Below are 107,563 nucleotides of genomic sequence, written 5' to 3' on the forward strand. Positions count from 1 at the left end.
ACAGGTGAAGGTTATCGTTAAAACACGCTTTCCAATTTTTACAACTTTTATGTGCGAATTTATCAAAATAGTTTCAAATTAAAACATTTTGCTCTTTTTCATTTCAGATACATAAAGTCATTATTTTGTTTGTGACAATGCAAAAATAGGAACAACGCTCAGACGTAAATTAGATGCAAAATGACAACAACCATCAGCTTTAAAGTGCTGTATTGCTTTTATCTTTCCAGACATTAACATCACCAAAACTGATTTGTGAAGCCTTGCAATCCATTCATTGATCCATCTTTTACAATGATTTATCTAATTCAGGGTTACAAAGGACTGTTGCTGATCTGATGATGGGTGCAGGCAGAGTACACTTTAAAAAAGTAATTCAGAGTTAACAGAGTTTAATAAGAGAAAACTGCCGTGTACCTGGCGAAAAACCAATTGCAGGTGCAAGGAGACCATACAAATTCCACTCAAAAGAAATTGCACTCACAATTTGTCACTGTAGACAATACCATCAACCACTACAAGGCTTTCAAAATGTTAACTAACAAAAAAAGTTACTAAAATGAAAACACTGATTGTTTCCTCCTCTCAATAGCCTTTTCATTCCTTTCTGTGGCCTATATATATAACCAGGGAGAGTCACATTAGTTGAGGCTTTCCAAAAGGCAGGTTGCACCCTGGACAGATCAAAAGTCCATTCCTGAGCAAACAGAAACACAGCCAGTCATCCACACACAAGTACGTGCAATTTACAGTCACCAATTAATCTAATGGTATTCATATGATAACGTGGAGAACCCTGTCCAGAATCAAAGGTTTTCTTGATATTAGGTGACTGTGCTTATCACTGCACCCCTGTACTTATGTAATTTACACCTTTTTTTGTATTAAGTTGTTTGCATTTTTGATCATATCACGTAATGCTTCAAAACCAACTACTGCCCCATCAAAGGCTGTAAACTCAACTTTAGATCTGACCAACACTCTTCTGAACATCCCCGACTCTTCAACAGAAGACTTCTGAAAGTCCATCTTTTATTCTTTAAAATACACCTGGATTGCTGTAATGAAATGTGACTTCTTTAAAATTCAAAACTGAATTTTAGACCAAGACTCTTAAAACATCTGGATTCATTACAATACCTGGATTTTTTTCAAGCACATTTAAGATTGACGTTTTCTTTTTACTTGACTTGCTTAAACTACACCACAATGTTGTTGACCAGAATATTTCAACTGTAAGCACACTTTTCAAAAATAAATGTGAATACTTTACATCAGACTTCAACTCTTTGAACAAGAGCCACACTATCTGAGGGAAACATGAACTCTTAAAATCAGAGATGTCATACAGACGGTTTGTCAAATCTGTCAAATTTGGAATAAAAATCTCAAAGGAGGCTTTGGAATGTTTGAATGGAATGTGTTTAATAAAAGTAAATAGTGCTTGTACTTTACTTATGATCAAACTATTTGCAGTGGGACCCAAGCTGAGAGCTCTCTGAAGCAGAAGTAAAACTGGCCTTATTGCTACAGTGGTACGAAAAAGTATCTGAACCTTTTGGAATTTCTCACATTTCTGCATAAAACCAACATCAAATGTGATCTGATCTTTGTCAAAATCACACAGATGAAAAAAGTGTCTGCTTTCACTAAAACCACCCAAACATTTATAGGTTTTCATATTTTAATGAGGGTAGCATGCAAACAATGACAGGAGGGGGAGGAATAAGTCACTGAACCATCACATTTAATATTTTGTGAACCCCCCCCCCCCTTTGGCAGCAATCATTTCAACCAGACGCTTCCTGTAGCTGCAGATCAGTCTGGCACATCGATCAGGACTAATTTTGGCCCATTCTTCTTTACAAAACTGCTGTATTTCAGTCAGATTCCTGGGACGTCTGGCATGAATCGCTGTCTTGAAGTCATGCCACAGCATCTCAATGGGGTTCAAGTCTGGACTTGGTCACTCCAGAATGTGTATTTTGCTCTTCTAAAACCATCCTGAAGTTGATTTACTTCTGTGTTTTGGATCATTGTCTTGTTGCAGCATCCATCCTCTTTTCAGCTTCAACTGTCTGACAGATGGCCTCAGGTTTTCCTGTAAAACATCCTGATAAACTTTAATTCATTTTTCCATTAATGATTGCAAGTTGTCCAGGCCCTGAGGCAGCAAACCAGCCCCAAACCATGATGCACCCTCCACCATGCTTCACAGTGGGGATGAGGTGTTGATGTTGGTGAGTTGTTCAATTTTTCCTCCACACGTGACGTTGTGTGTTCCTCCCAAACAATTCAACTTTCATTTCATCAGTCCACAAAATATTTTGCCAAAACTTCTGTGGAGTGTCCAAGTGCCTTTTTGCGAACACTATACGAGCAACAATGTTTTTTTGAAGACAGCAGTGGCTTCCTCTGTGGAGTCCTCCCATCAACACCATTCTTGGCCATTGTTTTACATATAGTTGATGTGTGCAGTGTGCACAGAGATAATGGACTGTGCCAGTGATGTCTGTAAGTCTTTAGCAGACACTCTAGGGTTCTTTTTTACCTCCGAGTATTCTGCGCTGAATTCTTGGTGTCATCTTTGGTTGACGGCCACTCCTTGGGAGAGAAGCAACAGTGCCAAACTCTCTCCATTTGTAGACAACTTCTCTGACTGTCCATTGATGAACATCCAGACTTTTAGAGATGGTTTTGTATCCTTTCCCAGCTATATACAAATCAACAATTCTTGATCGCAGGTCTTCAGACAGCTCTTTTGAGCGAGCCATGGTGAACATCAGACAATGCTTCTTATCAAGACAATTCTTACCAGGTGTGTGTTTTATAGTGGGTAGGGAAGCGTTAAGCCACTCATCAGTGATTGGGCATACACCTGACTTAAATTGTTTGGTAAAAATTGGTTTCATTTAGGCAGAGGGTTCAGTGACTTATTCCTCCCCCTTCTGTCATTGTTTGCATGCTGTCCTCATTAAAATATGAAAACCTATAAATGTTTGGGTGGCTTTAGTTCAAGCAGACACTGTTTTTTCATCTGTGTAATTTTGACAAAGATCAGATCACATTTGATGTTGGTTTTATGCAGAAATGTGAGAAATTCCAAAAGGTTCAGATACTTTTTCTTACCACTGTATAGTGCTTTTGAACATTACCTTCAGAATGCATTTTTAACATAAACCTGAATTCATTAATGAGATACTCCTTATCCCTGGAACACCATCACTGGAATTTTACAACCAAACAAAGGGAGGTTTTGATACTTTTTTTTTTTAATCAGATGTGCATTCTTTATGGTTATGGAAGAAAACCAGGAGATGGTCCTTTTGCATGTTCCATGGCCAACGCTGGTGTGCTGAACTCCTGGATAATACACAAGGAGAATGCAATGAAAAGATGAGACCACCAAATACATTCAGACTTTGGCACTAGCACTCATCAAAACATGGGCAGAGCTGAGATTCCCTTCCTCAAATTTGTCACGTAAACACAGAATCTTGATCTGGAGCGTGCTCGACATCCCTGCCCCAGGCACTCAGAGGCGATATAGGCCCAGTGGCACCAGAAAGCAATGCTTCCTTCATGAGGTTTACCGACTGAACCTCAGGCTTGGAGAGGAAGACAGACATAAGAGTCATATCTGCTGTCGATTGATGTGTCCAAGCCTTTACTACCCTGCATATACTGACTGCATGTCAGGAATACATGTATAGTGGTCCAAGAATTTAGCAGGAATATATTGAGTCCAGTGAGTTTTTACCCGCGCAAAAAAAATGTTATTTTTTTGTTTCTCTCTCCTGCAGCTGTTCATGTGTCAAGGAGACTGAGCCTTCACCAGGGCAGTCTCAGATGTCCAGGAATGGGTAGACCAACTTCCCAGTTTAAATTTCTGTTTGTTTGTTTTAAGAATTTTTTTGTTGTCGAATTCTGGACTTCTCTGTATTTTTGGAGCATTGTTGAAGCCCTCCCCCATGACACAGTTTTTTTTTTTCATTTTATTAGACATTGCACAGTTGAAAATAAAATAACTCTTCTCATATTTGTCATGTACTGGTATACATAGCTATATTTGGATGACATATACCTACATTTATTTACTATACAATATTAGGTTTAAAAATAATCACCCAACATTAGTGATAGTGTTACTAATTTCAGCAGTAGTGTTCTTGAATGTAAGACTTGGCTAAAAAGCTGAGGCTCAGTTAGAAATCCTCCACTCAGAAGGTTGCGGGTTCTGTTCCACATCCATATGTTGACCTTGAGCAAAAAACAAATCCATTCCAGAGGATGGCTTAAAGGAAAGGGTAGATGATGTTGTCCAAAAGCACTTTTAGTCATACTGAATAAAATCCTTGCCCCCTGGAAGAAGTCAATACATTATGTGTACGGAAAAAGGTGTGGAAAAAATCTGACAACTGTAGTGGCCAAGGGACAGTAAAAACTCCGACCAATCGTAAGGCGCGGACCGCTCTTCAGGAACCAATCAAATCCCTTCGCCATTCTACCAGCCCCCTGCGCGTACATTTCAATGGCGTGCACTGGCCCTGGCTCAGTGCACGCGTGCGTTGCCAAGGCACTCTCGGCGCTCGCGGCTCGCATGAAAAATAGAACGAAGTGGAGCGGGCGCGCTGCACTCCTATGCGCGTTGTGTGCGGGCAGTCAGAAAGGTTAATAACATTGGAGGCGATCACAAACTCCGTGTGAGTGGCGCTCCCGCGCGTGCGCGTCCAGTGCGTTCGCTGCCAACGGGAGCTCCTCCAATTGGGTGGGAGCTTGGCGGAGCCTTGGGAGATGCTACATTCGTGCTACATGCTAGTTTTCCAAGATTGCCGACCCTAGCTTTAAAGCGATACTTCAACATTTTGGCAAATTGGCCCATTTAGCGCAATTCCTTAGTCATTTCGAACAGCATACTTACTTTTTTGTGAGGGCGAGCTGTTGTTTATTCAGAGGCGAGTCGGGGAAGGTTTTTGGGACTGACACAATGGAAGTGGATGGTATTTTTTCCCCTCGTCAAACTCATCAAATACACAACCCAACTACCCCAAAACACTTTGGTGGACACATTATAATTCGCACATTCACTACGCTGTGGAACATCAACAAATAATATTGTAGCGTTACGACACTGAAACAAATACTGGGAACTACTTTTTCATTTGAAATCACTACGCCCAGACGCCATGTTTAGTAAGTAGTTACGTCTTAGCAATCTTCGCATAAACAACTCAATTTGGTAATTTTGCATTAATATTTCACAGCGTATAGTGAATGTGCAGATTATAACATGTCCACCAAAGTGTTTTGGGGATGTTGGATTATGTATTTGATGAGTTTGATGAGGGGGAACAAAAATATCATTCACCTCCATTGTGCCTGTCCCGAAAATCTTCCCCGACTCACCTCTGAATAAACAATAGCTCGCCCTCACAAAAAAGTAAGTATGCTGTTCGAAATGACTAAGGAATTGCGCTAAATGGGCCAATTTGCCAAACTGTTGAAGTATCCCTTTAAGCTGTGAAGCTGACAAACACATTGGGATGCCAAACAATTAAAATCAAAGTAAAATCTGCCAAAAAAAAATACACTTTTTAATTTCGAATAAAGACAGAAAATGTTTTCAACAATGCAGATAAGAAAGTGTCGTCCGCAAACATCACAAATACCTTTCACAGCCACGAGACGCACAAAAAGAGGAAATGTGCGCCTCTGACGCATTTCAGATTCTCCCTTAACTTTTCCCTTATATTCTGGGTGTAGAGCTCTGAATGGGAGGCTGACTTCGGGCTCGCTTTGTGTGTGTGTGTGTGTGTGTGTGTGTGTGTGTGTGTGTGTGTGTGTGTGTGTGTGTGTGTCCCAAAGATAACGCACAAAAAAAAAAAAAAAAAACAGAGCAGGCGGTCACGTGACCACGCAGCGTAATTCAAGATGGAGACCGAGCGATGTGGTGGCTTCCCTGTTTGCTAGCTAGCTGTGTACAATCATCACAAAATGGCTTAAATGACCAACTCGCGGACGTTTCGCCGCTCGCAGAGAGACTCGTCGCCACATCTGACATGCGCTGCCGTCAACACTGGACCACGATGACAGCGACCTGTCTGTAAACAGAGACCACCTGAGGAGCCGAGGGGGTATTTACACAGGAGGCAGAAGAAGCCCAGAAGAGAGAAAACTGTCAATGATCGTCAACACAGAGTGGATTCGATCGAGGAGACCGACATGGCCCTGAGAGAGTTGAAAGTGTGTCTGCTGGGGGTGAGTCAGCCTCGGGTTTATGTCAACATGTTTACCTCTGATGAGGTGAAGCTGCTGCTGCTGCAGCTCACTGACCTGTCTGTTCCACATCAGTGTCCTCAAAACATGTGATCACAGTCTATTTACTGGAAGTTACTCCTATGAGGTGTTCAGATCTGCTGTGAATGGTCGAGTTACACAGGAATTAGCTGGATGATCGATAATCGCCCTGATGCTACTTTGTTGTAGCCCAAGGCTTCCTGAATGTGGTGGTCTATTTTTGCTCCTTTAGTCCCAGTTTTAGACAATCTCACCTTTGTTGTGGTTGTTAACTAAAATGTAGGAGTGTCGAATGTGTCAAATATAATGTCGACGAATTTAAAGGTTCTCGGAAGCACAAGAAAATAAGACATCAGAGGAGCACGGTTTGAGATAATTCAGTCTCAGTTTAATTTAGTTTTATTTATCCAACATCACCAATCCATGACACTTCTTTCAGAAAATATAGATGAAAAACTTAGAAATTTCACCATGAGTGAGATGAAGGGACAGAGGAAAAGAAAATTTATCAATTTGTACCATTTCCAAAGAGTTGGTCTTCAAATGAAAAGGTGCTGAAACAGCAATTGTCTCAATAAATCAACAATTATCTGCTACCATTATTTTAATATGCAATTAATATATTGATAATGTTGTGTTACTTTTGAATAAGTCATTCATTTGGTTTATTCTTGACAAACCTTGTTTTTCTCATCACATGTCTGTCATTTCACGAATAGTATGTTTTCTTAGTTTTGTTCTTAGTAGTTCTTGAATGTCGTGTATTAATGTCTGAATAAATCAGTGGTTGTCATCCTCAAAGTGTATCAGGGTCAGCCCAATCTGATCTGTCATTTTTTTCCTCTAGTTACTCCTTTCCATCAGAATTTCTTCCCAAAAATAAACGGGGGAAGAGACAGTGGGTTTGTACAATATGTTTTCTTCAGGTAGCTTTGTTTGACTGTTGCATTAGCATTAGTGACAAAGCGAGAGAAGCTCAGCACAAAAACCACAACAGGTAAATATAAAATCAAAGGCTACAGATGATTTGCTATGACCTTAGCGATAAGCTGCAGTAAACGGTCATGTTTTAACTCCCTCAGCTGACTTCAGATGTAGGACAGAAACTAAAAGCTGCGTCAGCTGACTTTGTTTTGATCCGGTAAACTGACTAAAGTTGTTCCACATGATCTGACAGTGTCTGTAATTTAACCTGCAAGTCAAACAAAGATGTGCTTTGGCCTAAAACCATTTAGCACTCTGCAGATGTATAAAAAGAATTTAAAGTCTTATCTTTTGACACACAGAAAACCATTGACTGTCACTGGCTTCCTGTGTTTCTTTCTCGTGGTGTTGGTCAGAGCTCTTTCAGCAGCGCTGTGGACGAGCTGCTGCTGTCTGGTTGGTTCATCTGACCTGTGAAGACTCCGTTACAATGGTCCAGTCTGCTGAAAATGAAAGCATCAATAAAGCATGTTTTCCTGCAAACAACATTCTTCATGCCACAATTCAGAATTTGGGAAGCAGTTGTCAATGCCTTGCACTGCTCTTACCAAACAACTGTTGGATTAAAGAAAAACAAAAAAGCAGTGTTTCATTGTGGTATCCCCAAAAATACAGAGACTGATCAATACTCTTTCCCTATTCTTTAGTTGTCACTGTGGATGACTGTTCATTACTGGAGTAGGAATGATGTTGATGCCATAAAAAGACATATAAAGTCAGGATTTTCCCAAGAATGAGCTTCAAGACGCCTCCTGACTGTCTTCAGCCATGTTTAGTAAATATCGTCTTTATTGTGTCTCTGCAGGAAACTGGTGTTGGAAAGTCGAGTATTGTTTGGAGGTTTGTGGAGGACAGCTTTGACCCAAATATCAATCCAACCATTGGGTAAGTTCCTCCTTCGTCTCTGAGGAATGTCTGTCCCGTACAGCATATTATAAAGTATCGTTCTAGTCAGAGCTGACAGGATTCGGAGATTTTTCAGTTCAGAATCAGGAAGATGATCATTGTCGGGTATGTTTGGCACACAAGGAATTTTTTGAGGAGTATTTGGCTAACATGAACAAAAATCAAACGGGACCGATGTACAGATCAACACAGTCACATAGATTCACCAACATACACATAATTTAATAAATGTGCAAATAACTAATAATATAAATTAAGCTACCAGTACAATTGGTAGAATGTAGAGGAATTTTTCCATATAAGCATTAATATATGTCAAAAACACAGTTTTGACTAGATATAAGCAATGAATATGTTCATGATCAACTAATGATCTTTTTAGCCACCTCTCATAAACTGTATGCTGCTTTTAAATGACCCTTTTTTTCCTTCTTGTGTATTATTGAATCCAAACAAAACTTTCTGTTGTGGACATTTCTTTATTATAAAAGAAAGAATCTTATCTCGACAATGGAAAGGTAAATAAAACCTTAATTATTTAATAGTCTCACTATGACACAAAGTAAAAACAGATGTGTTTTGATAATATACTGTAAGGCCTGCCATAAACCAGAGAAAAGATGTTTACATTAGCAGTTTTCTCAACATTTGCTTTTGATTTGGTGATCATTTTTGGCTCTGTTATAACTTTTGGCATAATTTTTATTGCTTGAGCTTTTCTCCATCTATGCATCTATATCTGTTTATCCAATTGAGGCTTGTGGCGGTCTGGAGAAGCTCTCACCTGACCCTGAGAAGAGACAGAATACACCCTGTCAGTTCATTTCAGTTTATTTATGTCGTGCCCGACACAACACAGCCACATTTAAATGTCTCGTCTCTCTTGTCTCTTTACCAGAGCATCTTTTATGACCAAGACAGTGCAATACCAGAACGAACTGCACAAGTTTCTGATCTGGGACACAGCGGGACAGGAGCGGGTCAGTAAAACATTTTATTTATTTTTTTATAACACAGATATTCTGGCTGAGCAGCACACGGTTCATTCAGAAGCCCACTTTGTGAAGGAAGTGAAAGATGCGCCGGTGTGTGTTGGGATCACTTCCTGAAGCAGCCGGGGGGAATCTGAGCTCTGCAGTTAGTCACTACTTCTGACAGGGGGCAACATTTACCTTTCTATGGGAGGAGTTCAGGAGCTTCATTAGTAACCAACTTGTTGCATTTCACTTGTTTTGGGGCATTTGTGATTTAATTTTCTTTTTTTTTTCCGTTGTGATTATTCATTGATTGCATCTTTATTTATTTATTTTCAAGTGGAAAAAAAAAACTGTCATCATTTAGTGTCTACTTTTAATTTTTTTATCTCATCTCTCAGTTCCTCCTTCACAACACAAAAAGAAAGGCGTCGCAAGCGTCGCCCTTTATTCCTCTTTTACTTGTCACACCTTGGACGTGGCTGTCATTTCTTCTGTGTTTGTCACCGCTTGTTACGCATGCAGTGTTTCTTTCCCTATTGTGTGAAGCTAAAGTGTCCAGTCGCCCACACATCGTCCTGGACTCTGACCCTGCACTTACAAATGACACATGATATGATATAGGAGGAAACAGGATACATTCTGGTGCCTGGTTACAATTTTCCGCATGGAAGCCAGTGAAATGGATACCAGCCCCCAGACGGTCGTATCTTAAGGAACTGCTTTCTCTCCCGACTGTCACACCACATCCTATGTGTTAGATATTCACGTCGCTTCCCCTTTCCACCGCGCAGCCTTCTCCTTTTTTCTCAGGCACATGCCTCAGTGATTGTCGCGGTGCTTTTCGTCTCCAGAGTGTTGAGATGAGACGCTGCTGGTCTTTTATCCTCCGTCCCTCCGGAGGATATCTGTGTCTTTGCTTTCTTTCGGGGACATCAGCCTCATTTAAGCTGAGATAAAAGGATAAAATTCAGGCTTTTTCTGTCCACTGGCGTATGCTGTATTTTTTTTTTTTTTTTAATGTAAGAATCACCACCACTCCACATTCTCTTTTATTGATTCACTGTGCAGCCAACATCATTTTTTTTCTTTTCTGCACCTTCCTATTCACACAAAGTAACTTTTCAGAGACAGCATGTCCTTGCTGGTCTCTGAAGGAGTTCTGGTGTGTCAGAGCGAACCTACCAACATTCCTCTGGTGCGTTTCGCATTGTGTCCGCGTGTGTGTGTGGGTTTATTTTCCTACAAATCTGTTGTGGTATTTTGAGGCCCTTCTTGTTTTCTGACCTCTGCAGAGCTTTGGCCGAACAAAATCTGTCGAGTTGGGAAAGAGTGGGCCGGCGCACGTGTGTAAAAGAGAGCAGTAAGGAAAGATGTGTGATTTCCACGACCCACAGCCCGTATCTCGGCGCCGTACGAGGCCGTTTGAGTAGACCCGAGCTCAGCTGTCAGCAGCTTCGCTCTCCGACTGCTTCTCCTCACAGAAAACAAACAGAAGGAAGCTCACATCCACCGTATGCTCCCGGCTCACGGATTCGGCAATTAATCAGCACTCGCGGGGCATCGCAGGGGCCGTTTTCTGCGCCGCTGTGCGGCCAGACGTCTGGCCTCGCCGTGATTGCTCTTTGGGTCGAGGCAGAGATAGACCACACAGGACTGGCCGCGCTGCAGAGCCCAGCACTCGCCAGTTGAACAGACAGCGCTCCCCTCAGAGTCCCCGCCAAGTATCCCGAGCTGGATTCCCGTCGGTGGACCTGGGGCCAGTAACAACTATAATTATGTGGAATGTGTGCTTTCCTGAGGTAACACTGTCACTCCAAGACGGATAGTTTATTCCATCGTATTGTAGAGGAAAATGAAATTGGCGGGAAGGCAGGGTCATTCCGAGTGAAGGCCTTTCTGAGGCATGGACGGCTTCTTTTAAAATAAATGCCATTAGTTAATATGCGACACGTGTTTTTATTAGAATTTAAAAACCCTCAGAACAGGAAGGATGAAGAATATTCTCAAACATGACTCAAATGGGCCATTTTCAAATGCTGAAATATTATTTTAGCTTGTTATACCTTTATAAATGACTAAATTAATTGTTAATGTAGGAAATTTGTTAATGCAATATCTTCACAGTAAATAAAATGGGATGATAATATGCAACAAAAGAAAAAGAGAAAAAAACTTAAAGCTATATTAATGATGTATTGCCCTTTAATTGGAGTCTTCAGTCCAAAGAGGTTTTTCTTAGATGTTAGTGGAGCTCAGATCCATTTTTTTTGGCTTAATCTTATCATTTCTTTCAGATGTGGTGCAAAAAACAATACATTTTAAAATATTATGACGGCAGGCTTGTTGATGAAGCCAGGTCTCCTTGTACACTGGAAAGTATTTTACCAGTAAAATGCCAAAAACCTGGCAGCCTCCCCCCACTTTTTACTCCCCATCCCAGCCTCCCAGGCAGCTATGGATTGAGAAACATCTCGCATGCTGTTTTGATTACGCAGGACTTTGTGATGTGATGCTCGGTTAAGATCAAATGTATAGTCTTCCATAAATATCCAAAAGCTCACGGCTTTTGACACTTTCTGCTCATCTTTCCCCTGATAGCTTTCACATGTGTGGAAAAACTCGCCGTGCTTCATCCTAAAGAAAGCCATTTCCATTAAAGTCTCAGATCAGCAGGCTTTTGGTTTAGCAAAATTGCATTTTTTTTTGCCTTTTCTCCTCCTATTCTAACTTTGTAAGAATCTGTATTACTGAGTTTATTGAAATTTAAAGTCAGGTCTCTGCATGTGTGATGAGTTAGTTCCAGTCACTAAAAAGACACAACACCGTTTGATCATCTGCACAGTCATTCATTACACTGATATCCTCGATGTGCTTCATACTGCAAATGGAGGATTGGAAAGACTTTTCAAATACAATTTTCAAAAACAAGTCAGGCCTAATTTTCTTTAAATAACAACATTTTAAATCTTGGATTTCCCATGGGTCGTGTCCAGTCTCGCGCATTTTTCTCTCATATAAACAGAGATAAAGCTAATTTAGGGGGTTAAGGCAGATAATTTTCTCCATTTCCTTTGAAAGAGGACATCGCTCCTCTTATCTTGTGTCTCACTCAGCTTTTCTGCATCTTCCTGTAGTTTCGTGCTCTGGCCCCGATGTACTACAGAGGCTCGGCGGCGGCCATCATTGTTTATGACATCACAAAAGAGGTATGCTTCTCTTTCATTCTTCACTCACTAATAAAACCTTAATGGATAGTATTTTGTCTGTTTCTCTCCATTTTATTTGTTTGTTTGAGGACCATTAAAACACTTAAGGACACTTTTTTATGTTTTCCCCAAATTATTTATACATATGTGTTTGTTTTGGAATGGTTTCAATGTAACATGTTGTTTTTCTGCTGTTATCTCGTCAGGATTCCTTCCAAACATTGAAGAACTGGGTGAAAGAACTGCGACAGCACGGCCCTCCCAACATCGTGGTCGCCATCGCTGGCAACAAATGCGACCTGTCAGACGCCAGGTGACCCTGAATTCCAGATAATGTAGTTTGTTCTGTGATTAAAGCCACGGTCAGCTTTAGAGTGACCATGAGATATCAGAGCATTGATTCAGCAGAGAGTGCATGAATCCAGTCTAACAAAGCATCTTGAGGACGTGATGACATTTGACATGAGCCACATCTGGCCCCCATGAAAACCAGATATGAGTTCAAATTACTCCAAAAATTGTATTACTGGGCTTATTTCAAGGTGAAAAACGATCAAAAGGAAGCATGTTGATTATAATAAGAGACATAATTTATCCCTTTCAGTAAATTAGCTGCCCTTTTGGTACTTTGTGACAGTTTGATTGCTTTTTTTTTCACTGCTTGAAAGTTGTAACTTCCTCGCTTCCTTGTTAGTCATGATCACACAGTAAGTTGTTTGTAGTGAACTGGAAAAGCTCTTGCAATATTCTTCCTCTCTGGGGGGGTTCCTTTTTTTTTTTTTTCCTTCTCCTTGTTCTTTTCACAGAATTTCCACAAAATTGGACAGGATCTCCCAGACCCAGCCATGAAATTGTAAAATCTTGCTGATAATATCCTGGAAAACATTTCGCTGTCATGGGGTCAGGCATGAAATTGAAGGATCTGAGCACATATTGCAACGCAAAATTTTTGACATGTCTACTTTATTTCCAGGGAAGTGCCAGAAAAAGATGCCAAGGACTATGCTGACTCCATCCATGCCATCTTTGTAGAAACCAGCGCCAAGAATGCCATTAACATCAACGAGGTGTTTATAGAGATAAGTGAGTGTGTTTCTTGAGTGTGTTTGTTTGTTTGCTCCCGCTGGCCTGAACACAACCTCAGCTTCCATTTAAACCGCCCCAACAATCTGAGCCACATAGAGCACCGAGATAATTGCTTTTCCCCTCCGAATTTTAAACCGGAGAGAAATACATATTGAACAATAGACTCACTTAGAGGTGAAGACTTTTAATGCAATAATATTGTTATCTGCCACTAAGGAAAACACGTGCTGCACAAGCCAGGCAATTTCAACTTGTGAAAATGTTTCGAATTAAAATCTCTAGTAAAGTTTATGAAGAAGCAAATCATTTAGTTCTTTCAGTTGGGAAGGATACCTGTGTCCCAATAGTGTACTGAATTATTCTGCATTAAGTAAATGGCATAATTTTTCAATCAGAAGATCAAGTAAACAGAAATAATTCCAAATACTTTTAATTGTTAGACCCTAGCAATAATTCTGACTGCTCAATCGTCTGAATGCCCCAGATCACTCTGGACTTCATCACCACGATTTAAACCTTTCTGTGAATATATAAGCACTGCCTCCAGTTCCAATGTGTGTTTTTTTTTAAAATCAGACTGCATGATTAAGACTATAACCATCCATCCATTTTCTACCGCTTATCCGGGGCCGGGTCGCGGGGGCAGCAGTCTCAGCAGGGATGCCCAGACTTCCCTGTCCCCAGACACTTCCTCCAGCTCCTCTGGGAGGATCCCAAGGCGTTCCCAGGCCAGCCGAGAGACATAGTCTCTCCAGCGTGTCCTGGGTCTTCCCCGGGGTCTCCTCCCAGTGGGACATGCCCGGAACACCTCCCTAGGGAGGCGTCCAGGAGGCATCCTAAACAGATGTCCGAGCCACCTCAGCTGGTCCCTCTCGATGTGGAGGAGTAGCGGCTCTACTCCGAGCTCCTCCCTGGTGACTGAGCTCCTCACCCTATCTCTAAGGGAGCGCCCAGCCACCCTACGGAGGAAGCTCATTTCGGCCGCTTGTATCCGGGATCTTGTCCTTTCGGTCATGACCCAAAGCTCATGACCGTAAGTGAGGGTGGGAACGTAGATTGACCGGTAAATCGAGAGCTTCGCCTTTCGGCTCAGCTCCTTCTTCACCACGACGGACCGATACGACTGCATCACTGCAGCCGCTGCACCGATCCGCCTGTCAATCTCACGCTCCATCCGTTCCCCCACTCGTGAACAAGACCCCAAGATACTTGAACTCCTCCACTTGGGCTAGGGTCTCTCCACCAACCTGGAGGGGGCAAGCCACCTTCCTCCGGTCGAGGACCATGGCCTCGGATTTGGAGGTGCTGATCCTCATCCCTGCCGCTTCACACTCGGCTGCGAACCGCCCCAGTGCAGGTTCGATGAAGCCAACAGGACAACATCATCTGCAAAAAGCAGAGATGAAATCCTGTGGTTCCCGAACCGGACCCCCTCCGGCCCCTGGCTGCACCTAGAAATTCTGTCCACGAAGATTATGAACAGAACCGGTGACAAAGGGCAGCCCTGCCGGAGTCCAACATGCACCGGGAACAGGTCCGACTTACTGCCAGCAATGCGGACCAGACTCCTACTCCGGTCATACAAAGACCGGACGGCCCTTAACAAGGGGCCCCGGACTCCGTATTTCCGGAGCACCCCCCACAAGACACCACGAGGGACACGGTCGAATGCCTTCTCCAAATCCACAAAACACATGTGGACTGGTTGGGCGAACTCCCATGAGCCCTCGAGCACCCTATGGAGGGTATAGAGCTGGTCCACTGTTCCACGACCAGGACGAAAACCGCATTGTTCCTCCTGGATCCGAGGTTCGACTATCGGTCGGATCCTCCTCTCCAGTACCCTGGAATAGACTTTCCCGGGGAGGCTGAGGAGTGTAATCCCCCTATAGTTGGAGCACACCCTCCGGTCCCCCTTTTTAAACAGGGGGACCACCACCCCGGTCTGCCAATCCAGAGGCACCGTCCCCGACCGCCACGCGATGTTGCAGAGACGTGTCAACCAAGACAGTCCCTGCACATCCAGAGACTTAAGGTACTCAGGCCGAATCTCGTCCACCCCCGGTGCCTTGCCACCGAGGAGCTTGCCAACCACCTCAGTGACTTCAGCTTGGGTGATGGACGAGTCCACCTCTGAGACCTCAGCCTCTGCTTCCTCCACGGAAGACGTGGCGATGGGATTGAGGAGGTCCTCAAAGTATTCCTTCCACCGTCCAACAATATCCCCAGTTGAGGTCAGCAGCTCCCCACCTCCACTGTAAACAGTGTTGGCAGAGACCTGCTTTCCCCTCCTGAGGCGCCGGACGGTTTGCCAGAATTTCTTCGAGGCCGACCGATAGTCCTCCTCCATGGCCTCCCCGAACTCCTCCCAGACCCGAGTTTTTGCCTCCACAACTGCTCGGGCTGCAGTTCGCTTGGCCTGCCGGTACCCGTCAGCTGCTTCGGGAGTCCCATGAGCCAGCAAGGCTCGATAGGACTCCTTCTTCAGCTTGACGGCAGCCCTTACTTCCGGTGTCCACCACCGGGTTCGGGGGTTGCCGCCACGACAGGCACCGGAGACCTTACGACCACAGCTCCGAGCAGCTGCTTCGACAATGGAGGTGGAGAACATGGTCCACTCGGACTCAATGTCCCCAGCCTCCCTCGGGACATGAGAGAAGCTCTCCCGGAGGTGGGAGTTGAAAGCCATGCTGACAGAGGGTTCCGCCAGACGTTCCCAGCAGACCCTCACAACACGTTTGGATCTGCCAAGTCTGTCCGGTTTCCTCCTCCGCCAGCGAATCCAACTCACCACCAGGTGGTGATCGGTCGACAGCTCTGCCCCTCTCTTCACCCGAGTGTCCGAAACACGCGGCCGGAGGTCAGATGACACGACAACAAAGTCGATCATCGACCTCCGACCTAGGGTGTCCTGGTGCCAAGTGCACTTATGGACACCCCTGTGCTCGAACATGGTGTTCGTCATGGACAAACTGTGACTAGCACAGAGGTCCAATAACAGAACACCACTTGGGTTCAGATCGGGGAGGCCGTGCGATACAATCACCCCCTTCCAGGTCTCGCTGTCGCTGCCCACGTGGGCGTTGAAGTCCCCCAGTAGAACCATGGAGTCCCCAGTCGGATGTAACAGATATTTCGGTTACGTTATGATAATTTATCACCACTGAGGTGAGTATATTAAGCGGGCTAGTCAAAAGATTCTGGGTTCGACTACTGGAGGGCGGAGGACAGTAAAACACAACACCAGGTAAGTTTTAAGTGCAAGCATAATATATTAAATGTGACAACAAAACAGAACTATTAAACAAACAACCCAAAATATTTACAGTGAACGAGCAAACAAACTAAGTAACTCAAAATAAAGAAAATAAATTCAGAGTCCAGCAGGTATCGGGTTTCTTCTCACTCGGGGTCCATTTTTCACCACCAATTGTCCATATATGAATTATTGCAGTGGTGGGGTTTGGCGAAAGCGCAAATGTCCAGAGTGAATGTGAATATTGGGGAAAGTGGTGTAATGGAGGAGTGAGTAGGTGGGGGCAAGAGAGCAGGCTGCACCAGCCTCCTACCCGACAATTTATTTGGGAACTGAGGGGGTCTCTTCAGGCTCCTGGCCGCTGAACCACTGGCTCGCCATCCACTACTCAATTCAGAGTAGGACACCTGGCCTGGATAAATAAACAAGGCCAAACAAAAAAGAATCATCCATCCATAAATAAAAATTCATTCATCCAACTCACACCGAGTCAAATCATAATCTTGTGCACACATTTGCAATCACCATGGTTTATCATCATTTCACATTGTTCAGCAGTCCATAAACCCCAAACATGAAAAGCTAATTGCCAATGCTAAGATAACAGTTAGCATTCCGTAGCAATACAGCAAACAATACAATGAGGCTTCACATGAGGCCTAGAGAACACAAGTGCTAGCTTGTTAGCATGTTAGCATATTAGCGTTAGCCGCCATAGCATTAGCCGCTAATGCCACCACATGGTTCAAACAAATCCACACTCACCAATTCCCTTCACACAGGCACATGTCCTGACAAAGTCCCCCAATCCAAAGCTCCAGGCAGGCAGAGATCTAAAAGTGTGCATTTGGATTAGCTATAAGTGAAGGGATTGTCATCAAGGTGTAGATGTGGGAACTAACCTGTGCACTGCTGCTCCCTCAGCTCCTCTCCCCACACAACTGACTGGAGAGGAAGTGAGGTCGCAGGTAACTTTCCCTCCAATACCTTGGATTGGTCATGGGAAACATGTGACCTGTGAGGTGTGTGTGTGGTGCATTCAAGGGACTTGCAGAAAGTGGGAATTTTGAGATTTTCACCCAGGGTTACACCCTCCCCCCTTTAGTCTATGCACGTCCCGTTGCATAATTCAATGAGTTGATGTACCCAAGGCATCCGACAGACTGTTTATCCAAGTTTGAACAACTGAGATCAGTGGATTGCCCAGGGAAACATAACGTAATCTGTCAGGTAGTTGTCGGAGACGATTTGAGCGTCTGAGACCGGCTTCAGCAGCTTGATCATCTACGCTGTCATTGTCAGTAGCAGGCAAGGTGTTTATGCCATCCAAGTTTGTTGGATCAATGAGACTGGATCGAGGATTGTTTTTTTCTTCAGGTTCTTCTACCACAGGTGCATTGGCAGAGACTGGACTCTCAGAACCGGATAACTGCTCAGGCAGATGTATCTCTATAGGCTCAGTTTCTGCACCAGCTTCTGCCGAAGTTGAAATTTCAGGTAAGTGAGCTTCCATAGGTATCTCTAGTGGTTGAGCTCCGGGTTCCAAGGAAGGTAAGTGATCTGCAGGCAAGTGTGGTTCAGGAAAAGTTCCACGATCCTGAACAGATATGTTCTCTGGAGCTTGAAACGTCTCCACCGAAAATCTTACTGCATCAGGAACAAAACAGCTAGACATGTCCTCAAACCGTTCATCTTCCTCCGCAGAGTCTTCAGACTGAAGCTGAGCTCGTTTTTGCTGACGAGTCAGTCTGGATTCTTCAACAGGAAGGACCTCTGAAGTTGCACCCATGTCCACTTCAGGAAGAAACCCACACGGCAACAGCAAATCACGGTGTAAAGTCCGTGTTGGACCGTCTTTCCCTTCTGGTCTCACGGTGTAAACAGGTAAGTCTCCAGCTCTCTTCACAACAATGTAGACATCTGCTTCCCACCTGTCAGTCAACTTCTGTTTGCCTCTAATTCGCACATTGCGAACCAGCACTCTGTCACCAACTTCAAGCTGAGATGGTCGAACATATCTATCAAAACGAATTTTATTCCGGTCGTTGCTCTTTACGGTGTTCTTTGAGGCAATTTGATAGCTCTCCTGAAGTCTTGATTTCAGGTCTCGCACATACTGAGTATGCGATTGGTGTCTCTCTTCACGTACTGGTAACTTGAAGGCCAGATCCACAGGAAGGCGAGGGGACCTCCCAAACATTAGCTCGTAGGGGGTGAATCCGGTGACTTCATTTTTTGTGCAGTTGTAGGCATGCACCAACGGCTTGACAAATTCACGCCACTTTAATTTTTGTTTTGTCTCCAGAGTCCCCAACATGTTTAACAAAGTCCGATTAAATCTTTCAACAGGGTTTCCTCTGGGGTGGTAAGGTGTTGTTCTACCCTTCTGAATTCCAACAAAAGAACAAAGTTCACGAATCAGCTTAGACTCAAAGTCAGGGCCTTGATCAGTGTGTAACCTTTCTGGGATACCATAATAGACAATGAAGTTGTCCATAAGGCATTTTGCCACAGTCTTGGCCTTCTGATTGGGAGTTGGAATTGCCACAGCAAACTTTGTAAAGTGGTCAGTAAGTACCAGAACATCCTTTGTATTGCTTGTGTCTGGTTCTATACTGAGGAAATCCATGCAAAGAAGTTCTAATGGACGAGATGTTTGAATGCTGACTAAAGGGGCAGCTTTTTCTGGTTGCGCCTTTCGCCTCACACAGCGTCCACAGGTCTTGACTTTTTGTTCAACATCAGCAGCCATTCTAGGCCAGTAGAACCGGGTGCGAGCTAGATCAAGAGTACGCTCTTTTCCCATGTGGCCCATATGGTCATGCAGGTTCTGGAGAACGGTGGGACGGAGTTCTTCAGGCAGAACAAGTTGATAAGATAGTCGTTCATTGTCATGACGCCTGCGATACAAGATGCCACCGACAATTTCTAACTTGTTCAGTTCTCTCAGGAGGAGTGGGAGCTCCGGCAACTCTTCTCTGGCTGTCAGAGGAACACTCTCACCAAACTCCAACTGATGAATTACCTCCCGGATACTTGGATCAGCCCTTTGTTTGTCTTGAAGATCGAGATGAGACAAAGGGGGAACAACTGGAAGTCCGTACGAATCTTCCGCAAAGGCGTCAGGAACCGAGTCAGCCGTGATGGAAAGAGATTCAACCAGCGTGGTTTCAGCCTGACAACGGGAAAGAGTACTTTGGCATACTGCTTCCACTACCTCAGGCGGAATCTTCTCATCACAATCCAGGAGATGTTCAGCAAACTGATGAATGAGCTCATGATCTTTTTGCACCATATCACAACTGGGACCGTCATGTGGCCGTCGGGAAAGCGCATCTGCATCCAAATTCTGCTTCCCCGCTCTGTACTGGATATGGAATGAAAAGGTTGACAGGGCAGCCAGCCAACGATGGCTGGTAGCATCTAACTTGGCAGATGTTAAGAGGTAAGTGAGAGGATTACTGTCAGTAACTACTGTGAAGTTTGCCCCATACAGGTAATCTTGGAACTTTTCTGTCACACTCCATTTAAGCGCCAGAAATTCCAGTTTATGTGCTGGGTAACGGCTCTCGCTCTGTGATAACCCTCGGCTAGCAAAGGCAATTACCCTCAGGACTCCCTCCTGTTCCTGGTAAAGGGCCGCTCCAAGCCCAGTCGTGCTGGCGTCTGTATGGAGGATGAACGGCAGGGAAGGATTAGCGAATCCCAACACAGGAGCAGTGGTGAGCTTGTCGATGAGAGTGGAAAATGCCTGCTCACATTGGGGAGTCCATCGAGCACCGAAGGATTGCTTTGGATCAAAGAGTGGTGTGGGATCTTTACCCTTTGAGGTTTTCCGAGTAGGCGGGTAACCACGAGTCAGGTCGTTGAGTGGCTTCACAATGGCAGCATAATCTTTTATAAAGCGCCGATAATAACCCGCGAAGCCCAGGAATGAACGCAAGGTCTTGAGATTATGCGGAATTGGCCAGGATTTCAAGACAGCGACCTTGGCAGGATCTGTGTCAACGCCCTTTTCGGAAACCACATGCCCTAAATACCGGACAGACGTTTGCAAGAACATGCACTTGTCCGGTGAAAGTTTCAGCCCATACTCTTTGAGTTTATCCAGTACTCGCAGTAGGCGTCGTTCATGCTCCTCGAGGGTATCAGCAAAGATGATAAGATCATCGATAAACACAAGCACCTCTTTCAGATGCAGACTTCCCATGCACTTCTCCATCAGGCGTTGAAATGTTGAGGGTGCATTTGTAACACCTTGGGGCATCCGATTGAATTCCCAGAACCCCAAGGGAGTGACAAAGGCTGTTTTGGCCTTATCTGCTTCATGCATCTCAATCTGATAATAGCCTGATTTGAGGTCAAGAACAGAGAACCACTTGGCACCATTGAGCGCAGAAAAACACTCTTCCAGATTGGGTAATGGGTAAGCATCTTTAATCGTCTGTAAATTCAGTTTTCGGTAATCAATGCACAACCGGACATCTCCATTCTTCTTTTTCACAACCACAATAGGAGATGAAAATGAGGATTCAGACTCTCGTATCACCCCCGCATCAAGAAGCTCTTGAAGATGTTTCCGAACTGCTTCGATGTCATGAGGATGGATGGGTCGTGCACGATGCTTGAAAGGAGTATTGTCACTAAGATTAATGTGATGTTTAACATGACTGGTGCATCCAAAGTCAAGAGCATGGTGTGCAAACACTTCTGGTATAGCATTCAATTTGGCAGTGAGTCGCTCTCGCCACTCTGATGGAGCTGGACTGTCACCAAAATTGAAAGCCAATGGAATCTGCGATGATTCACTCACAACATGGTGATCTGAGACTGTACATTCGTATGTGCCAAGTTCTGCAATCACCAAGAATGGAGAAATGCAGACGTCCTGCTCCGACTCATTTGTCACCACAACAGGAACTATGTGGGGTGAGTGGGATGGCATTGCAACCAAACAGCTGCTCACACACAAGCCACCCGGCAGGCCTGAATCCGGGTGCTGAATGATTGCAGACTGACTGGTTGTGGGAGCGGACACCTTGGCTGAGCCTTTGACCACAATAGTGCAACCTGCTGGAACAAGTACAGGTGTCTTGCTGCACAATGTGACAAGCCCAATATGATCCTCAGCCTTGCTCTGGTGTCTCAGCTGGAGAGTTTGCAGGACGACTCTGTAGCTATGTGAACTTGGCTGGAAAGCATGAGAACCACTGCTGCAGAACTGCTCATAGGCAACCTCAAGAGTGTTCATGCCAACTAACATTGAAGTAGGCAAACTGGGTCTGACATCTGGAACTACAAGTGCCAGAGTGTCAATTACAATAGTAGACCCAAGAAAATCTTCTGGGAATGTTACTGTAGTCTCAACATATCCAAGGTAAGGAACACTTTGACCTGCGGCACCTTCGATATGGAGTAGCTCACTCAGTGAATGAATGGGTCGATCTGATAGGTGTTCATTGTAGAATGACACAGGGATGGTGGTTACCTGTGATCCGGTATCAAGAAGACACAGGCAAGTATGACCGGCAACATCAATTTCCGCCATACACCGGGAACCAACTAATCCCTTAGGCAACCTCTTCTTCACTTTCAGGTCGGACTTCATCTCTGCACACTGGACAGGTTTTCTTGGTGTGGGACAGGTTTTGTCCAACACAGCTCCTGATTGTCCCTCAGCAGGAGCTGAAACTAGTTTAAATGTCCAGAAGTGCGTGGGTGTTGCCACTTTTGTTTATCACTAAACTGTTTCCTTTTGACACTCACTAGGGATGAATTTGGAGGATTTTCACATTGTGGCTTAATGTGTCCATCTTCTCCACAGCGGAAACAGAAACCTGGCTTTGATGGAGTAGACTTCGGATTGCTGGCCCTTGGTCCCTTAAAGGTCTTCATAGCAGTGTGTGGCACCATTCTGGCCTGACTTGCAGTAAGGCCTGCGAGTTGTTTCTGAATGGCAGCCATCTGTTCAGTTAACTGCTTTGTAAAGGACATGATGGTAGAACACAGGTTGGGTTCCTCTTCAGCTCGTACAACTTGTGAGTGACTGGTAACTTTTTGCCTTGTTGCACCCAAATGCTGCTTCATTCTCATGTTCTTCGTGGCGTCTTGATCTTCCTCTGTACGAAGGAGTAGTAAAAGTTCGGCGAATGGAGGTGGATTACTCTTTTTCTGCTTCAGCTGCAATTCAACAAGAAGGTTGTTATCCCAACATCCTCGGCAAAATTGGGTCAGCAACCGCTTGTCAACATCTCTTTCAGAAACTCCTCCTCTTCTCACCGCATGCTGCAAGGCCACTTGGAGTCGCTGCAGGTAAGTAGATGGTTTTTCACCCGCATCCTGGTAAGTATCAAGGAACTTTGCATACAGTTCATCTCCATCTTGCACAGTTCCATATGCAGATTCCAGTTGTTGTAGGTACACCCATGGCAAAGTGTCGGGACTAAGATGTTTCACAATATCCGCAGCAGGGGGCAGCAGACTATCCCGGATCAATCTGGTGCGTTGCAGATCTGAAATGGCTGGATCTCTCAGGACTAACTCAACACCAGCTCTCCAGGTATCATAGTCAGTCTCATGCGCTGGCCTTGGCACTTTCCCAGAGAATGTTCGGAACCGATGGGATGAATGTGCGCCGTCTCCACTCCTCACAACATGTTCCACCACGTAGCGCTGCACTTCCGGAGGGGTGAGATCGCTGGCAGTCACGTTTGTTGTAGATCGCCTTTCTTCCCTCTGGGTACTCTCAGCATGAGGAACAAAGCTGGGCCTGGAAGCAGAGGTAGCATGCACCGCAGTAGATTGTGAGGGGTTTACTGATACCGAGGGGGTTGACTGTTCTGCACCACCAGCATCGACATCTGCAGCAGGACGGTCGAGATCAGCGATTGACTTCTGAATCTGCGATAACATTTCCTGGAGAATTTCTCCATATTCCTTCCCAGACAGTTTAGCCATATTCTTCGCATCCCTCATAAAGGTTTCAGTTTTTGTGGCACAACCCTCTGAAGCATAAATGTCAGACAGACTCTCAATAAAGAATTTATTGCCTTTACCCGGTTTGTAAGTATATGGTAAGGATGGAAAACTCGCAAAAGCTGAACCGGACTCATATTCAACTACTAGTCGGCCAAAATAATCTGAATCTCGATCATTTATTATGAGGTGTTGTTTTATCGCACCATATGACTCAAGGAATGTAAGAATACTGTCACATGAATCAGACTCTGTGATGCCATCAACCAAAATTGCATTTGGGATTTTTACACCAAGGGATTCAAATGTTTCCATGTTGTGACACAAGAATTGGTGAGTAGGAATAAACAGTTGAACAGATTACTGTACCTTTCACCCTCCTGGCTGGCTCGCCAAAAATGTAACAGATATTTCGGTTACGTTATGATAATTTATCACCACTGAGGTGAGTATATTAAGCGGGCTAGTCAAAAGATTCTGGGTTCGACTACTGGAGGGCGGAGGACAGTAAAACACAACACCAGGTAAGTTTTAAGTGCAAGCATAATATATTAAATGTGACAACAAAACAGAACTATTAAACAAACAACCCAAAATATTTACAGTGAACGAGCAAACAAACTAAGTAACTCAAAATAAAGAAAATAAATTCAGAGTCCAGCAGGTATCGGGTTTCTTCTCACTCGGGGTCCATTTTTCACCACCAATTGTCCATATATGAATTATTGCAGTGGTGGGGTTTGGCGAAAGCGCAAATGTCCAGAGTGAATGTGAATATTGGGGAAAGTGGTGTAATGGAGGAGTGAGTAGGTGGGGGCAAGAGAGCAGGCTGCACCAGCCTCCTACCCGACAATTTATTTGGGAACTGAGGGGGTCTCTTCAGGCTCCTGGCCGCTGAACCACTGGCTCGCCATCCACTACTCAATTCAGAGTAGGACACCTGGCCTGGATAAATAAACAAGGCCAAACAAAAAAGAATCATCCATCCATAAATAAAAATTCATTCATCCAACTCACACCGAGTCAAATCATAATCTTGTGCACACATTTGCAATCACCATGGTTTATCATCATTTCACATTGTTCAGCAGTCCATAAACCCCAAACATGAAAAGCTAATTGCCAATGCTAAGATAACAGTTAGCATTCCGTAGCAATACAGCAAACAATACAATGAGGCTTCACATGAGGCCTAGAGAACACAAGTGCTAGCTTGTTAGCATGTTAGCATATTAGCGTTAGCCGCCATAGCATTAGCCGCTAATGCCACCACATGGTTCAAACAAATCCACACTCACCAATTCCCTTCACACAGGCACATGTCCTGACAAAGTCCCCCAATCCAAAGCTCCAGGCAGGCAGAGATCTAAAAGTGTGCATTTGGATTAGCTATAAGTGAAGGGATTGTCATCAAGGTGTAGATGTGGGAACTAACCTGTGCACTGCTGCTCCCTCAGCTCCTCTCCCCACACAACTGACTGGAGAGGAAGTGAGGTCGCAGGTAACTTTCCCTCCAATACCTTGGATTGGTCATGGGAAACATGTGACCTGTGAGGTGTGTGTGTGGTGCATTCAAGGGACTTGCAGAAAGTGGGAATTTTGAGATTTTCACCCAGGGTTACACCGAGCACTGTCCAGCACCCCTCCCAGGGACTCCAAGAAGGCCGGGTACTCTGCACTGCTGTTCGGCCCGTAAGCCGAGACAACAGTGAGGCACCTATCCCCGACCCGAAGGCTCAGGGATGCAACCCTCTCGTTCACTGGGGTGAACTCCAACACATGGCGGCTGAGCTGTGGGGCTATAAGCAAACCCACACCAGCCCGCCGTCTCTCACCGCGGGCAACGCCAGAGAAGTGGAGAGTCCAGCCCTTCTCGAGAGGTTGGGTTCCAGAGCCCAGGCTATGTGTGGAGGTGAGCCCGACTATATCTAGCCGGTACCTCTCAACCTCCCTCACAAGCTCGGGCTCCTTCCCCGCCAACGAGGTGACATTCCATGTCTCTAGAGCCAGTCTCTGTGTCCGGGGATCAGGTCGCCGGGCACCATGCCGTTGGCTGCCACCCAATCCACACTGCACCCGGCCCCTACGGTTCCCTCGGTGGGTGGTGAGCCCACCGGAGGTCAGGCCCACGTCGTCCATTCGGGCTGAGCCCGGCCGGGCCCCGTGGGCAAAGACCCGGCCACCAGGCGCTCGCTTACGAGCCCCAACCCCAGGCCTGGCTCCAGGGTGGGGCCCCGGCTGCGCCATACCGGGCGACGTAACGACCTTTGTTCTGTTTCTACTCATAGGGGGTTTTGAACTGCTCTCAGTCTGGCCCGTCACCCAGGACCTGTTTGCCATGGGAGACCCTACTGGGGGGCATAAAGCCCCCCGGCAACATAGCTCCTGGGATCATGCGGGCTCTCAAACTCCCCCACCACGTTAACGTGGCAGTTCTAGGGGGAGTAAGACTATAATAGTATTTAAATACATGGTAAGACTATAACCATGTATTTAAATACTAATCATTGTAGTCTTTTTTTTTTATTTAAGTTTTATCACTATTGCAACACGTAATAGAATGTAGGCTGAAACAGTTTCACTCTCAACCAGGTGAATCACTGCTGAGGTGAATTAGGCACACGATTTCCAAACGTCAGGTAGAACAGGTTACATTACAAAGGAAATCAGTTCCTGACTCAGAGGTAGTGGCTGCCAAACAGCATCAGTTAATGACTGAGGAAAAGAATGGCAGGTCACTGTTTGCTCTACGGCCAGAGAGACACACAGGAAGGCCAACCAGAGGAGAGCGCACAGAATACAGGTATAAAATGAAAATTACAAACACAAATGCAAAACACAAATACCAGATGTGTTCTTGTGTTTTGGATTACATGTGAGACACTTCAGACAGAGGCAACTTTAATTTAGTTTGGTGTTTGTGGTGTTTGCTTATGCACAGGCGCTCAAATCAACAGGAATTCTATATATTTATTGCCTGGATCAGACAATCACACTAAATAATACCTGAAGAATCTGCATGTTTCAAAACTAATGTCATGAGAAAAAACAAACTTTAATTTTACTTAGATGGGTCAGAACACAGCAGGTTGAAAAAAACAGTAAATCGGAATGCTGATAGCTGTGTGTGTGTGTGTGTATGTGTGTGTCTCCTCACAGGTAAGCGGATCCCCGTTGCAGACGCAGCAGGAGCATCTCCAGGAAAAGCCTTCAAACTGGGACGGCAGGCCTCAGAGTCTCGCAGGACGTGCTGCTGATGACGCCGTGACCTTTGCCCGCGTCTCCCGAGTTTCTGACTCCTTTTCCACCCGAAGCCCCCAAACTCCAGGCGGCCGCCCTCCGCCGCCGCAGTGCCACCGCGGCGGCCGTAGCAAACACAATTTTACGGCACTCGGCTTAAACAAAATCCTCATGTTTTGCCCGAACGTTACAGACCGTGGAAAGATTTCAGGTCGGCTGGGTATCGATAGAACGCGCTTCACACACCGGTGAGAGAAAAGTGCAATTTTCCTGACTTCAGTATTGGACGTCAGCCCTGGTCTGTTTATAATAAAGTAATAGCTTGGGCAACTTAATGGATTCAGACATCACTTGAACGTGTAAATGTGTACAATTGTGCAATCTTTCAACTAAAACTCACCAAATTATTTTGATAGTGTTTGAGTTATTGCCTTTTTTGGGGTGATCTCACTGCAAAATCTCTCAGCTCCACGAAGAATACATTTATTTTGTTTATTCTAATTTATACAAGATTTTGAAGTGACTGATCCCTCGTGGCTCTCTTCATTATATTCTCATCACATTCTGTTACATTTCCATTCAAACTCGAGATTGGTGCTAAATTTACTGTGTAATTGTTGTGTTTGGATGTAATCACACAGTAAATGAAGCAGATATGAGAGGTGAGTGGGAGCCTGCTTCCTTTACACTGATAGGAAGAGCTCACCATTTAGAAAAATGGAAAGCGCTCGATGCCTTTACGGTAAATGTGAGGCTGAAGCCAAGACGTGGTTATTTTAACACGGACTGATTGAGAGTTGTATCTTTTGTTCTGTCATTCCTCCAAGTCTGTGCCAGAAAGAGAATGAGCAAATCTCCCACAGAGATCTTGTACTTTAATTGCAATTGTTATTTTTCTCTCTTTTTTTTTGGCTTGTAAAGATATTTTGATTGCCTGTTAATCCTGAGAATGATAAGAAATCTAAATCTAACCTCTGTGATCAGAGCAGCCTTACAGTCAACATCCCCCTACTGATGACTTTTTAATCAGAATTTAAAAGAGTGTCTGTTGATTAATTTGAGATAACGGGTCCAGCTGCTCACATCTGTTCCACATTTCCCTCCTGTGAGCTCTGAAGAGGCATGAGCAGAGTCGTGTCCATGAAGTGTCCCATAAAAGCACTCGGTGTGGAGAATCCTGCCAGGCTCCCAATGTTACCTTCTCTCTCTTTTTTTTTTTTTTTGTTTCTCATCTCATTTCGGTGGTTTCAGCGGTGAGCCCGCCTGTCTTACGTCCTCTGCGGGTACTTTACGGCCGTTTAACAGGGGAAGCAGATTTTTGTGAGGTCCGGCCAAATTCTTTTAATTGTCCAATAAACATTTTTTTGATTTTTTTTTTCACATAATCAGCAGCAGTGCACACATTCGGCATCGCTTTGCTACTTGGCCTGCGATTAAAAACAAGGAGCTCTGGAAACTCATCCAGAGGAAACTCGTATTTTAGAGATCAAATCCCCGTCAACTCAAAGTTGTAGGTGGAGAATCCGACGTGGCCCCGTGTCAGTGCAGCGACCTCCTGTTGAACCTTGGCCTCCGTTCTGCTCTGAAATTACTGTATGAGCCGTGCTCCAAAAATCCGCTTTTTGGTTTTCCTTCGCTCCACTTTCTTTGCCTCTTTCTCCTGAATCCCAGGCTCTGACAGTGAGGCGAGCCTTTAATTGTGGAGCAGGACCTAATGGCTTTCACAGATTTACATCATTATTGCTCTGTGATCTTTATGGTATATTACAGCCGTTTCAGTTCCTTCTCATATAGACCTGGTGGCACTTCAATTCTGCAGTCCTTTGGACCCTCAAACCCGCTTTTCTGATTCTGAAAACAAGATGCAGATGTTGGAGAATCTTGAATCTAGATCTTATTGGTGAGTTGCAGTGCTTTTTTCAGTATCTTCCTGTGGAGTGCAATAGTTCCTATTAACTGTGTGATGACAGTATTTCAACTGAGCAGAAGCCAAACACATCCCTTGACTATTTAGAGGAAAGATCCAAATCCACTCTGATGCCGATCGTTCACACAGCGCTGCATCATTAGGCCAGCTCAAGCCTGCATTTACCACAGCTTCAGCGGTTTTGTTAAAAAGGGAAATCGCACTGCTCCTTTGGAAGCCGCTCTCTCGACTGCTGGCATTAATTGGCCCACATTGCAAACACTCTGCAGCCTGTCATTATCCCTGTGAATTTGCTCAATGAAATAACCCTGTGAGGTGTCAGACCTCCTAATATCCTGTGCTTTTTTTTTTTTTTTTGCAGGTTTTAATTCACTTCTTATTGCTTATTGAAGTTGTTGCCAAATGAGGCTGAAGCCGTTCGCACATCATTAACATTTTTTTTTGTTTTTGTTTTTGGTGTGATTTCATGATTTAAAGTGCAAATCCCTTAAGACACTTAAAAATGGCAAATCAATATGGACAATACTCGTGTTACTTTTTCTTATTTGTAAACAAAAGGCATGAATAAAAAAAATAAGACTTGTCAGTAGTTTTTCATTGAAAAATGTCATTAGTCTTGGGCTGGCCCTGGGAATGTGATTAATCTATATTATGTATCTTATACATTGTAGATAGATGCCATCAGATTGCACATGAATCAATGACTATATTCTATTCTAAGCCACTTGTGTGGACGCACTATACCTGTACACCGTTTGCAGTAAAACCATCAGCAGTGTAGTTACCATATTTAGCATTTTACTATGTTTCATATTGATTGTAACAGAATTCCTGAGAGCACTTCTTTGCATTGTATTTCAAAATGTGTAAAAAGGGAATTGTCAGTTGTTTACTAATAAAAGATTGGCAAAACAAAAAAACCCTTCTGACCTGCTGTGTTGTGTGTGTGAAGAGGAAAAAGCGGAAGCAGGTATGCACCTGTGAAGGTTTCCACTCCTCTGAGCGAAGCCCAGGAGGGATGTGTGTGTTAATGTGGTCCTTGGGGATTCAGTGACCATGTTGTTAGCGATCGGTTGTGTTGTTCAGCTGGCAGCCAGCTGCCTGGCTATATATATAAATATGACACTTGAGATGTGTGTCTTACTGCCAGGGAGCTTTTCACTGCACTTTAGGTAGTGCTGAAGAGGCAGAACAACTGTTTAACAACCTCCAGATCCCCTACAAAACCCAGGCGGTTGGAAGTACAGGGTCTGTGTTCAAAACACTCAAAGGTTTTTAATTCGGTTGCAGTTCAAATCAATCGCGCTTTTAAAGCATATTCAAACTAGGAGGCTCTTCGTAATTCTGCAAAGCATCTGTTTACCGTCGCTCCTTTGACAATCACATACACATATTTCTGATTATAGGTGTTAAAATGAAAGTCTTGACAGCAGTTTATGAATACAATTATGCAAATAAAGAAAATATATAGCCCAAGTTGTCAGGTAAAAAAATATTTATTAAATCAATTACTCTCCCTCTGACTCACTGTAACACTGTCATGTATTTATTGCAAGGAGAACTGGAATTTGCAGGGTTTTAATTTTGGTCGTGTTTTATTGATATATTTCAAACATGAAGTATTGAACTTATTGCATTTTTTTATGTTATCTAAATTAAAGATGAACCATATTTTCAGGAACATTGTTTTCTACATAAGTTGATACACGTGTGAACACATTGAACACGTCAGTCTGGCTTTCTTTTTTTTTTAATTGTTGAATTAATTTCATATATACAGCACATTTCACCACTTCCAACTGTCTCAAGACAATTTTTTGAGCAATTTATTTATAACTTAATACATAAAAATAAACAAAATAGTTACATAATGGATAAAACTAATTACAACAAAATTTTAAAGAAAACATAACAGTAGGATACAATGCATAGTGTTTGCATTTCTTAAAAGAAATGGGAAGAAGTGTGCAATTATATGCCACTCTTTCTCTGAAATAGGATAGGACTGTTGCTCAGTGGTCTACAGTGGCTACGCTTGACTGACCATCAAACCGCCCAAAGATGACAGATACATTAATGTAGAAGAGCTGAAGGCGGCTATCAAAGCAACCTGGGCATCAATAACTCCTCAGCAGACCCAGACTGGTTGCCACTGTGCTGCACTGATTCACACAAAATGAGCCCCAACAAAGTATTGAGTGCATATGCGTAAAATCCCCACTTTTTTCAACTTGATGTGTTTTAAAGTCCTTATATTCTGAGACACTGAATATACTCGAAGCCATGATTTAAATAATAAATGCTTGAAATGCCCTTTATGTATGGAATGCTTTATATATCAACCTTCCCATTTTGAATTGAATCACTTAAAGAAATTAATTTTATACTTATATTCTAATGTATTGAGATGCACCTGTGCATACATATGTATTTCCTTGATTTTCACATTCAGTCTCTTTGACGGTTTCACATCACAAAGTGAAATTCCAAAAAATTTCTCTCATTGTCCACGTTACACAAATCTTTTTATTTTTTTCTCCACTGTTTGTCGGTTTGTCAAGTCAAGTCAAATTTATTTATATAGCACATTTACAAATGGCATAGCCGTGCCAAAGTGCTTCACACAAGTGCAGACAATAAAAGCAATCATAAAAGGTGAAAAGACAAAAATTAATACACAATCATTAAAACACATCTCAAACTCGAACACAAGGTAAGACCTAGCTGAAGGCCAAAGCAAAGAGGTGGGTCTTCAGCAGCGATTTAAAAATTCCCACAGACACGGCTGCTCGGATTTGAGGAGTGTAGTTAGTCACGGTGGGGAAGTGGTTAGTACTCCTGCCTTGATGGAACATTGCTGTAAGTTTCAGTCCAGGCTGAGCCTTTCTGTGTGGTCTCTGTGGTTTCTCTCTCTCAAACGTCAAATCTTTATTTACAGAACAATTGAAATGTGGGACAGTGTTCAACATTTTGAAAACAGAACCCCCCCCCCCCCACACACACACACACACACACACACACACACACACAACAGAAGTACAGTTCTGTCCTACCAACTCTCATATTAATCAAATCAAATCAAATCATATTAATGGATGATCCTAATTTCCTTGTGGATGTGAGTGTGTGACCGGTGCCCTGTCCTGAGTGTATTATGTTTTTGGTTGGCTCCAGCACCTTCCGACCCTGATATGGATAAAGTGACGGATCTATCCATGGATTCACACACGCACAAAAAATTTAACTCATCCTCCAAGCAGTTGGAGGTTAGGTGACTTGTACAAGAACATATATGAGTTTAATGATGCTACAGTCTCCCCTAAATTACAGCATATAAGCATAGATAGGGAGACAAATAGAAAAAGTGCCTCCAAATAACTTATTGACAACTGCAGGTTCCTTGGAGGCATAGTTTAGATGTAAACAAATCCTTAGAAAAAAAAGGAAGAAGAAGAAGAAAACTGAAAGCTGTTAGAAACTGAATTGAATTGGCAGGGATTCTGGAATGGAATTTACCAATTACAGGTATCTGGAGCCAAAGCAGGTCACTGTTTCCACTATGGGTGATTCCAGGTAACTCTTACAACCTGTGAGCTTTAGCCACATCTTTCTTATCAGAGTTCCCTAAAACACTGAGGTGGTGGGCTCACCCCTGGGGGAGAGGAGGGGGAAGAGTTGGAGGAGGAGGGGGAAGAGGTGGAGGAGGAAGGGGAGGAGGAGGAGGACGTGGAGAGGCCGGAGTGCTATGCAGAGGCAGTGACGTCACCGGGCTGTCTCGCGCTCCCTTCCTGCTGCATCACAACAGCCGCTTAGCAGCTCGAGTAGCAGCAGTGACCGCGGGGGACGGGATATCCGCCGCTAATTTCATTGATAAACTCACCGTGTTGACGCTGCGGCACTCCACCACGTCCTAACACGGGGGTAACCGACAGGAACTGGTTGCAGCGCGATCACCCCGCTCCAGCTGTTGGGATATGGCCAGGCCGGAACAGGTTCTGCTCTTGGAGCCTCAGCACGAACTGAAATTCCGAGGTAAGAGAGGGGAGGAGGGCCCGGCTGTGAATGGGAGGGGGTGACGGTTCGGCAGGGAGGAGGGTTATATATGTGTGTTGAGGAGGGGGGGGTAGACCCCTGCACAGTAGCCAAGCCGGGGAGAGGTTGCAACTCACATTTTCTCCAACAATATGTTCATAGTGAAGAAGTAAAGCTGCTTTGAAAGGACGGCGGGTCAACACACTGCTAGCTAGCTGGATTAGCTTCTAGCTACTAGCCAGGCCTTGTCCCACATTTCCCTCCACTTCTGAGACCACTGAAAACCACAGCACGCCCAACATATATCCACTCGTAATCGACAATCATAACAAGCAAATGACAACGCAATTCACGTCTGAATTTGTCTAAAACCTGCAACATCCTCAGCAGTTGTGGCTAGCTAACATTAGCCGGCTCTGTGATTGGCTGCCTCGCTCTGTTGAACAGCCAGCTGTCATTTAATAACTCGACAGTTCACAGGACGAAATAACCGGACAACCACCGCCGCTCAGTGTGTTTTAACTACATGTCATCAACATCGGTGGGGCTTTACAGTCAGTGTTAGACGTCTTAGTGGGTCTCGACATTTGGCTGTGAGATGTCACATTGTTTTAGGCCCAAATAATGTTACATAAACACATATGATATTGGTGTATGCGTTTTGCAGCAGATTACAAAGCTCCTTCTCGACTTTGAAGTCCTTCCAATTAGCCGAAACGATAGAGAAAATATTTTTTGTTTTCAGTAATTCAACGAACAAACACTGCGCCAGGAAAGGCATTTATAGATCAGCTGTTGGTCTCCACTCCCCTCTGTGTGGTCAGAGGCGTTTGGTTTGTAGAACTCAAAGAAACAAACATTTTACTCTAAAAACAATCGAGAAACGCCACTGTTTGACTCAGGAGCTACAAGTTGTCAGGAGGCTAAGTATACTACTACATCTAGAAGTTATAAGACAGTTATATGATACTTGCCATTCATTTATTTATTTCATTTTCATGATATAATGTAGACAATTGTCTTGCAAGCCACAAGAGTGACTTCTAACAATTGGAAGTTTCATATAGTGGAGACAGCCCATTTCTATTTATTAGCATTTTTTTGAGCAGATCAGAAAAAAAAAAACATTCTCATCTTGGAGAGGGCATAATTAAACAGAGCAGGAAAGAGATGAGGGCTGTGCACCAAGAAAATACATACTCTCTTCATTTCTCTTGTTTCCTCCCACTGTGTAGAAAAACCTGCATTCGAGGCTAATTGGCCACTGTGAATTGCTGGCAGTTTAGATGGGTGTGTATTATTGTCTGTCTCTCTGTGTTTGCTGTGTGATGGACTGTCAACCTGTCCATGCCGTGCCCTGCCTTCGCTCACAATCAGCAGGGATTGGCTCTTTTGCCACGACTCAGTCGGATAGAGCAGTAAGAAAGATGAATGGATGGATTGTCAGTGAAAGGAAGAACAAGACTGCAAGTTTCGATGCTCATTTCAGATTGTTTTTGATGGCTGATTATATTATTTCAAATGATGCTTTTATTAGGCCTAAGGGGGAAGAGGCCGCAGACCTGGTTTCTCTTAAAATAATCTCTGAATAACTAGACATATGCAGCAAGCTTTTTATATAACTGAATAGTAAACATTGGTGTCACTGTAGTTATGGTTGACAGATTATATTAAGTTCTTGTGATGTAAAAGTGAAAGTACATATGACGGCAAAGTAGGATAAAGGCAAATAGGAGTTGCCTTTGTACATATTTGTTAAGCAGATTTAAATGACTCCTGCTTCTCACAGCAGAAACTTGTAATGACTTATCGCTTGATAGAGATTTATAAAATATAATGCATTATGATCAAATGAAGATAGCTTCACCAAACGGTGGACTTTTTCTGTCTCCAGTCTAAACGTAGTGTCAGTAAACCAGAAAAATTTCATAGACAAAATCAAAAAGAGTGGGACATTTCCTGTTTAGAACTACTAGATTGTTCAGGTTGCTTCTTTTTTTTTCATTTAGGTAGTTGAGCATTCCATGCATTCACCTGTGTAGTTGAGACTTTTTGTGGTTTTTATTTCAATTATTAACTACAAGTATGCTGCATTCACAAACTTCAATTCACACGTTGTTATGCTTTGTAGCAAATATTACCGGTATTCAGACCCTGGCACTTTCTTCTTAGCTATTATTTTCTATTCCCCACTTCCTTTAGACACTTCAGCATGTTACCAAAATGTGCAGTATCAACAAACTGCAATATTGTGTTTGAATTATCATTAATTTTAAAAGCTTGTTTATAAGTAACTTTAACCACTGCTGTCATCATTTAACCATTGAAAATCAAAAGATAAGAGGCATCATTCTGCAGGAAAACACAGAAACAAAGAATGTGTTACTCTCCCAGTACTTTTCCAGCTTGCTCCTTGGTCTGATTCTCAAGCTCCCAGCTCTTGTTTTATCACTTTGTTTAATGATCTTGCAGTTGATTACAAATAAATCTGTCACTCTGTTACAGGATGGTCTGTTTTAGAAACTATAACAATGATCCGCAAAGACATGGAATATTGTGTTTTGTGGAGATTGCTGTGTAAGGACTGACGTTTTAATGTGAAAATGATTTCTAAAACAATGCCATTTTTAGTCCAGCATGTATTATTATAAATACAGTAAAAAGAGGCACCATTTCCTCTCAGTACTCTGGATCAGTTTTCACAGTATATGGTTCAACCATTCAAGAGAGTTTGGCCCAGTTTTTTTTTTTTTTCCTGTGGATTTAGTCTGTCTCAGTTCATTCTTTCTCTTCATGTAATCCCAGACTGACTCCACAATGCTGAGATCTGCAGGAGCCAAACCATCTGTTGCAGGACACCTTGTTCTTCTTCTCTCAGAAAATAGTTCCATATGACTTTTGATGACTGTGGATTTAAATTTAAATTAGCTCTGGACTTTTTCATTTTTTACAATTTTTTCATCTTTTCCAGGGGTAATATTAACAGATCTTTCACAAAACTCCCTGCTCTCATATTGATGTGCTATTTCTAAAGAATAACGCAAGAGTTTTAAGCCGAACGCTTCACGTATCAATTCCTCATAATAGTTTTCGACTGCTCTGTGTGGTTTTCGTGAGTTGGAAGATATCCTGAGAAAGTTTCAGGAAGTCGTAGATCAGGTGTACAGTAGTCAGTGGTGTGAGTCCCTTTCATTAGAGGGCTTTAGAAGTAAAGCCAAGCTTGCAAGGGTCTGAATTTTCCCTCTGTCTTTGCTCAACAGTGAAGGGAAGTGTCAGTTGCTTTTAAAGTTTTCTGGGCTGAAACTTTATCTGGAATCTGGTATATGTGCTAATTCTGAAGCAACCTCATGTTTCCATGCAGGGTGAGTGGATTTCTCTCAACTGCAAACATCACACTTAGTATTATTATTTTGCTACAACTACTGAGAAACTCCATACAGAAGCCTGGCAGGGATGGATTGGGTGATTATTCATGTATTTATTTATTTTCCCATTGTAGGCAGAAAGAAACGGTTTTATAATAACTGGTCAATACTGTTAAGAAAGAACAACATGTGCTTCTACTGTACACTAAATTAGATTCATGGAATAAAGGATGAATGGATGGAATTGTGGCTTGAAAAACCTTTGGCCCAAAACATCAAAAAGAAATCAGCCAATGGAGGTAGTGGAATGCCTTTCACATCACTAACAATATAATCGTCAAACCTTATGATGGCGCACTGACACAAATTCAGAGCTTATTTTTCAGGCAGGATCATTTATGTGCAATTTAAGAAAAAAAGAAAAGAAACCTAAAACTTCCAAAACTGAACTTAGTTTCCGCACGTCTGACTTAAAAATATGTGGTTTTGGCACTCTGTCTGCTGTGTTTGGGAAATCATACATTCATTCGTCATTGCCACTCGCTTGACTGTGAATTAGCCTCCGTTCTCCTCTCACTTGAAGTACTGGAAAAACAAAGAAGTGACCAATGCCTGCCAGTTAGCTACCTGGATTCATTACACACTTACTTGAGTGTTGTGTCAATAGCGAAGACATTGCCAGAAATAATAGCCATAAAGTAATGACTTGTAATACTGCTTTTTTTTGTCAGGGGCATTCATAGATGTCTAAACTATGTGCAATGGATCAATAATAAGAGATTACTTTTTTAGAATCTTGATTTTTCTTATGGTTCACTGTTTTAGTTACATTGCATTTATGTATATTAACACTCCTCTTCCTGTCTTCATGCAACAGCTTTCACAGATTTTACTTTTTCATGTCATTACAAGCAAAGTGAAAAGAGAAACTTACCAGGCGGTGGAGATTCATTCACTTAATGTGTGGGCTTTTTTTTTCTGCTTGTGAGGGGGAGAGTCTGAGGTGTTGTTTGCTCTCATAGTGAGTGTTAAGTGAGAAGGTAGTGGGTATATTCATAAATATCTGTCCAACTGAAGTGATCCACACAGCCTACATTTTATACAGCAAGTCAAACAAAAGCCGTGTACATTCATACTGGTCTCCCAGGCAGGAAAAGATAACTGAACCAGTCATGTTCTTGGAGTTTGACTGAATTCCTCTGTGCCAGAGAAAATCCCTTTCAAAGTGGAGATTTACAAAGATGAGCTTCTACACTATTAAAATCAGCATAATGTTAATAAGGTTCTTGCAAACTGTGACAGATTGAGAATCTAAGAAGTGACACAAGAACGAATGTGTTATTCTAGTACCATGTATGTGCATGGAAAATACTTTATATGGAGGTATGTGGAGAATGTGGACATATTCCTGCATTTGGCATACTAGAAATTCTGCGGACTCGTGCTTTGACTCAGTGCTGGTGTTGCTTCAACTGTTCTGTCATTTTCTACCACTGCATATCTATTGATTGTAAGTAGTTGTAGCTTGTAGCAGCAGTCACACTTTGGGGTTTAGTGAGACAGTGATGTATGACATAAAACCACAAATTTCATGCCACGATCAAATATGTCGCCATGTTGGCCCCATCTTACACGGTGTATAGCTGTCTTAACAAAAACAAGCTTCTCCTCGCAGCCACTGCCACTGACATAGCGGCTCAATAGATGGTACAAACACGAGTGAGGCGCTGCTGATTGGCTTGAACAAGCAACGGTTTTTCTTTCGGAAGAGAAAATAGTTTCAGTGAGAGGCTGAGTAAAAGCGAAACAGGCTGGCAGTTGGCTGTAATTATAGGGCAATCTTAATCTAAATCTGCAGATTCCTGCCGATTACAAATATCACACGGCTTACTGATTTTTGTTTGAGTGACTGGTCTGAATAATGGAGTTGTCACTGCTTCTGAAGCCTGTATTTTTCAGGCTTTTCTGATGTGTTGAAAAGATCTGCACAGTGAAATGTGTAGAGTGAAATGCCTATATAATTAAGAATGTCTCCACTGTTAAATTGCCTTGCCATTTTTTAATAGGCCGGAAAGACAGTTAACAGATCGGTTTTTGAAAATAGTAAATCATCTCTTGTGCCGTGATTGATTAAGAATATCTTGTGGAATTGGAAAACACTCAAGGAATTATTGTGGGCTTTGGAAAGCATAAGATCTCCTTAATTCCCTGGATGGTCTCCACTTTGAGACATCTCTTTCTGAGCAGTCAGTAGTAAATTAATGTGAGCTAGTAGCAATGCAAATAGTAATTTGCAGACGGTCTGGGATGATATGCACTTATCAGTTGTCAAGAAAGCGCAACTTAGCTGTTGAGGTGCTCAGTTCTGCAGATACCTAATGAACCCTCTTTCAAAGTGTCCAGACTGGCTCAAACTGTCAGAAAAGCAACAGTAACTCAAATAAGCAACCCCTCCAGCCAAGGCGTGTGGAAGACCTTCTCTTACACACATGTCAGAAATTGATGCACATGGTCGAAGAAGAAGACCACCCTGGGTGCTACTCCTGTCAGCTCAAAACAATAAACTGATGCTACAAGTCATGCAAAATCAGGGAGAAGAAAAAAAACCCAAAATGCTGTCTGCTCTGATTAGTTTTGATTTCTTCTGAGAGGGTTTGGTGATAGAGCCAGAACTTGGTGTAAACAATAAAAAAGCACGCAACCCCACCTTATATCAATGGATCAAGGTGGTGTAATTATGTGGGAGGGGAGTAATGATGTGTCTCTGGCACACGTAAGAACTTTTGGTACCAATCAGCCTTGCTTAATGTGTCACCGTCTTCTCAAGTATTATTTTTGACCTCGTCTCTCTCTTTATGACCACAGAGTAGCATTTGCTTATCGTGTCTTCTGGCTACAAGATGCATTTTAAAACCTAAATAAGAGATCCAAAACAATTTTAAATTGTATTCAATGATTTGACTTCTTACAAAATGCTGAAAATCTGGCACAGCAATCTACCTCTTTTTATCCTGCACTGCTTGTAGTGAAGGTTTTTTGCATGATTGACAAATCTTATTGGTATCGGTATCTTTTTTTGGTCCTGTAATATGAGTTTATTTTAAAGGTTTATGTCCCAGTTTTGTTGATTTGTTTTTCCTAGTCAAGACTGCAAACATCAGAAGTCAACAAGCTGTAGAGCAGTTAAAAGGAAATCAGATGGCTTTCTTTATTTGTAAGTGTGACATTTTTGAAGCGGTTCCGTTCTCACCCGTGTTTTTAGATTATAATGGACGAGAAAGCAATGCTGGCCCAGAGATGAAGGAAGCGCATAAATGGAAATTCACTGATTCAAATAACACTGCTGGCTCGTCACCAGCGTAGGTGCCTGAGCAAATCCCTTAAAACCCACACTGCTCACATTTGATCAGAACGGGCATTCAGCCTGAAACTTGTGCTTAATCAAATGTGCAGATCATATGATCCGCTGTGGCGACCTCAGAAGGAAACAGCTGGAACCCAAGTCATCAGCATGAGAAACAGAACGTCTTATGTATCTAGGTTACCCTCAATCAAAGCTATTAGAGGTTATTCCCCAAAAACACGCCAGTCCACATATCTGGCAGAATTAAGAAAGAATGTGACCAAAGGTCTAAACGGTTTGGAGTAGGTTGTCATAACCAATGAGACCTTGATTAACCACTTTTAGATGTGTCAGCAAATATACCATACACTCTTTCTTAGACTTCACACACAGTATTCAGTCGATCACTTAACTTAAACTTGGAATGGAAAGGCCAGTTTAGGTTTATTCACACCTTGTACATATAGAGCTGTGTTTGAGGGAAATTGATTTTGCAAACTTTATGTATTACAATATTACTACCTTGAAACATTTTTTTTTTCTTTTGATTCTAAGAGCAGTGTGTAATTTTTCTGAAAATGATACTTCATCAGAGCAGCAGATGTATGATGGATTTGTCTTTTGATGTATTTTGATCAGTTGGCTTATTTGCTTTGATTAGTTTGTCTTTTCTGTCTCCACACAGCTCAGACACATTGCAAGCTCCTTTGAGTTTATTCTCCGTGACTCTCCTCTCATGCATCAGAGCAGACTGAGTGATGGTGTGAAGGAATTTGTTTGTAGTGTGTGTGAGCATAACTCAGTGCTGTCTTTGGCTGACATCTCAGTTTTAATTAGGAAAGTAATTTATTGACATTTGTTGTGTGTTAAAGGTTCATCCTTTTGTATCTTTCGCCAGCCCTTATAGTCTTTAAAAAAAAATGTCCGATGAAATGGTATCTGATCTTCTCAGATCATCAAACTCAATTAATTTATCTGTTTATGTTTGCCTTGTTCGCAGGTCCATTCTCAGACGTGGTCACCACAAATCTCAAACTCTCCAACCCAACAGACAGGAATGTGTGTTTCAAGGTGAAGACGACGGCGCCGCGCCGGTACTGCGTGCGGCCAAACAGTGGAATCATCGATGCGGGCACCTCAATCAACGTCTCAGGTAAGGAGCGAGAAGGTTGGACAGTGTTGAGCTCATTCTGTTGAGCCTCTTTGCTCTCCACACTGCCAACGCAAAACAATGTAGCAACAGAGGAAAAAACTTACGGATGAATGAATGCTGACAATTCTTATCAGAATGTGTAATCTTAATATCTGAGGAATGATTTGTGTGCGTATAATAATGTTCTAGTTCCCTCGTGATTTACATGCACTGCATAATCAATGCAATATTTTGGAGAGACTGTTTTTGACTGTTTTCGGTAATCCAGCCAAACACTGATTTTCTACATGTACTTCGTTCCAGTCAGACTAACACAGGACAAAAGACAGAGTACACCCCAAGGACGCTTCCACTTCATCACAGGGAAAACAGCTGCCAATGTTAACTGTAATTTTGAGTTGGAAAATGTGGTTTAGTGTTGAAATAAAGCTCCTTTGAGCCGAAATCACAAGTAAATTAAGATATGATTCAATTAATCATTTGCAATTATGATTGAGGCTCGATGATAAATGTGATGTCAGTTGCTGGTTCCAGTGAATTAAACAACTTTTGTACATATTTGGAAAATAAATCAAGAAGATTATGAACTGAATGAGCTGCAGACGGCAGACGGCTGTCTCTTTTCATTCATACGGTTGATTGTATATTGGTTTTAAAAGGAAACTCATGCTTCATGGTATGTCACCTGCAGACAAACTGTTATCCCTACAATCTTACAAGTGTATTCTACACAAACCCCACAACAGCTCCTCTCCCATTATGAATCCTGTATTCAGTCTCTCCGTGCAGGCGTCATTCTCGATGGTGCAGCGTCAGGGAGACAGGTACAGGCTAATGTTTCCACACCGTGCCGCCTCTGCCATTTACAGCCTCAGACTCGTTTTACAACCTCCCTTATCTGGTGTCAACAACTGCAATCTGTGTCACCGGTGTCTGCAGGCAGCAGCGGGTGACGAACCAAATGAGTCCACTCTGACAGTTGCTGTCATTTTTCACCCTAATTTAGGCTGAGAAGGGGTCACGGGTTCGAGTCCCAAAATGAGATTGCATTTCTGAGAAAGTGTTTGCAACACAGTTGCAGGTTCTATTGGTAGCGAAGGGGATTCATGCCGATCACGTACACAAGTGCAAATGCAAAAGAGACATTCAGGTCAAAATTTGTGAGAATGCACAAAGATAGTCCACTGGCTCCAAAAACATTCAGGACATTTGCTTTGAGCAGAGATCGTGTGAGGACATTCTCTCACATCTGACTCTCATATGGTCTAATTTACACTCCAGTAGAGGAATGCACAAATGTCCTCAGAGAAAGGTTTGCAGTAGTTTTTTTTCACTTTAATTTTTCTATAATTGTCTAACACGTCTGTATTGAATTCATCAACATAACAGAAGGAAGCTTACCTTTAAACGGGAGACTCAGTACAACTACAGGCGTGTTTGCAGACTGTTTTCTTTTTGTCTAGTAATGTAGATGGGTAGACTAGTATCAAGCCCTTCTTTTCCTGTATGGATCAGATCCCCAAATGACTGCTTATGTTGTGCTTAATAGGAATACAAAAAATATAATAAGCACATTGCAAAACTCATTGTAATCGAAGAGGAATTAAAGCAGATTTTACCAATGAATAACTCTTACAGATTTAAAAGGAAAATGAGGATTTTTCTCACAGTTACAATTGTAAGACACTTAAGTTTGAAATTTACCTCATAATTTTTTTATTGCAGTTTAATTAATTCTGATACCTACTGCATTTCTGCATCTGCATGTTGTGCTTCATGCAAAAATCATTACTGTTTTGCAGTTGTGTGTTGTTTTGGTGGGATTCTGGTAGGTTTATTACCTGCTACACCTGGAAATGTGAACGTCTGCACTTGGGTACAACACTTAAGTTAAATGCAAAAAGTCTCTCTGCACTGTATATTGCAGATGACACCTGCTACACTATACTTCAGTATGCCAAAATAACAGTGTTATCATGTATTTTGCTGTTACATTGGTATGAACAAACAGTTTTCTGCAGTGAAGTTGAAGAAAAGTTGATATGGAAGTACTCTAATAACGTGGATGTGATCCAACATTTTAAAGGGATAGTTCGGGATTTTTGACATGAATCTACATGGCATCCCCACCAGCAGTGTTGTTCATTCACACAGACTTACCTCTGACAGCGTCCAGTGAGTGGTAACCTTGCCGGCAAGCTGAATTCTCGCGGTATTTGTTCTCACACACCATGAGAATCCATCTTGTACCGCTCGAGCCTATGTGCTCGGGATCAGACTTTTTTCGGCCGGACCAATCATGTGTCGTTTAGGGCGGGACATGAAGCTTTGACGGAAGCAGGAAGCGACAGACTGCTAATAATATGAGGATGACTAGCAAAAGCAAGGGATATCCCCACAGCGATTAAATCTGTTTTGGATGAATCCTCTATTGCGTCTTTGAAAAACGATCAGCAAGAGGTTTTTTCTTTGCAGTGATTGGCTGAAACCAAACATGGTTAGGCGGGTGCACTGTGTCCTTCCGTCCAATGAACGCAAAAAATTCTACAGCAAGTCCCTCCTTCCCCGAACGGATTTGCAGAGTTAAAATCCCATATTGACATGTGAAGCAATTCGTTGCTGCACATGTCAATATGGCTTTTGCCAGGTTAGTGAGCGGAGATCCTGTCCGGTTTAGGTCCAGACAAAAGTAGTCCGGCAAGTTTGCTGGGGTCCTGAAAATAAAGCGTTTTTCTTCTTATTTATTTATTTGATAGGGACAGTACACATTAATAAACATGTGCATTGCCAAAACAAAACAGGCGTAAATATGTCGGATTATATCCACAAGGCTAATTTACATCCGTTACATCCGTTCTCAAACCAGTATGTGTTCGAAAGAGTGATATATTTGCATCACAAACCGTTGACGACGAAAAAGTCAGACGTCGTAAACGCTTGGCACTATTTTCTCTCCCTTCATATCACTCTGCCTCCAGCTGGAGGAAGCGGAGATGCTAACAGCTAGGGCTAGCTAGCTCTTTACTAGCTGTAAACAAAGTGAAACCAGTGCGGCTGCCCGCAGCTGGAGACGGCGCGGAGTGATATGAAGGGAGAGAAAATTGTGATAAGCGTTTACGACGTCTGACTTTTTCGTCGTCAACGGTTTGTGATGCAAATATATCACTCTTTCGAACACATATTGGTTTGAGAAGAAAAACGCTTTATTTTCGGGACCCCAGCAAACTTGTCGGACTACTTTCCTCTGGACCTAAACCGGACAGGATCTCCACTCACTGGACGCTGTCAGGGGTAATTCTGTGTGAATGCACAACACTGCGGACGGGGATGCCATACAGATTCATGTCAAAAATCCTGAACTATCCCTTTAATTCGTTGTGAATCTGTAACTTACTGTTTTGGTGCAGCGTTTTATGTAATATTTATGTTGGTTGTTAATGGCTGTGGCTCATATTAGTGGTCACAGTGTAGTAGAGGCTGCAGTTTCTGCCTGAGTCTGTCTGAATCTCAGTCCAGTAGGACTGCTGAACTGTTACTTGTTGCAGTTGAACTTGTCTTATAATTCTGGAGTCAAATTTCCAACAAAGCAGCATAAAAGCTTCTCAGACACATGGAGGTGAGAGTGAGCCATCTGCCACTGGATACCTTCAAACCAATGATGTGTCATTTGCTGGCTTAGCAGAGGATACACACTGCGCGTTTGAAGCTCAGCTCGGGTGTAACTGTATATGTTGAGCGTAGCCGTGGCCACAGGAATGTTGCTGAGCCTGATTGGTGTTATGTAGCAGCACCCAGCGGAAAAATATGTGGCATGAATGTTTTTAAAAATCCTTGCGTCCACAAATATTGAGCTTTTTGCTGGAGTGTGTCAGAAGTTCATCAGACACACTTTGGACGTTACCAGACCAGGGATGGCACAAAGCAAATTGCTTTCCCTCCATGAAAGATAGTAATATTGTTGCAGCTCAGAGTATTTACTTAGCTCATGCTTACACTAATTTCCTTTGTGTCTGTGTAATAATATAACAATGAATATGAGCGTAAGCACTGGCCCTCTTCCAACAAAATTCAACCTTCTTGATAAAGTATTCATATCCATTCAACTTTTCCACATCCTGTCATGATACACCCACACATTTAAATGTCTCTTTTTCAGAGTATTATGTGGTAGATTAACACAAAGCAGTACAAAATTGTGAAGTGGAAAGAAAATGATATGTTGTTTTCCAAACTTTCTTGGATAGAAAAAAAAAATCAGAAACGTGGGCGTGCATTTCTATTCAGCCACTGAGTCAAGCTGACATTTTCAGTCATCAATAAGAGATTTGAGTGTGCTTCTGCTCTGTTTGCCCATCTAGACACTGAAATATTGGCCAGTTCTTCTTCATCGCCCAGACCTAATCAAATTGGGTGGAGTGGTTCTGTAAGCGTGCCTTCTCTGTGGGATTTAGGTCTGCACTTTGGCTGAGCTGTTCTAACTATCCGTGTGTCTTTACCAGTGGTGCTCCGACTGAACCACCTGAGAAAACCATGCTCAAACATTGAGACTTTATTTTTCCTAACTGTGCTCTGAATTTCTCCCTAATTTCACCTGTGACCTGTCTGATGAGTGCATTTGTTCACAAACCTTCTCAAGCTGAACTCAGAGGTCTTCACAGAACAACAGCATTTGTGTTTGGATGTGATTAGAAGCAGGTGACCTCTGAGTCATGTGGGTTTTGCATGGACCTGTTAGAATACAGGGCACTGAACGCAGGTGAACTTCTCAGATTTTTATTTGAAAATAATGGATCATTCTCGGTCCTGTGCTGCTTTTTATTGTTCTATCACATAAAATCCAGCAAAGCTTGTGCTGTAGCCAGACAAATTGCTGTAAAGGTTAAGGGGTATGAATACGATTTCAATTCACCTTAAGCGGACCTGATTCCTTCCTAAATAGGTTAGATTGAAGTAGGCTATTTGTCACCCTGAAACAGGCCTGGCGGCGTCTGTGCTTTCTTTCCTTTTGGATTTCATTGAGAAAGACCGACCCAGGAGAACACAATCAGGAGTGTGAGAGCCTGCTGCCATGAGAACCCTGAATATGAATACATTTTATGAGAGTTTTCCTTACATTCTGGTGAGTTCTCCCTCCAGGCCTGTATCTCCACAACTCTCTTCCTATTTCACCTTCTTCCTCTCTCCCACGCTATATTGTCCCAGTGGGTTTGCTGATCCTAGACCAGGTTGAGCAACAGTGAATAACATAACCAGGGAGCACCTTTATTACATGCCGGGCTATTCTTAATCAGTGGCAAAGCTGCGGTTGACATATCTTGTTTTTTTTAATCATGGGTTTTTTTCATGTGGCACTGTGATGTCGAGTTTTTCTTTAACAGCAAGCTTTTTGAGGCACATATGTTTCTTTATTTTTGTGATATTGTCAAACACAGCTTTGTTTCCTTCAAGTTGCAGCTGAAAACACACTTAAAATGGGTCAGTGAAAGCTTAGGTTTCTTAGATTTAGTGAAACTGACATGTAATTCCTGCAAAATAGAACGTAATAACTACTTCCTGGCTTTTTTTTTGGCGCAAACAACAGATTTGTTTTCTGCAGATGGACATAAATGACTCTACAGATAACTTGTCTGCGGTCTCAGTTTTTGCACAGGAGCCAGGTTCAGCCTCAGAAGGGACAAGGTAAAAATATGTCGTGGTTATCCTGTTGTGAGCATCTTTCCTCACAGGACACAATTAATTAGTGACAGGAAAGGAAAGTTTTCTGACCTTCCTTGCTCAGCCCTCTAATTGGTTCATTCATCAGGAACAAGCAGGCATGCAGTTGCCATCCTACTTGACCGTGTCGACTACAATTAGATTACAATTACAATTAAATATTGTTTGCATCTTGGTATTCGGCTCTGAGCCCTTTAATGTCATCCAGTGTGCTCAAAGAACTTACAAGCTTCCCTGCCTCCATTCCCTTCTATCGTCCCCTTGGACCCAAGGTGGATGGCTTCACAAATTGGGTTTGACTGAAACAGGACGTTCTCAATCTGTTCATGCCGTCTGTTTCTGATTTGCAATATTGGGCTACACTGATTGCTGTAATGGTGCACTACGGCTCCAAGATATTCACTCTCAGGAGAACTGGCGTATGCCACATATGAACACCATCCTACATTATCTTTGAAATTAGCCTGTTTGTTTCCTGTAAAAGCCAAAGAGTAATGCGATTGTTGGAGATGTAGAGAGACTAATTTCCAAATCTGTCTTGTTGAGTTCATCCTGGTTTATTATCAAAGATGAGAGAAAAATCAGCTGCTCTCATTCTCTCTGCATGGCCAGAACTTTTTTCCGGGACATAAGAAAGTGATCACTGCAAATCATTGTTACAACTCTAAAATACCTTCTCAGTCTTTGGACTGACATCAGATAACACGGCAATGACCGAAAGGACTGATGTAGTGACAGCTTAAAGTCATATTCCAACTCCACACCTGCTTTTTGTTAAAACGATGTGTAATGTTAAGGGAGGAAAAGACAGCGTTAGAAGCTGTTGGAAAGATTACCCCCAAGGGTATCTGCAGATCCGTCAGTGTTTCTCCGTCATGGTAACACGGACATAGAAATAAATCATCCCCACAACTTTCCTCCAAGAAGCAGAGGCAAGCCCAGAGCCTTAAAGACATGAAGGCCCAAGTTTATAGTCTTGACAAATACATGGGCATTTGATACTCACTAATTCTGATTTAATACATGGAACGAACACACGCGTTGAGAAAGGAAAAAAAAAAAATGACACAGAGTTGCCAGCAAAGAAAAAGTAATGGTCGACCCACTGGCATTGTAAGCATATTTTGAAGATACTTTTTTTTTTTAATTATTATTATTATTGTTGTTCAGCTTCAGTCACAGAACCAACTCTGTTCCTACCTGTTCTCCACAGTCACTGCAGATGACACAAGATGTATTTTCCAAACTCCCCTGAGAATGGGATGTAAGGTTGAGGATTGAGAAAGTGGTTCACTGGAACAAAATGATCATAGTGCTTGCAGTAACTCATGTTTGTGGTGTGTAGCCTTTGTAAAATAACTGTCCTGTTTTTCTAACTACATTCCTTCTTATTTTAATGTCTGTCCCTGAAGTCAGCTGTGGCCCAGAGGCCTCATTGACAGCGTGTCGAGGCTGGGCTTACTGTAATTCTCATTTAGTTGTATTAGTGTATTCTTTGTAGCACATTGTGATCCCAAAGAGGTCAAGAATGTGAGAAAGCTATTAACGAGCTCAAGACTTAATTAACATCCACTGTTTTTGTCATTTCAATACATATACATTTTAAGTTTTCTAATATTTTCTTTCAAAAGCATTTGATCTATGAAGGTATTTCCTCCTTAACCTCGGCTGAAGGCTTCACTTGTTCATTCATCCACCTGTTTATATCATTCTCATGAACACTTTTTATTTCTTCCAATGTAGTTCACGTTTAAACATGAACGATGACGTGATCAAGACTTTAAAAAAAAATGATTAAACTAAATTATTTTTATTATTTATTAGAAAAGGCAGTGATGTGACTTCATGGGTCAACATACAACCACAAATGAGTTTTGATAATCGTGGAATGACCTATAGTAAGCACTTACATCTATGCAAATTGTTTTCAGAGTAAAATATTTCAGTGCTATAAAAGTTAGCAGCGGGGAAATTTCCACAGCGAGCAGACTGTCTTTGCTCTCATGCATGTACATGTGGATGAATTGTGAGCGGTGCCACCCAAGAGGGTTCACCTCCTAAAACATTCTCACAAAAACAAGCAGAAACATCCCTGGTAGAAAGAAAACAATATATTTTTTTCTTCTCTGCCCTCTCAACTTCTCTCTGGGATTTATAGTGTGAGCCCTCAGTGTGGCCCACAATTGGTCACAAGTCATTTTAACAATCCTTTCCTACTGAGCCGCACAGTCTAGCTGCACTTTTATGGCTTGCAGCATTTTTTTTTTTTTCAACACACTAAAGAATTAAGACTCAGAAGAGAAAATCTTTTGAAATCACTAACTTTCCTTGTTTTGTTTTGTTTTATGTCTTCCAGTTATGCTGCAGCCTTTTGACTACGACCCCAACGAGAAGAGCAAACACAAGTTCATGGTCCAGTCCATGCTAGCGCCTCCCGACATGACCGACATGGAGGGAGTGGTGAGTGTGTCTAATCTTTGGAGAGTAATTTTCAGCTGGTGTTTACATGTGTAAATGCTTCAAAACAACAACGTGCTCAGTTGTACCCCCAGTCACTCATACAGGACGACACACTGCGGTTTATTCCTTCTGTAACCAGTCTGGATACACATGCACTGAATTGTACCGCGAGATATCGATGGCTGATCTTAATCTCTTCCCCTGGATGTGAGCCTGTGTAACAATGCTGACACGCAGAATAGTAAAAAAAAAACACGCAGAGCGTCGGTTAGTCACAACAGTCTGTGTGGTCCGGAGCTCATCTTTGCGATCTCTGGCCAGTGTACGAACAGTAAATTATCATGAACGTGCCAAAAGTGTCTTGAGAATTCGAAGGAATAACAACACATTTGAAGACACACATATAATCTGAGCAAATAGCTACACAGGGAACGACCCTGAGGCAGAGTGAAAACTCCATACGGGTTCTACAGAGGCTCCAATTTTGGATTGCAGCCTTTTCAGAGAATTTATTTAGCACTAGGCTTAGAAAACATTTTTTATCTTTATGGAACTTGCCAGATTTGTGCCTGACTGCCTCTGAAAGACCTGCAAAAGTCTGAAAGATCATTCAAGCTGTGTGAAGAATTGCTTCACTCATTCTTCACTCATAATGCATATTTTAAGGCATCCAGCTTCACTTAAAGCCTTGTTAACTATTCATTGAGAGAGCGAAATCTTTTTATCTTAAGATTTGCGAGCCTTGTGCATCTTGATCCCACTTACATGCTTTGGTCCAGTTGAAGTGGACTCTGCGATAAAGTTCAGTCATGCACGCTGTACAAGGTGAGCATAAACTAATTAAAAAGCATGTCTTGCTTGGATTTGTGACGGACGTCAGACGTACCCCGCCTTTGCAGCAGCACCTTTTTTTTTTTTTTACTGCCCCTTCATATGGAGTTCCTGCTGCTGTTTTTACATCGCTGTGCAATTTATACGCCGTTGTCCAGCTCGTGCCTGGTTGAAATATCACCGTAATAACACCGCAAGCACAGCAGTGCATGGACCCCGGCTCACAGCATTGTTGCAATACTTCTGAAAGTTATGTCATGAAGAATATTTCATGACGGATGTCAAGCGTGCCTCTTGTTTACATCTTTTGGTCTGATGCTGAAAATACCAGGGTGAGCATAAAGGGAGCTACATTTTTGTCATTCTGTCCAGCACAAGCTGCCTCAATCATGTTAAACATGCAACACCATATAATAAAATATATGCATTTTCAACGCAATGAAAACATGATTTAATAGTTACGTTGCTGTACACCTTGAAGGGAAACGGCTCATCAACGCCAACGGATGTAGGACATTTATTTCGAAATTACGTTTCATGGTATAAGGAGAGGGATTTTTGATTGCAAAATCAGCAAAAATAATTAAAACAAATCAAAAACAACCTTCAATTTAGATAAATCGTACACAAGCATGTTGTTTCTTTTCAAATCTTTGTTTGATGACTAATCAGCGGCACAGTATGTTTTCACACTCATTCTTGCTCTGCTCTATGTTTTGATACATTATAAACTGTTTGTATATTTTAAAATTCTGCTTCTTAATTTGTTTATTATTCAGCAGCAAACATATTGGAGGCTAAATTGGTCTGAGGTTGTAGAAAGAGGTGTAGTTGTGACACTCAGTGGTTCAGTGTTCCAGTAAAAGTAACAATGTGTTGGTGTAGTTAATTTCTATTGGCCCTTTGTGTCTCCAGTGGAAGGAGGCCAAACCAGAAGAGCTGATGGACTCCAAGCTGAGATGTGTTTTCGAGATGCCAGTGGAAAACGAAAAATCGGTAAGCGCAACTATTTCTCTCCTTTTTTTTTTCTTCTTCTTAGAACACAAGGCTTTCACTGTGAGTACAGATCAGATATCAAAGCCAATTAAACATCTCATTGCTTATTTTCGTAATTTTGTAAATCACTGTAATTGTGTGAAGCAGAGAGCTGCAGTGTGTACTTAACTGTTGGTTTGTCATTTGTTATCCATCAGGCAGGCGGGTATTGCCAAGTACAACAGGATTATATTTTACTGCTGTTATTTTTGTTTTCTCGCTCCCACCTCTTCGCTGTGCTTCCTTTCTTGTTAACTTTTCATCTCTTTTTATTTCCACACTCTCGTGTTGTCATAACATTTTCTTTCCGTCAAGTGTGTCTTAAAATCGTTACGGTTCGTCTCTACCTTCTCATTTATGTGTCCATCTTGCCCCACGTTTCCCTCTCTCATGTCGATTATTACTGTTTCCTCTCTGCCGCAGAGATGTTATTTTGTCACAATATAGGACCTGCAGTAGTTGTTTTCAATCCATTATGAGCTGTGTAATGTATACCCATGGATCCCAGAAAAATCTGATAGAGAACAGCATGATATACTTACAAAGTCACCCCCGGGTGAACTCTCCCACAAGTATTAAAACCATGCTTTATCCCTACACTTCAGCGTTGGTGTCAAAGATCCCATAGTTGTACCTGTGTACCAGCCAAGTCCTCGGTTAAAATCACCACGGAAACACTTTTAACAACCGCTTTCTAACGTCTGTTCCCATTTACAGCACGACATGGAGTCCAACAAGATGATGTCGTCCAGCTTGCTGAAGTCAGAGTCCTCCTCGCTGTCTGCAAAGTCGCTCAGCTCCACCCTCGATGATGGTGAGGTAAAGAAGATCATGGAGGAGTGCAAGAGGCTGCAGATGGAGGCCCAGAGGCTAAGGGAAGAAAACAAACAGATCAGAGTGAGTATGATGATGGGAGGACCTGAATCCGTCTCTCCATTTGGTTAGTTTCAACTGAAAGGAAACAGCTCGCACAGCATCTTCCTCACAGATAATACGACTTCTACAGGGTTTCCCATAACAAATCAGTGAGTCGATGTGGTCACGCCAGCTAGCCAGTGTGTCGTTCTTATATCAAGGTTTATGAATCATTCAAACAATTGCTTCACTCATGATGGAAGTGTTCTCAGATGTGGGATGGTGAGAGCTGCTGCTTGTCCTCCTGACAGGCTCCGGCCATATTTCACAAAAACACGTTTAAGACTGCAGCTCAGGTCCAGAGTGGGATGTCCACAAAGCATAATGTCACTGGTTCGATACCGAGCTGCACATGGCCAAGTGTCTTCAGGCACTGTTAGTCAGCCAATTGATGGAAAGATCACATGTAGGTGCAGAGATTCGCTTCCACACAGGTCACCGGCCATTGACTGGTCATGGCAGCGTACACCATAAATTTGTTTGTGACTTCTGACTGTGATATGAAACCAGGTCTCCCACACTATCGCAAAAAATACTAAAATAAAGACACGGCACAACAGAAATCAAGCACTTGCTTTACTGAATGGCAGCAGCAAACATAAAGGCCTTAAAGCTGTTACTGTACACTGGGCAGTGTTACTCTCTTTAATCTCAGACTATGGGGATTCATGCTGCTCCAGCTGAATGGAGCAGAATGCATTTGGCAGCTGCTGCTGCCGTTTCATTTTCACTGCGAGTGCACTGAAATTTGTTATTTTTGCAGTTTTATTGCAACACAGTTGTCTCAGTGTTTGCTTTAGCGCGCACAGGTCGTCGGACCATGACAGAGGGATCGCACACACAGAAACTTAATCTTGCTGATCAAAGTAAGCAGATGACGAGACTTATTATCCTGATGATCCCGTGTTTTATTTTTCCTTATTTTGTATTGCGTGATGCTAATGGCTAAAATTAGTTGATTTGGTCAAATTATTCTAAATCCTCTGCAGTGCTTTTTTGAAGACAGAAACTCAACATTAAAGTGAAGATCAAGTGCATCAGCTCATGTCTGTAATCAGACGCAGAGAGATTAGGACAGAAGTGTTCTGTCAATCACAGCAGTCAATGAAATCAGCTTATTGCGTTTTGAGAAGTTTTGTTTGGAAATTAGTCTCTTATACTCAGTTGCATGCATGCAGAGATGGCGAACAGAGTGGTCCCCCTCTCACACACCAGCACCCCCTCCTCCTCTTTAGGTTCTTGCCAGAGGCAGAACGACTGTTGGCTGCTCCTGCGGCTGAGATTAAACTAACAGAGAGCCCCCCCACCCGCTGCTGGGAAATGAAGTGTGTTAAAGCCTGGCGCCTCGTGCGTTCCTCAGGGGATTGGGTCAGATGAAGATTTAAGCAGATCCTATTTCTTTGAGTTAATAAATAAATACGGTTGTATCTCATTGACTGATTGACAAACTGACACTCTCTTAAACCCACGTTGTCTTCATCTTTTGTTTCTCTCCTCTCCCTTTTCTTAATTTCACCGTCCCACCACTGCTTCCCCTCATCCTCTGCCCACACACTTCCTTTCGTCATTTCTCATTTATCACTTTCGCCCTCCCCGACTTCCCCTCGTTCTGCCTCAGGAGGACGACGGCCTGCGGATGAGGAAGAGCAACGTCATGTCATCTCAGCACGCCTCGGTCGGCATGAAGAAAGAGGAGGGGCTGAGCGCCCGCACGGTGGCCCTCATCCTGCTCTTCTTCGTGGTGGGCGTCATCGTGGGCAAGCTGGTGTTGTAGAGGGCAGCGCAGTTGGGTCGGCCGCAGCATGCTTTTCCGGGGACGAAAACAAACACGGGATCTGGGATTTTGGATCAGAAATGCCATATCTGCTGGGTGGGGGGAGGTACTAGTTTTGATTCAGTCTCATTTATGTAAAAAAAAAAAAAATTTCAAAAGGTAACGTATGAGATTTAAAAAAAAAAAAAAATTAAAAATGGAATAGACAATTTCATCTTAATGAACAAACCTAATGTTACAGGTCTTGTCTCTACGTAATCATCACATAATCATTCTGGCCCTTTTTCCCAAAGTCTCATGTATACAGATGACCGGTTCTGTGGGCGGGTTTGGGGGGACTGGAAACATGAACGCTCGTGATTCAGACCAGTGGATTTTTTTTTTTTTTTTTTTTTAACACCGGCGAGGTGGTGTTGGTGTGACTGAGTCAGTTTGCAGTCGTGCGAATGTCATTTTAATGTATTGTTGTTTGTTTTTCTAAACGACGGAGGCCAGAGCCGACGTACACGAACACGTAATCGCCCCGCTGTACAGTGTAACCTTCCAGCGAAGCCCCCTTTAAGGAAGGCGTTCATAAACAGATGATCCAACACAGACAGCCGGGGGCGGGGGGGTCGCACACAGGGCTATCACCATGTCTCCTCCGATCAGAGGCTTTAATAAAATCAACTCGTCTTTGATTGTAGAACAGTCATGTATGAAACACTAGACCGGAGGTGTTTTCTTTCCTTGTGCCCTTTTTCTTTTCACTCTACCTTACTCCTATCAGCCATGACCTCACTGCTCACCACATCCCCGGCAGTCTGAGCGGGGATGTCTGATTGCATGCGTTCACACCGAGTGTTATTGCATCTGGACTTTTGGATCTAATTTAATTGCTTTTATAAATGGTGATTATTTCATTTGGCTGTAGGTTTGCACAACTACATTTCTGATTTTTTTTTTTTTTGTTTGTTTTCTCTCTTATTTGTGTTTTGTTGTGTTTTTATGATTTTTTTTTTTTTCTTTTTGTGATGTTAGGTTCGATGCATTTAAGATGATTGCAGCTAGCTGAAATGAGTATTGGATCATTTCTGTAACTCCAGATGAAAGCCTTGCCTGGTGACCTGTTTGGGCAAGTTATTCTCAGGCCAAGATTGAGATATATTTACAGTGTATACACACACACAACATTAATCTCTTCCAATTATTATTATTATTATTTTTGGTTTGCTTTCTCATTTTCCTACTGAGCCATACATTTGTTGATACTCTGTTCTCCTTGTTGCAAATGTATGTCAGACGTCAGCTGAGTGTTATAAGCTGCCTGCACTCGTTCTCCACCGCTGGTGAGCTTTTCTTTGAGGTGTCACGTTCCTGCAGGCTCTCCTTTGGGATTCATTTGGTGTTTGTTCAGCCTTTATTGGTTGCTTAAAGAGGTTATACCTTCACTACAATTGAAATTGTGCTCATTTCTGATGCACGAAGGTTTAGAGTGTCTCTTCTGTGTTCTTCCTCAAACGTACAATGTTTTTTTTTTTTTTTCTGTCTGAAGTGATAGGGAGAGGAAAGCATACAACCAAGCTCTGAGGGGACCACATGACGACAGTGTACTTTTTTTTTTTTTTTTTTTAAAGAACTGACAAAAGTAAAATAGGTTCTTAAATTATTTCTCTGAATTTTGAATGGGGGATAAAAATAAAAGGCAGAGTGAGTGGTGTTCTGCTTTGCATTATTAGAAGGAAAATGAGCAAATGTTCAAATTTTTATCCCATTGTACCGATACAAAATGAATAAACAGTTGAGAAAGAAACAGAAGTGTATTCCCCTTTGCTAAACATCCGTAAGAAAATGCTGAAAGGTTCATTATGTTCTCACGCCGTCGGGCGTGGAAGGCGGTGGACTGAACTGCTGGATTAAAGATCAAAATGAACAGGAGAGTGTGTTTCTGCTGTATCTCTGTAAAGTTGTTGGGTTGAGGATGACTTGCTGCTTAGAGGGAGGGCAGAGCTGACCTGAGCTAGTCCTGTCTCGGGCTGTCAGTCCTGGGTCGTATAGTACTTGCAGGAAATTGTTCTTGTTTTTTTGCATCCTGGTTGGAGTGTCCAGACTAGGAAGGAAAAAATGAATTCAAAACACCGCTTGTGACAAAAATCATAATTTTTAAAGCTTCTCTCTTGTGTAAAAATAATGGGGGGGGGGGGGGGGGGGGACTTCACCAGTCTGGTACTCCAAGATGGAAACAATCAAACAAAAACAGTTGTTTGTAAACACTAATTGACCCTGGCCTGGTTGTAAAACACTACACTGACCTGTCCTGGAGTCTCACAGTGATCAATGTAAGCAGTCAGGAAACTGTTTTGTATGTATATAAATAAATAAATAAATAAGTCTATCTGAGAAGAAGATTAATATTCCTAGTCAAGTAGTCTCTCTGGTGTAAAAACAACCCAACCTGGTTGGACTATGTAGCATCTTAATAAATTAAATGAATAAAGCCCCAACCTGTGTCAAGTCATTTCCTCACATGTATCTAAGCAGGATGAAGTGCATCGCTGCACAAATGCAGTCAGTTGGTTTTTGGTTTTTCTTTCACAAAAGAGAAGAATAAGATTTCAGACATGGCAATATTCTGTTAATCATCCTCTTCTTACATTCCTCCATTGAAGCCCATGTGTCTGTTTTCTCCTCCAATCTGTGCTGCAGTTTACTACAGTTAAATGTTACTGTTACATGCAGCCTTGCTCTCAAAATAGTATTGAGTTCATTCCAAAAAAAAGTTCTAAAATTCAAGCTCTGTTAACAGAATTTCAGGCTGAAGAACTGAAGTGTAATCTCTTTTCAAGGGTATGAATTTAAGTCATTTTATGACCTCATTGTTTTCCTGCCAAAGCCCAGTGTCCTCATCACTTACAATGTATCTTGATTCATCAGCCTCCTGTCTTTGCCATTGGAATCATGACTGAAATGTACCTACAGCTGAGGCTTCTGTACGGTGGCCCAGAAAGGCCAGCGCAAAAGCAAAAAGCCACAACGCAGCTGCAAAGGTCATAACAGCGAAGGCCACGTGTGAAGATGAAGGGCTTTGTTTCCCGGGGACAGTGTTTTCTGATGGACTATTATTTATTACGAGAAAATTACACGAAACGTAAGTTAACCCTGTTGCTCAATGAGCGTGATTAATTGTCATGTTTTCAGAAATCTTAAATGTCGGTTCCCTTGTGGAAATTGTCAGAATGTTATGTATGTGCCCCGGTTTTTTTTTTCGCTTGGTTCCGTCAGAAAATATTGTCCGCTGTGCACTTGTGGCTTTTGGTCTTGTATTGTGTAAGTTGCTTTTGTATTGTGGCTTTTTTGCTGATGCATTTCAGATTTTTAGCCTTCATTGGCCCTTCTGGACCACCTTGCTGTTTTGTGTGCATAGGCGAGCAATTAAGTTCAGTCTCCTGTTCAACAATAATTGAAAAACAAGAAATGTGGGGCTGCAGTTTCACTGAATCCACCCCAGATGTCAAGAAAATTATATGAACGAATAGAAATACTTTATTATGCCAGGAGAAAGCTCCATATTGCACCCAGCAACTATCCCTTCCAATGAATATATTCTCAGATGTGATCATTTTTTATTTAAAAAAAATGTATTAGTGTATATTTTGTAGTAATGCCATACTAAATTGCAAAAAAAGAAAAAAATCTTCACATCTGTATTACCTTCACACTCACACAATATTGTAGTCTGGGAAAGTATGCAGTCACCTGTTGAGAATCACTGCTGTACATGATAAGCTTTTATTCTATTTTGAAAAAAGATATGAGTATGTATAATTTGCAACAATTCGTTTCTTTTACATTTTCACAAACAAGATTTCTATATGAAGAAGCTGACCTGTCGTCTGCTGCCTTGTGCTTGAGGTTTTTTGAGATACTTGACTGATATTTGACTCTTTTTAAAATATGAATAAATGTTAATGCTGTTTTTTCAAAGACTTGGTTGCAAAAACCTGCATTTAAACTTTCTACTGCCTTAAGTGGAGATGCATTTAAAGGAAAAAAATATAAGCTAAGCATTATCCCACACTTAATCACTCATTTTTAAGAAGAAAAATGATTTATTGGAAAGAGTGTGGATGCACGCAGACTCTGTAAACCTTGCGGTCAAGGGCTGGACCACATCCTGGTGTCTTCCTCCAGAGTTAAGACAGATTCTCACACATATTTGATTCCCAGCAAAGTGAAACTGTTTCTTTGGGTGTCTGTGGCTCAGTTGAATGGGTTACCTCCCAACCCGTTGATCCCCCCTAGTCCTTGAGTTGAAGTGACCGCTGGCTTCACACACAACCCCAAGTTGCTTCCAGTGGTGTGTGAGCACCTTGCATAGGAGCCGAGTTTGTGGTGGATCATGTGTGGAGACGGCTAAAGTGATAAAATGTGCTATAAGTTAAAAGTCCAACATCTGTTTAAAGAAGTAGAACATTTGAAGAGCTTCAGCTGCTCCTCTGAAGGGATTTTCTCTTAAACTTCCTGCTTATAGGACCAGGGAAATGGGCTAAAAGCTGTTTACTGTGCAGGAGACTGATTTTGTTTTCATCCTGATAGTTAGAAAGAGCCTTTAAGGAGTCAGGAAATACCTCAACCTTACTTCAATCACTGGTTTTAATTTAAACTTCCTGGATTTTTCAAACATTGCCATGTATTTATAATTTAGAGAAACAGATGTTTACCTTTGTGACCTGAGGGAAAGACAGACACAAAGTGAGTCAGTGTGCAGCAGCGACCGGGAACAAAAACATGTACTGACAGCGATTAAGAGGTTATTACAGCTTGTGTACAGATGCACTCTATTCTCAGGACAGCCAGACCTGCAGCCACTGACGTCCGAGGCCATATTGGCTTGTTAGTTTCTCCCGTGCTGCTTGATTTGGCAGCGCCACGATTCGCAATGGGATATGAGTGTTAAAACATATAACTGCAGGGAGATTAATTACCCCGCGGATTCCTACTAATGCAGTTGTGGTGTTGAGTAAAATAAAATCCTACTGATACATCCAGTGTTATTGTATCAGTAACAACCAGACACTGTTTCTGTCTGCACCTCACGGATGGAGGCAACGCAGCGGGGTTGTTTTTCGGTCAGGATCTCCCACCACCACCTCCGCCGCCGCCACCCACCAGGTGTGCACCTGGGCCCAGGGTAGCTCCACAGCTGTTTGGGTTGGCCGCTGTGAAGCACAGCTGCATATTCAATGGTGGAGACTGACCAATATTAATTTACGTCTTTACGCTCAGCTGGGAAACAATCCATCTCCAAGATAAATCGCAGAGGAATGTTTGGAAATTCTGGGATGAAGATTACAAGATGTGTGAAGGTTTGCCTCTCACCTGATGGAAGGGAGAAAGAGGCAGAGCCTGGCACAATAACAAGTGACCAGAAGTGACTTGGCAGAGAAAAAGGACATTTCTTTTAGAAACCAAAGCTTAACTTTTTTTTTCTCTGATTATAAAAATGAAGCGAAGTTTGCAAATAAGTGAGGAATATCTATTGATTCTATTTTTCAGATAGATTCATTCCACCTTTGGAAAGAAGGATTGGAGATTTTCCACTATTTTTAATCTTTATACCAACATTTCATTCTACCACTTCATGCCTGTGACTCATTTAAAGGTGCTGTAGGCAGGATTCCGCATCTCCGCCATCTTGTGTAGGTTTACCTAAGCAAGATGGCGATTTGACCCATCTAAGATGGCGATTTGAAACCCAGCACAGCCAATCCTGTCCTGTTTTCTCTGACATCACGCCCTCACACAAGTTAAGCCCCTCCCACAAGAACGTGCGACGAACGCCCCTCGACCAATCACGGTTAGAGCCTCAGGGGCTCTTCTGATTGGTCAAAGATACCTGGAGCTGTCGAGATTCCTTTTCAGCTCAGAACAGAGACAGATGGAAACGCTGCATCCTCGTGGTAGTGCAATTATGCTACACTCCTAAAGGATTATCAATGGATACTGTAACATTTAATCCAAAGAAAACAGAAAAATTAGCATTGACTAGCAAAATCCTGCCTACAGCACCTTTAATAGAAATGAGAGAGTCAAATTTTTCATCTAACACGTTGCAGCAAGCAGAAAATCAGAATTTCAAATCATTGCATCAGGAGTGCAAACGCAGTTCAGATCTTGCATCTGACTGATAAACCTTCTTTTAGTTTCAGAGATGGAACAAAGCCAATGCAACATGCCCCCCTCAGTTTCTACCTGCTTTTCTTCTGACCTCTTTTAAACTCGGTGAGTGAACCGGCAGGCTAAACCCTGGCCAGTGAACCGAAGAGACAAAAAGAGACACAACCGATCACACGAGCTCACGCCACAGGAAGTATTAGCGCGAGCAAAAAGCTTATGTCATAACCTTCAAATGATAAGGAAAAAGGTTTGTATTCATCCATCTTTTTTTACTCACTCCATCCAAATGTGCTGGAGCCTTTTCCTGGCAGCATTAGTCTAGGAACCCTGTCCTCGGTCAGCTGTAGTCAGCTGGGACTTTCTCTAGCGAACCAGGTAATATGATAGACTTGTAGACATCAAATTCAAACCACCTTAATTCATAAAACACTCACGTGGACATAAAGTGCTGTGTACAAAAAAAATAACACAATAAATAACTGGAAAAGACAAATAAATATGTTAAAACTTAAAACAGATACAAAGAATATATAAAATAAGAGGTCCCCATATTAATGTCAGTATCTTACTTGGTGTTAAAAGCCAAGGAGAAGAGTTGGGTTTTAAGATTTGATGTAAGGTCAGAGGTGCAGCGGAAGACTGTTCAGTAATGCTGGAGCTGCGCCCGAAAGAGTTCGATCGTCTCTGAGCTTTGGCCTGGGTTTAGGCAGCAGCTGATCAGCTGACCGGAGGGACTGGCCAGGGGTGGAAGGGTGTAACAGTTCAGAAAGGTCAGGTGGGGCAAGACCATGGAGCGATTTGACAACAAATAAAATAACTTTTAACTAACTTAACATCTTCACTGTGTGCAGTGACCTTTAGTGTCTTGAAAGGTCTTGATACATAACATGTAGGATTACAGTCTAAAAAATGATTCTAAAATGAGCAGGCAGCCAGTGGACTGAGGCTGAAATAGGAAAATCGTGCTGGACACAAGCTTCATTTGATGGTTTAATAAAATAACACAGACTCAGTCTAGTCACATACATTTCTACGTATTTCCAGTTGGAGTCATGTTAGTTTGCAGGCTACATGACTTTTATTTGACTCTGTCTTGAACCATCCTGATTTGGTGGTTCTCATTATTATTATCTACTTCGACCACAGTCGCTGTCATCTGATATCACACTGGGTGTCTTCTGGAAATACCATCCAATTTTGTTGGATGCTTCGTCTGATTTTTGACCTCGCTCCTCCTAGAGTTATGTTTCAGTTAATCTGTTCTTCATTGAGCTCTGTACAAAATAAGAAGACTTCATTGTCTTAGTGCGTCTTCAAACTCAAATAGCATATAAATTATTTAATTATACATCAATCCAACATTCCTTTTTGTCTGTATTAACTGTGCTATAATCACCTTTGGCTCTGTGATGAGAATTACTTTACCAGTTATCCATTCTCTGCTCTATCAACAGGTTTTACATTTTTGGCATGTTTTTACAGGCTCCCTGATTTATTTTTCTACTTAAGTCTGTACATGTGAAATGAATAGTCTTCATGGCATAGTTGTTTGGCACACAAATAAGCCAGATTTCATGCAAATACCAACCTACAAGTAGCGCCTGCAAGACCTCTGCGTACAGGATACCAGGAAGGCTGGAGGCGGGACAGCTGGCAGCGAGCTGAGAGGTCTGGAGGACTCGGTCTGTGGCAAATCTCTACAGCACTAAACTTCTCAATCATTTGTGTGATCTTAACCTTCGAGCAGAAACATGACCTGATTTAGCAAGCCACCAGCGCTGACAGATAGCTCTCAGGGGAACGCTTTGGTCAAAGCGGGTCCCAAAGGCAACAAATATGTTAAAGAGCTTGTCTCGCGTTGCGGATACAGCAGGTTACTCTTCATCAGTTATGTTTTTATGTGACAATTCAGAATGAAGGATGAGTTTTGATGTTTCATTCAGCTATTTTCTGTGTTTGTAAGGGATTCTGGCACTTTTGCTTTTCATCTGGGTTTTGCTGTAGCATCAGAAATATGTGATACATACTGTATGCAGATACAAGATACAATAAACATTTAATCTACATGTAATAATCTGCACTCCACATGAACCACGGAGCTCATCCTCTGAACTCTGAAAGGTACAGAGAGTCAGGAAAAGGGCCGATCATCACTTTCAAAAAGATAATCCACTGTGGCCGTACCACTTTGTTCATTCAGAGCTGTTATGAAAACATGTCAAGTTCCTGGAAAAGAGCACATTGATGGCCGATGGATATGGACTGAGGCAAACTCAACACTTCAGGTCAATTTTCTTGATTTTGGTGATCTTGGCTCCCCTCAATATCACCACCTTCAAACACAGCGTCGATCCAAACACACTGGGCTGCAACATGCAGCTTTCTGCTATTTTTGTCAAATTTTTGTGTTTATATTTGTGTTTATTTTATGAATCATTTTGTGTTGCCAACTGACAAATCAGTGAAATGTCACTCGAAAAGTAAAGAGAAATGCTTTTTCTTTTCTTTTCTGCTCTTCACCGCATGGGGCATTTGTGTTTTTCAAAGTGAGATAATTGTTTTCTCTGTCTTTTTCACCCCCTCTAGCAAGTTCCAGATATTTTTTAACTTTGGGAAGGAAACAGGATTAGCTGCAGAAAATATGCGTGTGTGCACATGGAGAACATGCAAACCCCATGATGGAATGCTCCCATACCCAGGCTTAAACCAGGAAGTTTCTCACTATCAGGAAAGTTTTCTGACAGCCACACCGCTGAGCAGCCCCGACTGATAACACTGCCCTGAAAGGATGCTGTATTTTCACCTAATGCTACGTTATTAAAAAAAAAAAATAATAATTTTCAGTTCTGCACAAACTACGTGATAGATGAAGAGTTCCTTCTGAACAAGACGAGAAGGAAAATTAGGGACTGATGTGGTCCTGGGTCTGTTCAGTAGTTGGTTAACTATATGAACATGAGGTCATGACAGAAAGGAGCCCACTAGGTTTTTTTTTTTCTTTCCCCCCAGTTGCTTGGCATGAGATCAAACAGAAAGTGCTGTCGCCGCCCCGTGCTGCAGCTCTGTGGGTGAAACTGCAGCGCTTTGTTGTGCAGGAGGACACACTTCTCGGTAGAAACTCATTTGTTTCAGCTCAGCAGGGCTCACTTATGGCTGACGTTATCTTTTATGAAGCAGCTGCTGCTTATATACTGCTATAGAAATAATGAGATTTTCTTTACGGAGCCTGAAAGTTGAATGAGGAAGGGAGATGGGAAGTTACCGGTACTGCTGTAGTGATATCATCTCAATCATGTGTGCGTGTGTGTGTTTGTGTGTATTAACTGCACATGCAAGATTTTTATGAGAAAGCAGGAGATGGGAGAAAAAAAAAAAAACTTACCTCTGCAGGATTTTCTAATGACTGTCCGAAAGCAGCGCTGTGTCTTTCTTTTACCAGAACATTTGTCAGACTAAACCACCAAACTGTTTGCGGTTTGGAAACTTGGTTTAACTGAAAGGAAACTCCTTAGGGCTTGTTTTGTTTTTCCTCTTTTTTTTTTTTTTTTTTTTTTCTTCAACCGTCTATAGGAACATTCTTCCCAAAGTCGTATTAAAACTTTAGGTCCTGTATCAGAGAAGCTTAAAAAAACCCTCAAACAACAAGCTGGAATACATTTTTGGGAGCTAGCGTGTGTTGCAGAGATCCATGGGAGTGTGGTGACCTGCACAGAGGACAACTTGGCCACTTCTGCGTTTCTTTTCGCCCTTGCGGCCTTCTCATAGTCTCCTCGTTAGGAGTTTGTTGCTTAAATGACATAATCTTGGATATAATTTCAAGTCTGGAGGATTTCATGTGAAGGAATTTTGGCCGGATTTCACATGTGTGATCACACTGTGTCCCTTAATACCTAATACCCCTGCTGCCTTAAGGTTACTCTTACAATATTCAGCTTTTTTTGATGTTTTTCAAAAGTAACACGTTGACAGTTTGAGAAATGCATGTATTGGCTTTCTTGCGAGATTCAGATGAAAAGAAACAGCTGGCCAAGTTTCCACACTTTACATTCGCGCAAACAAACTAGATGCAACAACTTTTATTTTTTGATTTTATATAAAGAGAGACCATGATAGATGATTACCAACAATATCAAGACTGTAACTCTGCTGTAAACAAACACTGCAGCCTTGCTTAGTTAACTATCTGAGTTGAGTCTGTGCTTTATCTTCTCCTAAATGGTTGCGGTTAATAGGTCTGATTGCTAACAGCTTGGCCTCACGCTCCTGTCTGTTCTGACCGCAAAGGGACCCGGGTGGATCCCGAAGTCGCTGCTCAATTGTGGGGAGGTGAGGAAGGCTTCCCCCAGGTTTAATGACAGATTCTGCAGGTTAATATGCAGATAAATGTCACTCATCCTGTCTGTGTTTTTCCATTCAGTCGGCCTCTGTTCGTCTCCTTGGTGGATGGGAGAGGAGAGGGTGGGTTACAGACCTATATTCTCCATCCGAGCTTGAAGGATGACCTCATGGGGCGAGCAGCTGCCATCACCATTCTCACAGGAGTTAATAGGAACAGTATGTAGCCTCTGGAAACGACTGCCTTCCTCTCTTTCTTCCTCCCTTTATGTCCCAGCTATTTGAATTCAAGAGAGCCCACGCTTTGCTTTCATTATTTATTCTTACTCTGCTCGAAAGCCACTTTTTTTATTAACTCCCACAAATTTTCCCATTTCAAAGCTGCATCGTAGATGGAAACGTGCGAGGAGGAAGCCAGAGCTTAATCCTAATAACGCTATAATAAGACTGTTTGCAATAAAAATGGGTCACATGCTGAATTCCAGATCATTTATGTTTGTAGCCTACAAAGTCCCGATTTTTGTTCACCATTGCAGTAATTTTGGACGCAGCATAAAACTTTATCCTGCAAAATCTTTCTAAATCCAGCAGAAGACGTTGTGTCCGGAGACGCTGTGGCTCAACATGTACAGAGGATCTCAAAGTCTGCAGTTCAATCTCTTCTTTCCCACAAGTGTTCTTAAACAATACACCGAACCCTGAGACGGGATTGGCTCGTTACCCTAATCTGTGACCCTAAACTGGAACATTTTCATCCATGGTCTGAGCTGAGAGATGATTGACGCTCCAGTGAAAGTCACGGCCCTGCTACTCATTGACTGTGAAGTAGAATTTGCATTAAAACTTTACATTAAGAAGGAATTTGAGAAAGCGTACATGCTCCAAACATTTACTTTTGCAGTAAATCAGAGAGATACATTTTGAAATATCATCATTTATTAATTTAGATGCCTTTATTACACTGATCCGCCTCTCTTGAGATCAAATTGAGCTTGACGTAACCCCTGAAGCTGCATCGTGAGTTTGACTCCCGTGATTTAGGTTGAAAAGAAGATGAGAGGTGTTGCACATCACTGGTGCACGGTGAAAACGTGCTGCTGCTCTCTGCTTATTCATTATGCAAAGTATACTTCAAAATCTGTTCCGTTGGCTGATGGTTTTGCGTCCGATCTGATCTGCGTGTTTTCAACAGTCTGACCTGCACAGGAATGTGTGTAGTGTAATGTGTGGGCCATATGACAGTTATTTATCATTCAGCAGAGGACTGACCTTCTATCTGGGCTTTGAATCAGACCACAGCACAAACGCCAGAGACGACAAACCCCGGCTAATGCAAGCTCCGCTGTTTTGTTTTCTACATGAGATGAAACTGCAGCTGTGGGACAACCTGTGTAATCCTTCATCTTCACTTGCGTTGTGTTACTTTCTTCACCTCTTTAGTCCAGACTGAAGCATTTCTCCAGTCACTGGAAGGACTGATGTTTTATTTATTTATTTATTTTTGGGTTTTAAGAGCTGGTGGTCTCGGTGGATGAAACTTGCAGCTTACTCTGATGATCACCTGATTTTTCCATTAGCGCCACAAAGCTGACATTTGTGGTTTTAAGTGACACGTCTCAACAACTGCTGGATGGATTGACCTGAAATGAAGAACTTTTACGTGTCTGAGCCTCGGGGGCTCGTTCTCTTGTGACTGATCTGAGGGTTTTACAAATTCTTACCCAACTTGTAATAAATCAGAGAGAATAAAACTGAAATTTGTTACAGCTGTAGATGTTTTAACGACATTGTTATCATGTCTTACCCAGTAACACTTCACTGATTTTGGCAATATTGCATTATGCAGTTACAGTAACTGGCATTTCTGTAGTTTTAGCATGTATTTATTTTGTCTTGCATGAAAATAAGAGCAGAGATGCTCTTTTTATTACTTTAGCCTTAGTTTGTTTAGCTTCGCCTGTAGTTGAGCCTGAGATGTCTCCAGTCCCGATCAACTGTGATTTTCACAAATTCCAAGTCAACAAGAAACATCATGAAAAACATCCAACAGCAAGTGACATTAACAGTAGCATGAACAAACACTGACACAAACACCCCAGACTTTCTGCATCTGTAATCCAGCTGCTTGCTGTCGATGTTATGAGTTCATGCAGGTCTCATCCAGCCACGTTCTGATGAAGAACAACAAACAGATGTACAGTATCTCACACACAGCTCTTCTAATATTTCATAGCATTACGACAATATTGCAGCTTTGCAGACATGATTACGGGCCGATTTGATTGACTGCTGTACAAACTGTAATCAGTGACTAATTTCTGGAAACAAAACTTTTACCAGGTTTAAATTTTTCTTGATTACAATATTGATCTATGGAGGAGATCCAGTTTTTTTTTTTTTTTTCAAAACAATGAAATACCTGCAGTGGCGACTAGGATATATGAATCTTTGCACTGTTGAACTTGATTATAATAATGAAGCAGGCTTTTTTTGTAACTTCACAAGAGGATCTTTTACACATCCACACCTCCACTGAGGCGTATAATCTGTTCACACTCCTGCCTTCCTGTTTGCCAGCTTCCAAAGAGCACGGAGAGATTCGACACATCTAAACTGATTTCCTTGTGGTTTGACACCAGATTCATCATCGTTTACTTGCTGTCTGGAGAGGATAACCATGCTAACACAGGGAAATGATAACAACTGAACTTTTTCTCCAAATGCCATCCAATGATCTCCCTTTCAAGGGGCTAGAAAGCAATTAACCTTATTATGTGACTCAAATCTCAAAATATACTATAGATTGAGCTTAAAATATGTTTTTTAAAGAATATGTGCCTCTCAGTTCGACCTTTAGCATTGTAAAAATGATCAGCTACACCCAAAAGGTTATGAAAAGCCATCTTTAATAGACAGAAACTCTTAAATGACTAAACTAGCTAAAATATTGGACACATTTTTTCTTTTTATGAAAAAGTACAGTATAAATGGTTAAAATAAATATTCATTTGATTCATTTAGACAGACTGCAGATAAAATGTTGACTAATGAACAAGTAAAAAAAAAAAATAACATAATAAAAAAATAATAACAAGCAACATTTAACACCAGAGTGGCATCAAACCAATACTGATGGCAGCTGTTTGAACATAATATACATTTTGGCCTCTTTTCTCTCCCTCGTGTTGATAAAAGTGTTCTGTACAAAGTGCTTCTTCTTTTTTTTTTTTTTTAACTGCATCTTGGTGAAAAGGCCACAAAAACAGGCTCATATTTCATTCAGAAATAATCAATCCATAAGTCAACACTTGCTTTGTTGGGACAATGTGAATATACTGGTGAGCTGTGAAGTGAGAACATCTGCCCGATTCTTACATGTGGTTCAAAAGAATATACATTTAAACTTCATGAAATGATGGCACTTTTATTTGACGGTGGTGGTTTTTAGGTCCAAAAAGAACTGAAATTAGTTATTAAAGTGAACCTACAGGCGTCATCTGAAGGCCGTATATAGATTCAACTCTCTTGAGCGTCTCATGTTTATTCTCTCCTGGAGGGAAAGTGAAAGGCAGCTGCCAGAAAACAAAGTCCGTCGCTGACTTCAGCTGTGTAGCAGGTGAGATTTGTGAACATCGTCTCTAATAAACAAAGAGCGGGCTGCACAGCGCGCTCATGAAAACCAGAAGCCCCAGCCGTGTCGGCCGCCCCGTCCCGCCGGCCGCCGGCTGCACCTGCCTGCTGCTGAACCCCGTGTGGGCGGGCTGTGCGGCTTCTCCGCCGCAAAGCACCATGGGAGCCTGGAAGGAGGTGGGCCGCCTCGCCGGCCGGTCGGGACTGGAGCCGTCGGTCGGCCTCTCGCCGACGAACAGCAGTGGGTGCTTCCTGTGATCGAAGCCCATCTTGAAGAGCTCGTACTCCTTGTGTGGTAGTTTGATTCCCAGCACGGTGCAGCCGTCCGTCAGGGTCAGGTCCTGCTCCGCGCCAACCTCCCACCGGCCGGCCCGGCCGCACTTCCCGGGCCTGGTGCCGTTCAGGAGCTTGGCCGTGGGCTCGTCCATGGCCGTGGCCCTCACCTCGGTCACCTTGAAGACAAACTCGGAGGCCCCTGAGAGTTTGACGGAGGGGTTTCCCTGAGCGTAGTGGCCCGAGGCCCTCAGGGTGAAGGTGGGCTGGGAGCAGGACGGGTCGCTGTAGTGCCGGTAGACTCCCTCCCAGGCGTGCTGGTCGGGGTCGAAGGTGAAGTCTCGAGTGAGGAAGAGAACATTGGGCCGGGTCTCACAGTGCTGGCTGACCCACCGGCCGGCTAACGAGAGAGCAGCTGCAGGGCTGCGGGGCAACACCGGGGGGCGCTGCTCCGAGGAGCGATACACCAGAGCACAGACGGGGCAGGGGTGGACGTGATGCTGCGGACAGAAGACGACAGACAACACATTTAACAACTGCATTCAGTCATCACATAGCTCTGCGTTTATTTGTCTGAATTTAATTTCCTGCGCTTCAATACAAAATGGTATTTTTATTTTTATGTAATGAAGAGCTTCATGAGAAAAAAGCTAAAAGGTTTTATATGTAAGTGAAGGAATTTATGTCAGATGTTCTGCAATCGCAAAAACAATTTTTTCCCCTCCATGCAAACCCCATAAACTCAGTTCTGCTACTCGTGTTTGTGAGAAAAACATTCGTGTTTCTTACAATTGTGGCACAGTTTATGAGGGAAAGTAACAAACACAAATTTCCTGATGTTTTGTGCACAGTTTTCACACTTTTCACTCAGCTGAGATCCACTTTGTAAAATCACAGCTGCTAAATTAGATGTTTCACAACAATAGAAATCTGAAATCCAGCTGGATGTGCTTTAATGTGGGGTAAACTTTGTTTCCCTGGTTTTGTTTTTATTGTTCAGTACTTTGTAATTTTGTGCTACATTTTAAAATGGCGATAATGATAATCGTAAACGATGATGATATTTTAGTATTTATAATGTCTTAGTCTGCAAATCTGCACATAAATGACTGCAAATAATTTAATCCAATAAGACTTGGTTTGTCTTTGTTTTTTAACGCTACCTGGCTTCATAAAATTTTATTTTATTACCTGAATTATTGTAATCTTGTGTTGGAAGGACCGAATGTATTAAATAAAATCTAAGGCGAGCTATAAAAGTTAAGCTAAAAAGTAATTCTTATACTGACTGTTTATTGTAGTAATCATATGTTTGAGATAGACCTAATGTAATAAAGTCTACTTGGCCACTCTGGATCCCAGTAAAAAGGAAGAAAAATGTAGAGTTTGAAGGAAAAGCTTCAGTATATTCTTTTACTGTTAACAAATGTGAACGTGCCCTCAGGCCAGGCCGTGAAACTTCAGCTGCTTCTCGGTGGCCAAACAATGTAATTCAAGCCCCTTTAAATCTTACAGAGTGTTTTGGATCAACTCTGGGAAGAAAAGCCGCAGTGCCGTGTCTCACCATGGCGTTCTGCAGGGGCTGCTGGTACCCGGTCGGTCTGTACTGGGTCCTCTGGGTCCAGTCCGTGTGGATGTCTCCCAGGAACAGCTCCTGGACCTTCCCTCCATGGCCGTGGTGCTGCGTCTCCACCCGCACCAGGTCCATCTCCAGCATGGAGAAGCCCAGGGCCGTCAGACACCCCCTCCCCGCCCGGGTGTTGTACAGCTCGTACAGCTTCCCCAGCGCCGCCCGGCCCAGGCTCAGGTCCACACAGGTGGGGGGTAGCCTGGAGGTCAGCCTCTGCTTCGCCGCCAGGCTGTGCACCACGATCCCCACCTTGTTCAGGTGGTGCTCGGCCTCGGTGCCACCGCGGGTGAGCCAGGACGCCTGTCGTGGACGGATCTTCCCCCGGACCATCAGGGAGTAGGACGGCTCCTCGCAGCCGCTGTCGGCGTAGTAGTGCTGCAGGGCCTGGAAGTGACGGCTCGGGTGGAAGGTGTAGGAGCGAGTTAGGAACTCAGGACCGGGACGAACTTCACATCTGAACATGGAGGGAGAAAGTTAGTCATGGAAGATGGAAAGAGACGTTTTTAGGTAGCTTCGATCGTCGTTTAGGTGTGAATAATATTTTGATGAAGAGCTTTCAGCAACCTTATTGTTTCTGGTACAACCGCAGGAAAACGTACCTTGTTGACACCCAGGTGCCGTCCAGCCTCGGGGGCACGTGCGCTGTGATCCTCACGCCGTCCTGCAGGTGGTGGTGCTGGCAGTGGGGCTCCCAGTGCAGACCCTCGCTCAGGTTGGAGGCAGATGAGAGCGTGAAGGGTCCAGTGGGAACCTCCCACAGTTTGCTTCCAGTCCCAACCACAGACACAGCTGTAGAGACAGTCAGTGAATAAATAACTTCTGTTATCCAGTCGGAAAACACCAGAAGCTTTGTTACATGTCAGGAGGAAAAAAAAAAAAAAAAAAGAAAGAAAAATCCAGACTGGTTCAGGTCATGTGAAGGAGATGAGAGGTGATTCTCCACCGTTACAAAATGAGAAAATAATAGGCAAGAGGGAATATTCATGTGTCCAGCGATATCCAAACAATTTGGGGGCTGTGATTTTGTTAAATTTCCCATGTAATGAGCAGTGAGTGGGTGATATAGAAACCATGCATAGCTGTGAAGCAGCCTGGGACACCAAGCTTCGGCTTGTGGCTCCCATCAGTCGACAGCTGCAACGTGCGAACCTTGTTTTTCAGTTTCTCCAGACAGATGAAGTGTGTGAGGAGGTGAGGAGGTCGAGCATGTGCATTTCTATCAGTGAGGTAAAACGTGCTGCAAAGTTACTGACAGCGGTAGTTTGACGAGCTGAATCCATCTGTTTGATAATGTGATGAAGAAAAACAGTTATGATGATGAATGATCTTACTTCAGTTTCCTCAAACTCTGGCGGTTAATCTGAATGAAAACATTATTCTCTCCTCTGACATTTGCACATCTGCACGCGGTCTGGATTCATCATAGCTGCATTTTATGCTCCTTGTTGAGTGTTGCACGTGTTGTTTCTTTTGATTGTTTCTTCTGAGACACCTGTGTTACACATTTTTACCTTGAGATTACTTGATCAGAATTATTTGCTTTTTTTTTTTTACTTTGAGTATGCAAAAATTTCAGTGCACATCAGCTCTTTGTGACAGAATGAGGGATGTGTGTGTGCTGTCGACACAACAAGTTCGAGGACGTCGGGTCCAGTTTCAGGCGAGACAAAGGGATTTTTCTGATAGCGCCCTTATGGCTGCAACGTGAGGAAACACACCACAGTCCGTCTGAACAATGCGCGCATATTTGTGTTGATGAAAATTGCAGCTTCAGTTTCAGCCACACATTGCAAATGTCAGAACGCAGAGGGAGGGTTTCTCACGGAGTTTACTGCGTTCTCTCAGACTCACAACTCATCAGCGGGTACAGCCTCTCTAACGGGAAATATGTTTAATGCCATAGTCCACGATGCATTTTAGGAGGCAAATGGCAAAATTGAATCGATGATCGATGCTGTAGGAATGAAAGACTCTGGCTTGTGAAGTTATTCTACGTGGTTTATTGCGCTCATGTGATTTTGAATCAAAGTGTGCAAATGAGAGAATCTGCATATCACCGTGTTCAATCTGACACACTGGCGGCTCCTTACAGCATGTTCTATTTATTATTACAGTCCGGGAGACCAGTTCGAATTAAACATTGGCAGAAACATGTGAGTCATAATTGTTGAGCGCCATGTTTCTACATGTACGAATCAGTACAGCTGAACTTCCAGGTTTTTGTTTTGACATCAGGTCTTGGTGTGAGTTTTCCTAGATTTTGTAGTTTGGAACATTTTCTCTCTCATTTCATTCACAGAGAAGAAAACCATTGAGTGAGGTTGAATTCCTTTCTGCCTGTGCGCTCATTGCTGGTGACCGAAGAAATGGGAGAGTATAACTCAGCAGGCCAGATCATTCAGTTTCCTCTCCGGGTTGGACTGAGATTTGCGTATGAAGCACCTTCAAACCGACTTTATTTTGAATTCTAAGACTGCTGTAAATGCAGTTTAGGACCGGTGATGGCGTGGTTCATTTTAGCGAGAGATGTGGGGGATGGTTTTTAAGTTTTCCTCTTAATCCTTGATCATCTTTTTTGATCGTGGTCTTGTTTCATGAGCATATTGTTCCCTGAATCTGGAGAGATTCCTTGCGAAACGTCATCATTACGATTTGCCCTCAAGTTGTTATTAAGTATTAGCAGAGATTTACTGAAGTATTTACTCCATATAACAGAACCATACTTAACACCAGCTTTAATATATCCTTCCAACATTTCTACTGAGAAATATTTGAGTGAAATTTCTCCTTTTGCCTCGCTCTAGTTGTTCTGACGGATTAAATAAATGAAGCGTAACCATGCTGGTCACATTAGTTTTAAATATGTCGGTCATTGTATCTTGTTTCCTTCAGCCGGAGCGTCACTGAACCCCTGCCATTCCTCTTCTCATCTGAAGTTTTGCTTTGACTATATTTCCGTATATGTCAGGCTTTTGATTTAAAGGCGAACATCCAGTATCACTTCTATCTCTCTCTTTCTCTTCCTCTCCTCTCCACTCCCCCTCTCCTTCATTTTATCCCCACAGCTTTCACATTCTTTCTCTCACTTGCTCAGATTTCTGCGGGTCATCTGTGGTGAGCAGTAACCTCCCTCTGCTTCTCTTCCATCGGATGCACTCTGGGAGATCGTCACCTGTTGAGCCTCCGGTGCAGGCGGGGGCCAGCTTCACGGATCGTCATGAACCACAGATCTGTGCGCTCTCTCACAGCGTGAAGGAAAATGGGGACGTCTGAACGGAAAGTGTGTGATGTTGGTTTTTCTGTGAGACGCTCCAAGATGGAGGCTGACCAATCAGCGTTTATTAACCTTGTTAGTGTCAGATGGAGGATATTTTTTGTTCCCTTTGCTCTTGGAAAGCTCCGCACATGCTGACCACAACCGCAGACATGTGTGCCGGCCGCTCCATCATTTCCCAGCCTCCGTCCACCTGACACACACACACACACGCACACAGGCGTATGCACAGATTATTTGAACTGCACAGTCACAGACCGCAAAGCTCGACTCAGACTCAAAGCACTTTTCTTCTCCGTCCAGCAGCCTGTCAATGTGTCGATGAGATTAATGTGTCTTGGTGCTATCGCAGGCATCGAAACGTGTTTGCAATTTCCACCCACTGTGGCGGCGTGTTTGTTTATGGTGCGTGTCGCTGCAGCTCGGCGAGGGAAAGCCGCTCCCCCGGGCCCGGCTGCCATCCCTCAAGGGAACGCCGAGCAGAAATACTAATCAGAATTAATTAATTTCCTCTGCTTCTTGCGAGTCGTACCGTCGGTCTGTTTTGTGTTGCCCGGGCTTCATAGCTGCGTGCAACATGTTCCTCTCACGGCACGATGAACAGACACACAGGCCAGAGTCACAGTGTGAGTGTGTGTGTGTGATGTGGACTCGGTCGGGCTGCTATGTTTGAGTTCCTGTTTTTGCCAAAGCATTTCTATAGAGTGTTTTTTTGGGGTCACTTGTCATTCAGGCCCGTCTCCCTCTCTTGGATCTCGTTCCAGTGTGGCATATGGTTGCGTTTACTGGGAGTGCTCATAAAAGCAGAGCTTAGTAAAACAAAATTGCTCATTGTGGGGTTTTTTAAGTATTCTTCTACAAAAGAGTCTGATCTGACCGCAAGTGACGGGATGCTGTAATACATATGATAATATTCGACCCCCATCCCAAAATTGGAGAGGATGAGGGACTGTTTCAGCTGATTCACTTCCTGCGCAGGCAGTCATATGTCATTAGTTTTACACCACAATGTTATGGCTGATTTATTTTTCCACTTTGAGCCTCAAAGCTTCCCACTCATACAGCCTGCACCTCCCTGTCACAGTAAAGAGCGAGGTGCACAGTTAAAAAAAATATGAAATTAACATAGTTTAGACAGAGATCTGAGAGCTGCATTCAGGTTCTCAAACATCTACTTCATGGCTTATTATTAAATTTTCCCGACTCCAACACATGGGATGCTTTCATTCATTTCAGTCAGAGGTCCTGGAGCAGAGTTTACAAACAGTTGGTTGTTTGAAATAGGGAATAATAATTGGGATGGGTCATAAGACTGTTAGGGTTTATTTGGATTTCTGATCGATCGATACAAAAAGGGATGGCCACAGCCTCTGAACTGTGAGAATTTTCAGTTATTTTGCTTTCTACTTTCTAGCAAATTCTTTGATTTTGTGATGTTTTTATTCATTTATTTTTTTGTATTACAATGCCCAAAGCAAGAAACAAAAACTTTGGTTTGAATCAATGGCTCTTTGAACAAAGCAGTTGGACTGTTTTAACACAAACAAGTGCGAATACAAACACAAGTCTCACGGTGCAAAATACTGGGGTTGTCCAGAAACCGCATCCTCGTTGTTATATTTCCTCTATAAATTTGGCCATGCTAAATTTACGGGAAACAGAACATGACAACTTTGTGTTGCATTTGGGCTCACCAAATCTGCTGAAATATCTGAATTTATATATGCTGTAGTGTTTCTTCATTGCTGCTGCTGGTTGTTGTCAGATTTTTACCTTCCTCACGATAAAATGACCACATTTTTATTTTAATATATTCTAATTTTAATTCCAAGCACAATCCAGGACACTCGGCTTGGCCTCAGCCAATAGTTTAAATGGTTTTAAAAGTTAACTCAATTTATGTAACACAAAAAATACCATTTTATTGTGTGCAAAGCACTAAAACACATCTGCATCCCTCCGTTCGGCAAACCGCCCATAACTTGGCAACATGCACATTTCTTCCAACCAAACTGTGGTGAGCTGGTTACATGGCCAGAATTCATGAGTAAAATGTTGTGTTGGGATTTGATCAAGTTCTAGAAATTGTGAAAATCAAGATTAACCCCAACAATTCCATTTCAAACTGCAAATATTAATACAAATGCTGCTGCTCTGGCCGTGAAGTTCATTAAAACGAGGCAGTGCACTTGACTGATACGTTCAACATAAATTATTGGAATAGACTGTGAACATAATGAGTGATATAGTTTTTAAAATATGAGGAAATCTGGACACATCACTGAGAAAATTTAAAACAGCGCTTTGATTTATTGGAAAGTATATTCATTTAAAGATTTTTCTTTGAGTAATTGCTCCACTTTGCATTGTCATCTTCCAGGCCAGAATGAGCCTGGTTTCCCAGATTTTGTCCTCCTCACCATGTGTTTAACACGCTTGCTGCAGAGCATTGTAACGAATGGACCAGACCTCCTGATACACTGACAGTCAGTGAGATAAATCGAGCCGAACGCTGACAGAGTTAAAGCCACTCTTCTTCTTGATCTTCCCACTTTTCACGATCAGGGCCAGCTGCACAACACACCGCAGACAGACCCAGAGCTGAGAACACACTCATCCCCCTGGGCTGTCCTCGTGCAGTGTCACAGCTCCGCCGCCAGGGGTCAGTGCAGCAGCCTGCGAGCTGCGTGTGGTCTGGACGGTCAGTCTGTCATCATCACCGACCCACTGATGAGCAGCCAAAGCAATCTACCTGTCTCTGAGCTCCTGTGTTGATCCAGTTCACACACACACACTCACAGACACACACACACACTGTAGACATTGATCCACACGCTGCAGAAGGGACACCATTTATAACAGACCTCCATGCCGCCCCGTGTTTGTTTGTTTGCATTTGTGATTAGGGTTTGGCAGCCATGCTCTCCTCTCTCACGTCTCATCCACGCAGCCGCAGTCAAAATACAGTTTATGTACCTCTTTATTTGCATCTGTCCTGTGAAAACAAGAACCAGGCCCAGACACTTTTGATTCAGGGCTTGTGGGGAGTCGACCGCGTCCCTCTTTCATTAGAGAGAGACACCTTTGTTTGCTTGGTGGCTGCGTCTGTTGACGCTTTGAATAGAAAATTATTAGACCTGCCAAAGCGCACAGGGCTGAGGTGAGAGGAAATATCTATTTTGCTGGCGCTCCGGCACGGTGGCAAAGCAGCACCAATCCTTCCATTTTACGGCATTTTAACAGCTTCCTCATGCGTTTCCTTCTTCTTTTACTACATCCTCACCCTGGTTTTTTTTTTTTTTTATTCAATGTGGCTACCCCAAGTGTCCTGTAAAGTGGCTTTCTCATTTCTCTGTGGCTCAGTGCTGCAGAAGCAAAGCTCTCCACCATGTCCCCGAGGTGCCCTCCTGCCCCCCTCCCCTCCTGATTACGGCTCCCCTCCCCTGATGAAAAAAAAAGCCATGATGTTTCCGCCTCATTTCTCCTGGATGGATTTCAGGTCCCTCTTGTCTTTTCTTTCTTTTTTGTTCCTTGTTTTTTTTTTTTTTTTCCTTTTTTCTAACTTTCTCTGTGTCAGTGCCTGATGAGGAGGATGAAGTTGGTCAGCGGGGTGACGGGCGGAGGTGGGAGGGTGGAGGGTGTCTTCATGGTCGGCAGTGACCAGATGAGTGAGGTGCATGTTCTTCCAGTGCCACAGCAGCTCACAAGTCCCGCTCCCGCCACATATTTAGGTGACTGCTGGACATTATTCACAGTTGACAGCTGCTTGAGTGGCTGAGCTCTCCTCGATGTAGTGCATGCTGAATACTCATCATCACACACTGCACATGTCCTCACATTTTTCATATTAAAGCAATGAGTAATTGCTTCAAAAGTTTCTTTGTTCTGTTCATAGTCATGTTTTCATAGCCCCTCAGATTTTCCTTGGTCTGCACCAAATACCAGGCTCGGTTTTTCAAATTGCCCACATTTTTATGGATAAATGTATTTTCTTTGCTTTGATGACAGTATTAGACACAATCCCTCATGAAAGAGAAACAAGTAATTGACTGGCTTGTGGATTCTTGATATTTGTCTTCTCAGAAAAGTAACAGGGAATGAATATCTTACTGACCGCAGCAGGAAGAGGAAAAAAGGAAAACAAAAGAAAATGTTTTCCTTTAGTTTCCTGTTGACTTATTTGGTGACTTTTGTCAGATGTGAAGCCAAGATGCAGCTCTTAGCAGATCATATCAATGTTTTTAACAAAAGTGTGACTACAGACCAGTTTAACTGTCTAGTTGTCAAATGCTTGTTACTCATTACACAGTGATCAAGTTATTTGATAGCAAAACAACAACACTTTCAAATTTTCCTTTTTCTAAATTCTAACACACGTGCAGAATAGACTTAAAACTGGGACTTGCATTTGGTAAAAATGCATTGTTTTCCACGTTCAGGGTGCAGAGTTCACATTTGATGGATGGATTTATTTCCTCTGCCTGAAATGCTGTTTGCTTGTTTGTCACATGAGCTAATTGAGGGAGCCGCTTTGATTGACTTTTTTTCCTCACCAACCTTTTCTCTGGCAGAATCATTTCATTATTGATTGAAACTCTGTCTCGTGGTTAATGCCTTTGACTTCCTCAGAACTTTCACTGTGGGATGTTTGATGTTGCTGTCAGGCTTGAAATGAAAACAAAATGCAAAACATTATCAACTCTTGTCTTGCGATATGCATTACATCCCAGATTCTTGGCAAAACAGAGGAGGACACATGGAAAAACAGGGTTCAAACACAGGATTTATGTTTAGGAAACAGCAGCTCAAGCCTCATGATATGTTATTAAATTACTGCCATTCATAACAAACCTGTTTATTGGAACATAGAGGAGGATCTTTTCCTAATCCTAACTAAAGACTTCTGATCCATAAAGCTTACCAAATTCAGACAGTGGTCAAGTACGTTGATACTTTCCAACAGCAAAATTACCCTTTATGCTGTTTTGATATGCCAGAAAGTGACCTTAGTCTAATACTACTATGACAGAAATGCAACAAACAGACTGGAGGAAAAACGTCTTGCCCTCAACCTCATGCATCAATAAAGCATGCTATACAGTATGTGAGATAATACAGATATTCAATGTGTTTCATTTGTTTTCTTCTTATTTTTCTTTTTTAATCTAGATTATTCTTTATAAACAGTTTTATTGACCTGCGCTAAGCTACTGTTACTTGTCGCAGAGTTGCCTCTTAAATTCTAGGATTAAAAGCTGTTACAAGTGAATTTATATCTTTAATCCTAACACTATAAATAACATTGGAACTGCCCGACACTGTCAGAGACTGAAAGGTGAACAGTGTGAAGTAAATCGTAGTGGACTGAGGCCCCTGCTTCTTCCTCCACTATTGTCACCAAAGTCAGGCGAAGGTCAGGTTGATTTAGAGGGTTTTTTTCTCTCAGAACATGGGGTCCGTTGTGTTATTCTAACCCCGGGTCCCCTCTTCCTTCTTTGGGCTTTAACCCCAGCGTCTCATCGTGGCCTTCCAAAAGCAGGAGTATCCCCGCTGTCCCCGGGGCGGCGCAAGGACCACTACTGTTGTCTTTTCATCACAGTGTAAGCTGCTTAATCCGCCGGCCTCGTTTATTTAGACAAGGGATCTGCAGGGGTTTGCCCAGCGGACGCTGCTGCCAGCTTCACCGTGGTTAGCAAACTCTGGCTCCTGTACACACACACACGGACACGCACACTGACCTGCCACATCTCACCCTCACTTAAATAGCCGCCCGTTCAAGCCAATACTTCCTCCAGCTCCACCATTTTATCTGCTGCTTCTCTCGTTTCTACTTTGCCGAGCACCGGCTGGAGTCCAGCGCCGGATTCCGAGCTGTCAGATAATGGAGAGGAGCCTTAATTGTAACGCCACCTGACATCCATTGTGGCGTCTCGTCCTGGTGGGCAGCCCAGATGACAGTGGACACGCAGAGTTGATGGTTCAATGATGTTTTGGAGCTGAGATTATATCGGTTTCACCTTAACTGAAAAGCTCCATATGGAGAGGGCTCTTGGACATACAACATACTCGCAGCATGAGCGACGCTGCTCCCAAGGTTTAGCGTCAATAAAATTGATGAAAAAGTTGGATCAAATACTCCTTTCAAGCAGATCAGTTTAGTTCAGACATTTATCGATGAAATCCTTTCAAGTGAGACTCCAACAGACCTTAAAATAGCAAACATTTCTTTACTTTTATGTAGATTTTAGAAACTTGGCCCGTAAGAAGTAATCACAAGCCAATTTTCTCAAAAATTCAACTCAATATGGCAATGTTCATAAAAGTGAACTATCATCTTACACAAAAAGATTTGACGTTATGCCTGTCAACAATAGCGTGAATTCTCTTCAAACAATTGTACTTTGATATCAGCGATGCCTAAAAATACCTTCAAATCAGTTTTCTGCACCAGCTAAGCCGTCGCTTTTCAAGCCAGTGACTCAGCTCGCCTCTGTTAAGAGGAGCACAGTTCACAGATACCAGTCTGCCACTGGAGCAGGGAGGTATGGACAGACGGGAGGGTAGGAGGGTGGCTGGCACTGATGATTAGCGCCGGACAGATGCCCCCTCCTCCTGTCTGTCTCCTGCTGGTCATCACGCTAACCGGCCCTGATGGCCAAAATGCTGCGCCTCCACGTCTGAGGCCGTGGCAATTGGACGATGAGCTCCGCACAGCAGCCCGAGGTAGGGTCAGTAATGGCTGTCTCCTGTTATTCTAGCCATTAACATAATGGCAACATTAGTTCCAGGGCCACGCTCCCCTGCTCCGAGGGATCCATTGTTTAAAGGCACCGGCCAGAACCCCCCTCTTAGTTTTTTTAAAGGCTCCTCCAGTGGTCGCAGATCCGCCTGATGGTCTGAAGACACACAGGAGAGGAGGGGGAACACAGACCGGCTATTCATGGCTCTAATGTCAGCACAGGTTGTGTTTTTGTTTTTCAAAGTGGTGATCCACATGTTGAACTTGGCAAACCGTTTGAATTGTGACAAATCACATAATGACTTCCTCCTAATTGTGAGTTTGTCTTTGATAATCTCTTCCTTTGTGTCTTTTGTATCCTGCCATGTGTTCCCCTAAGCTAAATCCCCAAGTATTCAGCTGATTCCTCACATGAGAGAGCATTTATCTCATTGTGCGGAAAAAAAAAACAAACCCTTTTGAATTATGGGAAGGAATCAGCCGCCACCTTTCAAGATCAGTCTCTAAAAGTCTAATATACTTTTAAGTATTAAATTCATTCTTCAATTTAGAAAGTTGAACTAGTAAATGGATTGGTATCTTTTGAAATTAATAGATTGCTGCGAACCAGTGTTTCAAATTGTGCAGTTCACTCAAAATTGGACTTAATGAAACAGGATGTGCAGAGGTCAGAGCGCGGACTCACCTTGCCAGAGCCACAGCAGCCAGACTCCCCTCAACAGGTGACTGAAACGTCCGTTTGACATGTTTCCTCCTTCTGCACACTTCATTCACTCACTCTGCTGCTCCAAAAACAAACTTTGATCCGCGGGAAATCCAAAACACAGAGAGACTCCTGTCAACAAGAGACGATCGTGCGGGGTAACACCATGACAAGAGCTCACTTATGAAGCGTCCAGTAATCCCTCAGACGAATCTCTGGTCTCCAGTTCAGCCAGCAGGGAGTTTCTTGTCCTCTCTTCTTGTTCTTCCCTTTCTTCTACCTCCACTTCTTGACTTCCATGGTCTGATCAAAAGTTCTCACTTGAGTCTCGTCGTTCATCTAACTGGTCCACTCTGGTGCTTTCCTTTAGCAGACAAGAGGGAGAGTAAAATCTCTCTCTCTCACTCTCTCTCTCTCTCTCTCTCTTATTCCACACCCCTCTTTCTCAATTACACACCACTGCCTCACTACTGTGCAGCACTGTGGATCTGTTCCACCCGATGCATGTGCAGCCAGTGTGTGTGCATACGAGCAGGACGATCCTGTGTGTGTGTGTGTGTGTGTGTGTGTGGGCTCCTGTTGAGGTCTTATGGTTTTGAGTTGAGAGGAGGGAGTAGAGAGAGAGAGAGAGAGAGAGAGAGAGAGGGAGATGGAGGGAGGGCATAGATGGAGAAAGTTTCAGTGTTTTGGAGGAGGAGGAGGGTTTCAGAGCAAGTTAAGGCTCTGAGGAGCTTTTAGAGCAAGGTGCAAAAGGGCAGCGGTATAAAAGAGCGAACGCTGCAGCCGCAATACATCAAATCCCAGTATAACATCTGGTACATAACATGGGCTGTTTGCTCGCTCACTCCATAACTCCAGTGATATCATGTCATGTTTATAGTTTAGTATTTCTCACTCAGATTCCAGATTTTAACAAAAGTCATCTCCAGTTTCTGCCTCTTCCCAAATAACGTGTGATTGATGAGCTTTTCAGTGTGTTGCACATTTCTGCACACATGAAGCTTGGAGGAGAAAATGTTTCATGAGGTGATGCTGGGCTGCATATTTTCTTGTATGTTCTCCATGCCACTTGCTCTGTATTTACTAGAATAGACTCCAGCATGGTCTGGTTCAAACAAGTATACTAGATGGCAATACCTTTCCATTTACTCTCATCTCACAGTGAGAACATCCATGGCTTGATTCAGAGTTGAGTACAGCGACCATTCAGACAAGAGTTTCCATGTTGTCCCTTTGTGTGCTTTTGTCCTCTTCTGGTATTATGATTCCACAGTCTATAAACATATAGTAAAGCTTATCTGATGAATCTAAATGGCCTGAGAATGAGAAATTGAGCTGTCCATCCTGTTTCACCAGCTCTTGAAAGATGTTGTGACTTTATGTTGCCACTGAAAACATGTTGACACTCTTTAATTACAATTAAACCTGTTTAAATCATTTTTTTACCTTAAAAAATGTTCTTTTAAATTTGGCTTACTTGTCCTCCAGTCACAGATTTCTACCTTTTTATTAATCTCATATTGTCTCACTACCTTGCCTCTGTCATAATTTCGATGGCCACTAGAGGTCACTAGGAAGCATATTTGCAGTTTGAGGTTTATATGTATTTATAGATTTGGATAAATTCTAAACAACTGAATGTCCTGGATGGTGTTACTTAACCAGTAATATTGATCATGTTTTTTTTTTTCACATGAATTTGATTTCATTTTTCATCAAATAGTATCATATTCCAATCTTACACGAGTGCTTCACCTGGATGTGTAGCACCTTTCCAAGAGGTTTAGCTTTCAGTGTGTGGTCTGCACTGAAAAACAATGGCTGGATGTGCAGTGTAGTCTGCATCAGGCAGTGGGCAGAAGAAATGTATCCAAACAGTCCTGTTATTCTGTTAACTGTGGACAGTTTTTATTGGAACCGAGTTTCCCCCCAAAAAGAGCACCAATAAAAACTGTTGACAGTGAGACTTGCAGTGAATTGGGAGCAACGGGAACAGTGTTTCTGGGAAAAGATGCTGCTTTTGTCATTTTTCATCTTTAATGCTTTGAGCACCGCAACAAGAAAAACACAGAGAGGAACGCATTAATGAACACACACACACACACGCAAACACACACAATAACTGCATGTCCAGATGGCACCTAATGAATGTGAGAGGAAAATAAAGTTTTTGTGGAGTGTGAACTGATCCTTTAAAGTGAGAGAAATTCAACATCACACACACACATACACACATTTTGCATAAACCTGCACGACACCCCATTAGAAAGACACATGCACACACAGACGCTCCAGTCACACTGATTCATCGGCCCTAAACGCACACGTGGTCTGACGGAGCTGTTGACACTGCTGACCGCTGCAGAGGTGAAGGCTGGTTTCAAACGGGCTGCCAAGCTGCAGTTGGCAGCACATCTACGACGGGTGGGCTGAGCCGAGCCCTGGCACACAGTCTGGGTTGCATACATATGCCCTACCCCATTACACACACACACACACTCAACGGCCATTGCAATTGGACTGAGTGGTTTTTACCACCGGTGCAGTGTTTTATATGGCAGATTCGTAATGCATCCTTTTGCTTACATTCACTTTTTCTGTGCCAATTGTTTTTTGGCCCAGACGTGGACTTCCTGAGTGGTAGTCTTCAAAGGACAAGTGCACTTTCTCACAAGTTTTTTTTGACACCATCTCAAGGTCAAGTATGAATACGGTCCAACATCTGACTTAAATAGCTTGGCTTAGTTGGGGACTTAAAGAGTTTACTCATGAAAATTTAGTGTTTACCTTCATTTGCGTATTTAGTGTTTGTATTGTGGCATTTTAATTATGCTTCACCTATTAAAACAACAAATATCTTACAAACCATGCTTGCAGATTTGTTTTTACTGTAAAGATATGTGAGAAAATGTTTATTGTTACGGGACTAAATACACTGATGATGCTTTTTATACCATTAGTCAATAGAGGTGGAAGGTTGATGGAAAAGTAACAATGCAGCGACATTAGAGTTGGATAGAGTTGAAAATGGAGTTTTTGCATTGACTTTTTAAAGCAGAAAATTCTCAAAAATTTGATGTTCTTTGTGCTTTTACCTTATAAGACTACAAGAGCTGCTGTAAGCCACCGTCATGAAGGAATGGAAGCGCTCCTTCTTTGTCTCCTTTCTTCTTTGGACACTCCCGTCTTGGCTTGATGCAAGTCGCCACTGCTATTATTTAGGCCCGGGCTAATCTGATTGTTGATCAGTGCCTTTGGGTAAGTGCTAACTTGCTGTGACAGACCCCACAGCGAGCCAAGAGGAGGGAGGACAGACGCCGCTGATCTCTGATCCCTGATCTGACAGCTGGCTCCCTCAGGAGGACTCTGCCTGGGGTGTCAGCAGCTTTGATCCTCTCAGGGTCCCCTTAGGAATGCGCACACACACACACACACACACACACACACACACACACACACACACACACACACACACTAACATATCATCAGCACCATACACTATGTTGTGGTACATTAAAAAGACATCATGTTGCCTCCAATTCATTTCATGAACAACAGAACCTCTCCTTGACTAATCAATAATCCAGTCTATAATCTAAAAGAGCCAAAACTTCTCCTCAATCTAACCTTAAAACAAGTTTTTGCCTGTGAACATATTAATGAAATATGTGTTCTATACTGTCTTTTATATCCCCAAAAACTAAATAATAATAATATAATCAACTATTAAAGTCACATAAAATACAAGTGACACAAGTTTGTTTAATTTGAATTTGAATTTAAAACATGAAGCATATTTTATCACAAACTGTAATTCTTGTGGAGCTTTGCTCTCCAAAGACATGTCCTCATAATGTGAGTGAGCAACAGATTTTGGTCCTGTCAACAGCAATGAATAGGCTGCACACACACACACACACACACACACACACACACACACACACACACACACACACACACACACACACACACACACACACACACACACTCACTCACACAAACTCGTGACGCCACTCTGATGTTTATGTAAACATATGCTTTTACAATTTTTCAATCTCACCCTCCCTCACCCTCTTTTTCCTCCTTCCTGTCTCTCTGTGTGACACACACACACACACACACACACACACACACTGCCAGGCACGGCCTGCTGGCACATAAATTCAGGAGCTGGCAGGAGCTGCTGAAGAACACACAGTCTACACTTTTTTTTTTCATAATCGAATGATTTTTCAATCTTGAAACTAATATCCTTTCGCCGACCATGAGCTATCAACTTCGGTGGGCTATGTGTGTGGTGTGTGTTTGCTTGGGCACCTACCCTCCACTTCAACATGCACACACACACACACACACACGTGCACATGAACACTTAAATGATCACATCTGAGCTCAGTGGGGCTGGATGTTCACGCTCAGCCTCAGAGTGGGTTCATTCATCCCGGTCATCTTGCGTTCCGCCGCCTCAGACCGAGGTGGTTTCTGGTCCCTCTGAGTCTGTGAGCCATCAGCGCCCTCGTTAGGGTGGGGAGTCAATGTGCACAGGGCTGTGAGGAGAGCTTTACATCATTTTTCTGCTTTCTGATCGCTCACTGCTGATGTCTTTGTGCTGATGAGCAAATCGGTGAAAGGGAACAGAAAGAGAAGAGGAGAACTTAAAAGTTCACGGCACATTGAGATGAACGTATAGTCTGTCTCTGGCTGTACAGCTCCACGGGAAATAAGAAAAGACTTGTTCCTGTTGCTAATATACCGGTTTAAATCTATAACAAACAAGATCTGAACAGATTGAGCCATTTATTTCATCTTGAGGAGAAACACAGACATACCTCTCGGTCACTCCTGCAGGCACTTTTGAGTCAACAGGTCGATTTCACTGCATGTTTTGGGACAGTGGAATAAAACATAAGTATCAAGATTTCACCTTGAAAATCTGCATTTGCATCATAGATGAGGTTCAAGATCACGTGAGGTAAAAGTATTAACAGTAGAATCTGAGTTGGGTTTGGCACAGATTTCACTGAAGATATATTTTCTTCAGTTTGGTAAAGCTAAAGACGAACCTCACTCAAGTGTAAAATCGCTTTTTGTTTTCCTAGTGCCTTGTTGTTTTATTCTCCTGGCCTTTCAGAAGAGTGTGTGTTTGTGGTTCAGTTGACGCAGATAAGTTTTCCCTCTTTAATCAGGATACTTTCACAAACTGGGCTGTTATCTGCAAAAATGCACGAATCCAGAGACAAACAGACACCCACAAGACTTACATATAAATCTTTTTTATTAAATTCTTGCCAAAAAAGAGGAATCCAGGCAGAGCGTCCCAGTTCACTCCAGCTGTCACCCACAGCTGAAAACAGTGCCGCTCACACTCCGGCTCTTTTGGCGTGTTGACAAAGCTGGGTGGTGTGACCAGGTGAGGTCTGAGATACCGCCGTGTTTTGATGTTTTCCAAATGTGCTGATGAGAAGATAGGTGCTGTGTTTGAGGCTGATGTTGTAATCCCACCCAGCTGCAGATGTCTAAACATGTTACAGTGTAATCAAGGGAAGGAATGCCATAATGTCTGCTATCGCTACTGCAACCCGAGAACACCCCGACGCTTTGATGAGGCCAAGAATTCAGCCACTGGTGCTTCCAGTGTTCGCTGTGATAATGCTGCTGGTTTCCCAAGCAGTCAGCATGGAGTGTAAAAATGTTGTTGCTTTTATGTTTCAAACTGAAACACATTTAGCTTATATTTCAACTTTTACTGAAGCTAATTCTGCAATATCTTCTTTCATCATCATTTATGGAGAATAATAGATACAGTTTAAAATCACAGCATTAGAAACTAATTAGAACTACTCACATTTGTTGCACATTCTTCCTTAATGCAGAGGGGCTGTGGTTCAGTTGTGGACAGTCTTTCAGTCACAAGTGTGATAACCCAAGACTGCATCTACAGTTCTCTGTGCGAGCTGCTCATTAACTTCTGTGTCCCCTTGGTAGCCGATCAGCAATCGGTAGATTTGAAGCACCTGCATTTGGTGCTACAGCAGGTTTTAGAAACTTTCACTCATAAACTATAGAATTAGAAAACACCCGACTACACCAAATGAACCACAGCCACCCCAAGAAATTAGAAGACAACAAAATAACATATTTCAGTGAAGTAAAACAGTTAAATGTAATTGGTTTTTAATGTTAGTCGTATTTTCATCAAAGCAACAAAAACTACACATTTCTGGTAAATATAGCAAAGCTATATATAAAAGTCTATATGTTGTGTTTGCTTTATTTTGATGGTTAAATATGTTTTGTGGCTTCAGGTGAATTTTATTTGGGAGGAGGGGGCAGAAAGGGCCCTTTTGTTGGTGGAGGTTCCAAACCCGTGTCATAGATACACAACATACAGGCGTGCATTCATACTTGTTCATAAATCATGGACACATTCACTCACATACACACACACACACTCACGACCACAAACGCCGGCGCACCGGGAGCTGAGATGCAGATAGGGCGGTTAAGTGTGTGTGCCGGAGCGAAGTGTCTCATGACACTGACAGTGTGAGCCAGATGGAGTGTCTCTGGCAGAAATTTACACTCGGGGAAAAGTTGAGCAAACATTCAGAAGCACTGATCGCTGACAGATGATCGGCAGCCACAGGCTTATTTATTCCCCGGGCTGCAGGTTGCCACAACTGCTCCTCTGTCGCTCCGATTCAGTAAAGTTTCCATCTCCATTAGTGTAATGAAACGCATCAGAACGGATTTGCACCATTTGCTTGTCGACAGGCCTTTTCTTTTAACACTTCCACCATTACGACATTAAAAAGACAACGTGCTCAATTCTGTCTGATTTGTTGACAGTCTGACATGTTTCCATTAACTGTCTAAATGTACAGGTGTGCTGCAGCAGGTCGGTATTTCGGTTATATGCACTACAGGCTTCACAGTCACGTTGTATTTACCCTACCATTCTCACCCCTTGTTTTTAATCTTGGCTGTACTTGAAGGACATCCTGTGTTGATTTTGCAGGTCTGATGTCCTCCCACGGTCTTAAAACAGACATCTGAGGTGAGTTAGAGTCTAATTTGTCCATTTGAGTGCATGTGAGTGTGTGTGTGTGTGTGTGTTTTCTACACTGTTAATAATCAAAACTTACAGACCTCCACGTAAGAAATGAGGTCTTAAAATCAGTATTTCTGATGAAGGTGTTGACATACGTCTACTTGTTCAAGCTTTCTGATTACAGTAAAAATCCCCTCTTTAAGCTGATGGACTGAAACGGCCAAAGTTTCAGTTTGTCAGAGTTGCATCAGCTGAATCTATTTCTGATAAATAAAATCCAATATTTAAAGATAAAAGAGGACGAGGAAGTGGAAACTTTGCACTCGTGTTGCATTATCGCCCATCTTCACTTCTGAAGAGCTCAAAAATCTCGCGGCATGCGACATATCTCTGGTTTTGCTTCTCATATCTTCTCAACTGGAGGAGAGATAATAGACGGCTAAATCCTCGTCTCGTTGAAGAATGTGCTTCCCGAGAAATGCAACCACCCCCTTCAAACCTTTCATGGCAGAGCCTCAAAGATTGTACTTCTTCGTTGTACAATCGCCATATCTTAACCTGCCTAAGCCCCTGTGAAATAACTGAGATACACTATCATGTATGGAGAATTCTGCAACTGGATGCGAGTGTTTCATATTAGCGTAATGTTTAAATGAGCTGGTGCCTGGATCGAACATGTGTTTCAATTTATACCCCGGGAGGTTCTCCTGATTTATGCTGCTTCGTGTGCGCACACTGTGCAATGCTGTCATCCTCCTGAATGGAAAATCAGGTCAGATTATGTGCACACACTTTTGAGAGCAGTAATCAAACTGTAATTTAGATTAGGCTTTTCAGAAAATGTAATTAAATTACTGTTATATACACTTCAGCTCAGCTCTTTTTTTGCAGACATCTTAAAAAGAGGAAAATGTGTTTGAGGGCAGAGTAAAGTGAGGCACTTTATATGCCTACACACACACACACAATAGGCTCTTTGACAAGTGTGTTTGAAAATATGGTGAAAAAAATAATTTTCAGATTTGATGAGTATTGTTGAAACAGTTGAAACCCTCTAGGTCCGAGGTTCTTAAATGACACATAAAGGGGGAACTCGAAAGCAATCCATTAAAACTTCTTTTTTGTGTGTGAATGTCTTCTGTACACAAATATATTATTGAATTTAGTTGTTGAGTTCAAAAGAAATCTTTAACTCTAAACTAAGAGAGAGGACAATTTAACTTAACTCCAAAAAATCCGGCTGGTTGAGGGGTATTTCACTGAAAAAAATCTTTTTGTAATTTTTGCAATAAACCTTTTTGAAAGAAGCAATTAATGTCAGGTTCCATGCTTTATTTCATGTGTTTTATGTGATGTTCTAACTCTTGTCTCTGATTTCGGGCTTCTTGGCTCCTCCTCCTCGTGTTTGATTGCCGTTCGCTGCCCTGATTTCTTTCACCTGTGCCTGATAGTCGTCGCCTGGTGCCTTGGCTATATAAAGGACCATCCTGGTGTGTTCTGGTTGTCTGTGTTTACTGTGTGTGTCTCTGCTGCTACAGATTCTGTGTTTGTAGACTTAAACTCTTGTGAGATTTGGATTTTTGCTTTCTCATGGACGGTTAAATGAGTTTTGTTTGCAACTGACAGCGGTGCCTGACATCTTGGGTCCACCTCCCATCACATAGCAAATTAGCAGGGATAGCAAAAACATGCTCAAGCCTGTATATAGAGAGATAATAAAGTGAAGACTGATGCTTGTATTCTAATTATAAGAGCCGATTCGTAGAAGTCTAAAGCAGAAATACATAAATCTCAGCTGAAAATCCTTAATGGTATCAGTCCACAAAGAGCAGGAATTTGAGGTAAATTAAAATGAATAATAAATGACATGTTTGTCCATGTGAAAGTTGACGGCTATTTAGTGAAAGTTAGAACCAAAAAAAGGGTCTTATGTGTTGCTTGCTCTGCTGTGTATTTTTTTCTGGTTTGTAAAAATTGACGACAGTAAAGTTTAATTGCTTGATTGATCTTTGTCACCTGAATGAAAACCTTTAATTCTAAAAAAAAAAAAAAGGAAAAAAAAAAAAAAAAGCTGGACTTAAAAACCAGACTTGACAAAAATTTCACTCAAATTCTTGAGAGACCGAGGAGCTGAGCTTGTGACAGATGTGTGCAGGAGTCACATCTGGCTGGTCGAGTGTACAAAATGGAGCTAATGGGGTGAGAGGGTGAGGGTTCGAGGCTGGCAGATGTCAGCAGAGGCTGCGCCTGTTATTGACATAGCTGCCATCCCAGGTCTTCTTTTCATCCGTCAGCCGGAATTGACCGAGGATCCCCACTGCTTTGTAATATGACCCAGATGATGGATCTCCAGCCACAGGGAATGTGCGGGCACACACACACACACACACACACACGCACACACGCAGAAAGGAAACACTTGAACAAACACGCTCGCTCTTTCGGACGCATGCACAAATGCACATGCACGCATTAGCGCTGCCCTCCATCGCCGCTGTCATCTGCCATTTGGATCTGTATCAGTTGGCGTCCAAATCTGCCCACATATTATTTTACTTGACCTCAGCTGGCAGAAGAGATTTGGTCCCGAGTTGCAAATGGGATCCTGACATGCAAAAGTCATGTTGCATTAAATCCCCGGGTCCAATGAGCCCTTTTTAAAGGTTAACTCAAGATGTTGACACGACCCGCACGCCTGCTGCCGCCCATGATTTATGAGCGATATAACACGTTATCATTACATTGAACACCGGCCTTAGCAGATCATTATGTAACTTGAGCAGCACTTCTGGATTGGATTTCTTTGACTTATCCTGGCTGGCGCACACAGTTTTTGTTTTTTTTTTTTTAGTTTTTTTGGTCATTGTACTTTCAGTGATGGATCAAACACACCTGAAGTACAGTATTTAAGGTGACCCGGGTCAGCTGCCGTTGTGTCTCATATCCTCCGGTTTATAGCCGATCCCGGAGCATGAAAAAGAGGTGGAGAGAGGAGAGTGAGGGAGAGATGCAGCGGTGGCCGTCTCATGACTTGTCACATTCCAGCGGAGGTCTCTGCAAGGGCTTCTGGTCTCAGTATGAGAGATTAGAGAAAGACACGAGGAGGCCGGGCGAGGTGAGAGCTGATCCCAACCACAGATAGCACCTCTGGGGGCAACAGCAGCACTTTGGTGGTGGTGGTCTCCTTCAAGCAGTGCTCTCTCTTCTCTAAAACGACCTTTATTCAATTAGTTATTACAGTGAATTAAAGAAATAGAGAATGAGGAGGGGGTTTTTTTTTTATTCAGCTAAAAAGTTCTTTATTTTACAGTCTGACATACTGTTCTAATTAAGAACTGATGTTTATCTGTTTTTATTGCACAAAAGGTTACTTCATAAGGCTGCTTCTGAAATTTTTGGTGTCAGAATTAAAAGTTTGTGTTTAGCGTGTATTTTAGTGTTTTTTTAATCTGAGAATTAATGCATCATTATGCTCAAGTTTCGCAGTTTTTCTTCAGAGAGAATCTTTCGTATTTTAAAGATAATTGGTGATTCCTTGCCATGAACATGTCCGCATTATTGATATGCTGTTTTCATGGGAACCTTGGTCTCCTTCCTCACAGTTCAACTCAACTCTTTACATTCTGACTCCATGTCACTTGGTTCGATTAGGTTCGTTTGGCTTCATGCTTTCAAGTTTTAAGGATACTTTTTTTCCTTCGATTCATGAAAGTCGGCTTTTTTCAACAAGTCTTAGCATAAAAATGTATGTTAAAAACTTAGACTTGTCTGAACAGGAGAAAAGACAGTACTTACTAAGGTCACTTGCTTGAATCCCCCAAACCCACTTATGGAGGGAATGACATTTTCCGTGACACAACCATTGACTCGAAGGTGCTGATCCTCCTTCTGACCGCTCCGCACTCACAGCTTGATTCTTACCGACAACATCATCTGCAAGAAGTACAGACGCCACATTTCTGTCTCTCCATGATGCCCTCTTGACCCCAGTTTCAGCGAGAAACCCTGTCTGTGCAAATCACAGATAAAAGCAAAGTCCAGATCTATCCCAAACAAATCTGACCTCATGCCAAGTATATGGACACAGTCTGCCAGAGAAAACAGATACCGTATATTGTGTATATTCATCTGTCCATCCAAGTATAACACAGTTTGAGAAATGTCTTGAAAACGTTCTGCACACTAATTATTATTGATCATAGGCGGATTATTTATCTATTAAAGAGGGGGAAAATGCTTATAAAAGTCTGATTTTACTCTCTAACTTTTCTATCATGTTTATAGTGTTTGTTTGGTTTTCTTCTACAGAAATCCTTGTTGAAATAGGTAAATGTATTCACTCGTTGAGTTTCTGTGTCACGTGACTTTGAAGGTCAAAGGTGAGGATTAGTTTAAAGGCATCGATCACAGTCACCCTGATTGCTAAATTGGGATGACAAAGCAAGATCTGCACAACGTCAGGTCTGGAACAGCTGAGCATTAGTGCCTGAGCATCAAATGACTCTAATGACAGTAAGCAACCTCAGTTTCCCAACAGAGAAAACCTTCAACTCTGTGATGCCACAACAACACATCTTTGTTTGTTGATTTTTTTTCTCAAACTGAATTTCTTCGACAGAGGATTACATTAAAAACACAAGAACTCAGCAGCGACATCAAGCTTTTGGCTTGTCTGTTTGATTTTTAAACACCTCTGGATTGCAGATCTCTTGTCTGATTGTAATCATCATTGCCTCCATTTTGAGCAAGTCTGTAATTTAGCTGGAGATACAGACGCTGACAGATGTGGTGAGAAGCAGATGAGGTTGGAGAGATAAGCGCAGAGAACTTTCAGGTGAGAGAAGACATTGTGGGCAGGCAAAGGCCTTGAATGTCTCCCTCTCTCTCTAATTTCATACCTGAGGACAGGTGCTTGGCAGGGCATAACGTGGAGAGGAGGCGTCCAGAGGGGGGTGGGAAGGAGGAAGACCTTCACTGGGGATCAAAGAAGGTCATGCTATTCCTCCCGCTTCGCCCCCACTCCGTCTCCCTCCCTCCTCCACTGATCTGGAAACGATAGATTTCATTCCTGCTTTCGCTCCTGAAGAGGGGAAGTGGTGTCGGATTATCAGGGTGCGGCCTCGGGACGCCATGTGGAACTAAGGCCAGAGTGCAGAACTTTGTGAATCATCACAACACGCTCGTCTAGACCTCTACAAACCAGGAGGCAAACTCTTTCAACCACTACTTATACCGTAGGTCCACCACAGATTGAGTTAAAGATATTTCCTGGGTGGGATGAGTGATGTGGTCGAATATTACAATAGTACTTTCTGTATCTTCTAAAAGATTGCCAGTGCAAAAAAAAAAAAAAAAAAAGTAAATAATCAAATGTTTGCCCATGTTCTTACTGATAAAAACTCACTCAAAGAAGTTGGAAAATGCACATCAGAATACTAGGAAGTGATAGTAATTACCAACAGATGGAGAAACTTTTCGTAACCACTGAGGCCGTTGAGGCAGTCTTTAAGAAGTAAAGAGGGGAAAAGTGAAGCTTCCTTTGTTCAAAGGAGGGACGTTGTGATGTGTTGTCCACCTCTGCACGCAGTCTGGTCAGGCTGGGATTCCTCTTTTAATCCCGCTGTGACTTTAATAGGCAGCAGATCTAACGCAGCCATGAAGTAATGTCGTTGTTCTCTCTGACTTCCATTAGATTCAGTGTCCATAAACACACATGTTTTAGTTTTGGGTGGAGGGTAAATGCTCTTAATTGCAATGATCTGTAAACTTTCTGCTGAGCCTCATCAGCAGCCTGACATGCTGATTTGTTTTATACTCAGAGCTGCCAAATTGAGCGTGAGACTCACATGACTTTCCTCACGTCGAGCTGCACTTGAATGCTGAACTTCCTGTGTTTCACATTCACAGATGTTATTTAGAAGACTGTTACAACACGGCCTCAGAGTGACCAGTTGTGATTTAGTACCTAAAAATGCCTCATTTTTTTATTAATTTGTTTGATTTTTTATTTTAAACTTTTACCTAAGGTATTTAGCTCATTTTAATCATTGACCAGAATTTAACAATAACGTCAAGCATGAACTTTCTCACTCAAACTTTTTTGTTTTGTTTTCTTCTGGGTTAAATGCATCTCCTGCTCTCTTCATGCTGTTTCTAAGACTGATCTTTCACTTAATGTGTGCATGCATTTTTCTTCCAGCCTGTGCATGATAGCTAAACCTCAGTATAACAATAGGCATCCTATTTCAAGGCTTTATGGTATTCAATTCATGCAGAGCGCTCTGCGCGGCCATAACTCTCCTCTGTGGGGTCTTTACGGAGCTGTTGGACGATGTGTATTTATGGCTGAAGTCCCTTTATGATTTCTCTACTGTACAGAAATAACAGCCTGGCAAGTAGAGGTGGAGCTGCCGCTCATTATTTACTGTGCTGTTGTACCTCGGAGACGCGCAGCCGTGATACGGGACATGAGGCATGCGGGAATTAAATTACCCCAGAAATTTAGCGATCCTTCAAGAGAATGGGCTCCCTTGTTGGATAGGTTTACCTGCGTTTCGGCAATGGAGTTCCCCCTTTGGAAGCGCGTGCGGCAACAAATGGCTAAAACAGGTCAAAAGAAGCAAGTGAAAAATTTCAAATTAAGTGTCGAGGCGGTTTGCGGGTGCAGCGTGCGGTTGGCGTGCCGGCTCCTGCGTTTCGGGCTCCAGAAAAGACGAGCTGCAGAGCCAGTTTGAGAGAGCCGCTGATGTCTAATTACCTGCTGAGATGTGGTTTGGATCGAAGAACCTCTTATGACAGTGTGTCTCTCTGTCTGATGAGGAAATTACAGAGCACGGCTGAGCTCACATTACCCCCGATTTGCATCTTGAGGCCTTCACCTGCTCGCGTGCGCCTCCGCACGCTTGAATTATGCGACGGGTGAAACTCCCCCTCATCAGAAGTCATGTGGGTATATTTTGCACTGCTGCCTGGAGGAGCTGGATGTTTTTGAACTTCCAAAATTCACACACGAGAAATATTTTGATTACATTTGATGATAACACCCTGCAGTATAAATGAATCACAAATGGCGCATTCCGCGGGTCCCGCCAGCAAAGACGATCGCATCCATCATGCGCTGCAAGTTTCCAGCATGAGCTCAGTCATATTTTGTGCGGGAGCGTTTTTCTGGAGTCAACCAGTGACGTGAGATCAGAGACCGTGTGTGTGTGTGTGTGTGTGTGTGTGTGTTTTGATGTGTGTAGAGGTAAAGGGGGCACATACAGGGCAGGGAGGATTATCGGGCTGCCCTTGATAACACACAGGTGGCTGATCTAGGGGCTTAGTGTCTGACGCTGTCCCTCAATCCACCACTTCCTACTCCTGTGCACACACACATATACACGCATATACGTACACACACACACACACACACACAGCTAGACAAACACAATTCATGTCCGGGGAATTGCAATATCATGGCAGAGCTCAGGTTTCTGTCCGGGTGCACAGCTTTAGGGTTGTGTGAAGTCAGGAGTGAGCTGAAATAGATAGTCGATGTAATATTCTGTCGGTTCGTGCAAAGGTGAGGAGTTATTGATGGAGGCTTTGTTGTTTGAGGAGTTTAAGTTTAATGGCACGACGCCAGAGAAATGCATAGTGCCACAGAGAAAAAAATATAAGACATTTTTAAAGCACAAACAATGTCTTACACATTCTTAAGTGACAACGATTTACCTCCAATTTCACACCAGAGTTTTTTTTTTTTTTTTTTTTGCGCCCATAAAGTGGTTCTCGAGAGAACTAAAACTCTCCGCGGTTGCTATTGGTGTTAGCGGTGGGGGCCGGAGAGCGCGGAGTTGACATTTATGGATGAGTCTTTCCACGGACTCTACTATCAGGTTTTAAGAGCCATTCCTCGCAGGGAGCCCCTCTGCGTGCCGCATTAAGGGCCCGGGCGGAGGGGAGTCAGCTGACAGGATCTGGGGTGGCTGCACTGTATTCGCCCAGGCTTTGTAAACCCAGGCTGTGATGTGCACATCCATCACTGCCCGGCTGCACGCTGGGTTTCAGGACGGGGGTGCATTCGTTATACTGACACGGCCGGGGGGAATTCGGAGGGGGCGGGGGGTGGGTTTGGGGAGTGAGTTCAGGATTAGAGGAGAGGGCCGGATCGGGACGGGGTCAAGATTAGGGTGTCGAGGTTGAGTGGACCACATAGATGACATGTAGCGGGGGATGGTTCGAGATAAGGAGATTTTCGAGCGGTTTTAGGGGGATCAGGCTCCATGGTAGCAGTGCAGCCACTAAAGAAATCTCACTTGTTCTTTTACAAGCCTTTGCATTATTAGCAGAGGATTTAGGGAGGGGGACCAGGCTTAGTGTGGATGATGTAGGAGGCCACATTTGAGGAATTTCATTAACAAAAAAGCCATAACATATGAGCTGGCCAAAAAACAAAAAAACAAACCGAGGTAAGTCATTCAGAACTGTGTAGGAAAATAGAAAATACAAACATTTTGTGCTTTGGAGTTGGCCGATGTCATGTTTAGGGTCAAAGCTATCGAGCCCCCTCTCAACTGTTCCGGCTTGTAACTACAGCTCATCTGTTTTAACTATAGTGAGTAAGTGAAGATTGCAAAACAGTAATTATAGAGATAGTCATAATGATCACATTTTGTAATGAATTGAAACATAATGAAATGTTTTGTCATTTTTTTGTCTATAGAGTTTATGATACGGACTGTCCAGGCCGCGCGAGGTGAGGAGGAGCCGGTAGCAGATGGTGGTGACTGTGAGCGCAGCCAGCGGATACCAGAGAGGCAGACAGATGGTGCGAGCTCTTGATGCACAGGAAGTTAAACGTTAACAGATTCCAGAAATTACACATGAGAGAAGTTCAGACCTGGCAGCGTTTATCCACCTGAGATGAAGCAAGGAACAGCTGATGAATGTGAGACGTCTGAATTTATTTGATCTTGGCGGTTAAAGAATGTAGTTAAGTGAGGAGTATCCTGTCAACAGTCAGAATCTCCTGTGAAAGATATCACCACTGAACTGACAGAACAAAACAAGCTCTAAGAGCAAAGGGTACGTATTAATAATGATGAGACAGTACTTTTCACATTCCACTATGCATCTTTTAGGTTTATCACCTGATTCTTGAGACGAAGTACTAACCACTACACATTTTATTCTCAGGACACAGCAGTAATTAAACACCAAGCAGCTGTCTCATTTTAGTATGGCAGCAGAAATAAAGAAATGCAAAAGAAAGAATGTGAGAAGAACAAGAGTCTGACTTTTCACGTCGAGACAACAATAGAAAAATGACTGTTTAGCGTGCCTTCTCTTCTCCTCTCGGCCTCCACCCTGTAATCTGGGATAACCAGGGTGTCTGGAGCTGGATGGTGAAACGGGGAGTGATACTGACGAGGAACATCAAAGCAGAGAGAGGAAGGGGAGTGGAAAGGACAGGAGATGTGGGGGCAGAGAGCGATTAGAGTGATGAGGGGAGCGTATAGGTCAGGATCAGAGCCGCATGGAAAACGTGGCAGGAAATCAACAGGTCCGAGCTAATCACCGTGTTTAAGACATTATCCGACTCTGGCGTGAGGATGTTAACGTGTGCATGATGCAAATCTCAGCGGTGAAAAAAAGAATTGCCGCTTTTGGGGACGATCCCTCCCTGCCACACACAATTCAGAAAGTTAACAGTGATTCAGGTTGATGGGCAGCGCTGAGAGGCCTTTATTATCCTCAGAGCTGATTGCTTTATCACAAATACCATCTGTGAACCGGTGGGTAGTCTCCTCTGTCAGTCACCGAGACAGTCGGGCTTTTCTCCTGCAGCCAAACCCTCCAATCACACATAATGATTTCCATTTGCTCGCTGCAGGCTGAGGGCAAATTTTCTTTGTCTATCTCAACACAAATCATTTCCCCAGACTGAAGACGAAAGAACTGGGAGCCCTCAGTCCACAGATACCTGAGATAAGTGTCTCAAACTCCCCGTCTTGTCTACTTTGAACCAACAAACAAGATGTTTTCAGCAAAGTTACATCAGAAATAATCATATTATGTAGTTTAAGCAGCAGCAGGAGGACTTGGGGTGGGTGGGGGGGTCAAGTAAGGAGACATGAATCTGGGAAGGAGGGTGGAGGAGGTAAGAAAATGGAAGAAAATGCAACAGGTGAGGAAGGGGGGAGTAGGAGGAAGGAGGCTTCCAGACTAAAAAGTCAAGGAAGAGGAGGAGGAGGAGGAGTAATGGGAAAGAGGAAGACAGGAAATATGAGTGTAGGAGGTAGAGATGGAACAGACACAAGGAGCTGAGAAGAGGAGAGAGAACAGAAGAAAAGGAAGGAAAACGGGTAAGAAAAGGAGGACAGAATTAGAGGTGATGGAGAGGAGCACTGGAGAAAAAAGTCGGACCTAAATCAATTTGGCATCTTTCAGTTTCACACCCACTGCAGCTGAAACCCAAAGTCCACAACAGAACATCTGCTGTGTTCGGCCTCTCCCCTCCTCTGTCCTGCTTCCCTCCTTTCTACTCCTTCGTCAACCTCAAGCTGTTCAGGCCTCTTCTCCCACGTGAGGCTTTATCTCTCTTTTCCACATGACCCCGAAGGAGAAGAAGGAGGAGGAGGAGGAGGATGAAGGTGAATATCAGAGCGTCTCTGTGAGGATCCTCTGTCCCACGTTCCTCCAAGCACAACACTGTCTGGCTGTAATGTGCGGTTGTTCTGGTTGGGAGCTTTGCTGATTCAGTGATGGGCTCACGCTCGTGTCGCAGTCGATTATCTTTCCCTCAGTTCAAAGTAACTTCTCAGATTCTCCTTTTCTGGACACAATAAAGCACAAAAAAACAACTGTCTGTCCAAGGAAAACACTTCAGAGGCACCATGAAAGAGAAATGCTATAATTTGTGATGTTGAATAAAATATTCAACACGTTTTGTTTTCACCAGTCATCCAAAAATAATTAAAAGTCCAACTGTATGGCTGTAATATCTTCTAATAGAGAAACAATAGCAAAAACATTTAAAACCACCAAGTACTTCAAAAGAAAAAGAAAAAAAACATTAGAGGTTTAAAATGTATTATCTTTCTTGATGAGAGGCTCGCCACGGTTTGAAAAAGTATAAAAACTACAAACATACACCCACGTAACGTTCATACCAGCAGCGTCGAAGCCAAGGAGCTGCAGTCGATTCCAGCTGACACTGGATAAAGGGCGTTGCATGAATGAAAAAAGGAATTCCATTTCTTCACAAAACAACCAAAGGATTCAAAATCGATGTATACTGCCGTGAAAAATGTTCTATATCACCATTTAGCCATGGGATTAAAAGCTATTTATAGTCACCAATGAATCTCAAAGGCATGTTTTTTCAACTGTGGGAGAAAATCAGAGAACCTGAAGAAAATTCACATATGTGCATGTCTAACATGCGATCTCCATTCAAATAATTCCCAAAGGAAAAAACTGAGAATATTGATGCTGCGCATCATGAAATCACCATGTAGCTAGTATTTTTTATTCAATTCAGTTAGATTTAATTCAGTTCTATTCAAATTGATTGATTCCATTTGATTCAATTAGAGATACAGAAGCATGGCTTTATTTAACAATTTTGTCTTAGAATAAGAACACTGTTGGATAAAGCAGTGTAGAAGATGGATGGATGAAGAGAGTGAGGGATCTTTTTGAACCTCGGTATGAACAGTTGCCACAGTAGTAGATTGGCCAGATGAGGTACCTTTGAACAGTAAAACATTCTTCCTGAAAATAGACTATAATTTTACATTGTTGCAGTAAAAAGTAGTTTTTGAAGCACAATGTTGGTGTATAAATCCATTTATTTCCACCGATCTGTTGCTGTGGTTCATCTGCACCACATCCCACTCGGTTTCAGCTGCTCTCTGTCTGTCAGACTGCTGTCTGACTGTCTTTTGTCTGACAGCGAGCGTCTCGACCTCCCATCCGTCTCCAGTTCTTTCTCTAATCAGCCCCACAGTCGCTCTTTGTCTCCTCGGTGCAGTCCTGTCAGGCATGTGGTCCAATAATAGTGCGGGCAGGTAGCTCAGCCATGTGGAATTTAACATTGTGTCCCGGGGCACGTCGGGCCCCCGGTGGGAGAGTGTGAGTGGACGGAGTACAGTCAGCATGTGGGGGTCGGAAGGGCACGGTCACACAGCAGATTGTTTTTAAATCATTAAAACATAAAGGTGATTAAGAATACATTCTTATTAGACAACAGGAATCTCAGAAAGTGAGTTAAGCAATACTGAAAACAAACTAATGTAGTTTTTCTCTCTTTGGTGTGAAATCTGAAGTCAGATAGATGTATTTAATCTTGCAATAAGCAGCTTTGTCTTTGTTAATGACAAACTTTACTCAAACTGAAGTTTTTCCAGTCAGATTGGGTATATTTTAATGATTCTTGAAACTAATTTGGTTGCTCTTAAGGGCATAAAAAGGGTTTCTGTGGCTCCTAAATCTAACTGCATACAAGTAAGAAAATCTGCGTTTGGTAGATTTTATTTTCTTAGTTGAAATAATACTTCTTGGCGATAAAACTGAACCTACTGGAAACTCTCATTGATCAATTTCCAAAAAGGTGCCATATTTGTGATCACAGCTGAGTCAGTGACTTGAACTCCTTGAAAAAAAAATGGCTGAACAGCTTGTCTTTGCTGTTGTGATGCTGAGGTGTAGCCTTCAGTTTAGAAACGAACAAAAAATGTTTTTAAAGGCAAGGATGGGATTGGGTCCAAAAGACATGTGGTGACCCTCACTGAGGAGAAAACTTTATCAAGAACAAAACAGATCTTAAACTGAATTCACATCACCTCTATAACATGCATTTAAACTAAGCTGCAGAAAAGTTGCTGTGGAAAACTCAGAAGATTCTCCAGCATGCCAAGACATGAGGCTTGTATTCCTTACTGAGGGAGATAACAGAAATGAATTGTGGGGTTTAATATCTTGATCTTGTTGTTTTAATTGTTGCCAAAAAAAAAAAAAAAAATGTTGACCTCTAAAATCAGATACTTGTTTCTTCAAGCTCAAAAAAAGTTCTTTATCTAGGTGTGGAGTTCAGCAGCCATCTAAAATAGTAACTGTGTTGTCCTAACGAATTGAGGACTTTTGGTGTCCAGTGGAACTTTTGTTTACATTTGTCTCAGTGAACTTACAGATATAGATGCTGAGAGAATATAAGAAAGAGTGTATACTTTATTACACCCCGTGTATTGTCTCAGGCAGCGTCGGAGCCAGCTGGATCCTCACACAAGCTATTAAATGTATGTTTTTCTTACATCTTCCTAATCAGATTGTTCCATTTCAAATGCTCACAGATAAACGTCTCCTAATAAAAGCCGTGCTCGCTTTGTGTTGGAGCCCGGTGCGTACACATCCAGATCAACAGATACACACACAGGACGTCCCGCTGTTGCACTGCACATACTTTCAGCCTCCCACACTTCGCCCTCTCATCCCTCTTCCTCTGAGAGGACGGCGGGCCGGCCGGTGGCCGCCGAGGTGGGGGCAGAGTGATTCATGAGGCGGGACGGAGGAATGTGTATGCGCACCACATGTCTCTTCGGTTTTATGTTGTCCACGCATTCACACAAACTCGCATGGCGACAGGTGCGGCGCTGCAGGGGAGTGCACGCCAATGAAGAGGCCCTTGTTAACGTGGGCACCAGCCTCAGCTGTGCCCTGTCGCACCGCTGGAGGCTGTGCCGTCACACAGTGATATATAGACGCCCGTGCTGGGGCATCACGTTCATTCACAGTAAAGAAACATGCACAGAAAGTCTGTATCTTATCTCAATAGCAAGTGCTGACCCTGATCCGCCCGCAGAATATTGAAGCACTTCATTATATCAGGGCAGCTCAGGCATATGACACAAAAACAAGAACATACTTTATCTGCGATTACATCTTGTCTTACAGATTTTGTTTTTGTTACACTTTCCTTGGGCGGAGTCAGTCAGCACTGAAACTCTGTGTGTGGATTATCTGAACTAACTGGGGACACATTTTCCGGAATGAGATATTGCCGCTGAATAACATTTTTATTGCCGTGAACAATTGCATCAACAATTTTCAATTTCCACAGGGACTATCTCTTCAGTACAAAAACGTTCCAGTGCAAACTGCTCACAGAGCGCGGTCTGGGCCCGAAGACAGAGACGCCGTTGTTGAATGTAATTTTGGAATCATGTGGGGACAGAGGCTGAAACATATATCCACCTTTTTACACGCTTTATCCACAGTGGATTTGCACTGAGCTGGAGTCTGTCTCTGCTCAGATAATCACAAAAGGGTTAACACACTCTAACGTGCAAGCAGATTACAGTTATCAATCTATCTTTCTTTGCATTGTGGGATGGACCCAGAGCGTCCAGATAAAACCTACAAAAGTACAGGTAGACCATGCAAACCACACACAGAAACTAGCATATTTGAACCAGAAAACATAATTTTGCTTCATAAAAAAAAAATATATATATTTTTTTTAATAATACTGCAGTTGTAACACAGCTGTGCCCATGTGCTTGGTGCTTTTGCTCGTTTCACAGAACGACTCGCATCAAGGCTGACAGACGTGACTGATGAAATCCAGCTGTATCAGGGTCTTGGACCAACCACAGCGGTTTGATCATGATGGGAACTAAAAGCAAAAGAGGGGAATAAAATAGAAATATTTTATTCATTTTTGGGAGTAATTCTTGTAACATAGCTCCCCACAGGAAAAAAAAAAAAAAAAAACACACAGAATAAGGGCTTGTAAGGCTTCAGTGTTCATAACTATGATTAAATAACTAATATCATACTTCAGTTGCACAATAATTTCATTGGACAAAAAACACTGTCTGATGGCTGCAGTCTGACTGAATAGGGATATTTCAGTGTTTCTTCACAGGTGTTGGTAAAAACAATAACAACAACTGGAGTAATATTTGCCACATTGATCTTGGTCTGGTTTGTCAATTAAGATCAAATAAACCTTTATTGATCCCTTTTGGGACAAAACACTTCGGAAATTAATATTCCACCCGCAACACCATAGAAAGGGGACAGGAGCAGCAGGCAGTGTTAAAAAATGTCAACAGATTAACAAGAGATGTCACTGAAAGTTGCAGATAAATAACTATAAACATATGAAACTCTATATGTAGCTGGACAGTGTCCAACTCTAGTTGGTGTCAGCTTACTGCCCCTTCATAACCTATATCTAAAAATACCCACAATACAAGAACATCAGACATAGATGTTTCAGCTAAGCTATTTTATCTGTAAGTTATAGGTCACTGTAGTTCAGGAAGAAGCATAAAACTGATAGAAAGTGACTCTCATTGACAGAAAAGAAAAACAGTGCTGACTAGTTCGACTGTTGCCCTTTTTTCCAGGTGTAAATTTTCAGTGTTGTCAGCACTGCAAATGAGTTCCCATCCTCTGTCCGTCCACCCAGTTTATATAAGGCTTCTTCCAGTTTTGGGTGGCAGGATGCTGGAGTCGGTCTGTCTGAGTGTTTATTTGAAGTCCCGATCTGCCTCAAATGCATGTTTTTGTATCGTCTTGGATTGTTTGTAGCCTGTCCTATCATGTGGAAGTTTCTCTAATGACTAATCTTTGAACTAACTCTCAGCTTCTCTCCATGACCATGACATGGCACTTAGTTGTTCTGAAGCTGTGCTGCACAAAATCCTTCTGAAACTTTTGTCTTGGAGCAGCTGCGGTCTGACTGTGGAGCGGCCTGAATCCAGCGTGAAAGCAGCCTCAGTGCGCTTCCCACAGGCCAAAGGGCAGCGCACTGTTATGAGTGAAGCATTTTGGTCAAAAATGGCAAAGGATGTTATCAATCGAGTGTGAAAGTTTTTAATATCAACAGCTCTGACTCTGTTCAGTGATCACTTTTGTTGGGAAAACAAAAAGAAAAGCTGCTCACCTTCAAAAGGTTAGAAAAGAAGTTTTCAGCTCAACATGCAGACATTTGTGAGTCTCTAATTGGCTGCAAAAGATTCAATAAACCAGGGGTTTAAATAATTCTGGCAGCCTTCAGGAAAGACCATTAGGCAACAGCTTGAAGTGAAGGGAAATAATGAGGTCAGGAGGAGGTTATGAACTTTTCCGCTGGTGGTGGTGATGATATAAACCCACTTTCCAGAACGACACATTCCTGCTGACAAATACCCAAACCATACATTCACACGTGCGTATATTTCTCTCCCCGTCTTTCATTTCAGCTCTCCAGGGCGGCAGACGGTCTGGGATGAGGACAGCAATGTGCAAATGAGCTGATTTGTCAGAGACAGCTGTGTCCTCTGAGAGCAGGAGTGCTAATAGATACATAACAACATCCACACTGTAATTAATATCGTGGAGAGACACCGGGCGAGTTTACATTCTGCGTGAGCAGAACTGGGTCAGGTTGTCTAATAGGGTCTTGTCATCTAATAGTTCAGCTATGTGCATCGATGTGTATGTGTGTGTGTGATAAGACGTGTGTTTTCCAGATGCCCTGAAACTCTTTAATAGAGCCAGTATGTGCACTTTTGTGTTTGGCCTGAGCACGTGCAAACATTTATGTGTAACCAGAGGAATGCAGCGGCGCCTCATTCGAAGGTCTGCTTCTCTGTCCATGTCACGACTCGATGTGTGTGTGCACATGTCCGCATGTGCGATAGATATCTTTCAGTCAGGATGAGCGCTTTGGAACCAGCTGATTGCAGGAAACGCCAGAATTTACCACAAGAAAACAAAAGATTGGATGAATAGAAAGACAGAAAAATAAAGTATTCCAGCATGACCTTTTACATTTTAAGAAGAAATAAGGTTAATGCATTAAAGTAAATCTGCTTGAATGCAATTTTTAAAAAATGCTGTTTTAGAATTCAACATATGAGTAAAAAGGCCTAAAGCGAATGTAATCAGGGAAAATTAATAGCTACAAAATAGGCCATGAAGTAAAATCCAGAATGTATTGAATGTGACATTTTCTGTTTGTAAATATGAAATGAAGGTTCAGTATTAAGCTGAAAATGGTTGTTTTTTTTGGGAGAAAATGCACAAGTGATGTAAATGTGTGAGAAATAGCTGCCCTGGCGGAGCACGGACAGAGTTACTGTGTTTAACTTTGAGGTGTCTGTGGCTCAGCCGGTAAAGTGGGTCACCTTTTAAACCCACTGTGAGTGATTCAATACCTTTTTATCTGCCACGCTTTCCTCTGGCACCACAGCGAAGCGCCACTTGATCCTGATGGTGTGGAACACCTTGCCCTGCAGCTGTCACCGTCGGTGTGTGAATGTGATGGATCAGATAAATCATGTTAGGACTGATAAAAGTGCTAATATGCACAATGGAGTGACCCTTTCATCAAAGTGTGCTGCCTGTACATTCAGCTATAGGCTATGTATGTTTATAGGTATGAAACCTTTAAGATCGCCTCATATTTTCAAATAGTTGAACAGTAAAGCAGAGGAAGTCCATTCAAAATATTTTGTGTTTTCAAACTCTGGGTTGTTTCCTTGGGAAAGGTGTATAATTAAAAAAATAATAATTTATGGTAAATACTGAGCTCTCGTCTCCTCCGCTCCCAGTGATTTGAACTGTTTTGTAGCAGGATCTGATGGCAGGTTATGTTTGGGGTGTTCTCTGTTATGATTAAAACAGATGCCTGGCAGCCAATCACAAATATCTTTGGCAGCCAAAGCTCAAACATTTCTAAATTCACTGTGTTGCTCTCAGATTTATGTCTGACAAGCTCATCTGTCACAGGTGTCTCCTTTCACAACCTCTAATATGTGAAATCAAGGAAACAGATTCTCCATAACTACCAGACCTCGTGTCTGCATCGCGCTTCGTCACACCGATATCTGTGAACGTTTTGTTTTACTCTCCTTCAAAGAGTCTTGTCTTTGGGAAAACTCCCATGAATGCCTACTGCACATTTTCAGGTGCCGTGCAACATTAGGAACCAAACTCTGAACCTATGCATTCCCGGGCCTATGAGCTGGTTGTCATCTGCAGCTGCAGGACCGCTGGCTGCTTGATGAATGAACCAATAGTGGCCCGGCTACGTGATGAATGGACCAATAGAGGATGATGGATAACAGTGGAGCGAGCGAGGTGAGGAGCCGATTGTGGTCTTGGAGAGAGGCCTGAAACATGAATGTAGCAGCAAGACGTTAAAACGAGGGGGAAAGAGAAGGGAGGCAGACAAAGTAAGATATGGAGACAGGTGGAAAGAGAAGAGCAATGTGACAAACTGTTAGAAAGGGGAGGAGAGCAAAACAAAAGGAAGAGAGGATTTATGGGGAAGAAGAAAATAATATAGAAAAGGAGAGGAAACATAGAAGGAAAGATTCTTCTGTCATATAAGTAACTCTGAGGACAAAAGTCAGTTTTACATTATGATGCTGTACTGGAAACAGGATATGTTTCAGGCCTCATTTAGGGACATTTTTTTAAATGATGTTGCTGATCTTGAACAACCTCACATCTCTCATATCTCACATTCTGTATAAATAACTTTTATTAATCATGTTTTAATATTCACATTAATTTGAAAAAAAAAATCATATGAATTAATTCTTGTTTTGAAGGATTGATATTTATGCTAAGAATGCTAATTTTTAGTGAAATGTTTGTTCTTACTGGTGTCAGCAGTCTAAGCGTTGCCTTCAGTTGGGTTGCTCAGTTAAGTAGTGGTTTGCACTCTCCTCACAGACAGACGATTCCCAGTTCAAGTCTGGGCTTGCGGTCATTTCTGTGTCACTGCATGTTCTCCCTGCGGTGATCCGGTTATCACTGTTCAAGCCAAATTGCAATGTTGGTTTACAGACACAAAGGATAAGATTTTTTTGAGGGGATTACATCTAAATGTGTCCGGTCAAATCCACTCATCCATCCATCCATCCATCCATCCATCTTCTAAACCGCTTTATCCACCTTGGGGTCAGGGGGGGCTTGAAGCTAATCTCAGCTACTCATGTGTAAAGAGAGGGTTCATTACAGGACAAACACAGAAATGCATACTCAACTTCACAATTTTGAAAAATATTACCACTAAACCTCAAACCTGGACATGGAAAGTTCATCCGTGTGTAGTTTTCTCAACAAACCAAAGTCAAACTCACAAATGCAAAGTAATCTGATTGATGTTGGCCTTCAGCTCAGGAGAGGAGTACAGAATACATTCAATAAGAAGTCTGACCTGTGGTGCTACAACTGAAGTCAGGGAGTCACAAACTGGTTTGGATTCAAGATTTCAAGGTGTTTCATCACAGCCATCATTAGATATTCAGCGAGCATGAGGTATTAAAAAGACAGAGAGAAAAAAAAGCGGAGTACTGGTGACAGCTTGACGCATCTACTGCATTACTTGTGTTATTCACGGAGACGTGCGAGCGTGGAGAAACATCCACTGTACGCCACAATACCACAAATATGCAGTGAAAAAATAACATAAAAGCAAATTTGCCTGGCAACCCCACAGACAAATTATTACAAACAAAAACACTATTTTTGTTCGACCTGGGCTCTAAATCCATAAAAACAAACCCATGAAAGAGCAATGAAAGAACCAGTGTGAGACATCTCCATTTAAAAAAAAAAAAAAGAAGAAAAAACCCCTCCTTTGAGCTGCAAGGGGAGATTAAATCCTCTGCTTGAACGGCATCAAAACAGAGGAAGACGCACGGCATATTTTCAGGTCTCCTGAAGATTCGTGCACAGGTTTTCAAGCGTATCAAAACTGTCCCGGCGCTGTTCCCACCAGCACGTCAGAACTCAGCCCGAGGCGGGAGCGGCTCCCGCCAGGGTGGCTGATACTGGTAATAGCTACACGGGGTGCAACTTTTCATGCAGCAAAGAGCCCCATAACCCGTGGCAGCTTGGCAGGAGACTTACAAGGCAGCCATGCAGGTCGGGCTCCAAAGAGCTCTGTCAACACAACACGTAAATCCACAACAAAGGGAGGCTGATTAAAGTTTGGGGGCTGTCTGCACACCTGTTCGTCCTCTGATATCAAATATACTCTGTTGTTACTATTCACAGCCGGCGCGGTGTTTATCCTCCCGAGTGTGAGAGCATCTGTAAGGAGCGCCGGAGATGTGAGATTATGTCGTCCGTACACGTGGATGAGTGATCTTCCCGCCGTTTGAACGCACCTGATGATGGAGAACGTGTGGGTCAGCTTTTCACCTTCAAACACAATAAACCTCCACGCCCGGCATCTTCACCTCCACGATCGTCTGAGACCAGCCACCCAGACCGCTGCTGCAAAAACCGGTTTGCATAATTAAT

At 42.8% G+C, this 107,563-nt stretch overlaps 4 protein-coding genes and 1 long non-coding RNA gene across 5 annotated transcripts; 2 read left to right on the plus strand and 3 right to left on the minus strand.

Moving 5' to 3' along the window:
- Positions 1-5,913: 5,913 nt before the first annotated feature.
- Positions 5,914-29,727, plus strand: rab22a (RAB22A, member RAS oncogene family). Its single transcript, XM_030091561.1, has 7 exons — positions 5,914-6,258; positions 8,087-8,166; positions 9,086-9,167; positions 12,299-12,370; positions 12,577-12,683; positions 13,344-13,453; positions 26,847-29,727. Exons 1-7 carry the CDS (start codon positions 6,223-6,225, stop codon positions 26,942-26,944), a joined length of 585 nt encoding a protein of 194 aa, XP_029947421.1. The 5' UTR covers positions 5,914-6,222; the 3' UTR covers positions 26,945-29,727.
- On the minus strand, positions 16,690-18,738 carry LOC115388425 (uncharacterized). Its single transcript, XR_003931475.1, has 3 exons — positions 17,615-18,738; positions 17,478-17,545; positions 16,690-17,124 (listed from the first exon to the last, which is right to left on the minus strand). It is a non-coding gene; the product is annotated as an uncharacterized LOC115388425 (long non-coding RNA).
- On the minus strand, positions 21,544-25,338 carry LOC115388423 (uncharacterized). Its single transcript, XM_030091560.1, has 3 exons — positions 25,123-25,338; positions 24,986-25,053; positions 21,544-24,632 (listed from the first exon to the last, which is right to left on the minus strand). The coding sequence occupies exon 3, from the start codon at positions 24,000-24,002 to the stop codon at positions 22,404-22,406; it is 1,599 nt and encodes a 532-aa protein (XP_029947420.1). The 5' UTR covers positions 24,003-24,632; positions 24,986-25,053; positions 25,123-25,338; the 3' UTR covers positions 21,544-22,403.
- A 2,906-nt stretch (positions 29,728-32,633) lies between the features above and the next one.
- Positions 32,634-53,743, plus strand: LOC115388617 (vesicle-associated membrane protein-associated protein B/C). The gene is made up of 6 exons (XM_030091832.1): positions 32,634-32,886; positions 40,595-40,747; positions 48,819-48,922; positions 50,669-50,749; positions 51,506-51,685; positions 53,322-53,743. The coding sequence occupies exons 1-6, from the start codon at positions 32,829-32,831 to the stop codon at positions 53,475-53,477; spliced, it is 732 nt and encodes a 243-aa protein (XP_029947692.1). The 5' UTR covers positions 32,634-32,828; the 3' UTR covers positions 53,478-53,743.
- Positions 53,744-66,377: 12,634 nt separating this feature from the next.
- apcdd1l (adenomatosis polyposis coli down-regulated 1-like) lies at positions 66,378-80,768 on the minus strand. The gene is made up of 4 exons (XM_030092607.1): positions 80,200-80,768; positions 70,101-70,290; positions 69,436-69,955; positions 66,378-68,371 (listed from the first exon to the last, which is right to left on the minus strand). Exons 1-4 carry the CDS (start codon positions 80,282-80,284, stop codon positions 67,607-67,609), a joined length of 1,560 nt encoding a protein of 519 aa, XP_029948467.1. The 5' UTR covers positions 80,285-80,768; the 3' UTR covers positions 66,378-67,606.
- Between the last annotated feature and the right edge of the window lie 26,795 nt (positions 80,769-107,563).

This window comes from Salarias fasciatus, chromosome 5 (assembly GCF_902148845.1).
Source record: "Salarias fasciatus chromosome 5, fSalaFa1.1, whole genome shotgun sequence".
NCBI classification, from domain to species: domain Eukaryota; kingdom Metazoa; phylum Chordata; class Actinopteri; order Blenniiformes; family Blenniidae; genus Salarias; species Salarias fasciatus.

What these genes read in the sequence shown, in the direction of transcription:
- rab22a (XM_030091561.1), top strand. Translation starts at nt 6,223, where the DNA reads ATGGCCCTGAGAGAGTTGAAAGTGTGTCTGCTGGGG. An exon ending in TGAAAGTGTGTCTGCTGGGG is followed by an intron (nt 6,259 to 8,086) that starts GTGAGTCAGCCT and finishes GTGTCTCTGCAG; the next exon opens with GAAACTGGTGTTGGAAAGTC. An exon ending in AATATCAATCCAACCATTGG is followed by an intron (nt 8,167 to 9,085) that starts GTAAGTTCCTCC and finishes TCTCTTTACCAG; the next exon opens with AGCATCTTTTATGACCAAGA.
- LOC115388423 (XM_030091560.1), bottom strand. Translation starts at nt 24,002, where the DNA reads ATGGAAACATTTGAATCCCTTGGTGTAAAAATCCCAAATGCAATTTTG.
- LOC115388617 (XM_030091832.1), top strand. Translation starts at nt 32,829, where the DNA reads ATGGCCAGGCCGGAACAGGTTCTGCTCTTGGAGCCTCAGCACGAACTG. An exon ending in CACCTCAATCAACGTCTCAG is followed by an intron (nt 40,748 to 48,818) that starts GTAAGGAGCGAG and finishes TATGTCTTCCAG; the next exon opens with TTATGCTGCAGCCTTTTGAC. An exon ending in TGACCGACATGGAGGGAGTG is followed by an intron (nt 48,923 to 50,668) that starts GTGAGTGTGTCT and finishes TTGTGTCTCCAG; the next exon opens with TGGAAGGAGGCCAAACCAGA.
- apcdd1l (XM_030092607.1), bottom strand. Translation starts at nt 80,284, where the DNA reads ATGAAGTGTGCAGAAGGAGGAAACATGTCAAACGGACGTTTCAGTCAC. An exon ending in GCTGCTGTGGCTCTGGCAAG is followed by an intron (nt 70,291 to 80,199) that starts GTGAGTCCGCGC and finishes CTGTCTCTACAG; the next exon opens with CTGTGTCTGTGGTTGGGACT. An exon ending in GGCACCTGGGTGTCAACAAG is followed by an intron (nt 69,956 to 70,100) that starts GTACGTTTTCCT and finishes CTCCATGTTCAG; the next exon opens with ATGTGAAGTTCGTCCCGGTC.